Raw genomic sequence first — 107,696 nt, 5'->3', positions numbered from 1 at the left:
ATGATTTAATCTCTTCACAAGGCATTTTTTTAATACTTTATGAATTTTTAAAGTTTGTTAAATCGTAACATAATTGCGAGCTAGCAAGATGTTTATGAGCATTTAGCATGCAATTGATAGCATCAATGCTAGCTATGAGTTGTAACGCTAAGTTGGATGATGATGATGATACAATAATAATAATAATGACAATAATAATAACAATAATTTTGATTATGATGATACCACTACTACTAAAAATGAGGATAACAAGAACAACAATGGTAACAATAATAATGATAATAAAAAAAAAATTACAACGATGGCAATGATAATAACAATAATTTTGTTGATAATGATAATGATAACAAGAGTAGTAATAATGATGATGATGTAAAACAACAACAATCATTAGAAGGAAGATGAATGATGACAAAGACAATAACAATGAAAATAATTTTGATGATGATAATAACAATAATAACAATAATGATGACAATTGTAATAAAAATGATGATAATTATGGTGACAATAATGATAAAAAAATTATAATAATAACAACAATAACAATAATAATATTTTTATTATTATTACACTAGTAGTAATAATAATGATAACAAAACACCAACGATAATAATAATAATAATGCTACAATGAATGATAATGATATTGACAATCATAATAAGAACAATTTTGATGATGATGATGATTATAATATTCAGATTAAATAATGATGATGTAGATAACAAAAGCACCAACATTAAATAACAGTAACAATAATAACAATAATAGTAAGACTAAAATGAACAACCATGATTTTGAGGATTGATAATAATAATAATGATAATGATAATAATAATAACGATGACAATGATTATAGCAATAACAATGATAACTAAATTAATAATAATACTAATAATCCTACTACTACTACTAATAATAATAATAATAATACTAATAATAATAATAATAATGATAATGATGACAATGATTATAGCAATAACAATGATAACTACATTAATAATAATACTCATAATACTACTACTACTTCTACTACTACAACTACTAGTAGTAATAATAATAATAATAATAATAATGAAAACATCAAGCGCGCTCCCGCCAGCGCCCTCTCGGGAGCGCGCACCCACAGGTGGGCTCTTACCGCGCATGCCGGCTGTCGCGCGCCCGTTACCATGGCGACGCGACCCCGGAAATACACACAACCACCTGATCAGCTTATCGCGGTGGTGATCAGCCGCGCCGAAAAACACACACACACACACACACACGCACACACACACTCTCACACACTCAAAAAGTGACTTTTATTTAATTTATCGATCAACTTGATTTCCCGGACCCGTAAAAAATGGCGGAAGCCGCGGCGGGTCTGAGGAAGAAGAGGACGAAGAAGAAGGCGAGGAAGAGGAGGACGGAGGAGGAGAAGGAGAGCGGGAGGAAGGAGGAGCGGGAGGAGGCCCCGGAGACGAGGTGAGGGGCTCCACAGGCTATCAATCGATTGGAAAATCGATCGATACGTCGACGAGAAAGGACTTCCGGGTGTCACGCGAAGCCGCATCAACTTTAATGAACGTAAAGTTGTCACGTGCAACCCGGATGTTGTGTTGTGTTTTTCCCCCGGATTTTAGCCGTTTTTCCTTCTTCTTGAATTTTATATTCCAATATAACTTTTATAATTTCATACAACTTCCATCCCCCGTACATGTGTTATAGAAGGGTGGACATTTTTGAAGTCTTTTTATAGGAATCTTCATAAAAAGGGCGTGTGACGTCACACACCCTCATGTGACGTCATTTTGGATGCGTTTTTTTTTCCACATAAGATATTTGAGATGAGATGAGAACAACTTTATATTTTATAGTTAGTTTATAGTTTATATTTTATTATATAAACAACTAATATTTGAAACAACTTCCATCGCTCGTCCAACATTGATATATTTGATGAGAAGAATGCATTTAAATTAATTTTGATTCATTTTTGCTTTATTAGCTAAAAAAATGTACTGCTGTAAATGCTCCCCAAAAAGATGGCGTGGTGGTACTTCTTGCTGATATGGGATTTAAAAAAAAAAAAAAAAAAAGATGCTGCAACTGCATAGTAAAATAGGTCAAACTAGAAATAAATGTGAAAACTAGCAGAGTTGGGGGAAGGTTTTGATGTTGTGACAGAGTTTGTGCCTGCTTTGGGGGCTTATTGGTTCCTTTTTCAACTGCATGAGCCTTTTCAGTTTCCACAACCTTTTCTGGAACTTGGCTGTTTCTTGGTGCATTGGAACAGCAGAGGAACCTCCTAGAACCATCTCAGCTCCTACTCTGAGACAGGGTCTTTTTAGGTTTCCATAGGAACCAAGGGAAAGGAAGTACCGTATTTACACGACCATAAGGCGCACGGCTCTAAAAGGCGCAGTCTCAGTTATATGTGCCATTATTGTATTTAACTCACAAATAAGGCGCACCTGATTATAAGGCGCAGGTTTTATATACAATCCACGCCCGCACTTCCCCCTTTAACGTTCTCATGGTGTCCTCTATTACGTCCGCCTTACAACAACAACGCACACACAAGCATACAAGTCTGCATATTTAAAAATACAGCAGGAGCAGATCTGAGTTTGGTATTCGCATTTTTTTACTGGTAATCGTCATCAATCCAACCCATGGAAGTCCTCGTCCTCTGTTTCTGATGAAACAGCTGCACTAAATCTCCATCAAACATGCCAGGCTCCTCGGAAATGATGCCGGCTTTTACAAAAGCTCCAACAACAGCGCCGGCAGACACGTTAGCCCGAGCATCTACGATCCATTCGCTGCCTTCCACTCTTAGTGAAACCCTGGTCTCCAAGAAGACTTTTCGTACCCCGTTGTGCGTATCGCTATCATGCTGGTCCACTTCTTCTGCACATTATGCAGAAATGCTGAATATACAGCCGTTACATGGCAGACATAACTCGTGTAGCCACAAGAAATGCTAAACAAACCTGGTGTTCACGAGTCTCCTTCTACTGCAGCTACAACTGCGACAAACACTAGCAAGCGACATTAATACCCTCATAAAATTGCAATATTATTTCGGAAAGTAGAAACATTTTACTCACCAAAAATTCCGATTATTTGTAACTATATTTGTGTTCATGCAGCTTGCTACAGCCTGCTAGCTCTGGCTAGTACATTCTCTGACGATCCAATCAAAGGGTGTGTGACAAGCTGACGTTACCGTCGCCTTCTAGAAGGCCTTGGTGTCGCGAATCTGATTGGCTGAAGCAACAGTTTCATCAACACTTATTTTTTGAGCGCCTGCGAATCTGATTCTGCAGGCCTCCAGGCAGATTTCTTTGACAAATACTGTCTGAAATGCGATTGGTTAAATGTTTTAAGATGAAAATACACGTCTAGAAGCGGTGCAGCCATGGAAAAATCCATGAAAAGAAGCAGACCATTTGGAATTATTTTATACGTATTCATCATGGACAAAATATAATGAAAATCAGTCAGATATTCTTAAGGCCAGCAGAGAAGGCCTTGCAGGCCCTGACGGCCTGCCACTGGGTAAAATACAGGGCAGTGAGTGAAAGATGCAGTAAACTCGTACACTTTGTACCAGAGTACTTCTTGCTCTGAGGTGGAAGCGCTAACCGTCGCTACCCAAGTATCTGTTTGAAGCCGGACAATAGTTTTTTCCCGGTGGACCAGACGAGATTGCAGATCTCGGATTTCGCCGGCCTCCTCAGACCCGTCTGTTCACTCCGACATCCAGCTGTCCGGGGAACCCCGAGCCAATCACAGCCCTGCATTCCCGTTCCGGAAAGCAAAAGACCCGGGTGTCTTATTGACCTCAAAATATGGACCAAACATGTCAGTGGACTTGTAGTCGCATTTAGGTGGAGCACATTGTTGTAGCTAAACATCACACACTCTGAAACGTGATTGGTCATGGAGTGCGAGCAACCATCATATCCAATGTTTTTCCCATGTTGTGAAGAAGTAATCAAACTCCTGAAGACCAAAGCAGGACTTCCATGATCTTCTCATGACAAGGTGACCTCAGGTGTTCCTCCTCAAAATGGAGAATACCGTCATGTCGTGTCAGCAGGCTTACGGAGGACCGAAAGGTCGTAATCGACCATCGGTCCTTTCCCGCGGCGACACAATCAGCTTTCTGATTGGCCGATACCGACTGCTGTGCCTTTTGTGTTCGCCAGCGACGGCGTGCTGCTGCGTGGGATCTTCAAGCTGGGGAAGAAGAGTCACGACGTTCTTCTCAGCCGGACCAGACTGACCTGGACGCCCATCGTGCCCGAGAGCCCGACAGGTCGGTTGCTATGGCGACAAGGTCACAATCCGACCAATCGGGTCCGAAGTATCCCGAAGTTTAAAAATACGCATCGATGGACGGGATATTTTTCGCACGAATTTTGCGTCACCATACGAGCAACTGCGTAGTATTTTTATTTTCGGTAATTTACTTTATTACCGTCCCAATTTGACGAGGACAGACTGCGTCCTTGTGGAGGCAGCTGGTGCTGTAATGGAGAAGACCTGCCATGTTGAGGACCACACACACACACACACACACACACACACACACACACACACACACACACACACACAACACACTCGTTCCCACAGGTTTAGATTTCGGACGCCGCCATGTTCTCTGCAAACGCCCCCCCTTCTGCTCCGCTATCGATTGTTTTCACGTTCACCCACCGCGAGGAGTCCAGATCATTTCCCCGAACCGTGAATTTTAAGAAAGATTACGAATATTCTAGATGTTTAGAAATACAGTCACTCCTCACTTGACGACTCACTTCGACATTTATGATACGTTGGGTTTTGGCAACCGGTAGCGCTGAGCTAGAGCCAACATCTTCTCCCCGTCAGTCACTAAGTCTAGTGTACTTTAACGTAGTTGCCTCCAATGTTTCTACAGTCCTTTCGATACTTTTTAATCCCCTGGATTAAGCAACTAGTACTGCTCATGGATCTTCTACCAAGACGCAAAGGAGACCGACTAATTTAGAAACGAAGCTTAAGATCATCAAGCAACATGAGCAAGGTAGCAGCATGGGTATGCTACCCTACCGTAAGGCTATACGGCACACTAGCAGCATGGGTATGCTACCCTCCCAAAAGGCTATACTGTACACTAGCAGCATGGGTATGCTACCCTACCGTAAGGCTATACGGTACACTAGCAGCATGGGTATGCTACCCTACCTTAAGGCTATACGGTACACTAGCAGCATGGGTATGCTACCCTACCGTAAGGCTATACGGTACACTAGCAGCATGGGTATGCTACCCTACCGTAAGGCTATACGGTACACTAGCAGCATGGGTATGCTACCCTACCGTAAGGCTATACGGTACACTAGCAGCATGGGTATGCTACCCCACTGTAAGGCTATACGGTACACTAGCAGCATGGGTATGCTACCCTACCGTAAGGCTATACGGTACACTAGCAGCATGGGTATGCTACCCCACTGTAAGGCTATACGGTACACTAGCAGCATGGGTATGCTACCCTACCGTAAGGCTATACGGTACACTAGCAGCATGGGTATGCTACCCTACCGTAAGGCTATACGGTACACTAGCAGCATGGGTATGCTACCCCACTGTAAGGCTATACGGTACACTAGCAGCATGGGTATGCTACCCTACCGTAAGGCTATACGGTACACTAGCAGCATGGGTATGCTACCCCACTGTAAGGCTATACGGTACACTAGCAGCATGGGTATGCTACCCTACCGTAAGGCTATACGGTACACTAGCAGCATGGGTATGCTACCCTACCGTAAGGCTATACGGTACACTATTCATGTATCACAATTTGAGTTGACATAAAGGGGTTCCTTTGAATTTGCTGAACAACGTGGATTGCTGTTTTAAAACGTGACTGTATGCGCTACGTTGAAGACCGTCATGGGTGGAGCTCGGGTGTCGGGCAGAGCGCATCAGGTTTGGAAGAACATTTCCAGGAACTGCATTGGTTCTTTATGCATTGGGACAGCAGAGGAACCGTGGACATCGGTTCCTGGAACCTGTGCAGGTCCTACTCCGAGGCAGCAGGGACTTTCTACGGTTCCATAGGAACTCATGTGAGGTAGCTCCTTGGTGATTGGTGGAACTCATAAGCCATTACGAGACACTTCTTGTGGAACACCAAAAAACCTGTCCTGGTCACCTGTCCTGGAGCGACGAAGTGGTCCGAGCTCTTCTGGCCTGGGTTTCCAGGGCTTGCAAAGGAACATCTACATTTTGGACCAAAATAAGTCAGGAGTTAGCTAACGGCTAATGGAGTTCTTCACAGAAAGATGAAAACCCTTCACCCATCTGACGGTCCATGGTTGTTATTCCATGAATGCCATGGCAGCTTCCACCTCCATGTCGTCCTTGTGGTCTTCCTCTTCTTCTTCTTCCGCGGTTCGTTTAAGGTGCTCAAGGTGCACATGACCGTTGCAGATCGGTCCAAACCCCGGTTCCTCACTGCCTCTGAGAACACAAAACTAAAAGGTTACTCCAGAAGAGGCCAGTTCCTGGAACAGACATTCGAGCTCAGAACTTTTCCGTCCAAATGCAGCTGATGTTGGCTTGTTCTTGTCCAAATCGTCCAGTCGTGGCAACTCGACTTGATTTTCTTTGCTTGAAGACGTTTCTCCCGTCCCTGTTAGCCGTTAGCTAACTCAGGACTCATTTTTGCCAAAATGTAGATGTGACTCTGTGATCCCTGGAAACCCGTCTGAGGCGCAGCAGGCCAGAAGAGCTTGGACCTCCTCATTGCTCCATTTCTTGCTGCTTCTGTCCATTTTGACCTCGAGGATACTTTGTAAAAATAGAACTCCACAAGAAGCGTCTAGTGCCGGGCGTGGCTTAGGAGTTCCACCAATCACCAAGCAGCTGCATCACCCGGGTGACTGCTTTCTGAGCTGAGGTCTGAGTTCCTGGTTCCTCTGCTGTCTCAAGGCACAAAGAAACAACCCAGTTCCTGGAAGGGTCACCAAATTTACCATGACTAGTATGACTGAGAACCTCCACAGTAACGGTAGCATACGTCAATGTAGCATTAAAAATCACAATGCTTTTTGTGAAAGAGTTGCAACGCAAAAGGTGCACGACGGAAAACTAAAAAGCACCCCTGGAGGAGGCTTATCCCTGGAACAGAGTTCCAGCTGGATGCTTCTTAATACTGTTGTGGCTATTAATGACACAAAACTTAATTTACAAAACAAACAAACGCTATATTTCAGGTGTGTTGTAACATTTAGCGCGTTTGCTAACAACAACCAAACGCTGGCAAGCTAGCAAACACTTCTGAACGGACGCCGACTCTTGAAGGAATCTCGTATTTTACTCCAGGATCACATGACAGGAAGAAGGAAACACCAAATACAGGCGTGAATCTGATAATCAATAATAATAACAATAATAATATCCATGAAAATAATAATTATAATTATGATAAAGGCAATTATTACAGGAATAACCCTGGTTTGATTTGACAGGAATGACAGGAAATTCATAGCTACAGAACGGGTTATTGGAGCAGGATGAGGTGTGTGTGTGTGTGTGTGTGTGTGTGTGTGTGTGTGTGTGTGTGTGTGTGTGTGTGTGACAATCTGTTTTGCTGTATTTCATCCAAGCTAATGTCATTAAGCCTGTGGTTGTGTGTGTGTGTGTGTGTGTGTGTGTGTGTGTGTGTGTGTGTGTGTGCTGGCAGTGGTAGGGAGCAGTTGGTTCAGCCCGTGGGGGGTTATTAGAGTCTCTCAGTGTGAGGAGATTAACACACACACTGTGAGCTGTGTGTGTGTTTTGATTAGATATTCCCATAGAAATGGATCATCTTTTGTTGTTTATTTTTATACGCCGATTCAACAAATCACCCACGTTTTGCAAACACACACACACACACACAGACACACACACACACACACACACACACACGAAGGGCCTGGCCAAGTGAGCTGAGAGGTTTTTGCAAATTTGAATTTTCTGAATTTGTTTCATGTCTTATAATGTTTTCACAGCTGATTTTAAGATGAAATTAAATGAGATTAAATTCCATTAAATTACATCAAGATAGAATCAGCTGTAAAAATACCAACCGCAGAAATTTTATCGGATGTTATTTGCTTTAGCTTGTCGCTAATGATGTTTGGCTTTAAGTATCAGTTTTAAAGAGACAGCAAACGCTACATTTTTATTCTTTATTTTTAGATACGCCGATTCTACAAAACGTCTGCGCTGGGTTTACGAAACATTATTATAACTCAGCGTAATTTAACCCCCTTTATTTTTTTTTAGCAATGTATATTAACATTCGTACAGTGTGTGTGTGTGTGTGTGTGTGTGTTCTATGGCCCATCCATAAATACACCCGTTGTGAGCCACATTGCCTGGTCACCATGTGAGTGGACTGCCACTGAGTGAGTGTGTGTGTGTGTGTGATTGCATGCGTGCATGTGTGTATGTGTGTGTGTGTGTGTGTTTGTGTTCCTACGCATTAAACGCGCATTGCAGTATTTATAACTGCTTTTAGTGTTAGCAACTTGGTAAAAGCGATGTCTCCATGGAGTGAACAGAAAATTGTCAGGTATAAAATTGCTAATAAAATATTTATATGTTCCATAGCGTGTGTGTGTGTGTGTGTGTGTGTGTGTCTGTGTGTGTCTGTGTGTGTGTGTGTGATATCACATAGGTGTCACCACAGTGGGTTGTGAGACCACGATGGGGCGTTCGTCTCCATCTGGAACTACACAACACGCTACAGGCGTGTGTGTGTGTGTGTGTGTGTGTGAGAGTGTGTGTGTGTGTGTGTGTGTATCCTGTCAAGTCATATCAGTCTCTTCTTCATTGGTTTGGAGGGAAAACCTGCGTCTCTTTCAGTTGGCGCCTCCTGATCTCAGCTTGAGATGATGGGATTGATGTGATTTTGTTGTCGCCGTTAGCGCTGAGGTGCGTCAACACTTAGCCATTAGCTCCACGTCCTGTTTTTATTCTTCCTTTAGCATTTAGCAGCAGAAGAACCATCTTAGCTCCAACTCCGAGGTCCACAGGTTCTGTCGTAGCTGCTAATGGGTGATTGGTGGAACTCATAAACCAGCAAATACATCAGTGGAGGTTCTCAGTCATCCAGATCTTAGTGTTAGCTAACGGCTAACAGGTGTGCGGTGCAGAGAGAAGATAAAAACACTTCAACCATCTGATTGTTCATGGTTATTAATCCATCAACGCCATGTTGTCCGTCTGGTCGTCCTCTTCTTCTTCATCTTCGGTGGTTTGTTTTGGAGTGTGGAGCTGAAGGTGCACATCACACCGCTCCCCACCGCCGTCCCTGCTAAGCTAAAAGGTTACTTCCTGGATTTCGGTTCCAGGAAGTAGCCTCCATTCGAAAGCGGTTAATCTGAAGGAAATATCTTTTGTACGACTAATTTCCTCCCCACCAATCAGGTTCACGCAATTGATTGACAGGTGTTATTATTGTTTTGTGCCGATCCATGGATTAGCGGCTAATACACCTGATGATGTTATGTAACAGGAATGAATCGATGCATCACCGACCGGTGTTGTTGATGGGGGAGGGGTGGGAAAAATAACACGGCGTGCACTTGTATACGATCTTTGAATTAAATGTAAGCGTGCGATGATGATGTAACTATTCTAAATTCTATTATATTTTGACCGTTTTATGGAATTTATCAGTGAACTTTGTATCGCTACTGATACCTGGATCAGTATTTCTAAATATACCGTAAGCAAAGCAAGCTTTGAACACTGCGGGTTAAATATGGCTAAATTTATGGCTTTTTTTTTTGAGCTAATGAGCTTCACACCGCTAAAACATTTAGCCTCATCGGACTCATGAAATGACCTTTTTCCCGAAAAAGGCCGCAGGAGGAAGACCAAATTAGCTTATCTTTTTCATCAGCTGTGTTTCAGGCACTGTTTGCAAAACAACATTTCGAATGCGTATTTGTGGATGTTACTGGTGTGTATTTAAATCATAGTAAAAAATTAATAATTCAAGTTAAAAACAATGTTTCTGTGTGAATATCTCATGGTACAACGTGGACACGGCGCGCCCAATAATTTTATCTGAATATGTTCAGATGTTTGGGTGTTTTGGCTGACCTGAGGAGCGTACCCATGCTGCTAGTGTACTGTATAGCCTCACGGTAGGGTAGCATACCCATGCTGCTAGTGTACCGTATAGCCTTACGGTAGGGTAGCATACCCATGCTGCTAGTGTACCGTATAGCCTTACGGAAGGGTAGCATACCCATGCTGCTAGTGTACCGTATAGCCTTACGGTAGGGTAGCATACCCCTGCTGCTAGTGTACCGTATAGCCTTATGGTAGGGTAGCATACCCATGCTGCTAGTGTACCGTATAGCCTTACGGTAGGGTAGCATACCCATGCTGCTACCTTGCTCATGCATACTGGTTGCCCCCAAAGGGCGGTATGACTAAATGGAACCAAATGTTATAGAAGATAAATGTAGGGATCATTTGTATTTCTATGAGGAAGTCTGGAGTGGCAGCAAAGTATGTTGGACTGGTGCAGGACATGTATGCTCGCTGTGAGACAGTGTTGAGATGTGCTGTAAGGGTATCAGAGAAGTTGAAGGTGGAGCAGGGACTCCATCAGGGATCAGCTCTGAGCCCCTTCTTGATGAACAGGCTGACAGATGAGGTTAGACAGGAATCTCCATGGACCATGATGTTTGCAGATGACATTGTGATCTGTAGTGAGATCAGAGAACAGCTTGAGGAACATCTAGAGAGGAAAGGATAGGAGAGTGTGGAAAGGTGAAGAAACAGTGGCGTTGCAGAAAAGACAGGAAGCAGAGCTGGAGGTCCTAGAGATGAAGATGTTGAGGTTCTTCAATCAGACCTTTTAAGATGTTTAAAATGACCTAGCGGCCACGTTTGGAGCTGGTTTTTTGGACACAACGCTTCCAGGAACTCGAGTTTGGTTCCAGGAAGTAGCCTACACCTGGGGAACTCTTAAGGTTTGCATATATTTATTATATAAATGCTTGGCGAGCTTACTTACAATTTGCATAGTTGTGTACAGTGCTTTATTTATACATAACAACGTCAACAATAATAATAATGTCAATAAAATATATATTAGTATAATAATAAAAATAACAATAATAACTATAGCAATAATCAGAATGTCTTTCATAATCATAATCTGCTGTCTATTCATTTGTGGACTTTTTTTTGGCTTGCTATCTTCTGTCTTCTGCCTTTCTATTTATATGTATATTAATATTTAGTGCAGGATAAGCAGAGTAAGATGGATATTTATTGTATTCATCATATTTTGTCCCTTTTCTTTTTGACATTATAACTGTTACGCTGCTGTAACAAAGGAATTTCTCCCATGGGGATCAATAAAGTGTCTTATCTTAATCATAATAATATACATATTACAGTGATAACAATAATCATTATTGTCATTATAAATTAATAATAATGATAATTATTATTGTTATCAATTTAAAATAATTATGATAATTATCATAATTGTTATTAAGATATATACTGCTCTATATATTTCTGATGTTATTATTATTAATACTACTACCACTAATAATAGTAATAACATAATATATTATATTATTATTATGTAATATATAATTATTATATATACAATTATATAATATATAATAATAATAATAATAATATATTTTATTGCAGCTGAGCACCTGAAAAATAACACACCTATGTAAAGACACAGGGATGATTATAATAACATATTTTATCTATTATTATATATTGTTAGTTATATATTGTTTTATTTTATTCTTTAAAGTTCTCAATTTGATGCATTTTTTAATTTCTTTTTTTTATTTTTGACAAAATAAAAGCTTTTTCCGCATGGAACAGCTAAAACCTGGAAACCAAGCGGTTTGATGACACGGGTTCGGTCACACACACACACACACACACACACACACACACATGTTCATCTCCGTCTCGAACAAACACATTTTGTGACAGTCCGTTAAACCCTCCCTCCGCAGGCGACACGTGCACGCCGCCTCTGGGCGTGCTGCCGCTGCAGGACGTGTACGCGGTGAAGGTGAAGCGGCGGCGGGCGGCGGGCCAGGAGACGGGAGGCCCCGTGCTCGGCGTGGCCCTCTTCTACTGCAGGCGCCGCGGGAAGAAGCTCAAGGAGGACACACTCCATCTCCACAACGCCTCCTCCGAGCACACACACATCTGGTACAACACGCTGAAGGAGATGCTAGCAGGTAACACACACACACGTGTGTTTCGGTTACATAACAGCTGAGCTACTCTGGAAACATGACTCAGTATTTCTGCGAGATTTATGCGATAAGGCGATTACATCCTCACACACACACACACACACACTCACACACACCTAGCTGTCACCCGTCAGGGACGATAAACGACCGCAGCGACCTCTACGGGTGGAAATACCCGCTCATAAACACACAACGTCCCAAACGCGACGCTAACCAGACGCTAACAAATAAGATACACTTTATTGATCCCAGTGGAGGAAAATCTTTAATAATGTCAATAAATATGGATAGAAATATAAATAGGCAATTAGAAGGTCGCAAAAAGACATCCACAAATACATAGATGGCAGGGACAACAACAACAACAACAACAACAACAACAGGGATAAGAATGGAAAACAGAATGAAAAAGAAAAAAATAAGAGTTAAATAACCCACTTAAACAACAACAACAGGGATCAGAACATTATAGCAATGACAAATAGGCATTCACACTCTCACTGTCACCCCTGTTGTTGTTGTTGTTGTTGTTGTTGTTGTTGTTGTCGACTTCTCATCCGCTGTCTATTTATGTGTGGATTTTTTTTTGGTTTGTTTGTATTGTCATTACTGTCGGGTTTTATAATGATATAAAAATATAAAATAATAATAATAAAGTGTATGTGTAGTGGGTGTGAAATGTATAAAAATGTTTAATTTGAATATAGAGAGGGTTTTTTCTGTAGTTAAGTGTGAAAGGTCAGTCATGAAAAGCAAAATGGTTCATGATACAATAACAGAAGTTTTTTTTTTTTTTTTTCTTACAACAGCAAAATGATTTTTCTTCTTGTTTGTTCTTTTTACAATAGCAGATTCATGTTTTTTTTTTTTTTTTTTTAAATACCACCTTGATTTGTTTTTTTACAATAGAACCATGCTTTTTTTACAATTTCCTGTTTTTTTTTACAACAGCAGTTTACTTTTTTATGATAGAAGCATGATTTTTTTTGTTTTTTATAATAAAAACATTATATTTTTTTTGTTGTTTTTTTTTTCTTTATGATTTTTGTTTTTTTACGACGGTATGCTTTTTCCACAATAGCAGCTTTATGTTTCTCTTTGTTTTTTTACAATAGCAGCATCATGTTTTTTTTTTTTTACAACAGCAGCATGATTTTTCTTTTTACAACAGAAGCATGTTTTTATTTTATAATTTTTGTTTTTTACCGCAGTGTTTTTTTGGTTTATTTTTGCTTTTTTTTACAATAGCATGATGATGTTTTTTTACAACAGCGATATGACGTTTTTCTTTCTTTTTACAATAGAAGCATACATTTTGTTTTTTGTTGTTATTTTTTACAATATTTGTTTTTATAAAACAGCTTGATGTTTGCTTTTTTATTTTTATCTTTTACAACAGCAGTATTATTTTTTTAAGAATAGCAGCATTATGTTTTTTTTAACAATAGCAGCATGTTTTTTTTATAATGGAAGCATGATGTTTTTATTTTATAATTTTTTATTTTTTTTTTACCGCAGTGTTTTTTTTTTTTTACAATAGCATCATGATGTTTTTTTAAAACTGCGGAATGATGTTTTTCTTTTTCTTTTTTTTTTTTTTTTTACAATTTTTGTTGTTTTAAAACAGCATGATGTTTGCATTTTTAGTTTTATCTTTTACAACAGCAGCATTACTTTTTTTTTTACATTAGAGGCATTTTGTTTTTCTTTTTTTTTTACAATAGAAGAATTTTGTTTTTCTTTGTTTTTTAAATTAGAATAGAATCATTATGTTTTTTTTTTACTATAGCAGCATTTTGCTTTTCTTTGTTTTTTTTTTACAATAGAAGTATTATGTTTTTTGTTTTTTTTAAATAGCAGCATATTTTTTTTACAATGGAAGCATTATATTTTTGTTATAATTTTTAGCAGTGTTTTTTTGGTTTTGTTTTTTTACAATAGCATCATGATGTTTTTTTTACGTTACGATGTTTTTCTTTTTTTTTTTTTACAATAGAAGCATGTTTTTTGTTTTTTTTTTAGGCTGGTTTTCCTCCGACAGACGAGGAAAAAAAAAAAACACGCCGCTTTTTTTCTCCTTTTTGTTTTTTTTAATTATCACAATTCGGGTCCTACGAGTTGTTTGCCAGAAGCGGATTATAATTTCACATCAGCCCTTTTATCACTTAGTTTAATGAGGTGACTCACAGTTACATCAGGGCTAATCTGCTAATCCGCCGGAACACAGGGCTACACACACACACACACACACACACTCGCATAGAGTCAGTAGTTAGTAACATGTTGTCAGCATGAATCGTGTCGTCTGAGAGAGAGATTAGCTGATATACTGTCTACATGAACTAGCGTGTGTGTGTGTGTGTGTGTGTGTGTCTGCGGCGGGTTTTCCGTTTCGCATGCGAACCTTCCAGGGATGTTAAGCGACGGGAATAAATGACACCCAAACCCCCCCCCCGTTCATTTCCTGCTCACGTTAGCAGGAAATGAACAACAAAGAATAATCTAGATAAAGTGGGATTAATTGCAGAGCTGATTATTCCCGAGATGCGACTTCAGTTGCGTTAAATTGTGTTACCTGGATGTGCAAACTATATGTATTTCAACTGCGTAGCTACATAAATGCGTTATCAGGAAATACACTGCATTGTAAAAAAAAAAATTTAACATAATATGTTACGTTATGATGATGTGATAAAGCAAGAATAGTCTTTGTGAATCCTCAAATTACATTTGTATTTGTGTTAATTTGCGCAAGCAGGTTTAGAGAAGCACCGAGAAGGTAAGCGGGATCTGCTTTTTACTTTTGTAGACCTAGAAAGAGCATATGACGGTGTGCCAGAGAGGCACTCCGGTGTTGTATGAGGGAGTCTGGAGTGGCAGAGAATAAGAATAAGAATAAGAATATGAACAACTTTATTTATCCCGAAGTAAATTGTTAGAAAGATTGTTACTAAAGGAAGAAGAAGTAAATAGAATAAAAAAAGTTGAAAATTTAGGCAAAAGAGATACTAAGGTGAGGAGAAACTCAGCGCCGGAAGAATGTAAGTATGGTAGAAGTATGTTAGACTGGTGCAGGACATGTATGCTCGCTGTGAGACAGTGCTGAGGTGTGCTGTAGGGAAAAAGAGATACTAAGGTGAGGAGAAACTCAGCGCCGGAAGAATGTAAGTATGGTAGAAGTATGTTAGACTGGTGCAGGACATGTATGCTCGCTGTGAGACAGTGCTGAGGTGTGCTGTAGGGTTAACAGAGAAGTTCAAGGCGGAGGTGGGACTCCATCAGTGGTGATTGACAGGCTGACAGATGAGGTTGGACGGGAATCTCCATGGATCATGATGTTTGCAGATGACATTGTGATCTGTGGTGAAATTAGGGAAGAAGTGGAGGTGTGTACTGGAAAGGAGAGGAACGAAGGTTCAGACAAGACAGTGGTGAGACCAGCCATGCTGTATGCTCTAGAAACAGTGACAATGACCAAAAGGCAGGAGTCAGAGCTGGAGGTCACAGAAATGACGATGCTAAGGTTCTCTTTGGAAGTGACCAGGATGGAGAGGATCAGGAATGAGTCCATCAGAAGGATGAAACATTTTAGTTGATGTGAGAAGGAGAGATATAGAGAATAGGGTGAGATGGAGAAGGTTGGTTAGCTCTGGCAACCCCTGAAGGGAAAAGCCCAAAGGGAAAGAAGATTTGCGCAAGAAGGTCCCTGGTTGGAGTCCCACAAGGGGTCTTTATGAGCAGACAGGTCTTAAAACATGCTGGAGGTTCATCATGGAGCCTCAGTTGTCCAGGCATGTGGATGAAAGGGTTAATGGTCGTATGTATGTATGGCTCGGAATGGGAGGTCCACCTCTGGGATACCCCCGACACCCTGCCGTGATGTCAGGAAGAGGCTCCTCAAACACCCGGAGGGTCTATATCCTCCTCCTTCTCCTGGTTCCTGCAACTCAGCTTCATGCCTCAAAGCAGGACCGTCTCGAGGCCACCTCAGCATGAAATGGTACTATCAGTGGCTCCTACTTGTATGCTTCGGCACCAGTCATCGGTCTGTGAACGGGTTGACCTGACGTAAAGCGCCCTGTTGTTCACAAGGTGGTGAAACAAGCATTAAGCAAAAGGTTGGACCTTTAAGTGATACTTCAACGGGAATACAAGTTTGAAGTTTGAGTTCTGCGGAGGTTCCCAGTCACAAATTCTTGTCGAAACCTTCTTGTCGTGGCGCCCGGACTTGAATTTCTTGAAGACGTTTCAGCTCTCATCCCAGAGGCTTCTCGAGGTGAAGAAATACAAGTCCGGTCGCCGGCCGGGATGAGGATCCGCACCTCCAAACCCAAGACCACGGTGCTCAACCGGAAACGGGTGGAGCGTCTACTCCGGATCTGGGAAGGAGGAGTTCAAGTATCTCGGGGTTTCGTTCACCAGAGAGGGAAGGTTGGTGCAGAGTCTGCAGTGACGTGGACTCTGTACCGGCATGTCGTGGTGAAGAAGAAGCTGAGCCGAAAGGCGAAGCTCTCACATTACCAGTCGATCTAAGTTCCTACTCTCACCTATGGTCAACAGCTGTGGCTGAAAGAACAAGATCACGGGTACAAGAAGCCAAAATGAGTTTTCTCCACAGGGTGGCCGGACTCTCCCTTGGAGATAGGATGAGAAGTTCGGTCATCCGGCAAGAGCTCGGATAGAGAAGCCTCAGACTCTAGTCGGGGCATCTGGTCCGGATGCCTCCTGCAGTGCCTGGAGGTATTCCAGGCACCTCCATCTGGGAGAAGACCACAGAGAAGACTCAGGGCACACTGAAAAGACTCTAGGGTATGCTTGGGAACCCCCCAGAAGAGCTGGACCATGTGTCCGCCGCCCCCGCGACCCGATTCTGGAAGACTGACGGCCGTTAACTCAACGCAAACATCACGTGACGAAGAGGAAACCGAAAAGCGGAGTAAACAATGGCGTCTGCTAGCCGACGCTAACAGGAGGACCTCCAAAAAAAAAACACCCCAAAAAGCTCTTTCTGAGAGTTACACCATCAGACTAATGTTTAAAACATGCCATCTTATGGTATGTTTTCTTCAGACGGTGCTTTGCAGGTGCCGAGCTCGCTCTCGACAAACAATAGTATGGATTTAATTCACCCGCTCACACACACACACACTCTCTCACGCGAGCATTTTCAGCCTCTCTATGCGGACAAGCGATCCATAAATGGGGAGGTCAAAGGTCAGGCGCGCGGCCTCTATCCTCGCCGTCACCATGGCATCGGTGTGACACGTTATCGCCGGTCACCTGTCCGTCTGTCGGCCGGTCGCTCCATCAAGCCAGATTACGCCGCCGCCGAGTCACAACTTCTTTAAGCGTCCGTCGCGCTCGCGCGCACACACACACACGCACACACACACTCGAGCTGTAGGTCTTGTGTCACCTCACGTGGTCACACCACACATCAAACTCCGATTGGCTTTTGTGACTTTCCACACGGCGGCTGCAGCGTGTGGAAGTTGAAGTGAGTCCGTCACCCTGGGAGGATATTAAGCCTATTTTCCAGCCAGAGGTCGGTGTGAAAGGGCTATTGTTGCGCCGCCGCCGCCGCCGCCGCCGCCGCCGCCTCTTAGCCCCTGCGGACTGAACAGCGAAGCCGCACAATAGCGAGCTAGCGCGCGGGTACTTCCTGGTTCCACGGCGACGCATTCTGTGGCGCTTTCGGCCGTGCGAAGCAGCTGCCGCGTTTGGCGCGCCGGGTGAAAAGCGCTGGCGGTGACAAAAGGCGCCGAAGCGGCGACGTTGAACACAGGGCCCGGCTCCGGCGCCGACCAATCAGGCGGCGGCGTGGAGTCACCGCGCTTGTTAAACAGCACAACGGAGTGACAGGCGGCGGCGGCGGCCGGACAGGTGCTGCCGCCGCCCAGATCAATTGTCTTGTCAATCCGACGGCGGGTTGCCCGCGGTGACAGAGATGTCAGACGATGAGGGGGCGGAGCTTTCAGGTGCCGCCGCCGCCGCCGCTAGCACTTTACAAACTTCCATTTTGTTTTTGCATTTTTAGCGGCAAACGCAACGGGAGGCGCTAAGTTTCGGCGTGATTTGGCATTCGAGGGCGTTCGCCGACACAGATGGAGGCATAGATAAATGTCACACACACACACACACACACACACACACACACACACACGCTAAGCTAATCTGTTGGTTACACTATAACATCAGTGTTTGAAGAATAGTTTCGGAGCACCTGAGCAATCAGTTTTACTGCATCTCTGAAAACATCAGCTTGTGACCTCTGTGTGTGTGTGTGTGTGTGTGTGTGTGTGTGTGTGTGTGTGTGTGTGTGTGTGTTACATATTAACCGGTCTTTGGTCGAAGTCAGTGAGTGTCTCCATAGTGACATGAAGGGTTTATTAAACACACATGTGTCACACACACACACACACACACACACACACACACACACACACACACACACACACACGAAACCCGCCAACCCATAAGTAGATTGTCTCTTTCCAGTCGGCGCCTCGAGGACGGAGGAAAAAGTGAATATTCATTCATTCATTCATTATCCATACAGTTTATCCTGCGCTTGTGATTGGGCGGAGCCGGGGCCTATCTGTGACGTGATTGGATGAGAGGCGGGGTTTCACCTGTCAATCACAGGACCAGTCACAGACACACAATCATTCACCCTCTCACTCGAACATCATTTCGTAGCATCCGTCCACATGTTCGCCGTCACGCGTGTGTTTTTTTTGTCGCAAAAATAGATGATAAAAAGACGATATGCAAATGAGGCGGACGGGAGGATGGAAATCTCCTTAATCCTGTAACGTGATTACGGAGGTGAAACCAATTTAGCTGCTGATCTCTGGCTTTTTTTTTTTTTTTTTTTTTTGGGGTGCAAACCCCAGGAGGGGGTGATGCTCGGCGGGTTCCGATATGTTGAATTTACAGCTGAAAGAAAAAAAAAAAAAAAAAAGCGGAGAAACATCCCGGCTTGTTGGAACCGGAGAACTTATTTCGGTAAAGCTCATTCATTATCATGCTCTTTTTTTTTTTTTTTTTTTTTTTAATTCCCCGTCTCTTGGGGCTCGGGGTCCGTCAGGAGCCTCGAGCCCGGGATTGTTTACCATGGCAACGCCCCGGCGCCATAGCAACCGGCTGCCGGCCCTAGGCGGGGGAGATGATCCGACAGAAACCTGATCCCTTTTTTTTTTTTTTTTTTTTCACCGACCTGTTTGTCTGCTCCCTCCCTGACTTTGGAATACGCCCGATGCCTCGGCGTGACATCCTCTGAGAGGACGAGGAAAAGTCGCTCTTCGCTTCTCCGACACCTGGAGGGTCTTCATCCTCATCCTCCTCCTGGTTCCTGCAGCTCACCTTCATTCCTAAAAGCGGGATGGCTCGAGGTCACCTCCGCAGGAAGGTACCATCTGTGGTTCCTACTTGTATGCTTCGGCGCCGTGCATAGTGCCATCGGCCTGTGAAAGGGTGAATGTTTAGATGTCACTTACAAACCAGTCAGTCAGTCATTCTTTTCACAAGAGTGTAGCCAGCTTCATCCCTGAAAGCGTGGTCGGCTTGAGGTCGCCTCCAGGAAATGGTCCCATCTGTTGCTCCCACTTGTATGCTTCGGCGCTATGCAAGGTAGCTCTGTCACCATCAGTGTGTGAACAGCTAATGGTTGTATGTCTCGCACAAGCATTCACTCACTCACTCTTTTCACAAGAGTGTGTAGCCAGCTTCATTCCTGAAAGCGTGGTCGGCTTGAGGTCGCCTCCAGGAAATGATCCCATCTGTGGTTCCTCACTTGTATGCTTCGGCACCACGCATTATGTCATTGGTCTGTGAACGGGTGAATGTGAACCGGTAAAGCACTCTGGAACCCATCAGGTGATGAAACAAGCATTTCCCAAAAGGTCTGATACTTTAACGGGAGTCCAATGCTGATGCTTTCAGACTCGAGCCATTACCTTTTGGTAAGAAAGCATGTTTGAGTGACAGGGTGAATGTTTGAATGTCTCTTACAAACCAGTCACTCACTCATTCTTTTCACAAGAGTGTGTAGCCAGCTTCATTCCTGAAAGTGGGACTGGCTTGAGGTCGCCTCCAGGAAATGGTCCCATCTGTTGCTCCTCACTTGTATGCTCCGGCGCCATGCAAGGTAGCTCTGCCGACATCAACTAATGGTTGTACGTCTCGCACAAGCATTCACTCACTCACTTTTTTCACAAGAGTGTAGCTAGTTCATTCTTAAAAGCGGGACTGGCTTGAGGTCACCTCCGCAGGAAATGAGGCTCCTCACTTGTATGCTTCGGCACCACGCTTGGTGTCTTCGGTCTGTGAACGGGTGAATGTGACCTGATGTAAAGCCCTCTGGAATCCGCAAGGTGATGAATCAAGCATTTCCCAAAAAGGTTTAATACTTTAACGGGAATCAAATTCGGACACTTTCAGACTCCAGCCACTCCCATTTGCGGCTCCGACTTGTATGCTTGATAGCTCTGCAGCTACCGGTGTGTAAATGGATGAATGGGTGAACGGGTCCAGGAGGTTCAGTCGAGACCCTGATCCTCCAGGTCCTCCAGGTCCTCCAGGTCCTCCAAGTCCTTCAGGTCCTCCAGGTCCTCCAGGTCCTCCAGGTCCTCCAGGTCCTCCAGGTCCTCCCCATCTTCTCCATCCTCCTCCATCACATCGCTGGGTGACCTTTGCCGATCTTCTCGTGGTCTTTGCTCCATCACTCGGGCAGGATCATGATGAAGGTAGTGGGACGGGGGAGGAGACACCGGGTGCAGGGATGGCAGGAGGTGCTCTGTGTGTGTGTGTGTGTGTGTGTGTGTGTGTGTGTGTGTGTGTGTGTGTGTGTGTGTGTACGCGAGGTCATTAACGGGGCGAGGTCACGGCCTTTTGGGAGCAGATTATAGCAGGGAGCAGGATAATGGAGCCACCGTGTGTGTGTGTGTGTGTGTGTGTGTGTGTGTGTGTGTATTGATCCGCACCGGTCTATTGGGATTCATAATGCGGCCTCTAAATCTGCCTAATGATGAGTGCACACACACACACACACACACACACACACACACACTCACACAGACCTTTACCTCCTCAAACCCAGGGGTGTGTGTGTGTGTGTGTGTGTGTGTGTGTGTGTGTGTGTGTGTTGGTTTCCCTCCTGGGGGTGAAAACATACATTTACAAACACATTCAGATACATTCAGCACTTCCTGGTTACAGTAATTATGTTTAAAAACAACAACAATATTGTTGTTGCCATGGCGATGAAGTGACAGGCGGTGTGACTGGATCTCCAGCAGGAACAAGATCTTCTTCTTCTTCTCCTTCCTCCCCTGTTACTCCTCTCCTCTCCTTTCCTTACTCTTTATCTTCTTTCCCTTCCCTCCTTTCCTTTCCTTATTTCCTTTCCTCTCTTTTCCTTTCCTTTCTTTACTGTCATTTCCTTCCCTTATTTCCTTTCCTTCCATTTCCTTCCTTCCTTTCTTTTCCTTTCCTTTCCTTTCCTTTCCTTTCCTTCTTTCCTTTCCTTTCCTTTCCTTTCCTTTCCTTTCCTTTCCTTGTTTCCTTTCCTTCTTTCCTTTCCTTTCCTTTCCTTCTTCTCCTTTCCTTTCCTTTCCTTTCTTCCTTTCTTTCCTTTCCTTGTTTCCTTTCCTTCTTTCCTTTCCTTTCCTTTCCTTTTTCCTTTCCTTTTTCCTTTCTTTCTTTCTTTCCTTTCCTTTCCTTGCTTTCCTTTCCTTCTTTCCTTTCCTTTCTTTCCTTCCTTTCCTTTCCTTTCCTTTCTTTCTTTCCTTTTTTCCTTTCCTTCTTTCCTTTCCTTTCCTTTCCTTTCCTTTCCTTTCCTTTCCTTTCCTTTCCTTTCCTTTCCTTTCTTTCTTTCTTTCCGTTCCTTTCCTTGTTTCCTTTCCTTCTTTCCTTTCCTTTCTTCTTTCCTTTCCTTCTTTCCTCTCCTTTCCTTGTCTCCTTTACTTTCCTTTCCTCTCTTTCCTTCCTTTCCTTTCTTTCTTTCTTTCCTTTCCTTTCCTTTCCTTTCCTTTCCTTCTTCCTTTCCTTTCCTTTCCTTTCCTTTCCTTTCCTTTCCTTTCTTTCCTTTCCTTTCCTTTCCTTTTCCTTTCCTTTCTTTCTTTCCTTTCCTTTCCTTTCCTTTCCTCTTTTCCTTCTCCTTTCCTTTCCTTTCCTTTCCTTTCCTTTCCTTTCCTTTCCTTTCCTTTCCTTTCCTTTCCTTTTTCCTTTCCTTCTTTCCTTTCCTTTCCTTTCCTTTCCTTTCCTCCTTTCCCTTTTCCTTTCCTTTCCTTTCTCTTTCTTTCTTTCTTTCCGTTCCTTTCCTTGTTTCCTTTCCTTCTTTCCTTTCCTTTCTTTCTTTCCTTTCCTTCTTTCCTCTCCTTTCCTTGTCTCCTTTACTTTCCTTTCCTCTCATTTCCTCTCCTTTCCTTTCCTTTCTTTCTTTCTTTCTTTCCTTTCCTTTCCTTGTTTCCTTTCCTTTCCTTGTTTCCTTTCCTTTTCCTTTCCTTTCCTTTCTTTCTTTCTTTCCTTTCCTTTCCTTGTTTCCTTTTCTTGTTTCCTTTCTTTCTTTCTTTCTTTCCTTTCCTTTCCTTTCCTTTCCTTTCCTTTCCTTTCCTTTCCTTTCCTTTCCTTTCACTTCCTTATCTCCTTTCCTTACCCATCCCTTCATACCTCCTCTCCTCCTTCCTTTCCTTCCATCTCCTCTCATCTCCTTCCCTTCCTTTCCTTCCACCCAGACATACCTTTTCTTTTACTTCCTCGTCTCCTTTCCTCGTCTCCTTTCCTCGTCTCCTCCCCCACATCACCAACAAATATGAATCCTCCCAGCTGGAAGCTGATCCTCCTTCTTCTCCAGAAGGTGGAGGAGGACATCTGGAGGAGCAGCTGGGTGTTTCCTCCGTCTATAAATCTCACAGAAAGTGAGTGACCTCACAATATGTATGTGTGTGTGTGTGTGTGTGTGTGTGTGTGTGTGTGTGTGGTGTGTGTGTGTGCTGGCAGGGTTCCAGGGCCGGCCCAGGTACGTGAAGGTGTTCATCAACCCCAGCAGCCACAGGAAGGAGGCCGTGCACGTCTACAGGGAGCACGTGGCGCCGCTTTTCAAGATGGCCGACGTTCGCACCGACATCACCGGTCAGTCCCTGTGTGGTGTGTGTGTGTGTGTGTGTGTGTGTGTGTGTGTGCGGGGTCCAAAGGTCAGAGTTAATGGCAGGCTCTGGTTGCTAGGTAACCTGATACAGGAGGCAGATCACCGTCCCATCTGTTGATATAGAGGAGGCAGTTTTCCTTCCTCGTTTCCTCTCCTCGTTTCCTCCTCCTTGTTTCCTTCCTCTCCTCCCCCCTTCTCTTTTCCATTTCCTCTTCTCTCCATCTTCTGTTTCTTTTCCTCTTCTTTTCTTCCCCGTCCCCTCATCCACGTTTCTTCCTTTCCTTATTTCCTTCCTTTCCTTTCCTTTCCTTTCCTTTCCTTTCCTTTCCTTTCCTTTCCTTTCCTTGTCTCATTTCCTTGTCTACTTTCCTTTTCTTATATCCTTTCCTTTCCTTTCCTTTCCTTTCCTTTCCTTTCCTCTCATTTCCTTTCCTTTTCTTATATCCTTTTCCTTTCCTTTCCTTTCCTTTCCTTTCCTTTCCTTTCCTTTTCTTATATCCTTTCCTTTCCTTGTCTCATTTCCTTTCCTTTCCTTTCCTTTCCTTTCCTTTCCTTTCCTTTCCTTTCCTTTCCTTTCCTTTCCTTTTCTTATATCCTTTCCTTTCCTTGTCTCATTTCCTTGTCTACTTTCCTTTCCTTTCCTTTCCTTTCCTTTCCTTTCCTTTCCTTTCCTTTCCTTTCCTTTCCTTTCCTTTCCTTTCCTTTCCCTTTTCCTCTCATTTCCTTTCCTTTTCTTATATCCTTTCCTTTCCTTGTCTCATTTCCTTGTCTACTTTCCTTTCCTTTCCTTTCCTCTCCTCTCCTTTCCTTTCCTTTCCTTTCCTTTTCTTATATCCTTTCCTTTCCTTGTCTCATTTCCTTTCCTTTCCTTTCCTTTCCTTTCCTTTCCTTTCCTTTCCTTTCCTTTCCTTTCCTTTCCTTTCCTTTCCTCTCCTTTCCTTTCCTTTCCTTTCCTTTCCTTTCCTTTCCTTTTCTTATATCCTTTCCTTTCCTTGTCTCATTTCCTTGTCTACTTTCCTTTCCTTTCCTTTCCTCTCCTTTCCTTTCCTTTCCTTTCCTTTCCTTTCCTTTCCTTTCCTTTCCTTTCCTTTCCTTTCCTTTCCTTTCCTTTCCTTTCCTTTCCTTTCCTTTCCTTTCCTTTCCTCTCATTTCCTTTCCTTTTCTTATATCCTTTCCTTTCCTTTCCTCTCCTCTCCTTTCCTCTCCTTTCCTTTCCTTTCCTTTCCTTTCCTTTCCTTTCCTTTTCTTATATCCTTTCCTTTCCTTGTCTCATTTCCTTGTCTACTTTCCTTTCCTTTCCTTTCCTCTCCTTTCCTTTCCTTTCCTTTCCTTTCCTTTCCTTTCCTTTCCTTTCCTTTCCTTTCCTTTCCTTTCCTTTCCTTTCCTCTCCTCTCCTTTCCTCTCCTCTCCTTTCCTTTCCTTTCCTCTCCTCTTCCAGTCATCAGATGGTGTGATATCCTCTGTCCCAGTATTTCATATCTTCCTCCTCCTCCCGTCCTCGTGCACCAGCCTCACCTCACTATCCCTCCATCTCTCTCTCTCTTCCCGGCAGTGACGGAGAGGAAAGGTCACACCCTCTCGGTGGTGAAGGAGACCAAGCTGGAAGAGTTTGACGGGTCAGTGATTTCCATGTTGGAGTGTGTTTTCTCCACATCCGTCCGGAGGTGTGTGTCTGTCCTCGGGAAACACTGCCGAAAAAAATCATTCATTCATTCATTCATTGGCGCTCGTACCCGCGGTCAGGCATGCGAGGCAGGGGCGGAGCCAATCGCAGGGGGCGGGGCTTACGCTTGACCAATCACAGGGTCACAACATTCACCCTTTCGTTCACAAATAAACATACGACCGTTCACAAATATAAACATACAACATTCACCCTTTCATTTACAGAAATATGAAAATATATTCATTCATTCACAAATATAAACATAACCAACCACCCTTTCATTTACAAGTAAACATACAACCGTTTACAAATATAAACACAAAAATTCACCCTTTCATTTACATAAAATAGGAAAACAAAACCATTCACAAATATAAACACACAAAATTCATTCTTTCATTCACAAATAAACATACAACCGTTCACAAATGTAAACATACAACATTCACCCTTTCATTTACATAAATATGAAAATACATTCATTCATTCACAAATATAAACATACAACATTCACCCTTTCATTTACAAATAAACATACAACCATTTACAAATATAAACACAAAAATTCACCCTTTCATTCACATAAAATAGGAAAACAAAACCATTCACAAATATAAACACACAAAATGCATTCTTTCATTCACAAATAAACATACAACCGTTCACAAATATAAACATACAACATTCACTCTTTCATTCACCTAAATATGAAAACAAAACCATTCATTCACAAATGTAAACATACAACATTCACCCTTTCATTTACATAAATATGAAAATACATTCATTCAAAAATATAAACATACATACATACATACAACCATTTACAAATATAAACACAAAAATTCACCCTTTCATTTACAGAAATATGAAAATACATTCATTCATTCCCAATATAAACATAACCATTCACCCTTTCATTCACAAATAAACATACAACTGTTCACAAATATAAACAAGAAAATTCACCCTTTCATTTACATAAATATGAAAATATGACCATTCATTCACAAATATAAACATTCAACATTCACCCTTTCATTCACAAATAAACATATAATCGTTCACAAATATAAATATTCACCCTTTCATTTACATAAATATGAAAAATCAACCATTCGTCCTTTCATTCACAAATATAAACATACAACATTCACCCTTTTATTTAACACCTCATGTAGTAACATAAAAAAAACATTCATCCTTTCATTCACACATACAAAGACATTGATCATTCACTTCCCTATTTATTAATCTCTTCATATTTTGGTTAAACAACCGTTCACCCCGTCATTCACACATCACATATAAAGACATGGAGGTGTTTTTTTGTCACTAATATTTAGGATATACAATCATTCACCCATTTAATGTCATATTATGACATGCAACCATTCATCCTGCCATTTAACGGGTCATAAGGAGACTGAAGCGCGAACCGCTAAAAAAAAAAAGACGCTGTACTTGGCGCCCCCTAGTGGTCACCTGCGGTATTGCAATAACTAAAGGGAGGAGTTGACGGTTGAGTTTTTGTTCCAGAATCATCACAATCCTGGAAAACAAGTTCTAGAGCGGCTTCGCCGGAGCGCAGACGCCACGCCACCGCCGGGCGGGCGATACCGGATGTTCTTTTCTTTAAATCACGCTCTTTTCATCAGGATGTAAACATATTTTTACAACCAACCTTCCAGTAGGCGACCTCATTCACCTCCTCGCTGAGGACGGAGACCCTTTTACACAACATGTCACAGCCGCTTGAATAACCGATGGACTTCACTGTTGTAACACACTGACCCAGACTGGCCCCACACACACACACACACACACACACAGGCAAAGATACGCAACAGAGGTCAAGCTGTTAGCTAACCTCACATGAGAGTTTAAAATACCTGTTGAATCCCACAGCAAAAGGCAAGCACGCTCACTAGTGTGTGTGTGTGTGTGTGTGTGTGTGTGTGTGTGTGTGTGTGTGTGATTTCCCTTAAATCTAAAACTAAATTTAAGCCCAAAGTGGCTTTATGCAACCGCTCACCGGTGTGATGTATGCTAAAACTCCAGGAAATGCATGTTAATGTGATGTCCTCTGAAGGGATAGAGACGTGACACACACACACACACACACACACACACACACACACACACACACACACACACACACACAGTCCGTGTGTAATCAGCTTTCATGCTCAGCCCTCAAAAGCTTAACACTTAGAGCAGATTAGCTAAGCTAGCTGCTTTGCTGTGTGTGTGTGTGTGTGTGTGTGTGTGTGTGTGTGTGTGTGTGTGTGTGTGTCACACACACGCATGCGCGACAGGCTCTTCTGGTCAGGATTTGGTGGAAACCTACATTTGCCAATTAGGATGGCTGTCAGCAACGGCTAGCATAGCTTCAGCTAATCCGGTCCAGAGGATAGCGGGGGGGGGGGGGGGGGGTTTACTCAACTTGATATGGTCCTCAAACGTCCAGGATGAACCTTCTCGCATCTTCTGACCACGTATGACCTTTGACAAACAGTCAAGATGTTTCATATCCCGACCGGAGAAGGACGATGATCAGATAATCGCAGAATTAGCGGTTAGCGCCTCACAGCCAGAAGGTGGTTCTTCCTGCGTGGAGGCTCCAGGTGGGGTTCCTCAGGGTTCCTCAGGGTTCCTCATGCAGGAGGTTCACCGGAGACCCCACAGACACACGAGTGGACGAAGGGTAAACTTCGCCCGGGAAACGAAGGAAAAACAAACCTTCCATAACGAAAACATGGCTGAACGTTCCTGCGGAGGTTCTCCGTCCGAACCTTCTTGTCGTGGAAGCTGGTTTCCATCACTCCGAGATGTTCTGGCCTTCTTCAGGTCTACTGGGGAGTTTCAGCTTTTTTTTTTTTTGTCTGGATTGGGGGTCGTCTCGGTCGCTAACGCTAATTTCATGACTGAAGATGTTGGAGAACCATCTCCTCCGGGTTCAGGTGTGTCCTGCTTGGTTCCTCAGGGTGGTGTGTGTCGGCGGCGACGGCTCGGTGGCCGAGCTTTGCCACGCGTTGGTCCTCAAGGCGCAGCTGGACGCCGGATCCCCGGAGACCCCGGTGGAAGCTACTCTGCCGCTCGGGATCGTCCCCGCCGGTGAGCTTCTCCTCCTCCCAGAAGGTCCAAGAACAGGTTTGTTGACCAACCATCTTAACCTGTGTGTGTGTGTGTGTGTGTGTGTGTGTGTGTTTGGGCTTTCCAGGCTCCACCGATGTCGTTTCCTGTTCCGTCCACGGCGTCAGAGATCCCGTCACCGCCGCCCTGCACATCGTCTTGGGTGGGTTCTCCAAAACCAAGGTTCTCCACGTTCTTGGTCCCACAGAGGTTCCATCTTCTCCGTTGTTCTGGTGGTCACGTCTTCTCGGTTCTGCTGGGTTAGGATCTACTAAGGGTTTGTGCTAAGCGAGAATAGCATGTGTGTGTGTGTGTGTGTGTGTGTGTGTGTGTTGCTGGTTTTAGACCTCCAGCCACATCTCCAGACTGCACGTTCTGGAGATCAGCAGGTTCTGTTGATCTTCAACGCATCTCCGCTGGGTTTCCATCAAACTCTCCACACTGGGTTTGAAGACTGGGTTTTTTTTTGTTGTTATTTTTGTTTTTATTTTTTTTTATTTTATTTTTTATTTTATTTTATTTTTACTTTAAAATTATTTTACTTTAAAAACCTTCTCATGGATCATCTTAACATCTCCACATCTTCTCCGTCTCCATTCCAATGTGTCGTCAAGTCGTCGTCCAATCAGGTCGCGTCGTTTCGGCGAGGCCGCGACGCGATTGGCCAGTCGGGCCGCGAGATGAACAGATGTCCGAACAGCGGGAACGCATTGGCTCCGCCCCCTTTTCTATGGACCAATCAGCTTGCAGGGCGGCAGCTTGTGCATCCGAGGTGGTTCATTAACGATAATTGTGTGTGTGTGTGTGTGTGTGTGTGTGTGTGTGTGTGTGTGTGTGTGTGTGTGTGTGTGTGTGTGTGCGCAGGCGGCAGATGGGCGCGTTCGCCTTCTAATTAACCGAACAATAAAAAACAGTTCAAACGCGGCGGTCGGAGGTCGTTTCCCGCAGGCCGCAGGTGAGAATACCTGAAGTCAACCTTCATTGGCCGCCGCCGGCCGTTGCCGTGGTTACGGGGACGACTCGGAAGCGGCGGCGAGCAGAAGGAGGTATCTAAGCAGGGTTCCAGGAGGAGGAACTGAGAGGATCTGCGTGGAAACACAAAGATAAAGTGTGACTTTAGACAGCCAGTGGGTCAGTAGGCTGCAGAAGGTACGCGGCCAGATGGCGTGTGTGTGTGTGTGTGTGTGTGTGTGTGTGTGTGTGTGTGTGTGTGTGTGTGTGTGTGTGTGTGTGTTTCCGGGCCAAAAGCTGATGGAGCCGCTTATAGAGAAGATCTAGACAGTGGGATCGAGGTTGATGTGATGGTGATGCGTTCGAGGCGCTCAATGAAAATAAAATAAAAACTTTTTTTTTTTTTTTTTATTTGTTTTATTTTTTCTTTGGTTTGAGGTTTAATAAGTTTATATGTTTTTGTTTTGTTTTTTTTAAGTTGGTCTATTTTTAATGGTTATTTTGAAAAAGTGCTGTTGAGGAAGTAATGACTTGAAGCCTCTGAGAGGCATAATAGACTGTGTGTGTGTGTGTGTGTGTGTGTGTGTGTGTGTGTGTGTGTGTGTGTGTGTGTGCAAAACTCACTTCATCTCAGAACCAGAACCAGTGTGTTTACTGTTTTTCAAACCTGTGTATGAACCGGTGTGTGTGTCATGGTGTGTGAACTGGTGTGTGTGAATTGGTGCTTGTTAACTGGTGTGTGTCAAGTGGTGTGTGTATAAGTGTGTGAACTGGTGTGTGAACCGGTGCGTAAACTGGTGTGTGTGAACTGGTGTGTGTAAGTGTGTGAACTGGTGAATGAATCAGTGTGTGACCTGTTGTGCGTAAACTAGTGTGTGTGAATGGGTGTGTTAACCAGTGTGTGAAACGGTGTGTGTGAATCAGTGTGTGAACCCGGTGTGTGAAATGGTGTGTGTGTGAAGTGGTGTGTGAACCGATGCGTAAACCGGTCTGTGTAAATCGCCGTGTGAACCAGTGTGTGAAAGTGTGTGAACTGGTGTGTGTGAACGGGTGTGTGAACCGGTGTGTGTGAACCAGTGTGTGTTGACCAGTGCATGAACTGGTGTGTGTGAACCGGTTTGTGAAATGGTGTGTGTGTGAAGTGGTGTGTGAACCAGTCCTTAAACTGGTGTGTGTGAACCAGTGTGTGTGAACTGGTGTGTTAACTGATGTGTGTGAACTAGTCTGTGAGTCAGTGTTTGACCTTGTGTGTGTGAATCGGTGTGTGAATCAGTGTGTGAACTGGTGTGTGTTTCTTTGTGTGTGTGAACTGATGTGTGAATCAGTGTGTGAACCGGTATGTGTGAAGTGGTGTGTCGGAAGTGGTTCGTAAACTGGTGTGTGTGAACCAGTGTGTTACCTGGTGTGTGTGACGGTGTGTGTTTGTGAATCAGTGTGTGACCGTGTGTGTTTGTTAATCAGTGTGTGAACTGGTGTGTGACCTGGTGTGTGTTACTTTGTGTGTGTGACCTGGTGTGTGTGAACCGGTGTGTAAACTGGTGTGTCCGAAGTGGTGCGTAAACTGGTGTGTGTGAACCAGTGTGTCTGAGCCGGTGTGTGAACTGGTGTTTGACCTTGTGTGTGTGTGTGTGTGTGTGTGTGTGTGTGTGTGTGTGTGTGTGTGTGTGTGTGCAGGTCACCTGCAGCAGGTGGACATGTGCAGCTTCTCTTCTCCCGATCAGCCGCTGCGTTTCGGCTTCTCGGCCATGTTTGGCTTCGGGGGGCGGAGCCTCGCCAGGGCCGAGAAGAAGAGGTGGATGTCGTCGTCACGGCGACGGGAGTACGCGCTGGTGAAGACGCTCGCCGGGCTGAGGTACCCGACCCAAGTACGCGCCGGATACTTCTTCGCGAGTACTTTCATGTACTGCAAATACTTTTGAATTCGTCTTCCTGGCAGACCGGAAGAATGTCAGCTGTCTTTTCTACCGGCCAAGAAGTCGCACAGGAGTCCCTTTGAAAATCTGTGAGAGGCACGCGCACACACACACACACACACACACACACACACACACACACACACACACACACACACACACTCGTACGCGCACGTCTTAACTGCTTATAGTTATAGCTTACAATTCAATGTGCAGTAAAAATATACTGTGCTTGATCCCACTGTAAAGAAAGGGGTGTGAAAGATGCAGTACTTTCTTTGAAAGAGTACTACAGATGCAGTACTTGTTCTGATGGAGTACCACAGTACTTGCTTTGAAATAGTAGTGCAGATGCAGTATTTGTTTTGATGGAGTACTACAGATGCAGTACTTGCTTTGTAAGAGAAGTGCAGGTGCAGTATTTGCTTTGATGGAGTACTACAGATGTAGTACCCGCTTTGATGAAGTACTACAGATGCAGTACCCGCTTTGATGAAGTACTACAGATGCAGTACTTGCTCTGAAAGAGTAATGCAGGTGCAGTACTTGTTTTGATGGAGTACTACAGATGCAGTATTTGTGTTGATGGAGTACTACAGATGCAGCACTTGCTTTGAAAGAGTACTACAGATGCAGTACTTGTTCTAATGGAGCAATACAGATGCAGTACTTGCTTTGTAAGAGTAGTGCAGGTGCAGTGCTTGCTTTGATGGAGTACTACAGATGCAGTACTTGTGTTGATGGAGTACTACAGATGCACGACTCGCTTTGTAAGGGTAGTGCAGGTGCAATACTTGCTTTGATGGAGTTCTACGGATGCAGTATTTGTGTTGATGGAGTACTACAGATGCAGTACTTGCTTTGTAAGAGTAGTGCAAGTGCAGTATTTGCTTTGATGGAGTACTATAGATGGAGTCCTTGCTTTGTAAGAGTAGTGCAGGTGCAGTACTTGCTTCGATGGAGTACTACAGATACAGTGCTTGTTTTGATGGATTACTACAGATGCAGTATTTGCTTTGATGGAGTACTACATATGCAGTACTTGCTTTCAGGATGTTGACAGTGATGTACAGAGAAGGTCAGAGGAAGCTACGTTGTGCCTTTGTAAATCTAGAACAAGCAGACAACAGGGTGCCACAAGAGGAACTGTGGTTGTTAAAGGATGTCTGGGGGTGCAGGACTTGTACCACAGCGCAGGTGTGCCATAGGTGTTACAGAGGAGGACTACATCAGGGGTCTGCTCTGAACCCCTTCTCGTTGATGAGGTTAGACAGATATCTCCAAGGACCATGATGTTTGCAGATGACATTGTGATCTGTAGTGAGAGCAGGGAACAGGTTGAGGAACATCAAGAGAGGTGAGGGTAGAACCTGGAAAGGAGAGGAATGACGGTTCGCTGCAGCAAGAGAGAATACTTGTAAAGGAATGAGAGGAACCCAAGTGGAAGGGTGAGGCTACAGGAAGAGATGAAGAAGGTGGAGGATTTTAAGTACTAAGGGTCAACAATTCGAAGTAGGAAGTTAGTTGGTGTAAGACAAGGGGGTGCAGAGGAGAGGGGTAGACAGAGGCAGCTGATTGGCTGAGGCCTCAAGGAAAACAAGAAAGTGGTTTCTTGATTTGTTCAGCACAGATTCTAGTATTTTGCATTTTCCATTTGCAGGGGCGCACCTTCTATTTTACAACTGACTCTACTCCTGTTCCTTTCATCCATTCCTCAGGGACCAGGACCCAGACCCGGACCAGGACTCTGAATCAGGTGAGCACCCTGCTGTTTTGCCTTTTCAAAACCTCTCAAAACTTCTTGCCAGTCCACATTCCCTGCTCACGTCTCTGTCCACTAGTAGTCCTTGCAGAGACGGAGGAGTCCTGGACCACCAACCAGGGCTTGTATCTGAGCATCAGCATCATGTCCATCCCCTGTCTGAGTCCGCACACCCCTCGAGGACTTGCTCCCAACACCAGGCACTGCAGGCGCCACATTCCTAGACTACGGCTCAAAAAAGAAGTACAACATGTACCCAATAAGTTGGACTACATCACATAACTTCCCATGCACTTGTACTCCCACTAGACTAGCCAATGGCAGCGCGGCGCTGATCGCCGTGGGCAACGCGTCCAGGTCGGAGTTCATCAAACACCTGAAGAGATACAGCGGCTCTAGTGGACAGGTGAGGAACCGCACTCGGGATAATCCTCGCTTTCTGTGCCGTGTCGGCAAACAAGCTGCTGAACCGCGAACTCGTCTCGCGGGAGAAACCGGCAGAAAACCTATTTAGCGAGTAGATTAGCCTGGTTCTTCTTGGCCTGGCCCGGCCGGCGAGACTGCACACTAACCCACTTTCTAATTATACCGCCGGTGGCGTTTACTCCGGGCCGCAGAGTAAACAAGCTGTTTACCCGCTGACCTACATCCCTGGTCCTTGGTGGACACGGAAGGTTCCCATGACAACCCCGGTTTGATTCCCGCCTCTCTGACCCGAGTCCGCCGCCCGCCGGTGGATGAAGTTAAATCATCCACATTTATATGTTCTGAATTTAAAGGCATGTGAAAGTAAACCGCGACTTACATAAAATGACATTTCAGAGTCGCAAGGAAAAGTTGACGTTATGCAGATGATGCTGTGATATTTTATCTCACTTTACGATATTGTCGCCAAATGAAGGGAAAAGTACTGAAGTGTACATTTCCTACCTGAGGCTATCGGACTTTTTAATTCCTCTTCCTTCAGCCGAAGGGAAAATTCAAATATTTGTACTTTTTAAGACCTTAAATCACTTTATAGCCTTGACTTTGGCACTTTATAGTTTTATTTGTATTTCTTATTCTCCCTCCTTCCTACTATTATTTATTATTGTTATGTTTTACTCGAAACTCTGGCACAACAATTTCCTTTGGGATAAATAAAGTTGTTCTTATTCTTATTCTTACATGACTGAGGGCGGTGCACTACTTAGCACAGTGCTTAGCAGAGTAAGCTAATAACGATTTAATGTATATAAACGAATCAAAAATATAAAGTACCTCTCACACAAAGTGCACGACCCATGCACAGTTTGACACTTGTAGTCATTTTGAAGTGATGGTCAATAGAAAACAAAAAGGGACCCTCAGGGTTCCTTTGCAGGGTCCAAGATGTTCGGTATCGCTAAGCTATCGCTAACATTGAGGCGACTCGTCAATGACAGTGCATGTTACATCTTTTTTTTTTAATCCAGTGAAGTACACTCAGCCTGTATCTGCAGGACGCTAAAACTGCTGTTATCAGTTCACGAGTTCGTGCCAAGTACTCCTAGTGTAGCACCAGACGTGCTTGCGGTCAATTACGATTATCAACACAATTTAGTTTCAAACATTTTTTTAAGCCGCTAGCTGTATGACAGGGGGGACGCGCCTCTTGTCGATATGCCCAAGTGTCCTCGGGCAAGACACTGAACCCCGAGCTGGCCCCTGGTGGCTCCGGGTAGCACCTTGAAAGTGATCTAGTAATGAAGCATACAAGTCACTTGGTCACTTGTCCCTGTTGTGACATGCTCTCTCCGTGTTCCCAGATGGAGCTGTGAATTGTTGTATATCCAGCAACCCTGAGCGCAGGATAGGCGATGTAGACAATGAATTAAGTTGATATATCATGAAAATGTGAGCCGGTACTTCCTCATTCTGCATCCAGCGTTTACTGTCAGCTGCTCTTCTGAGGTTGGATGGAAACCACCTGTGTGGTGGTCTCTGCTGCCCCCTGTTGGATGGTCTCCCACAGTAACACCGGAGACAGTAAACAGGAAGAGGCGTAGGCTCTGCTTAGCGTTGTCAAGCTGCTTAGGGAGCTTTGCGGCCTCCTCCACTGACCTTTAACCCCTCCTCCCACCACCACACACTCATGGATGATGTATCGAATCTGGCGTTTCTCCACCTCCACAGTTCAACTTCTCCTTCGTGGAGACGCACGCCGTGTCGGCGGTGAAGGTCCGGCCCCGAGCGCCGACAGGCTACCGGTCCGGGGACGACAGCGAGGAGGAGGGCGAGTCCAAAACGGCGCCCGTCATCCGGCCTGACGCCGCCGCGTCACCGTGGAACATCGACGGGGAGCTGGTGGAGATGGAGAGCGAAGTGCTGGTCAGGTGTGAATGGTCGACACCAGGATGGAGGCTCATTGGAGATCCTAAAATGTCCAAACGTGTGAATGGTTGGATGTCTGTATACAGTACAAGCTAGCTTTATTAACGCCCCTTATCATGGACAAATGAGCTTCGGTGCACGAACACACACATAAGCAAACTCATGTGCTTTCTGAATCGTAGTGTAGCGTTGTTTACATCTCTCATCGTTCCGTTCTGTTGCTATTTTTGGGTTTTTTTTGACGTTTTTCAATAAGCTAGCCCTCATTATGGCTCCCAAAAAAGCTATGAGTGCTAGTGCTACAGTTGATCTGAGAAGGAAGTAATAACTAAAGATGACAGTGTTGGTGTTATAGATCTCTCCAAATGCTTTAACACGACTAAATCAACCTTCTGTACGATCCTGAACAACTAAGATGCGCTAAAGACGACTGATGTGGCTAAAGGGGCGACTATGCAAACCAAGCAAAGGTCTCAAGTCTTAGAAGAAGCAGAAAAGTTATTGTTGGACGAATGAAAGACCGCTAGCAGCAGATAGCGTTAGCAGCTCGAGTTAGCAGCTCGCGTTAGCGAGGGTCTCATATGCGAGAAGGCTTAACTTTTGCCGATTTAGTGAAGAAAACACTGAGTGGCAAGAAGAGAAAGAACACTAAAACATAAATAATTCATGTTATTTTTGCCACAAATAAGCCTGGAAAAAGGTTTTGAAAGAGTTCAGTATGTTTTTGGAGCTGGAGAACGGATCAATGGGGTTTACTGTAATTTCTGGAGCTGAATATAAGCTGCATCGGTGAAAAATTACTGAATAAATATATGTGTACATATATAGGCCCACTTGTCTATAAGCCACGGGTGTCCATGTTGTAACATGAGATATTTACACAGAAACTTTTACTTAAATACATACCGGTTACATACACAAATCCATAAGGGAAGTACTTTTTTCTGAACAGTGGCTTTAACATGGCCGATGAAAAAGTTTAAAAACTAAATGCTAAATGTTTTAGCACCATGACGCTTGTTAGGGCAAGAAAAATTAGCCGCATTGTTGGTTTAGCCACAGTGTTCAAAGCATGTGAAAAAAGTAGCTGCTTTTAGACCTCCAACTTCTTGATCTCCACTCCCTGTAGCCTCATTGTTCCACCCGAGTTCCTCTCATTCACACACATATATGCTGTATTGCTGCGACGAACCTTCATCCCTCTCCTTTCCAGAGCATACCTCCACCTCTCTAGATGTTCCTCCACCTGTTCCCTGCTCTCACTACAGATCATAATGTCATCTGCAAACATCATGGTCCATAGAGATTTCTGTCTAACCTCATCTGTCAGCCTGTCCATCACCACTGCAAACAAGAAGGGGCTCAGAGCTGATCCCTGATGGAGTCCCACCTCCACCTTGAACTTCTCTGTTACCCCTACAACACACTGTACCACTATCTCACAGCGAGCATACATGTCCTGCACCAATCTAGCATAATTCTCCGCTACGCTAGACTTCCACATACAATACCAGAGTTCCTCTCTTGGCAACCTGTCACGAAAACACAACACAGCTCTCTCTGACATTCTCTGTACTTCTCTATTCGCATTCTCAAAACCCGAGTTTTTAGAAATAGCCAAGAAGCGAGAGGGTGAACTCATGCCTTTTTGTCTCCAACGGCTTCCCGCCGGATGAATCAACGAATCCTCTGATCCCAGGGTCCACCCGCGGCTCATCACGCTCTACGGCGAGGACGTGGAGGAGGCCGAGTCCACCGGTTCCTGCGGTTGCATCTGAATCCACCGTGGCAAAGACGTGTCCTGAGGAGCTGCTTCTATTTTGCAAAGACCTCCAAGGTTTCCAACATCTGCAGCTTCTTTTGGTTTCTCTTCATGTTTACATTTTTAACCTCCCGCCGCTGAGCGTTGCACCTCCAGCGCTCTGTTTCAGAAGAACAGCCAGACCGGGAGAGGAGTTTTATATTGAAAATGGCAAATGTTTCTACATAATATGGCACTTTTTACATAGAAATTCGCTTTTTTTTTTTTAGATAATAACGAGACAGACGTATGAAGTATTGCTTAAATAGGAAATCCTTCAATTTAATAAACTGTTGAGTAAAAAAAAAAAAAAAAAAAGCAGTGAGACTCTCCAGTGCAACTTCACAGAACAACAAAATACAATTAATTTAATAAAAAATCTAAAAGAAAAGTGGGTGACGTGCATTTGTACTGTGTTGAGACACGGTTTCGGAGGGTAAAAACAAAATCACAATTTCTTTATTTCATTAACATTTCAAGTGGACACACACACACACACACATCCTGCTTTTAGGCCTTTTGGAGTTTGTGCCAAATTTTTAAATAAAAACATGTAAAATATAAAATTGATCTTAAGGTCCAAGTAGCTTATTGTTTCTTAAGTTTTATCCACGACCCCTGAAAAGAAGGCACACTTGGCATTGAGCTGCATTGCTAGCTTGGAACATTCATACCTGTTAGAATGGGGAAAAATACACGGTTCCTGTCTTTTGGAAACTAAATCAAATTAAAAAAGCAAAATTTGTTGTCTCGGAGGTCTCCGCCGCTCCCTAGTCGGACAGGAGACGACACTCGGCGGCGTGTGACGCGGCGGAGCCCCGCTAGCGGCTTTGCTAGCGGCTTTGCTAGCGGCTTTGCTAGCGGCTTTGCTAGCGGCTTTGCTAGCGGCTTTGCTAGCGGCTTTGCTAGCGGCTTTGCTAGCGGCTTTGCTAGCGGCTTTGCTAGCGGCTTTGCTAGCGGCTTTGCTAGCGGCTTTGCTAGCGGCTTTGCTAGCGGCTTTGCTAGCGGCTTTGCTAGCGGCTTTGCTAGCAACAACCCCCGGTTATCCCAACCGCTCTACCGGTCGGTGTCCGCTTTAAATACCGCAAATTGAGGCAACTGTCTTCCGAAATTCGGTGATTGTGACTTAAAGAAACGGCGAATTCAATCCTTTCGGGAATAAAACGAAAGAGACGAAAAACGTCGGAGCTCCGGTCGGCGAGCATGCTAGCACGCTACAAAACGGCTACGTCAAGATGGCGCCGGGCAGGATGGGAAGGGGGCAATTTCACGATCAAGCCGGACGAGGGGCGCTCCAAGGCGGGCTTCATTTGTCGCCTTCCCCGCTTAACCAGCGGACCGGAACCCCGTGAACGAACCCGAAGAAGAGGCGTCTTACCCCGGCTGGATGGAGCCTTGTTTGGGAGGTAAGCTCCGCAGCGGGGGGTGTGTTTGTTTACGGTACATTTCTAAACATTTACCTCCAAAAATATCACAACATTCAACACCAACAAGCACAGGAACCCGTCCTATGAGTTATATATGATTATTCCATATTCATATAAACCTGATTTTATCGTTTTTTTATCTTTTAAAAGACATAAACACGCCCCCAAAGTTGTCTGTTGGAAACACTGCCACCAAATAAAATAAACTAAAGTTAAAAGCAATTTACCAACTGTACAATGTGTTTAAAAAATGGCTCTTTTGTTGAAAAATAAAATAAAATTCCCTATCCCTCCATGCTAAAAAAAAAAAAAAAAACGCAACAAAAACAAACATATCTTTTAACATTAGCTATTCACAATATTCTGTGGAAAAACCCTAAAAACATTTTTCAAAGTTCTGTGCACAAAGCTTGTTATTTTGATAAAAAAAGGCTTTAAATCTGCATTATCACACTCTAGCTTGTGGGAAAAATTAATAAATAAACGGAGAGAGGCGTACAACAGAGGTGCTCTGTGTGTGTGTGTGTGTGTGTGTGTGTGTGTGTGTGTGTGTGTGTGTGTGTGTCGAAAATCAGTCAGTGCAGGAAGTGACGTCAGTAGATGAACAACAACAACAACAAATAAAACGCGTGCACACACACACACACCATTCTCCGGAGAATTAAGGGGCCGATCCGAGGCCTGTTGTTTCGCTCCTGAGGTCAAAGGTCATCAAAAGGTCACTCGGTCCCCTGGCGCAGCCGGGGCTTTCCGATTGCTCGCTTCCCTTTTTCGGTTGCGTTTCTCCGTCCTCCTTTATGTGTTCGCCCGTGTGTTGCGTTAGTATGTCTTTTTTTTTTTTTTCCCGGAGAAGGTCAAAGGTCACGCCGGCGGCGGGGACATGTTTTGGTCGGCGCGTGACGTCCGCCTCCACGGCGTCCCGCCATATTTCACATCCCTCGTTCAGGCGTCATATCGGAGTCCAGACGTGACCGGCAGGTTAGGAAGTGCTCTCGTTTTTGTCCTGCTTGGGCACGTAGTTCCAGCTGTCCCTCTTGAACTCCTCCTCCTCCTCAACCTTCTGGAAGCTTCTCTTGAAGAAACCAGCCTAGCGGACAGATAGATGACAGATAATTTCAGAAATCTTCAGATGAAAATGTTTTAGATCTTTTAGAGGTGGTGTTATCCAGGAATTACTGTATTTTCACACTATACGGCGCACTTAAAAGCCTCATGTATGAATTCTTGCTGTGCTTAATGACCTCCAACCAATTTAATGTGGTCACTGGTGACTTGTATGCTTGTCATGAACAGTTTACCCACCTGTGGTGTACCATATTTTTTGCACTATAAGGCACACTTGAAATGCTTACATTTTCTCAAAAATCGGCCTCGTGTATGAATTCTTGGTGTGCTTACTGACCTCCAACCAGTTTTATGTGGTCACTGGTGACTTGTATGCTTGTCATGAACAGTTTACCCACCTGTGGTATACCATATTTTTTGCACTATAAGGCACACTTGAAATGCTCCAACCAATTCTATGTGGTCACTGGTGACTTGTATGCTTGTCATGAACAGTTTACCCACCTGTGGTATACTGTATTTTTTGCACTATAAGGCACACTTGAAATCCTTACATTTTCTCAAAAATCTACCTCATGTACGAATTCTTGACCAACCAATTTTACGTGGTACACTGCGCTCAAATAACTGTCATAATGTTTTAGTGCGACTTTGGTAAGAGTCCAAGCTGCTCCGCTTGATTGATTGTCGGACCGTTCCCACCTGACACGGGGACGACGTTTTTAAGTCAGTCCTTTGTTGACAACATCCGATAACCCACGATGTAGTGCTGTAAAACAACGTTGTTCCAACCTCACACTAACTTCAGGTGTCCGCTATCACTGGCTTCAGATACGGTATGTTTTATCATGAAAATAGACCCGTTCATTGATATTGCGCCTTACGGTCCACAAAAAAACGGTACTCGGGCACCATCTCCCCTTCTTCATCCTCCCTGGTCTTGCTCTAGTTCTTCTCCAAACTCAGCATCCTTCTACCCAGATGGTCACCATCCCTCAGTATGACTTTTCCCTCCAGAACATCTGTCTTTCCATCGTCCTCACTCCCAAAGAGGAACCTCCACATCTTCATCCCTGCTGCGTCCTGTCTTTTCCTCTAAACCAGGGGTGTCAAACATACGGCCCGCAAGGGGGTTGGACCAGGCCCGCAGGATAATTTGAAAGTGAAAAAATGCATAAAAGACAAGGATTTTTTTAATTTAATTAAGTGCAATTCGAGAATTTTCCGCCAGGAGGCGCACTATTTTGGTCAGAGTAGACGACAATCCGCATCACTGAGACGGACCAATCAGCAGACGTTATCAATGCACCACCTGTTGCTTGTTATGACATTATTTCCACCCTGTTCTCCACCTCCTGCTACGCCCTCATTAGCCAAAATGTCGTTATCAAAACAGAGAAAAGTAGTTAAAGGGTGTAGAATTTTCAAAGAAAAACGGACTACGTCCTATTTATTTACAGAGACGCACGGGAAACCTTTATGCTCGGCGTGTTTGCAACAAGTTTCGGTATTTAAGGAATATAATATACGGCGCCGCTACGAGACTCATCAAAAATATGACAGTTTGCAAAGAAACTGAGAAGAGATAAGATCAACCAATCGCTGGCAGGTCTGAGGAAACAGCGTCCACTTTCACCCATAGATGAGAAATCAGTGAAGCAGCGGTAAAAGCCAGCGAGCTAATTGCTAGCGAAAATGTGCAATTTAATGTTAGTCACCAGCTTCACTACTAAAGAGTGATGGAATTCTACTGTTCATGCAACTCCATACATGTTCAGTGTGTGTTGTATGTGTTTGCATGTTTCATAGATGGAGTTTATACATTTACAGGTGAAGACTTTCTTCCTTACACATTTAATAGCACTCTTTTTAGTTTGTAGGGTGCAGGCAGGGATTCAATTTAGATTTTATATTCACATGTGTAAATGGTTTAAAAATCCCTTTCTTTATAAGTCTCATTTAATCTTAAAGTGCATTACTATATTTTTCAATACCAATTACTTGTTAAAGTTTTGTGCCTTTGTACGATCAGCGGGATCCGTTGCAATGCAAACATGTGAATGATAAAAGTAAATTGCACTTTTGTCGAAGGAAATATGAGGTGTTTCATGAAATGTTTTGTAAAGGGATTGGTCATTAAATTCCAAGATTTTCCAATGTCCTTGTACTTCTTTACACCAAAACAGAGAAAAGACATGATATTTTGGTTATTTATTGTTGAATATGCTATTATTTTAATGGTCCGGCCCACTTGACATCTACCTGGGCCGTTTGTGGCGCCATGAGACACGAGTTTGACACCCCTGATCTAAACCAAACAGTTCCTTCAGAACAAACCCCCTTTTTGTCCAGGAGTGTCCCTGAAGACGAGGACTCACCTTCCAGAGACACCAGATGAGGGCCGCCAGGATCATCAGCCCCAGGACCAGGCTGACCACGATGATGAAGACCTGGATTACCGTGGAGAGCTTCTGCGCGAAATAGGCTTCCACCACCACCTTGGGAACGGAGCGCAGGTTATTAGCGTTAGCTACTCTATCGTTTTTTTCAAACGCGTGACCAGGATTTTGAAGTTCTGACCCAGAGGAACCTTCCTTTCTCCTCAACTTCCACCAGGTTACCTGAGTGTCTGGCTGCTCCTGGAGGAAGATGGTGTGATTGTCCTCCCGAGGCCAGGACATCACCGCCCTGCTCCCCACCAGCATGATACTGTGACGACCCTGAGATACAAGACACCACGGTGAGTCACTAACAAAAGTGTGTGTGTGTGTGTGTGTGTGTGTGTGTGTGTGTGGTACCGGAGCTTGCAGTAGAACGGCGGGGTTCAGTCTCATCTCGAAATGGATGGTAGCTTCTCGCCCCACGTCCAGGTTGCCGAGTCGACACACCAGCATCTCACACAGTTGGTCACGCTTGCCGCAGAACTACACACACACACACACACACACACACACATTCAGGGTCACTCCAAGTCGCCAACGGGTTTCCATAGGCCTTGACTTGTGATCCAGGAGGAACCTCGACGTAGATGTTGGCCAAAGAGTGGACTCCAGGCCAAAGGTCTGTCAGAAAGGTGACTCCTCAGATCTGCTGCTCAGTCGAGAATACCGTCGCTTGCCAATGTGGCCACAAGGGGGCGCTCTCCGGTGAAGGTTCCAGAAGACCTCTTGTTCTTGAAATCGATTCATTCTCCGCACTCGGACTTCATTGTCAACATTTGAGGTTGCTAATATATGGTTGCGGCTACATTTCCCGCAATTCATGCCGATGGTGTTTCCCGTGAAGTGACGGCGTCAATGCCATTTTCAACAAGTGGAACTGAGAAATACAAATGATCTCTAAATGTCCAGGAGGAGAAAAAGTTGATGCAGAAGGAAGGCTGTTCCAAGAAAGACGGGAAGGCGAATGCATGTTTGTGCCGCGAGGGGAAAAAGCGGTATGTCTTTTGTGTTATGAGACAGCATCGCTTGTCAAAGAGTACAACGTAAGCCGCCATTTTGACACCTAGCGCCGAGCTAAGTCTGCTAAAGTTAGCTTTCCAGAAAGACAACAAATTGTCCGAGAATTAAAAGCTAAACTACGATAGCAGCAGAATTTGTTCACAAAAACCGCATCCAGAAACCCTGCAGCAGTGAAAGCTAGCTTTGGAACAGAGCAGCTAGTAAACATCACGTTTTTCACATCTATATAAATGCAAATGTAACATTTTGGATTTGAATGAGTCATAAATTCAGAGTTTTTTAACATTAAGGAGTAGTTACATTTATGTAACATTATGCTGTTACCAAATTTGAACCTTTGACCCTTAAATCCAGGTCAGATGGTACTTAAACTGATGTCCTCTGGGGTTTGTAGTCTACTGAGCAACATCATGGACTCACCAAGTCTTGTACCCTTTAACTTCCAAATAACAAAGACAATAAAGACATTGTCTTGACCTTCCTGTGAAGGACTGGTAGCTGTGCGGAAACATATTAGACCAGATTTACTACCAGTTTCTTACTTACCATCGTGCGGGTGGTGGTCGGGGAGAAGAAGAAGACGAGCTGCTTGATGAAGGAGGCCCGGGGGACATTGCAGTCCTCAATTAGCGGGACGGCTAAGTCGCGGATGGAGCAAACGCCCTGACTCGACTGTGGAGAGAACAAATGTGCTTCGGTCATCAACCCTTTCGCACTGTAGTTCCTAGAACCTTTTCAAGAACTAGACCGTTTCTTGGTGCGCTTGGACAGCAGAGGAACCCGGCAGGAACCTCGGTTGCAAGAACCGTTTTAGCTCCTACTCCCAGGCCGGGCCTTTTTACAGTTCTATAGGAACTCGTGATGAAGTGTTGGTGATTGGTGGAACTCAATCTGGTCAGATGTTGCAACCAAAAGGACAGAACCAGTGAGAACTGGACCGACGAGGAGATCCAAGTTCCTCTGGCCCGCTAAGCCACATAGGGGTTTCCAGGGTCAGCAGAGGATAGTCAACATTTCGGCGAACATAAGCACAGAGTTAGCTCGTGGCCAACGGGGGTTCTTCATGTGAGAAGATAAACAGCTCCATGGCTATGATTCCAAAGTCTATTCGTCCATGAATGCCGTGGTAACTTCTCTCTCCATGTTGTCTTTTTCCTCTTCTACTTCTTGTGGGGATTGTTTTTGGCCCCTAAGGTGCATGCTGCAGAAACTTGCGTCACACTGATCCCTACCGTAGTCCCTTACTGCCTGCGTGAATGCAAAGCTAACGGTTTCTGTTGAGGAGGAAAGTCCTTGGCACCAAATTTGAACTGGACAGTCCTTAGAACTGTGTATTTTTCTGCCATAGAAGCTACTGCTACAACTGCTAAAGCTGGGGGTAACTCCTCACAACATTCACAATGGTTCGTGATCTTTAAAATACTCGGAGGTCACACTGACCCACTGGTCTCGGCAGGCCTTTACGAGGACCCCCCCAAAAAAAAGACAATTTCTTTGGGAGTTTAAAGGGTAAACAAACATGGACGACTTGTACTGTAGTCCAGTTTGGCTTGTTTGCCCTCTCCCTCCTTCGCTGTTCGCCATTGTCGTTTCGGTATTCCTGCTCTTCCACTGTCGTCTTACGCCTTCTGCCATACCTTCCCGTGAGTCGCGTGCTCTTCGTCGTGCCGGTGCTCGGCAAACAATAGTCAACCGATCCAGTTCAAGGATACGGACATGTTTTGATTGGCTGCGATTGAGTTCGGGTGGGTTTGTACCTGCCAGTCCACCACCTGCAGCAACCGGTGAGGATGAGGTGCAAGCATCATCGGCAGTGAGATCTCCACAACAGTGTCCATTGTCCTGCTGGGGCCGGAGTTCAACACCTACGGACCAGACAGACAAAGGGTTTTTATGCTTTTTATGTGGTTTGGCAGTGGCTGCTATTCGCCCATTTGCCTTTTGCCAGAAGTGGGCACTAGTCTAGCACTCATGAGGTCATGTTTTAGGTCCTTTTTTTAAAGATAGGACTCCTCTGCTGGCGAGGAAGCTATTGGGAGACGCTTACCTTGTAGGTGTAGTTGAATTTCTCCGAGTAGCAGTCGACCGGAGTCAAATCTTCATCTCCAAACTCGAAGGAATTGGGCGTCACGAAACTGCAACCGGAAGAGGGCAAGGGGACTGAGTGGAGCAATGTATAGGACGGTTTATCGTGGTTCTTCTACAACTTTCTCAAAACTCAAGAGCTTGTCAGTCCACCATAGTTTGTCCTTCAACTCCTCCATCCTTCCCTCCACTCGGGTTAAGAATCTGGGAGTTCATCCTAGATAGAACATTGTCTTTCCAGTCCAACATCACCCGGCCCACCGATCCATCTACACAATATCCATAGGCCCGACCCCTTCCTTACTCCACATGCTGCAGGAGTTCTTGTCCATAGACTTGACCCTCCCTGGACAAACTCCAGCTCCTCCAGGGGTCTGCAGCTCCGATCATAGCTCCAGCAGAGACCTACATGACCCCAGTCCTTCAGCAGTTCCACTGGTTGCCCAGGATGAACTTCAAAATATTGCTCCTCATCTATAACTGCATCCAGCCCCTCCGTACCTATCAGACCTGCTTCATAGTGCCAATCCTTCCACTCTGTCACGTATCCACCCGTAACTAAAAACCCGTTGCCTAGTCTGCCCGCCTTGGTATTATGGGATTGACCTCTCTGTGATCTGGAATGGACTCTTGGTTTAGAAAAGTACCTACAAAGAAAATGTATACTCGCCGGTACCTGTGTGTACAAAATGCTCTTGTGTTCATGCAGGAAGACCTTTTCGATCCAATCCACAAAAGTACCCTAGATGATGTAGAGTTTATGGCAGTGGATACTTCACATCTCCTTGACTTGTGCATCTAAGAGTCTTTACTTGGCCCTGCCCTCTTTCCTGCCTCTTTTACAGTTGCTGTTGCTGGTTCAGGTATGACTTCTTGTTTACGACCGGCCTCTTTACTGCCTCTGGTAAACGGTTAAAAGAGCAGAAGACTAAGAACAGAACCCGGTTTGGTTCTTTTTTTTTTGTTTTTTTTTTTCCATTCAGTTTTCGGTTTGCGTGTCAAGTCTGAAGACATGACTCATAGCAGTCAACAGCTCTTTGAGAAAATCAAAAGGTTGATGTTTCCAGAAGTCCAGGGTTCATCGAAGCCTTTCTCCCTGTTGGGTATGGCATTACTTTATCTTCTCAAATGAAACTTTGACAAGAGCACGTATTTCCATGGCTGCAGATATCAACTTTTTTACTAATCTGTCGATCGTTTTGTGGATTTCAGCTGAGCCTCCCTTCTTTCTTCCTTTCCATTGGACTGCTCCCTTCAGGGGTCACCACAGCCAATCATCTCCCACCATCTAACCCTGTTCTCTCTATCTTCTTCTCTCACACCAACTAACTTCTTGTCCACATCCAAAACATCTCAGTCTGACTTTATCTCCGGTGCGTCTAACATGTGCCGTCCCTCTAATGGACTCGTTCCCGATCCTCTCCATCCTCCTCACTCCCAAAGAGGAACCACAACATCTTCACCTTTGCGAGCAGCACTGCTCACTGTCTTCTCGGTGTCTCCAAACCAGGCAACACCCCTTGATGTCTTCTCCACGCCTTCCAACCTGCTTGAAAATGTCCTCTCCATTGCTCTCTTATCCTCGGTACTTAAAACCCTCCACCTTCTTCATTACGTTACAGTCATTTGGCAGACGCTTTTATCCATAGCAACTCACCAAAAGTGCAATTCAGTCACCGAAGATCCGAAGTACCAGTATCTACCAGATAGCCATCTCAGAACCCTATACATATATCCATTAATTTCATCCTTCATTTTGGTCATACATGTCCTGCACCCCTGCGACAAACTCTTTTCTTCCTTTGGGCTTTTCCCTTCAGGGGTCTCCTCAGTGAATCCACCTCCTCCATTTAACCCATCTAAGTGCTATTAGTAGGGTAGTGCTTGGTGAAGAGGTATGTTTTCAGCTCACGACGAAAGATGGGCAGCGACCCCGCTGTTCTGACTTTTTTCGGGACTTCGTTCCACCACTTAAGGAGCCGAGATGGAGAAGAGTGATGGGGTGGACGGTCGCCCGGGGGTGGCAGATCGGAAGGGGCGGGTAGGTACATGTGGCTTGACCATATCCTGGTGTGGGCAGCTACCGGGAGCCAGTAAAGGGACATAAGAAGGGGAGTTGCGTGGGAGAATTTGGGACGGTTGAACACCAGGCGGGCTGCCGCTTTCTGAATAAGCTCCGGAGGCCTGATGGTCACTGCTGGGGCACCGGCAAGGAGGGAGTTGCAGTAGTCCGGACGAGAGATGACTAGAGTCCGGATGAGTATCTGCGCCGAGTATCTTCTGTGAGGAATCTGCATCTCTTCCTGTAGCCTCGTTGTTCCACTTGGGTCTACCGAGGTCTGATGATGAATTTGAGTAATCGCTTACAAAAAAATGGGGACAAACCTGCAGTTTGCAGATGCTTCCTGTTGAGATGTTGCACGACGAAGGAGGTGTTGTTGTGGAAGTGACTGTACAGTGTATTCTTTTAGCTTGTAGTTGCCCCAACTTTTGACACTTATTGTTTCTGCCATCGCTCTGACACTCAGCGACATTAGCGGGGTATGCTAACTTCAGCTTAAGTGATCGTGTCACAGAAATAAGCATCCGGGCGGATGCACAAAATAGAAATACCGTATTTTAGGATTACTCCAGGCGGATAATTTGCCTTGAGTAATTTTTTGTAATGGAGTTACTCAAGGAAAATACTTGTTTCATTTAAGTGGATGTTTGCTTCAGGGTAGCAACCCCACACTCTGTACACACACTCTACAAACTGACCACTTGTAGCTTTGGCGGCGCCACCCTACCCGTGGAGGTTGATGTTGATTCCGTATTTGAGGGGAAGCACCAGGCTGGCGGAGTTGTCTCGGAGATACTCCACACTCTCAAAGTTGTCGCTGAGGGGGAAATTAAAAAAAAAAAAAGTCACTTCAAGATCCCCGCATGGTTTGAAGGCCCTGCGAATGTCTGAATCCAGTGGCAATCTAGCAGGGAGTTCCTTTGCCCCCTTGTTGTTGGACATTGATGACGTCCCTACCTGCTGGTGTTGGCGTGAATGATGATGTCAGCGGGGGTGGAGTTGTGGTTTACGTCCAAGAGAAAGCTGATGTTCAGCTACAAGACAAAACAAGGGGTCAAATGGACTTCGGGAATAAAATTGGACAACAAAGAGGGGACACAGAGCCGGTATCTTGTTGAGAAGAAAAAAATCTGGGGTTGGAAGTGCAGACCGTTTGCATGTGACCTCTGACCTCGAGGCTACAAACACAGCTGTGAAGGGTTAGGGCTCATTTATGCTCTGGTTACGTACGTAAACAGGTGTGTCCCTTTCAAACGCCACTGTCCGCAAACTTCCCAAAGAGTTGAACATTAATGAATCAACGGTACGGAAGTGGAGGAAGCAACATACTTCCTGCATGCTTTATATTGTAGTTACACATCCACTAAGGGGCAGTGCAGAGTTCACCGCCACGTTACTTTTCAGACAGAAAGAATGCGGCTGTGAAATCCTTTGCAGCACCTTGAGAGTTCTTCTCCCTTGTTATACCGACACCTTCTTGTCTTCTCCTTCCTTTTTCCTTTTGCTGGTCACGCTTAAGCATACCGCGAACCCTGCCACCCCCTCGACCTCTGGTGGTACCGCTCTGTTTGCTTCTGTTGGCTACGTATCCGCGAGCTCCCCCGAGGATATATTGGTCAACGCAGGAACCGGGACAAGGACCGACAGAGGGCTGGACTTGTATGCTTATTTTATGTTTAGCGTAAATGAACCCTCGGGTGTGTCTCTTTTGAAATGACAGCGGCGACTGTAGGTCCTACCTGGGTGCGAGCAGGAAGCACCAGACTGGAAACGCCGCAGTCGACGACCACCGTTGTGCCGTTGACTTCTTGGATGACGTCACAGCTCACCACGTTGTCCTCCTACATTGGCAGACGCAGACACACAGATCCTTGAATGGATCATGCCTCCGGTTTTTTTTCTCATACAATTTTTAAGTAGCTTTACTATACCTCTAAGGCTACTCGCGTATTTGATGGCATCCGAATTTACCAATTACCTAATAATATTATCCATCAGATTGAATACATTTAACAGGGTTGTATGTGAGGCCTTGCTTTTACTTCTAAATGCCACTGGGGGGTGCAATTGTCCCACTTGAAATTCAAACCGCACCTTTCCTGGTTTATTCGCGATAGCCTCGAGCTAAGCTCAACATAGACCATCAGGAAAAGTCATTAGCTTATGCTAATCCCCTGGACAGGAACTCACGTTTTGCAGCACTTTGACGTAGTGGATGTTGTCGGGGAAGCTGAGCTTCAGCCGCGGCAGGAAGGCGTCATCTCCGGAGTTGGATATGGAGGTGTTCAGCATGATGGTCTGACCAGAGCCCAGGTAGAACACCTGCTGCTCACTGGAAACCAACACCGGAGTTAGAATTCAGATGTGATCATTCATATGGCGTGCAAAAAGATGGAAGAGTTAAGGTGCGTTAGGCTACATTCATTCTCCCATCATGTCTGTGGACTTCTTGTCTTGTCTTCTTGAATTTTGTCACTTGAAGACATCTAAAGAAGCTTCTCAAACGCCTTCGAGTGAAGAAATTCAAGTCCAGTTGCCACGACAAGATGGTTTTGACAAGAATTAATTTGCTTATCCTGCAGTCGGGGGAGCGCAGGGTTCACTCTGGACCTCTTGCCAGTTGCTCATAGGGCCAAATGTAGTGTCTTACTTGGGCAGCACCAGCTGAGTCGACAGTCGCAGGTCAGTGGAGCAGTTCGCCATGGAGCAGGAACGAGCGAACTGCGTCTGCAGGGGATGCAAAGCACAGAGGCCACGGCTCATTCACGACAATACAGACGCCCTTTGACCTCTGTGACCAACAAGGTATCTCCCTGTCCACCCACCCACCCGCGGCCTAAACTCCTGCGCGTCAACCCGTCCTGTTTTTACGCGTCGGTCAGAGGTGCCGGTGCAGCTGTAAACACATCTGGGTTAGCAGGAAGTCATTTTCAACGTGTGTGGCGCAGCCCGACATCGGATCGGCCGTCTTCCTTCCCCTTCCGGAGCTCGTGGCTTCGCCCCCCCCGACCCTCTGTGAACAGGAAGCTCGTTCGTCGGGTTCCCAAACACATGTTTCAGCGGACCGGAAGAGCAGTCGCGAGAATGCTACGAGCAACAAGGTGTACGGTTAGAAGAAAGATCGCTCCAGGGAAGAGACGGGTGTGTCTTCAGCTCCCCAAAAAAAACAAATAATCATGGTGACTAAACCCCTCTAATTGGTGATTATCCTCAGGACGAAGAGCGCATATCTTCTCAGGATGTGTTTGCCCTTGGAATAGTAATTAGCCACCTCCGGTCCGTGTGGAACTCCACCCACTGCAAGGAGCTAAGCAGTGGACACGGCGCTGAGGGGCAGGAAGAGGCTAAGGAGGATGTTCCTGTCCGACCCCTTCTTTGAAGACGACGGCACCCCAGGAAATCACCTCCTCGTATATCTTCCGCCCCTCCGCTTTTGCCGCTAAAGAAACCGACCGGTTGTTCCGAAACCAGACGGCGAGTGGATGGGTTCGAGCACGAGTTAGCGCTAATGCTAGTTATTCTTCGCACCCGGTAGCTGATGGCGTTCCGGTGGCCTTTGCTTTGCTGTAGAACAGGTTTCAACGGAGGGAAGCCTTTGGCTCTGAATCTCTGGTTGTTCGTCTCGTGGAGACCGTAGGTGACCTCGAACTGCACCGGGGTGAAAATGTCCTTCACGTCTTTCTGGCGAGGGGAAACAAAAAGAAACGGTTAGCGTTATTACGGCTAATGACGACTAGTTTTGTGCGTGTATGCTATTATTACCCTTTGGTAGGCAATGTGCGTGGAACACTTGAGAAAGCCTTGCTGCGCTCTCACGCTACCCCTTGTGACGTTGGACGACCCGTTACTGTGGAAATGGAAACGATGAGGGAAGGACGGCTTGTGCAGCAGGTCGGACGTCAAGTTGTACTGAAGATCTGAGGATGGGAGGGAGGCACGGCGTCACGTTCATTCGCCCCGAAACAACAACAACAGCAAGGAAACGAGCAAGAGCTAACCTAGCTTTAGCTCGGTTCACATTCACATTCACACTTAGACTCGCACAACGACGGAGCTGCCATGCTAGGTGCTAACCGGGCCATCGGGAGCAACTCGAGTGTCCTGCACAAGGACACTTCAGCATGAACCGACAACCTTCCGCTACGCAAACCGAGCTACGGCCACTGAGGTACTTTAGCATTTTACCGTCGGAAAATATCACACCCACGAGTCGACGAGGATTTACCGATAGGTCCTTTGTACTGTCGGGACGTGAATCTGAAGCAGACGGTGACGTTGAAGCACACTGTCGGGAGATTGTGTTCTCTGCACAGCGCCACCTGCTGGTCAATTAGCTTGGGCAGAGACAGAGATGCTTCCACTCGCACCACAGGACGGGTCCTAAAGGCCAAACCACACATCGAGTCTCAAACATGTCTTCCTGTTGAACTTCTTTTTTTCTGCCGGAAAGGAGCTAAAATCGGTTCTCCATTTCGCACCCCCCAACCCTTTTCACTTCCGTCCCACTTTGTCCTCGCGTGAACCCCCCCCTCTGTTTGGAAAGCGAAGCTACAAAGTGTCTGCAGATACATCTCGCGTCTCGCTTTTTACCTGAGGATGATGGCAGAGTCGGACAGGAACGCGCCAACTGCCACATCTGTGACAAAACAAGACGTTCGTCTCGAATAGAACCGCGACAAATAAGAAGAACTTGACAGGGAACAACAACAACAACAGGCCACGGCTCAGGTTACCTTGGTAGCCGTTTTCGTCTATGTCGACGCCGGAGCTCAGCGACTGGCCGAACATCATGAGTTGAAGACCCAGGGTGGATCCGGTGATCCTCTGTGAACACAGACATTGCACTTACACTGCAGTACCGCTACTTGGTGCTTCTAAATAGTAGCCGTTGAAATTGTGTAATTGTACTACATTATCGTGCACACTTGTTGAGTCTGTGCCCTGGTATTATCCCTTTTTTTTCCTTTTCTGAGAAAGAGGCAGTTCAGTAGATGGTGAGGATCTGTGCAGCACTTGGATGGAGAATGCTTCTCCCTGGTTATACCGAGGGCATGAGCATACCAACACCTCTTCTGGTGTTACCGCCCTGTATGCGCCCCAAAAACGTACAGAATTGCAAAGCAACAGAAGGAGCTGCCTGTTTGCAAATTTAGCATATTTAGCATAAATGAGGCTTCGGACCTATTCAGAGATTTGATTTGAAGCTGAAGGTACGCAAGAGATGTCAGACGTAGGGACAGGGACAAGGACAGGCAGAAGCCTCCACTTGTATGCTTCCTTTATGTTTGATTTGAAGCTGAAGGCACGCAGGAGATGTCAGACATAGGGACAGGGACAAGGACTTGTATGCTTCCTTTATGTTTAGCATAAATGAGTCTTCAGACCTATTCAGAGATTTGATTTGAAGTGGAAGGCACCCAAGAGATGTCAGACGTAGGGACAGGGACAAGGACAGACAGAAGCCTCCACTTGTATGCTTCCTTTTTGTTTAGCATAAATGAGTCTTCAGACCTATTCAGAGATTTCATTTGAAGCTGAAGGTACGCAAGTGATGTCAGGCGTAGGTACAGGGACAAGGACTTGTATGCTTCCTTTATGTTTAGCATAAATGAACATTTGGGTGTGTCCCTTTTGAAATGATGGCGCAACTGTGGGTCCTACCTGGGTGCGAGCAGGGACAGAAAGGGGAGGGACACAAACTAAAGTCTTGTCCCGACGGATCGACACCTGAAAGCCCTTTTTGGCCCTCCATTCAAAGGAGGCGGTCATTTGTACCTGAGATGGAGTGGGTGAGATTCCCTCCTTCATGCCGTTATAGATGTAAATGGCTCCTTTCAGTTCGTCTTCATGCGGGGCGCCAATCACCACGTCTACAAAGAAACACAAAGTTATTATCCGACTTTATCAGTAATTTATTTAGACGTGGTGCCTCCTTGTTCATGGCCAAGTGCACCCGAGCAAGGACGTATCAAATGTAGATGGACTGTGACATCTACTGTCTGGTTTAAGAGGCCAGGAAGTGGAGCTGGAAGTCGCAGAGATGAAGATGTGGAGGTTCTCTTTTGAGGGCGACCAGGATGGATAGGATCAGAAATGAGTCTGTAAGGGGGGCGGCACATGTTGGATGTTAGGAGCATGAGGTTGGAACTGCAAGGCGGGAGGCCGAGAGGAGATTTCTGGATGTTGTAAAAGAGGACAAGAAGTTACAGAGACTAGATGAAGGAAGTTGCTTCCTGGTGGCAACCGCCCTGAAGGGAGCAGCCAAGGGAAGAGGAAGAGGACTACGACATGTGACGGCGTGACCGAGAAGACCTTCAGGTTCTACGTTTGAGAGACTGCCTTTGTCCAGCTGGATGAGTTTTCACGGAAAAACAGCGCCTACATGGGAAAACACCAGCACATTCAGTCAATCATCAACCTTTCAACGTGTGAAAGTTTGTCGCCGCGTCAGTCGCTGGAACACAAACCGACGACCTTCAACTCAGATTAGAGGGTCGCTGCCTTCACGGAGCGACTAGGGTCTGTCATTACAGGTTTAATGGAGTTAATAACACACTCCGCCTCAGCCGTGACGTTACGACCCCCGAAAGGTACAAGGCGGCTTCTCCGTCGGTGGAACATTTTGTGACCGTTTTGTCCTCAACATTGAGAGTTTGACGGCAGGAAAACACGGTCTGCAAAAGTCAGAACCTGACAAAATGGGTCCACGGAAGGAAGGAAGAAGGAAAGAAAACCTGTGAACTGGTTTCGGGTCGGCAAGGCTCGTGTTTTCTGCTCAGACAGAACATTAAAAGTGTAGCTTTTTAAAGTCCCAACGCTGCCCCTGGAGTTTAAACAGTCTGGCTGCTCATGCTTGACCAAAGTCCACTATCCAAGTACCTAAAGTCTACACAAGAGCATCAGAGGAGCATCAGGTTCCCTGAGCTGAGTCGGTTCCAATCAATGGATACCAAAGCATGTGGCCTGATACCACGGCACAGCTGCAAAGGTCTCATGGAGTCCACGCCTCAGGTCAGGGGCTACTAGCCTGTTAGTTTGGATGGTTTAGCTTCTGGTAGCCTATTACATTTGTTATCTCAGGGTACATCGTGGACACGTCAACAATCAATCACAGGGCAATTTGCTGTGCTAGAGGAAGCGCTAACCACTGCGCAACCATGCTACCTGGTATATTACCCCAACAGCATGGTACTACTTGATACTTGTGCCGTATTTTAAGTGTACCGTGAGAGTCAGTATCCAACTATACAGAGAGTAAAAAAAGTCAGTATCCTGTTTGTTTTTATCCTCAAGCAGCTTCTGAAGCTAACGCTGATCATGTGAAATTGCATGGGTATGCCGTGACGCTGCTACGCCCATTCTTCGTCATCATCCTGCATACGAGTATTGGGGAGGAAGTGAAGGAGGGGAGGAAGGAAAGACAGTTCATCTAAACTATCCCCTTAATGATCTGTTTATTTGGATTCAAGTGCTTGTTTTTGAGTCACGCCGAGGCATCGCCATGCCGATATTCTGACACGGACTTTAATCCCAGGCTAGTTTTGTCGCAAGACCACAGCAGGAGCCGTCGTTGAGGTACTTCTCAAAGTTCTGTGTGGAGTTGAAGTAGCATGAGAGTAAGTAGTACTGAATATAGATAAAAGTAGCCTTTATTTGATGGACGTGAAGTCCTTTCCTTTTGGCTGCTCCCTTCAGGGGTCCCCAAAGTGCAACATCTTCCTCCATCTCCATCATCTAACTTACTTCATGTCCTCTTTTACCGCAACCTTGTCTCCAGACCTCCTGTTTGGCACTTCCAGCCTCAGCGTCCTCCTACCCACGTCCAAACCATCTCACTTTTATCCCTGCTTCTTCCTGCCTTCTCCTCAGGGTCTCCATGGCTGTTCTGATCTGCTTGCACATTTCTTCCCCTCTTCTCCACCCTCACCATTGCTCTGGACAGTTGACCTTAAGTGCTTAAACTCCTCCACCTTCTTTATCTCCGCTCCCTGTGGCCTCACCGTTCCACTCTGGTCCCTCCTATCTGTCCTGCCATCAGGAGATCCATCCCATCCTGACCACCACAAACTCCAACTGTTGCCATCGATAAGGCGGTTTTAGGAAAATCAAGGCAAGAATTAAATTCGGCACTTGAACCTCACATACAGTCTTCTTCTTCTTCTTCTTCTTCTTCTTCTTCTTCTTCTTCTTCTTTTGTCTTTTCCCTTCAGGTGTCGCCACAGCGAGTCCACTTTCTCCATCTAACCCTATTCTCTGGATCCTCCTCTCTCACACCAACTACCTTCATATCTTCTCTCACTACGTCCATAAATCTTCTCCTTGGTCTTCCTCGAGACCTCCTGCCTGGCAGCTCCACCTTCAGCAACCTTCTACCCAGATCTTCACCATGAACACTCCTTTGTTCATGTCCAAACCATCGCAATCATCACTTTGTCTCGGTCATACATGTCCTGCACCCCAGTGACAAATTCTTCTTTTCCTTTGGTCTTTTCCCTTCAGGTGTCGCCACAGCGAGTCAACCTTCTCCATCTAACCCTATTCTCTGGATCCTCCTCTCTCACACCCACTACCTTCATATCTCCTCTCATGACGTCCATAAATCTTCTCTTTGGTCTTCCTCCAGACCTCCTGCCTGGCAGCTCCAATTCAAGCATCCGTCTACCAATATATTCACTATCCCTCCTCTGTCCATGACCCAACCATCTCAGTCTGGCTTCTCTGACCTTCTCTCCAAAACATCTAACATGTGCCGTCCCTCTGATAGACTCATTCCTGATCCTCTCCATCCTGGTCACTCCCAAAGAGAACCTCAACATCTTCATCTCTGCAACCTCTAGTTCTGCCTGCTGTCTTTTGGTCATTGGAACAGTTTCTAGTCCAAACATCATCGCTGGTCTCACCACTGTCTTGTACACCTTTCCTTTTATTCTGGCCGATAGTCTTCTATCTCTTGGTACCCCTGACACTTTTCTCCACCCATTCCAACCTGCTTGGACCGTCTCTTCACCTCTTCTCCACACTCTCCTACGCTCTGGACTGTTGACCCTAAGTACCTGAAATCCTCCAGCTTCTTGATCTCCACTCCCTGTAGCCTCACCGCTCCACCCGAGGCTCACATACAGTTCAGTGCAATAAACCCATTTTTTTTCTCCGCACTTTTTACATTACATTACATTTGACAGACGCTTTTATCCAAAGCGACTTACAATAGAGGACATAAGCACTGCAAATACACTTGCAAATACAGGAAGCACAGGAAATATACAGAACGGTAAGCTGGGGTTAGTGAGTTTTTTTTTTTTTTTTTGACAAAGACGTACACACACACACACACACACACACACACACACACACTGCATAGCCTAACTTGCTGCCTAACCTGATCTGGGGCATCAGCGCAGTAAAAAGTCCTGAAAGAGAACAGTTTTTACCTGTTTCTTGAAGGTTGAGAGAGATGATGCTCGTCTTGTTGCTTCTGGAAGTTTGTTCCACCACTGAGGTAGTAGAACTGAGAACAGTTTCGCCTGAGATCGCTTAGAGCGAGCAGAAGGTACTGCTAGTAGGTTTGTATTAGAGGAACGCAGCTCTCTGCCGGGAACATAAGGTCTTATCTTAGCTTGTTAAGGTTGTTTTTAATCTGTTTTGATTCCGCCGAACCCGAGAGCCGCTATCTCGAAATGAAGTTGCGTTCTGTGTGATGACAATAAAAGTCTTGAATCTTGAATCTCACCTTCACTCCCCTCCTTCCCAGAGCATACCTCTACCCCTGGCTTTCCCTTCCACCTGCTCTCACTGCAGATCACAGTATCATCTTGGAACATCGGCGTATTAACCGTAATACCGTGTCTCATTTTGCAGCGAGGACCATCACCTGGATAACCGTCGTCGTCCAGGTCTCCCAGATCGGCGATGGTCTCGCCGAACCGGGCGGCGTAAGCGTCGCTGCCCGTCAGCTGGAACTCCGCCTCGAGTAAGTTTGCCTGAGATGACACATGGAGAAAAGATCTTGAAACAAGACCTCGCGTTTCCTCTGAGCAGCGTCTCATCTCACAAGGTACTAGGATTACAAAGTATTAAAAAGCGCTTTTTTTTTTTTTTTGGAGGGATTTAAGCTCCTTAAGCTGAGGAGTTCATGAACTACAAACATTCCCTAATTGAAACCATCACAAATAAAAAAAATAAATAAAAAAAAAGGTGCTGGGAATGTCCCTCTCCATTGAGATGTAACGGTTCAACACAATGAAAGACAATCACATCTGGAGGCAATAGAATTAATTAGGGGTTTTAGGGGAAAACCCTCCCAGCACAGATACGAAGGGGGGCAACCGGGAGAACCATTTGGACTTTTCTATTTCTGCGCAATTCCCATCTCCATCTCGTTGCTCTACGTGCTTCCTTCTGCATTACCGATGTGTCCTATTTGAAAAGGTGGTATCTTGGTCGGTCACCGGGCATACAGACATACCACTATTTACTAGAGACATACAACCGTTCACTCTTTTGGACAATTTAGTGTGTCCAGAGTGCCGGAGTACCTCCTGCTGGTTTTTGGACACTGGGAGGAACCTTGAGGAACCACAAGCAGACACGGGGAGAACATGGAGACTCCACACGGAAAGACAAGGTTGGGAGTCCAACCAGGGACCTTCTCGTAGTGAGGTGGAAGTGCTAACACCTGTGCCACTGTGCCGGAAACCATCTCATTGTTCTACCTGCTTCCTTCTGCATTACCAATGTGTCCTATTTGAAAAGGTGGTATCTTGGTCGGTCACCGGGCCTATAGACATACCACTATTTACTAGAGACATACAACCGTTCACTCTTTTGGACAACTTAGTGTGTCCAGAGTGCCGGAGTACCTCCTGCTGGTTTTTGGACTGTGGGAGGAACCTTGAGGAACCCCACGCAGACACGGGGAGACAATGTTTGGAGTCCAACCAGGGACCTTCTCATTGTGAGGTGGAAGTGCTAACCCCTGCGCCACTGTGCGGGAAACCATCTCGTTGTTCTACGTGCTTCCTTCTGCATTATCGATGTGTCCTATTTGAAATGGTGGTATCTCAGCACTCTGCTGGAAACCATCCCAGCTGTCAACCGGTTGATAGGCAAGGTGGCACCCTGGATCGGTCACCGGGCCTACAGACATACCACTATTTACTAGAGACATACAACAGTTCACTATTTTGGACAACTTAGTGTGTCCAGAGTATCGGAGTACCTCCTGCTGGTTTTTGGACAGTGGGAGGAACCTTGAGGAACCCCAAGCAGACACGGGGACAACATGGAGACTCCACACGGAAAGACAAGGTTGGGAAACCAACCAGGGACCTTCTCGTTGTGAGGTGGAAGCGCTCACCCCTGCGCCACTGTGCAGGAAATAGCAAGCTTTGCATGTAGTAACTAGCTAGCTTGCCGGCGTGTTAATGCTTCCCGGAATGGTTTTTATTGAGAACACCCTCTCAGGTCTCATACGCAAGACATTTTTAGGAAGTGTGTGTGTTCGCTTACCCTTCCCTGGTTCATGTACACGTGGACTCTTCCCTCCTCCCTGGTGGCGCCCGTTGCCATGGGGGCGCCGACTAACAGATCCGACAAGCCGTCAGCGTTGAGATCCACAGCGCACACACTGGAGCCGAAGTACGATCCCAGCTACATACCAACACACACACACACACACACACACATATGTTATGTGCAAGCACTTGAGTGGATGTCGCAGCGAAGGGAAGAACAGCAAGAAGGCAGCACTTGTGGCGGAACTCCCATTTTTCTCACCTTCCAAACCCAGGGAGTTTGTTCCAAATATATTGACTTCACAATAAACCAAAGGAATCAGCGACTTTTAACATTTAGCTCAAGTAATTCTTTGAGTCCATCGTTAGCTGGTTGTAAATTAGCATGTACTCCCAATTGATACCCTAATGACTAGGACGCTAACTAGGAGTAACCGGGGTGCGTGGACATAACTACCGCACCTTGCTCATGAAACTGTACCCTCCGCTAACTCAACTCTCAAATCCAGTAATAGACATGTCCAACTCTCAGCAAAGAAAAACAAACAAAAACCACCGTTGAGGCTTCAAAACTTGAAAGACTAGCGGCTAAAGTAGCATGCTAATGTCGACGGCTTTCCCACCTCCTTTCCGGACAGTTCGGTGACGATGCGCAGCATGCTCTCGTCCACCGAGAAGATGAAGACCTGCACAAGCACACGCAACATCAGCTTGAGACCTACCCAGGATGCGAGGATGGGTCCAGATAGCAGGCGATGTCCTCCTACCTTTCCCTTCTGGTTGTACTGCGGCGCTCCTCCCAACACCTCCACGCTAACGGGGCTCAGAAAGTTCCCGGCGCCGACAGAATAACCTGGAGAAGAGAGAGGATTTGGTCAATCAAACAGCGAGCCCCTGCGGGAAGGTACTGAGTGTTGGGTTCTGACCACAGGCAAAGTCCCTCTCCGGGAAGCCGATTTAAAAAATAATCACCTCAGCCGACCCCATGAACTACAAGTTCTGACACCCTGTGCTGTACCTTCGGTAGAGCGTCTTAGGAAGTTCAAAGTGACGCTTTGCATGTGCACATTTGTGATCTCAAGTTAAGTTTTGTCAGTGACAGCTGCAACCGAAACTGAGATTAACACCTGTTAATGTGAAGAAATCCACCACTTCCCTTGTCGCGACACAGTGTCCCCTGAAGAGCCTGATCTGCAGAGAGGGTGACAATAGAAGCTACATCTCGATTGTCACAAGTCACATCAGCGGTAAAGAGAGTGGCTTCCTAACTTGCGAGCGACTCTTCATGTGGTATCAGACAAGGGCCAGACAAAGGGGTTTATTTTTTTGCGCAACATCCCAGAGAAGGGATACAAAGAAGGGAGGGGAACAACTCCAAATCAGAAGATCAACGTATGAAGTGAGATCATTCCTCGCTGCTGTCAGATTTGAAAGGGATGAATCTCCATAAATCTCTTCTTGGGTCTTCCTTCTACCTCCGTCCGAACCGTCTCAGTCTGACTTCATCTCCAGAACGTCTAGCATGTGCCGTCCCTTCGATGGACTCATTCCTGATCCTCTCCAACCTGGTCACTCCCAAAGAGAACCTCAACATCTTCATCTCCGCGACCTCCAGCTCTACCGCTTATCTTATCCCGAGTCCGTGTAAACCAGATAGCATTACTGGTCTCACCTCCCATCTTCTACACCTTTCCTTCCACCCTCTCCGCTGCTCTGGACTGTTGACCCCAAGCACTTAAAATCATCCACCTTCTTTATGTCCACTCCCTGTGGCCTCACGGTTTCACTTGGGTTCCTCTCTTTCCCGCACATGCATTCTGTCTTGCTGTAGCTCACCTTCATTCCTCTCCTTTCCAGAGCATACCTCCACCTCTTGAGATTCTCCTCCACCTGTTCCCTGCTCTCACTACAGATCGCACTGTCATCCGCAAACATCATGGTCCATGTAGACTCCTGTCTTACCTCATCTGTCAGCCTGTCCATCACCACTGCAAATAAGAAGGGGCTCAGAGCTGATCCCTGATGTAGTCCCATCTCCACCTTGAACTTCGCTGTCACACCTACAGCACACTCTCATAGCTTGCATACATGTCCTGCACCAGTATAAACTCTCATAGCTTGCATACATGTCCTGCACTAGTGTACACTCTCATAGCTTGCATACATGTCCTGCACCAGTGTACACTCTCATAGCTTGCATACATGTCCTGCACCAGTGTACACTCTCATAGCTTGCATACATGTCCTGCACCAGTGTACACTCATAGCTTGCATACATGTCCTGCACCAGTGTAACATACTTCTCTGCCTCTCCAGACCTCCTTACACAGCACCATAGTTCTTCTCTCTGCACCCTCTCGTATGCTAATTCTACATATACAAAGGCACAATGCAGCTCCCTCTGACCTTCTCTGCACTTCTCTATCACCACTCCGAGAGCAAATACTGCATCATTAGTACTCTTTCTTTGAATGAACTACAGCCAGGTTGTGCCTGTGGGTAACTGTGGCCCTTGAGGCGTTACCACCCCCCTCCCGGTCAAACCTCTGGCAGCAGGAAGCTCAGACATGCTTGAATGGACAGTTAACCTGTGGGTTTTCCCTGGTTTTAGACAGATGCCAGAAGATGTTGGAAGCGGTCAGAGATGTTAAATGTTCTTTAACCAGCCAGCACCCAGTGTCAAGTCAGACCCTTTCAGTGTGACATTGTGCAGAGGTGACTAAGATATCTGCTAATTGTTCCAGAACGTCTAGAAAAGTCGCTTCCAATGATTCTCCGGGTTTTTTCCAGAAAGGTTTCTATCCAAGAACTAGAGATCTTTTTCGTATTGGTGTGGTTGTGAGTGGCAAATCAAGTTGTGCGGTTACCCAGGTAGCTTCCAAAGCTGATGGCTCCAGAGTCATCATCCAGGTAGACTGACATAAGCCTCCCGGATGTGTTGTAGACCAGAACTGAACCGGTCCAGTAAGTTGTCCCTGGAGCACCCATGATGATCAGATCCTTATAAAAAAACAAAACAAAGAAGTGAGATCTCAGTGTTTTATCACAAGCAACACCTCAATTGAAGCTTCCTGGCTCGATCCAGACGCACGATGTTCACCTCAGTCAGGAAGTTGGAAATGCCGGCCTGACACGACCCGTAATCCTCTCCGAACTTCCTCTGATGGTCTGGGAGGGATGAAGGTCAGAGGTGAAGGTGAGCAAACAGGATAACCCCGAAACATTTGTCTGCTGTGGCTGGAAACACAGGCTACATCTGTTTGCTCGCTAACTTAAAAGCCCTCATAAAAAAAACAATAATATAGAATAAAGTTTATATTCCAATGAGGACAAACAAACACCAAGCTGATCCTCTTGAGCTTCATAAAAAGTGGATTGTTCTTGATTAGTGCTTGGTTTGTGCTTCAGGGCAAAAAGGTCTCCGGTTCCATTCCAACAAGGCTCCTTTCTGTGTGGAGTTTGTTCTCTTCATGGGTTCCCTACATGTTTCACCTCACAGAATAAATAGTTCTGTTAGTCGGAGACCCTAAAGTGACCCTAAGTGGGAATGACTTGTATGCCTCGGTAGGTCACCCTATGATCCGGTGGTGAACCCCGCCTCTTGCCCAGTGACAGTTAGCATAGTCTCCTGAACTCCCGCGACCCCGAGTGCAGGGTGCAGATAATGAATGATGATCTTGAGGGAGCCAAGAAGTTGTGGTTGCAGGTTAAAACCTCCTCCCATCCATTGTGACACATCCATTGTCCAAAGACTCGTGCACGTACCTCTGTAGCAGGGTATCATGTGTTGGCCGTGCATCAGGTCATTGCCGTAGCGGTAGCAGACTCCGTTTGGGAGCTTGTTGTTCTGGTGGTCCTTATTTGAGTAGAAGACGTTCTTCCAGCGGTGAGCGCACGCCTGCGAACGCAAACATGTGACATGAGGGGTTATCACAGCCAATTGCGCAATCACAAGCTAGCAGGGTGATGCTAATCCCATGACTGACGCACACAGACATGCACTTTGTGTGTCCAACGTGAGCTTGTTTGAAGGAAAAAGGGTAAAAAATCAAGTCGATTAGTGCAGAAACCTGCCTTTTGAAAGAGCAAACGCTGACATTCTGGCGATTAAGAGATAAGGCTCAGAGACGAGTCTTTGAGGAAACCTCGTACATCGACCTCAGGGGTTCTATCACATCGTATCAGTATTATTATTATTATCGCATTTACCCGGCTGTTTTGTTGCTGACGTCAACTTGTCGTACTTCTTCGAAAAGTCGGAACTGTCCGTAACGGCTTCTATTCTTTCACTTCTAACGAACCGCAGTGAGCTTCAGTCTCATCGGGACTAAGATAGTTGTTTTTTTTTTTTTGGGGGGGGGGGCGGTTGAAATCAACAGGACCTGGACCCATCGGTGACGTTGAGACCAGATTCACGTAGATGATCTAAGGTCTTTACAGAGACCTGAAGTCGGAGGGGGTCTTACTTTGTACTGACTCTCAAACCCTTCCAGGACGGACACTATTTTTTTGGCGTTTGAAGATCTGCCTTTAAGGGAACCTCAGGCGCCACCCTGCGCCGACTTGTATGACTTCTTCACATTCTGTGAACTGGGGTTAAAAAATATAGAAAAAAAAATGCCTACGTGCATCTGAATCAAAAAACGACCGTTATTTTGTGTTGACGTGTTGTTTCGTTGCAGATGTTGCCTAATCTGAATTTAAGAGCCTCTATTTTTACACATCAAATGAACCAGAGTGAGTCAGTCTGATCGGGACTGAGATAGTTTGTTTTTTAAGGCCTATTGAAATTAGAATGCAACAGGACCTGGAGCCATTTGTGATGTCAACCCCGGATATACAGGCCCTCGGTCGGGAGACCCGGGACATTCGTAGCCAATCGAAGGTCTTAAAAGAGACCGTGTGACGTCTTAATCTGTACAGATAAATCTTTCCGGGCCATTTGAAGATAAGGCTAAGAGATGGATCTTTGAGGAAACCCCAGGCATCACCCCTGGGGTTTTATCTGTGCCACCTTGTAGACTAGTGCCTACTCGCATCTTTATTATATCAATACCTTACTCACTGGCCTGTTTTGAGCTAGTTCTTGTTTTTCAAGAGGGCATACAACATTGGCCCTTCTGTCAGGGCGAGTGCAGAAGTACCGTCAGGTCAGTTAATCACAGTTAATCACAAGAGACGTCCCTCCTGCTTCGTCTCTTTGTGAGGACACAAGTGTGACAGTGTTCGAATTGTGCGTCCGGGCAGGTAGAAATTGAGAAAGTTCCCCTTTTCCGCCCCCCTTCCCCCCCCCCAACGTCTGCTTCCTTGTAACCGTAGTGTTGACAGTAACAGTAGAAAGCACAACCATCATCTCTTCAGAGGAAAACCGCTCCCTTGAGAATCTCTCAACATCTGGCATTTTGGCCGATGTAAGAATTTCTGCTCTGGGTTCTTCTGTCGGAGTAAAGGGAAAGGGATTGACGGTATCTTGACAACGGAACAAACTGAAGCTCAGGAAGTCAACAGACCTCTAACACAGGTTACGATTAGGATTCCAGCCCGGGGCGAGAGTTAGATAAGAAGGAGCTGCGCGAAAAGGACAAATGTGAACAATGCAGCCGCCGCGCCGGGGAATTGAAAAAGACAAAGGAGCGAAAGCAAAAACAAAAGAGTTCAGACATTGTTTGACCTCCTGCTGAATGAAATTTATATAATGTCTGCACATTTACGTTTCTGTTCCAACTGTTTGTCAAAATAGGCGCGTGAGAATAACTTCCAGCGAACCGAACGGGGAAAGAATGTTTGATTTCCCAATGAGTGTAATAATAATTTGTAAATCCCTCATGGGGAAATTCATGCTCTCCAATTAACCCATCATGGATGAGCAGTAGGCTACCGTCCGTTAGCGTCAGGGCAGCGGTTAAGGGTGCAATGTGTTGCTTAACAACACTTCAACACAGCGGGAGGAACCGGAAATCAAACCAGGAATGCCCGCTCCCAAAGACAATCGCTCTACCTCCTGCACCACACCGCCCCTTGTAAGCACGCGTACTCCTTTCTGATTGGTCGTGTAAAAGAGTCCTGACATACAGTGTGAACTATGTCTCCGACAGAGGTTGATGTAATTCTTGGCCGGGGGGGACGGTCACTAGTTAAGCTACTTTTGGACAGAAAAGTTTGAAGGACACATTCGAAGAGGTGGCCTCTTTCAGGGGAACCGTTTAGTTTTCCCACAGGCTGTAATGGACCGCTGAAGGTACCACAGTAGGGACCATGGTAGGGATCACAGCAGGTACCACTGTAGGGATCACGGTAGGTACCATGGTAGGGGTCACGGTAGGGATCACAGCAGGTACCACGGTGGGTACCATGGTAGCAATCACAGAAGGTACCACGGTAGGTACCACGGTAGATACCACAGTAGGTACCACGGTAAGGATCACAGCAGGTACCACAATAGGTACTATGGTAGATACCACAGTAGGTACCACAGTAGGGATCATGGTAGGCACCACGGTAGGGATCACAGCAGGTGCCTCAGTAGGGATCCCAGCAGGTACCACGGTAGGTACCACGGTAGGGATCACAGCAGGTACCACGGTAGGTACCATGGTAGGTACCACGGTAGGTACCACAGTAGGGATCACAGTAGGTACCTTGATAGGGATCACGGTAGGTACCACGGCAGGTACCACGGTAGGGATCACAGTAGATACCTTGATAGGGATCACGGTAGGTACCACGGCAGGTACCAGGGTAGGGGTCACGGTAGGTACCACAGCCCTGTGACCTGCACCTTAAGCTTCACACTCACAAACAAGCCACACAAGAAGAAGAACAGGAAGACGACATGCACAGCATGGAGGTGGACGCTGCCACAGCATTCATGTTCTGCATGGCGGGAATAATAATAATAATGATCATTTGTCCTGTATTAATCCCTCATGGGGGTTCAGTGTCTTGCGCAACAACCCTTCGCCACACGAGGAGGAGCTGGGAATCGAACCAGGAATGTTTTGTTCCAAAGAGGATAACGGAGTATCAGATGGTTTAAGTGTTTGCATCTTCTCCCACCGCCGTGGGAAGAACCCTGTTAGTCACCGGCTAACTCTGGACTTATTTTGGCCAAAACGTCGATGTTCCCACGCAAGCCTTGGAAACCCCTCTGTGGAGTTGCAGGCCTGAAGAGCTTGGCCCTTATTGGCACTCCATCTTTCACTGCCTGCTGATCACTGACCACTAAAGTTTGTTTTTAAATGGGACACCACAAGAAGTGGGCGTGGCTCCTGAGTTCCACAAAGCAATAGCTTAGCTTAAACAATAGCTTAGTTCCCTGAAAAGTTCTGGGAACTATGAGAAGTTCCAACATTGCAAAAGGGGCAATTGTTGCCAAGGATGGAGGATGCTAAGCTAAGTGCCGTTGCGGGTAACCATCATTGATGTTAGCAGGGGTCGGGCATACCAGGTCTAGCCGCTCTTACTGAAATGCTACCGGAACGCGGCAAAGATTAGCCACTGTGTTTTTAGACTCCGGTCCATTTAAAGTCACGCGTTGAAGTTTTAATGATCTTCAAGTCAAATTTGAAGTCGTCCAGTCGCCCCACGGGTGTCCTTCTCTGCATTCAGAGCTGAGTCTGCTCTCCGAGTAGCGCTGGAACACACCGTAAACGCCTCTTTCAGATGTTCTCGGAGTAAACATTAAGAAGTAGTTCACGGCTGCGAGTTCCCGAGTTATGTACAGATGTCAGCATACATGACAGCGTATTCATCTTCTGCGTCCACATGTGGCGTTCCCTCTAAAGCCCTGCAGCTGGGCAGAGAAGAAAGCCCAGCTTGTTGCTCTCAGAGGTGGTCGACGTAGCATATGGAAGCACATTATAAATATTACCTTTGTAACGGCTCCGGGTCCAACCTCCCAGACTGATACGACAACATTTGTGAAAGGGTTTTTCTTATTTTTGGTCTTCGCTGGAGGGAAGTCCCTTTCAGATACGCACGTTTGGAGTGTTGCTGTTGGAGCGGCGCCTCCGGCTTTTTTTTCCTCCACAATGGTTTTTATTGACGCGGGGAAATCGGTTTCGAACGCAAAAAGGGGGGGTCGACCCCCTCGAGAGGAGATACCGACCTCCTCGAAGACGGGTTCGCCCGAACCGGCCTCGGGCGATTACATCACATCCAACGCGATGACTTAATAGATGGTCGGCTTTTGATAATGAGACGATGGTTTGTCAGCAGATTTTACGCAACGCGAGTGATGAAATACCGGCCTCGAACCACGCGGCTTTCATTTCCCCCTCCACGGGAGGGGAAAGTGCTGATAGGGCGGTGAATCGGCAAACGCCGAACGGCGTCTTGGAGCCAGCTGGAAGCGGAGAAGCCACTTGCCCAAGCTTGATGGGGAAAGATATCAAGACCTGTTGCCGTGGGTCAGGCCTTTCATAACATCGGAGGAGCACAAACGGTGTTTGTTTATGTCATAATAAACTGTCAAAGCCGGCAGCGGGTTAAACAAACAAGCGCTCGTGGAAGGTCGCGTACATTGTGACGGGAAACGTATGCTAAAAGCACCGATTTCTTGGACCTCAAGCGCCTTCAGGGATTTGCAAAACCTCTTGCCCCTCGGGCCTCAAGACCCCTCGGAGGCTGACGTTAGAAAACAGCTGCCAAGGTCGGGCTTAAGGTTGTGAAAACCGACAGTGGACGAGGTCTGGGTTAAAAATCCCAGAGGTCGAGGTTTTGGGGGGTTTGTCTCAAATGGAGCAACAACTCCGCCGTGATGGATGGGACCCGACTGGCCAATACATGGGAGCGACTTTGGATTTGGTCTTTCCTTAGGACACTTGTATGCTTGAAGACAGGAGGAGCTGGAAGTTGAACTGCCAACCTCCCGATTGGAGGGATGCCCACTCCACCGACTGAACCGTGTCCAACCCATGAAAATAGAGCCGTCTGGCTTTTGGCCCTTTGAAAATTGTCCGGTGAAACCTGATTTCCGCCGCCACTGGTTGTGTCTTGCGTTCCTTGCATATGGGAACCCTGCAGGTTCAACAGAGGATAGAATCCGTCCTTTCCTGAACATGTTTTGCCTCAAAACCTCTCGCCCTTCCTGGGTGGTTCACAACACAGAACACAAAATTCGGTATGCTTTCAATCGGGTCAGATTGATATGCATCACTTAGCTTAGCTTAGCTTAGCTTAGCACTTAGCAGGTCAAATGAACGAAGAAGAGTGCAGTTTGTGTGATTGAGAAATGGTACCATCACGTAGTTTGTCCAAAAGTCCGCCGGCCTGCTAACTCTGTTGGCACCTCCTTTGGCACCTCAAGGCAAGAAGCGTGCCTTTCAATGCCACTTTAACCTCTGGGGCTCGTAGTTTGTTGTTGACATTTGCCGATAGGAAAACCGTTCTGAGAAATCCCGTTCTGCCCCCTAGCTTGTGCGGAATCACTCCTTAAGCTCTCAAGGCTTATTTATGCTAATAGGTACCTCCCTTTCAAACATCATCAAACGTAACTTCCCAAATACTTTCCATTTGTCCTTTTAAGTTGCTCTTACATGGCGGCTTCAGGGCGGAGAATTCTTCTCCCTGGTTACCCCGACGCCATGTGGTCTTCTTCGTTGCTCCTCTCGCCGGTCGCACTCGAGCATACCTTGCGACTTCGCAACCCCACGACTGGTGGTACCGCTACGTTTGTCTTCTCCTTCTCTGCTTCTTACAGTGGTCGCACTCCCTAAAACACCGCCTCCTTATGACTTCCGGTGGTACCGCTCCGTTTGTTGCGTCGGCTCCGCCTTTGCGAGCTCCTCCGAACGTACCAAATCACACAGGAAACGACCGCAGAGGACGGACAAAGGGTATATAATTCCTTTCAGAGACATGTTGTGGGTGAGGGAGAACAAGGCCTTTTTCATTTTTCCATAAATATGCAGAACCTCCTGGGTTTATTTGTGGAAATAACACATGCAGATCATTTGCACTTGTTGTCCGTGTACGTGACATCGTGTTCCGACTTTTCTGGAAACACGGTTCCTCAACCCGACGGCGAGCCCGGCAACATGGCGGTAGATAAAGGAAGCCTGGTGTGTTTACGTGTTTGTCCGAAAGCCCTCGAGGAAGATTCTGATTCTAATTATCCCGCAGGAACGCCGCGTCGCCTTTTCCTGCCTTCGTCTGGGGAAGATTAGTAAACGCACATCGCTGGAATCTGAAAGCTCCCTTTCCCTTATCGGTTCAGCTTTGGCCCTTTCAGAATCTGGAGCAATTTTCCACCAAATCGTGCCGACTGAGAACCCAGAGGCTTCCTTCCAACCAACAAGGAAATGACCGTTCATTTGTCGGTGGAGTTTTGAAGGGAGTCGGTAAATACGGGTATTGAAGTTTTGCGTCTGGCAGAAACGTGCCGGGGAGGTTGTTGCTCTGTCTGTCCAATCAGAAGGTTGGTGGTTCGATCCCCTGCTGTTCAGACACGGAACCCGAAGTCGCTCCCGCTAGCTAGCGGCATAGCTAGTGCTCTGAATGCTAGCTACGCAACAACCGTCACTCCTTCAGTCACTTGTATGCAAATAAAACTATTCCTGTGAACGCGTTTGGACTTTGGAGGAACCTGGAGGAACCCTACGCAGAAACTAGGGTGAGCATGGAGACCCTATGAGGTGCAAGCGCAAACTTCTGCGCCGCCTGTATCTGGATCCCCTTCCAAATTTACTGGAACCAAAGTGCTTTGGAGCCTCGGCAGCGACCGTCGAGGATTGTGATGAAGGTTTGAAGCTCTTACCAGGACGTGTCCTCCTTCTCCAGGCTGTCTGGACAAGCTGACCCCCAACCATTGGTGATCACTTTCCCCCTCGCAGGTCGTCCCGCAGCTCCGGATGTCTACAAACACACATTTGAAGGATATATAGTTGGATAGCGGCATCACGCACATTCTCGCTGTCTCCAGCACTGAAGAAGAAGTTAGGAATGTCCTGGAGCAGCGGGGGAGAAGCTACTCCAGGGTCGATCAAGGATGGAGAACATCTCCTGCCAAACACCCCTGACCTCCTCCCTCTCCCGGTTTGTAGCCGATAGCTACAAATATCATGGCTGCTGTTATGTTTGACCGATCCCTCCGTTCGTTTGGGTTTTTTCTTGGTTTACGATTCAGGGTCCAAATAAACTAGCCAGCATCGCTAACAGTCAACAAGCGGGAGGAAGTCACAGATGTTCGTTTTCACTGTGAATCGTTTCTGCCTTTGACCCGCTCGGACTCATCCGAGGCTAAAGAAAGCACAGGGAGAATAGTGAAGAAGAGCCAACGATAGCAGACCGAGAGGCTCGTTTGGAGGAAATGTGGTTGAATAACAACATAAGGCACTTGCACGTAGGTCCTAATTTACATCTATTCATCATCTATACCTCTATCCCAGATGTCATTGGGTGAGAGGCGGCGTTCACCTCGGACCGACTGATCCTTGGGCCGCATGAAGAGACATACAACTGTCACTGTCACTCAAACGTCATGTTGACATACAACTGTTGACACCTTCATTCACACGTCATATAGACATACAACTCCTGACCCCCTCATTCATGTGTCATAGACATACAACTACTGACCCCCTCATTCACACGTCATATAGACATACAACTCCTGCCCCCTCATTCACACGTCATAGACATACAACTCCTGACCCCCTCATTCATGTGTCATAGACATACAACTACTGACCCCCTCCTTCACACATCATATAGACATACAACTCCTGCCCCCTCATTCACACGTCATAGACATACAACTCCTGACCCCCTCATTCATGTGTCATAGACATACAACTACTGACCCCCTCCTTCACACATCATATAGACATACAACTCTTGAACCCCTTATTCACAGGTCATAGACATACAACTCTTGACACCCTCATTCACACGTCATATAGACATACAACTCCTGACCCCTCATTCATGCGTCATAGACATACAACTACTGACCTCCTTCACACGTCATATAGACGTACAACTCTTGAACCCCTCATTCACACGTCATAGACATACAACTCCTGACCCCCTCTTATTCACACATCATATAGACATACAACTCCTGACCCCCTCATTCACGCGTCATAGACATACAACTACTGACCCTTTTATTCATGTGTCATAGACATACAACTACTGACCCTTTTATTCATGTGTCATAGACATACAACTCTTGACCCCCTCATTCACACATCATAGACATACAACTCCTGACCCTCTTATTCATGTGTGATAGACATACAACTCCTGACCCCTTCATTCATGTGTCATAGACATACAACTACTGACGCCCTCATTCACACATCATATAGACATACAACTCCTGACCCCCTCATTCATGCATCATAGACATACAGCTGTTCACTCTCTCATTCGTAGAGCAAATATAGACACAATTATCCACTTTCTCATTCAAATCTCAAATGTAGACATACAACTAGTCACTGATTCACATGTCTTATTGAGACATAAAACCACCTACCCTCTCATTCATTCATTCATTCATTCATTTTTTATCTTTACTGCTCATCCTGCTCAAAGGGTCACGGGGGGGGGGGTGTCTGGAGCCTATACCAGCTGTCATTGGACGAGAGGCGAGGTTCACCCTGGACCAATCACAGGACCACAGATAGAGACAGATAGATCCTTACGGTGACTCCGTTGGTCAATTGCGCTTCCTTCTAGGATCAACCAAAAGTAGCAACAAATATCAAGTTGCCAGAGCCTCACCTGCTGCCATGACATGGCATTTCCTCTGATCCGGGGCGACTCTGCAGCGGTAAACTGCCCCTGGGGATTGGACTGACGGGTGGGAGGATGAGTTGGCGACTGGAGCTCCAACAACCAGCCTGAAAGAGAGTGAGAGGGTTCGGGGTCTGAATGGGGTCTGTGTAAGAGCATCAATAAGTTTCTGTCTCTAACATCGCTCAAAAAAGAATAAATTAGCTCCAAAGCACAGACGCCCCTCCAGATAATGCTAGGCTACATGTCCTGCTCCCATAGAAGCACCTGTGATGTGCGGTCCACAAACCCTGGAACTTCTTCGCGGGTCATAGAAATCCGGGAATGTGTTTCATTTGTTTGGTTTTTGTGCTAACATTTTGGACATTGTGGTCATTCGAAATACTTCTTCAACAGCTAAAACTATAAACTATGAAAAGATCTGACCAGCTCTGGGTTTTGTGTTGATGCAGGAGGACGGAGTATCCAAACATGGACGAGGCCGGGCCGTCGAACTGCAGGCTGTGCTCCTGGTCCAGATTGTACCCCGCGGCCAGGCCGACCAGGACCAGGACCAGGACCGGGACCAGACCGATCCCTGGCGTACCCATGTCAGCAGAAGAACTACAGAGATCCTGGAGAGACAGTGAGTCTGGATTAATTTATCTGAGTGCACATGACACCTAGCATAACTTTATTTACACTTCAGTAGGCTGCAGGTCACAAGTTAATCGTAGTTAATCTTCTCTTCTGAGAGTTAGCCGTTAGCAAAGCATGAACTGCTTAATGACTTAAACGACCCGTGGCCTTGTCTTGTCCGCACTCTGAGGTCTCTACGACTTCTACTTTCTCTTCGCGACTTCAGCGCTCCGCGGCGGCAGCGAACGTTAGCCACCTTTAACCCGTGGCAGATCCACGATACAAAAAGGTCTTCCGAATGAAATAGTCATCTGCACCGTTAGCGCTTTTGCCGAACTGCAAGAAGCTCCCCGGTCGGGTCCAGACTGGAGGCCTTTTTTGTGTGGAGTTTCCATGTTGCGCCGTCACCGATCGGATGGATGTGCCTGATTAGCTGAGGTGAAGTTGTTTACGCTATGCTGTTAGCATGAGGAAGCGGCGGCGGATCAGGATGGAGGTTGGATTTCTGGCCGGACTCATGGGCGGGACGCTACTTCCTGTCTTCGTCCTCTCACTCATTTACAAATAACATTAGCCGTCACGCTAACCATGGGGCTGCTGTCATAGCTCCATAGATGAATGTGTTAGCTTTGATACATCACTGTAAGTGCTTTAGCTCTGGGTATTGATTAATTAAAGAGAATCTAATTCATTAGATTAATTTTCAATCCCACCAAAGAGTTTACGCTCATGAATATTCACTGACTCATCAAACAAACGTCTTTTTTTTTTGTGTCGAATATTAAATTGCGATTGATTTTAATTCATAATTCATCACATCAAAATGAGCCTGTTAAGCTAATTTTGTTTTCTTGAACCTTCTCTTTTTTTGTCTTTCAAAGCAAGTCAGAATTAGTTGTTCCAAAGTTTGTGTTGATCTAAATTTTGATCTAAATTTTCAAAATTTCGCGTTTTCGAAATTTCGATTAATTTAAAAGCGTCACATTAATAAGATTAAAATTTAATCACGCTAAAGGGGAAACAAACACAATCCCTAGGTTAGCGCTCATGAATATTCTTTCAGTCATCAAACAAACATCTTTTTTTTTCTGTCGAATATTAAATTGCGATTCATTTTGATTCATAATTCATCACATCAAAATGAGTCTGTTAAGCCCGTTAGCTTTTAATTTAAAAGCGTCAGATTCATAAGATTAATTTTTTAATCGTGCTAAAGGGGGAAATTAACACAATCCCTGGGTTAGCGACAAACGTCTTATTTTTTTGTGTCGAATATTAAATTGCGATTAATTTTGATTCACAATTCATGACAACATATCAGAATAAGCCTTTTAAGCTAATTTTGTTTTCTTGAATCTTCTCATTTTTTGCCTTTCAAAACAAGTTAGAATTGGTTGTTCCAAAGTTTGTGTTGATCTAAATTTTGTAAATTTTGATCTAGTTTTTCCAAATTTTGCATTTTCGAAATTTCGATTAATTTCATAAGATTAATTTTTTAATCGCTCTAAAGGGGGAAATAAACACAATCCCTAGGTTAGCGCTCATGAATATTCTTTCAATCATCAAACAAACGCCTTTTTTTGTGTCAAATATTAAATTGCGATTAATTTTAATTCATAATTCATCACATCAAAATGAGTCTGTTAAGCTCATTTTGTTTTCTTGAACCTTCTCATTTTTTGCCTTTTAAAACAAGTCAGAATTAGTTGTTCCGAATGGGTTTTAACTCAGAAATCAGCCACGTTCCCCCAAAAACCCTGCATCTCTTGCGAGAAATGACACACCAGGTTCAATCCTGGAGGACACTAGGTGGTATCTCCAGTACTTTTATAAGTTCTGCCCAAGTAGAGCTGGTGGAGTGGGAAGTCTTCCCGAAGGAGCAGTACAAGGGGGTCGGTGCCTTGCTCAAGGGCATGTCGGCATCACTCGAGTTGGGCCAGTATATCCAAAAAACCAGTACGCAGCAGCTGAAACCGGATCTTGAACCGACAAGGAACCCCCAAACAAGACCTAGCGGACCGAGCGACGTCCTCCCCGGTTGGCTGACGAACGCGAGAGAAACGAATGAATGGGTGAACAGACGGAGGAAAGACGAAGGAAGGTCATGAGGAGCGGCTTCCCAGAGGGGTGGGGGGTCGGCAAAAAGAATGAATCATATGTGAATCATGTGTTCTCTTCTTAACCCCCTGCCAGAAGATCCAAACATGGTCTTCTATTCAGAGGAAATCAGAAGACCATCCCCTCAGCAAGAAGACACATTTTAGGTTTTGATGTAGAAGAAATAACCAACCCCAGATTTGTATAATCAATAATCAAATTAGAGTTGATTCGTTTCGGACCCGTTCGAAAGATTCGTTCGATCCGTCAGCGGAAGAGTCGGTTCGGCGGCGCACCGTGGAACCGCGCGGCGGCGTGGGTCCGTGTTACCGTACCCGGCGGCGATGCGTGGGTGTCGTGAATCCTCCGGCTCCGGCTCTTCTCGTGTCTCTTCTCCCGTGGATCTCCCACTCCGCGGCAATCCGGCCAGCCTGTTCCCGCCGCGACGCGTGTATTTCCTCCCACTTTGCGAGCGAGCGCCGTGCGTGCGAGAGCAATGAGCGCGGCCAGCACGTGGAGGTGGGGTTGGAAACCCGAGAATCCCTCCCACCCGTGGAATAACGGTCCTTCACCCTCCCGCGTGCGCGTCCGCGTGTTTCCTCTCCACTTATCGCCGGAGTGTGAAGCGGCGGGACACGCACCCGACGAGCACTCCGTGGCGCAAAAGTACTGACAGACGCACCAAAATACCCCCCCCCCCCAAAAAAAACATCAAATATACCAAGGTATATACGTGCACTAGAAACCCCGCACTGTAAATACACACACACACACACACGTAGGTAGTATCACCCTCATACACGCAGAAATTGTACATACCGTCATTTCTGGACTATTGAGCGCACCTGAATATTAGCCGCACCGGCTAAAAAGAGCTAAATAAATCTATGTGTAAATCTATGTATATAAATGGGGGGGGTTACAGGACTGTCTCAGAAAATTTAAATATTTTAATAAAGTTCTTTATCTTCTGTAATGCAATTAAAAAACAAAAATGACTTTTTCATGATTTTCTTATATTTTGAGAGAGAATTTTTGAGTTTTCTTAAGCCATAATCAGCAATATTAAGAGAAGAGAACAACTTTATTAATCCCGAAGGAAATTGTTGTGCCAGAGTTTCAAGTAAAAAACATAACAGTAATAGATAATAGTAGAAAGGAGGAAGAATAAGAAATATAATGAAATATGAATTGTCTAACTGTTAGCAGTAACTACAAAGATTGAAGATTCCCTGCGGCTGAGGGAAGAGGAATTAAAAAATAATATAATTAAAATAATAAAAGGCTTGCAATATTTCAGTTGATTTGTAATGAATCCAGAATGTATGACATTTTTGTTTTTGTAATTGCATTACAGAAGATAATATCACAATATTCTAATTTTCTGAGACAGTCTTGTATATGTATGTGAATGGAAATTGTACATACTGTAATTTCTGGACTATTGAGCGCACCTGAATATAAGCCGCACCGGCTAAAAAGAACTAAATAAATCTATGTGTATATTAATATGGGGAGGCAGGCTATATATGTACACATATATTTATGTAGTTATTTTAATAACGCAGGTTTTTAAGAAGACAAGGAAAAGTCCATCCTTTTTTTATCCGCTCTTTGTCCTCCTCCAGCCGATCGCTATCTTGGTCTTCCTCCTAAAACCGCTAAAGTTCGTCTTCTTCGGCGTCGGAATTGAACGTCCTCACAATTTCACGATGTTGACGAGGCTAAATGTTTTAGCGACGTGAAGCTCGTTAGCCCGAAAAAATCCGTAAATTAGCCGCATCGTTGTTTAAGATGCCGTTTTCAAAGCGGGTGGAAATCGTCCAGAAATGACGGTACTCCAAAGTGTACTCTTCATGGTACTTCGTGTACTTGCTTTGTAGTATCAACCTCATACATGTCGTACTTGTGTAACTTGACTAGAAGCGCACGTTTGACTCGAGTACTTAGAACCACATTAGCTTGAAGAGTATGAAGTAACACAGGGAGGATACAAGTTGAAGTACTCTTGAGTTCTCGAATACGTAAGATACTGCAGTACTTTTTTTAAATTTACAAACATGCGAACCTGAGAGATGAGCTTCCTCACCAAACAAGCCGAGGAGTCGCAAGAAGAATCGCTGGATTCACGAGCGCCCCATACTGTGAGGCAGGAGAACTGCCTGCCTCACCTAGTGTCTCTTTCTGATCGCTCAGCACAAGAAACTAGTAACACACATACAGTTGTTGACAAATAACACTGGAAATGTAGTTGATATAGAAAAACGTTTCAACATTTTAATAACGACGTACAGACACAGCAAGGTAGTCTTAGCGCATAGCATGCTAACAGTCAGACATCATTGCTAAATCTATGTTGAGGCTCAACCGTCCACAGCCTCACCGCACTTCTCTTCTCAGTATCTTAACATTAAAGGTGAAAAGTTTTGAATACGAAACGAGCAACGTTAAATGAAAAATAACTTTATCGTGCGAATCAGCGTAAAAAAAATAAAACCATTTCATTCTTTTTTTTTTTTTTTTTTCTTTCTAAAATAGTCAAGTGAGGCACGGCTTCTCCTGCCTCCCCTGACTGAACCTCACCAGTACACACTCATGTGACTGGATATAGTGCATAAATATCATACTCACAAATTACACATATTTAAAGTACACACAAGTGAAAGTACTGTCCAAATACTCTGGAATACACAAAGAGGGTACACAAATACTCCGAGTACTCCCTGACTGTAACAAATAATACTCCAGTACTGTAGTACTCCAGCAGAGCAGCGTGGAGGGTGTGTGTGTCAACGGGTGTGGAGGAGGAGGCAGGAAAGGAACTCTCACGCACACACACACACACACACACACACACACACACACACACACACACACACACACTCGTTGGTATTTCCTGTGAACGACCCTGCAGTGATTATCTGGGAATCTGACCGGCCACCGTGGGTTCTCACCCTCGCGCTCGGCTCCAGGTCAGATGTTTGCGGCGAGGATTGAGGTCCAGACGTCCTGAGGAGGACCAGGGTTCCAGGGTAGAGGAGCAGGAGAACTCCAGACGCCGGAAGTTCCTCGTGGAGGATCGTTTCTCCACCAGGACCTGGTGGATCAGAGCAGTTCCTGGAGAACCAAGATCAGGTCCCAAAGCCTCAGAGCAGGTCTTGGAGCCAAAAGCCAGATCCTATCGACTCAGACCAGGTCCTGGAGCTTCAGCCCAGAGTCGTGAGCCTCAAACGAATTCCTGGAGCCTCAGACCGGATATCTGAACCCCAGACCAGATCCTTCAGCCCCGGACCAGGTCCTGGAGCTTCAGACCAGATTCTTGAGCTTCAGATCTGGTCCTGGAGCTTCAGAGCAGATACTTGAGCCTCAGACCAGGTTCCTGACCCCGAGAGGAGTTCCTGGAGTCTCAAACCAGATCTTTGAGCCCCAGACCAGGTCCTTAAGCCTCAGATCAGGTCCTGGGAGCTTCAGAGCAGATACTTGAGCTTCAGACCAGGTTCTTGACCCCAGACAAGTTCCTGGAGTCTCAGACCAGTTACTTGAGTCTCAGACCAGATCCTGGGGCTTCAGAGCAGTTACTTGAGTCTCAGACCAGGTTCTTGACCCTGAGAGGAGTTCCTGGAGCCTCTGACCAGATGCTTCAGCCCCAGACCAGGTCTTGAGGCTTCGAACCAGGTTCTTGAGCCTCAGACCACATCCATGGGCTTCAAATCAGGTCCTGGAGCTTCGGACCAAATTCTTGAGCTTCAGATCTGGTCCTGGAGCTTCAGAGCAGATACTTGAGCCTCAGACCAGGTTCTTGACCCCGAGAGGAGTTCCTGGAGTCTCAAACCAGATCTTTGAGCCCCAGACCAGATCCTTAAGCCTCAGATCAGGTCCTGGGAGCTTCAGAGCAGATACTTGAGCCTCAGACCAGGTTCCTGACCCCCGGACAAGTTCCTGGAACCTCAGACCAGATCCCTGAGCTTCATGCCAGATCCTTGGGTCAAGGAGGTCATGGAGCCAAAGGTCTCCAGCCAGACCAGGTCCTGGAAGCTCAGACCTCCTGAGGCGGCAGCATGTCGCGCAGCAGGACTCAGGCTGTCCTCGCCGCTCCAATCATGTGATTTTCTATTTTAAAACAAAAAACACATTTCTTCCTTATTAAGTCAAGAAAGTAAACCTTTCAGTTTGTAACTTTTTTTTTTTTTTTAAAGACCTTCTCCACTGACTGCAGGGATGTTTTTAATATACATATATCTATATATACATATGTGTGTGTGTATGTATGTATGCATGTGTGTGTGTGTACATGTATATATATGTATATATAAACACACAGACATGTATAGATATGTATGTGTGTGTATATTTGTATATGTGTATGTATCTGTATGTATGTATGTGTGTGTATATATATGACTATATATATATGTATGCATGTATGTATATATAGTGTATATATTAGTGTATATATACACACATATGTGTGTATATGTGTGTGTATATACATATATGTGTATGTATCTATAAATGCATCAGTATATAAGTATGTATGTGTGTGTGTATATATGTGTATATATATATGTGTGTGTAATGAAATCTATATTATTACATATAATATATCTACATATACATATATATGTGTGTATATACAGTATGTATATGTGTGTGTATTTATTTATGTAGGTATGTGTGTATCTATCTATCTATCTATCTATCTATCTATCTATCTATCTATCTATCTATATATATATATATATATATATATATATATATAAGTATGTATGTCTTACAGATATGAATTTTAAATTCTGACTTCATCCTCTAGAGTCTTTGGAATTAAAAAAAAAGTGTAAGCCAGAACTATTATCTTTAGCCATGACTTTACACCTGTACACACACACACACACACGTGTGAATGCTTTTCTGTGCGGCCCTGTGATTGGTCCAGCCCCGCTTTTCGTCCAATCACAGCTTTGCTAAGCGAACAGATAACGAATGAATGGATGAATGATCCCGAACGGCAGCGACTTGAATGTTGTGCTTCCTCGCGGCTGCGCGGCCGTACGTTCGCCCGTCAAGGGTCAAGAAAAAAAGCCTCCTGCTGGATTTTATCAAATTTTATCTCCTTGAGAAGAAAAAGAAAAAGAGGAAATGCCTAAAAAAAGAAGTCTGGGGCCAAACAAACAAACAGGACTTCCTTCCTGTATGGGCTTCATCTGCATCTGCAAGGGTGTCCGGGCACATGGAGTGGGAGTAAGGATGTGTGTGTGTGTGTGTGTGTGTGTGTGTGTGTGTGTTCTTTTGGTGTGATGAAGGTGACAAACCATTGGACACATGGACTTAAGGTTGTTTTTGAGAAGTTCTCCTCGTGTACAAGATGTAGGCACTCATCTGAAGTGTAGGCTACCCTCCGGAGGTTTCCCTTCCCGTTGGCCTTCTTCTTCTTCTTCTTCTTCTTCTTCTTCTTCTTCCTTGGGTTTTTCTGTATGAGTCCATCAGATTTATTCAGCAGATTGTTTTGCTGACCAAAGATGTGAAACAACTGGGTGAAATCGTCCATGTGACATATTCTGTTGGACTTGTGAAGGTCCAGAGGGCCACCCATGTGTGCTACAGCTTCCTCCCCGATGCAGGAGGTCAGAGGTCATGACAAATGGTAAACAAACCACATGGGGAAGCAGAAACTGTAGCGGCGATGAAAGACATACCCTTGGTTCTTCTGTTGTTGTCTTCTTCCCTTGGTGACTTGGTCGTTAAGTCAACAGTTAGCTTTCCATGGACCCAGAGGATCATTAATCACACAGTGACCACGTGGTAACCGCATATCTACCACCTCATCCGCAGTGTGGTGACATGTGTTGGAGGGTGCAGGTTCTGCTTTTGTTTCCCCGCCTCTGTTTTCTACCACTTCTGCTTTGGCTCTCGTGTAAAATCTGTACTTCTTTTAGAACGTGGAGTCCACGTGCTGTTCAGGAGTGATGTTCAGTTGATGTACCCCTCAATTTGGAAGGTTGGGGGTTCGATTCCAGGCTCCCCCTCCTGTCCGCATGCCGAAGGGTACTCTGGCACGACGCTGAAAACACAAGTTGCTCCCGATGGTCTGGTTAGCACCTCGCGTTGCACCTCTGAATGGGGTATCAGATGTGGAGAACATTTGACAGGTCAGGGGTCACCACAGCCAATCATCTCCCTCCTTCCAACCCCACATTGTCCTTCGGTGTGACTGAGAGGGTAAAGGGTTGGACACCTCCATGAAGTACCCTTCTGTAGGTCCTTTGTGTTCACTTCCTGCTAGCCAAACGCAGCAAACAGTTCAGTACAGCCTGAAGTCATGGGGGTCAGTGTTGCTCAGGTGTGACCTTCATGAGGAACAGAGAAGAGAACCTCTACGTCCAGTCGCCTCTTTCTTAGAAAGTCCGCTTTAACTCCATCTTCGGTCTTCTTCTGTCACAATAATACCTCCATGAGAACCGGCCACCAACGCTCCCACCGAAGGGTCCCGGTTCCACTCGGGTGGACAACTGGAACCGTCCAAAAACAGGAGGTTCTTTGAAGACTACATTGTCCTTCAGTGTGACTGAGAAGAGGAATGGTTGGACAACTCCATAAAGCACTCTTCTGTAGGTCCTTTGTGTTCACTTCCTGCTAGCCAAACAGGGCAGTACCACCTGGGTCAATGTTGCACGGTATGCTCAGGTGTGACCTTCATGAGGAACAGAGAAGAAGACCTCTACGTCCAGTCGCCTCTTTCTCCTCCGCCGCCGCCATCTTTGTCGTTGTCCGAACTGGAAATCGGAAGTGAACTCTGTGCCGCTCGCTAACGTTAGCATATACGATAATCTCTTCTGAGCGCTAAAGAACCTACAGAGCTTCAGCAGTAACCGGCCGAGACAAGAACTTTATCTGATAGCGTTCACAAGGTACCAGGAAGCGAAATTAGATGCTAAATGTCTTCCTTCGGTTTTGGTTTTAAATTATTTTTAGTTGTTTGTCTTGTATTTTTATAATCAGACAAGTTTGTTTACTTGTCTGAGCCTCTTCGCTGGGTTTGTTTTACTTCCTCTCTCCACCGTTTGGCCGACCAACACACACTGGCGACAGGGAAACACTTGAAATTCAAATATAAAATAAAAAATAAAAACAGAGGGAATGTAATGGTGTGTGTGTGTGTGTGTGTGTGTGTGTGTGTGTGTGTGTGTGTGTTATCTGTGGAATGCTAACACGCAACCGATCCCTGCTGTGTTCACATCTACTGACCGCAGATAGACGGGTGATACCATCAGATCTGGAGCTTTGATCAGTGTGTGTGTGTGTGTGTGTGTGTGTGTGTGTGCGCACACATGTGTCCACATGTGCACGTATGTGTATGCATCTGTGCCCAGTTTGTGGTTCGGCGTTTTTGTTAGCATGTGTATGTGTGTGTGTGTGTGTGTGTGTGTGTGTGTGTCTGTCGCTTTGTGTTCGTGGAAGAATCAAGGTGTGTATCCATGTTTGTGTGTCAATGCACGTGTGTGTGTGTGTGGGGGGGGGTATTTCAGTGTTGTGCAAGTGTGTGTCAGTTTTTGGTTCAGATTTTCAGCAGGTATGTCTGTTTGTGTCAACTAGCGTGTGTGTGTGTGTGTGTGTGTGCGTGTATGTGTTCCTGTGAAAATGTGTGTATATCACTTGCCCTTTTTGTGTGTGCGCCTGTAAGTGTCAGCATTTTTGTTTCAGTGTTGTGAGTGTGTGTGTGTGTGTCTCAGCGTTTGTGCGTGTTTGCATTTGTTTGTACATCTGTGTGTGTCAGTGTTTGCGTGTGTGTGTGTGCAAAACTATTTTTGCGTGCACCAGTGTGTCACTGTGTGTGTGTGTGTGTGTGTGTGTGTGTGTGTGTGTGTGTCTCAGCGTTTGTGCGTGTTTGCATTTGTTTGTACATCTGTGTGTGTCAGTGTTTGCGTGTGTGTGTGTGCAAAACTATTTTTGCGTGCACCAGTGTGTCACTGTGTGTGTGTGTTTGTGTCTGTGTGTCAGCTTTTGTGTGTGAATGTTGTGTGAATACGCACTTCCATGTTTGTGTACGTGTGTATGCATGCATGTTTGAGGCTGTGCACTTGTGTGCTTTTGTGTGCGCACACGTGTGTGTTTGTATGCATGTGTGTATTTGTGTGTGTGTCAGCAGTTGTGTCTTTGCGTGTGTTTGCAGTGTATGTGTGTGTTTGTGTGTCACTTAGCTTTTGTGCGTGCATGCAGGTGTGTGTTTATGTGTGCATATACTTGCATGTTTATGTGTGTGCATGCATATGTTTGTGTGTTTGTGAGTGTGTGTGTGTGTGTGGTCGCAGTTCAGTGTTTGTGTGTGTTTTATGTCACTCAGCTATGTGTGTGTGTGTCTACTCATCTGCTTGTTTGTGTGTGTATGTGTGTGCAAGCACTTGCGCGTGTGCTTGCCTGCATGCGTGTGTGTATGTTTGCATGTTTGTGTGAGTGTGTGTTTGTGTGTGTGTGCTTGTTGTTTCTTTGCGTATTTGTAGTTCAGCGTCTGTGTGTGTGTGTGTGTGTGTTCACCTGCAACTTTGTGTGCGCACGCGTGCACATACATATGTGTGTGTGCTTATGTGCGCCTATGAGTGTCAGATGTGTGTGCGCTTAGCTTGTGTTTGCCTGTGTGTGTGTGCGTGTATATCTGTGATGTGTGTATGCCTGCTAATTTTGTTTGCTTGTGTGTGTGTGTTTCTGTGTGCGTGTGTGTTTGTGTGTATGCTTGCTAATATGTGTGTGTGTGTGTGTGTGTGTATGCTTGTCTGTGTTTGCATGTGTGTGTTTGTTTGTATATGTATGTGTGTGTATGCCTGCCAATTTTGTTTGCCTTCGTGTGTGTTTCTGTGTGTGTGTGCTTGTGTGTGTTTGTATGTATTCTTGTGTGTGTCTGCGTGTATTTGCAGTGCAGCTTGTCTAGTTGTGTACGTGTGTGTTTTTGTGTGTGTGCAAACATGCACATTCTCGTGTGTGTCTGAGGCGTAATCAAAGCTAACTGCTAAATGCTAATGCGCGTATTAGCATTTAGCAACACGCTCGTTCCTCCGCCGGCTTTTTCATGTAAACAATCCGCCGGCGTGCAGAAGAAAAACACAAGAAAGCTCCGTGTTTTTTAACACGCCAACTCCAGAGATCACGTTTGCTTTCCGTTCATGTTGTTTCGCTTTCATCCTGAGTTACGCAAGCATGTGTGTGAGGATACTACTTAGCAATACGGCTACACATATGGTTATTAATGTTTTTTAGCTAATGTGGCTAATGGATATCATGGAGGAGAAACAACTACCATGGACCATCAGATGGTTGATGTGTTTTTATCTTCTCCATGCGCTGCTTCGCCGTTAGCCGTTAGCAGTTAGCCGTTAGCAGTTAGCCGTTAGCTGTTAGCTCTGCAATTATTCTGGCCAAAGTGTTGATGTTGTCTTGATTTTGTCCCAAGAAAACATCTGAAAAGTGACCACGATAGCTTTGGGAAATGGCGCCTCACGGTTCGTAAGGGCCTTGTTTAGAAGCTCCACCTATGAGCTCCTCTGGAACTTCACCAGGAGCTGAGATGGTTCTCGCCCCTGAAAAGGTCCCGGGAACTGCAGAAAAGTGCGAAAGACAAGGAGAATCCGCTACTTCTGAGTAGGAACTCAGGTGGTTCCAGGAATTGAAGGTTTGTTTTGTTTTTTTCACCCGTTCCTGAATTCAAATGGATCTCAAAACAGTTTGAAACCTCGCCGTTTGACACCTCGCTTGGATTTGGAGTCGGAGAAAAGCTTTTTTTTTTGTTTGTTCGCAAAACCTCAGGGACACGATAGCGCGGAGGTCACATGATCCGACCCTTTGCTTTACGATCCCCCGGAGTGTCGTTTCCCCCCCGCGGTGCGAGGATGATTGAAGACCGTTTGTTTGTTGTGTCACTGCGGCAGACACACACACACACACACACACACACACACACACCGCAGACACACTTATAGCACACGCCTGCTAGCCATGTGTTCCTGCTATCTTAGTCGACCGGGGACGCAGGAGCAGGATTTCCAGGGTCGTGGTAGATGAAGGTCCCTGAGGGGGAGCTACTAAGGCTAAGCTACTAAGGCTAAGCTAATCATGTGACTTGAATGGGTACGTTGTCCCGTGTGTTGTTGTGCGATGTGTCCAGTGTCCAGAGGATCACCTCCGAGTTTCTGACGATAACAAAAATGGCGGTGGAAGGCTAGCGATCATGAGCATCCTCTTCTTTCTGCTAGTTGCGCTTGAGCATACCGTGAACCCCTTCCCTTCCCTACTTCTGATGGCTCCGTTTCCCGTGTTTTTGCTCCATCAAGAACGTACGACTGTAATGAATGCAGAAGAAGGACAGGAAGCTCCGCCCACCTGTGGGTTTAGCGTCGCGTCCAGAGTCGTGTTAGCCGTCAAAACAGCAGTAACCGCAGTGGTTACTGCTTAGGCCTCCCAGCAAGAAGGTCCCCGGAGACATGGAGTCACCATGTTCCTCCTGGTTGTGCGGTGGGTTCCTCAGGGTTCTCCGGGTTCCTCACAGTCCAAACACATGCAGGAGGTTCAGTGGAGACCCCGCTAACCTCACGGTTCAGCTTTCGCGCCTTCGGTTCCAGATATTTATTGTCCTTGATAAACTAGCCATATTATGACATAAGAAGAAAAAGACCAGTAAAAACATAGTAAAATGATCGTAGCCAGGACAAAGACGCTAAAACCCTGCAAAATATGCCGCAAGATCGGGACGATGATATGGTTCAGGCGGTCCACTACAGTCCAAGGCTCAGGCGTTTGCGCTAAGAGTGAATGAATGAATGGATCGCTATCAGGTTAGCATTAGCTCACCTCCGTTCCCTCCAGAGGAGGACGTCTCGCTGACCGCGAGCCGCTCAAACAGCTCCATCTCTTGAGTTTTTACGCCTTTGATGACGTCCTGTAACTTTAAATCCTCTCATTTTTACCCCCTTTTTCCGTGACGCTAAACTTCAGAAACTCTTGACTTTTGTCACGGAAACCACGCGGTTGCATCATCGCCCCCCAGCAGAGGTCCTGCGTCGGTGTCATGAGTCACGCGCTCGCGCACGACGCCTCGGCGGGGGGCGGAAATAAAAATAAAAAAACGAAGAGACTCATTGGTTAGCGCTGTTAGCTAACGGCTTCCAGCTGCCGCTGAGTGTTTCTGCATTTCGTAATTAAACACTTTCCACATGTGACCCTTCGCTTCAGCTCCCAGATTTCAGGTCGAGGACGAGTTTGACCTCCAGTTCATTCATTCTTTCATTCATTCATTCGCTCATCCTGCACTCAAGGGTTCGGGGTCGCTATCGAAGCTGTGATTGGGCGAGAGGCGGCCAATCACAGGGCCCCCTTTAGAGACATACTCACCCTGTCACTCCGACGTCACAATGAGGTAAACAACAACAATCACCCTTTCATTTGTCTCATACCCGATGGTGTCGTTCTTGTTGCCATGACGGCAGAGACGCGCCGGGCGGTTGCCCCGGCAACGGTGGTTGCCCCGGCGACGGCGGTAAACTTCACCGCCGAGACGGGAAAAGACAAGAAACCGTCTTTTTAGCATGAGGTGATGGTCGGGGTCCAGTTCTTCCGTGTGTGTGTGTGTCTGTTTGAGGCCTTATTTGGGCATGTTCCTGTTTCCACAGGTCACTGACGGTTATTCATGACATCACACACACACACACACACACACACACACACACAAGTGAATGTAGGTCAGTAATATAAACTGTAAAACACAGAGGACTGTAAATATTTTAGCAGTGATGTATATATATGGAGTCACACACACACACCCTGGGGGAGCAAGGGTGTGTGTGTGTGTGTGTGTGTGTGTGTGTTTGGGGGAGACAGTCTGGGGGTGTCTGAACAGCCTGTGACGTCTCCAGGCCATGATAACGGCTACTAATTGGTTCCATCAGGCCAGTGTGTGTGTGTGTGTGTGTGTGTGTGTGTGTGTGTGTGTGTGTGTGTGTGTGTGTGTGTGTGTGTGTGTGTTCACCCTACGTTGTCATCATGATTAGGAATTTACATATCACACACTCACACGCTCAGCCTGTGATGTGTGTGTGTGTGTGTGTGTGTGTGTGTGTGTGTCAGCTTCCCTGAAAAACATGAGCACCTTAGCTCAGCATCATTCCTGAAGGAGTGTGTGTGTGTGAGATGGAGCTCCATCACACACACACACACACACACACACGGAGGTGGGAGAAAAAACACCACCAACACCTGCTGGGTGGAAACCGGGTCAGAGCTTCTCCCAAGTGATGAACCCTGAGGAGGAACATCTCACGCTCCTCTGGTAGCAGATCATCTGACCCCAACTCCAGAAGACACACACACACACACACACACACACACGCACACACACACACCTCTGTCCCGAAGCGGGACCTCACATCAAACGATCGCAGCTCCTCGGAGGTGAATAGCTAGCGCGGTAATGCTAGCTGCACCCGCGGGGCCGTGAGGACCATCCAGGGAACGAGCCGGACCTTCTCGCATTTTTTGCTCCTGGAGGCTCCTCACGCCGTCCAGAAGCTGCTTCAGCAAAAACCCAACATTGTCTGGACCTCTGAATGAGAGGGTGAATTGTTTTATGTCGCTATATGACGTGAATGAAGGTGAATTGCTGTAAGACCTTCTTAACCTTCTCTACTTCTTCTGCTTCTGATTGGACGTCTGGACCTTCTCACATGAGAGGGTGAATGTTCATGTGTGTCATGAGTTCTTGACATTTGTGAAGGAATGAGCGAATGAACTGTTGTTTGATGTGAATGAGAGGGTGAATGGTTGTCTGTCTCTATACAACATGTGAATGACTGAGTGAATCGTATTTTTATTTATTTCTCCTTTATTTAACCAGGAAAGTCCCATTGAGATTAAAAACCTCTTTTTCAAGGGAGTCCTGGTGAGCTTCTGTATGTCCCTATATGACATGTGAATGACCGAGTGAATGGTTGTACGTCTCTATATGACATGTGAATGAGAGGGTGAATAGTTGTATGTCCCGCTACAACATGTGAATGAGAGGGTGATTGGTTGTATGTCTTTATACGACATGTGAATGAGAGGGTGAATAGTTGTATGTCCCTATATGACATGTGAATGACCGAGTGAATCGTTGTATGTCCCTTCGAAACAGGTGAATGACTGAGTGAATGGGTGTATGTCCCTATATGACATGTGAATGACTGAGAGAATCATTGTATGTCCCCATATGATATGTGAATGAGATGGTGAATGGTTGTATGTCCCTTCGCAACAGGTGAATGACCGAGTGAATGGTTGTATGTCCCTCTACAACATGTGAATGACTGAGTGAATGGCTGTATCCATATGATGCGTGAGTTCCTACATCTTGACATTCGTGGATGAATGAGTGAATGTCTCGATATTACACAAGAATGAAAGCGTGAATGTTGTCAAGCCTTCTTCCTCCTCTTCCGAGGGACGGGCCGGATCTTCTCGCACGAGAGGGTGAATGGTTTTGAATGAATAATGTTTTAGAAATGCGGCGCTACACACTGTGGCTTCAAACACCAGCCGGAGTTTCTAAACGCCGGGTTCTCCGTTCTCCTCCAGAACGTTCCTCTGCGTCCACATGACAGGGGAGGGTCTGTAAAAAACCAAAACAGAGCAGCGGTTCAGGAGACCGGAGGGTCTTCAGAGACAAGGGGGTCAGTGTGAGACGCCGGGGGGGAGGAGACGTGGAGAACATCCCAAAAAAAAAGATGGAGGGTTGAAAAGACGGCGATGATGCTGAGGCTCGGCTCGGGAACTGTGTCAAAGTTCACGGCATCAGTCTGCCTCCTCGATGTGTGTGTGTGTGTGTGTGTGTGTGTGTGTGTGTGTGTGTGTGTGGGTCCATATGCTACATCGGTAATGAGCTACGAGCCTGCAGCAGTTACAATGCATGTGTGTGTGTGTGTGTGTGTGTGTGTGTGTGTTGTCCCACAGGCGACACAAGCTGTTACTGAGTATGAAGCCTTCTGGGCACACACACACACACACACACACACACACACACATAGCAGAGGAAGTGACTCCTTAGCAGCTCCGAGTGTGTCAGCGCGGTCAAACGTTTCCGTGTACTTTAAAAGTACTTTGAAGTACTCGGGAGGGGCTGTCAAAGTACACCGAGTACTTTTTTTTTATTGTTGTAGTAAAACAAAAATTTCAACAGAATTTGACTAAAAATCCGCCATAAAAGTAGCTTTTTTAGATGCTAAAGAAGCGCCGACCTTTAGGATTATTCTTAACGTCTCCATTTGGAGTTAGCGCCGATCGCTATGCTACATTAGCACGTGTCGCTCAAAGGGAACCGTTCCTAGCTTATCCGTTTATCTATTTATCCGTCCATCCTTGAAGGTGGAGTCCCGTCTTATCGCTCCTTGTCAGATGGAGTCTGGTCTGCGTCCTCCAACCTCCAGCGTCTTCAGCCGGTCTTCTCCGGTCGGGTCGAGCAGGAGACGGAGCTGAGCTGTCACATTTTCACCCAAACAGAGGTGGATTTACGCCGGGGACCATTCCTGTCTGCCGGAGAAGAATAAACATCTCCAGGGTTCCAAGGCTGGAGACCCTTTTTTTTGTTGGGGGGGGGGGTTGGAAGGAGGGGGCTTCCATCACATCACCTAGTTGCTAGGCAACGGTTTTGGCGTTTGGATGCTGGGATGGAGAACGTCCCAACATGGAGAACCGAGGAGAGCGGCATGGACATGTTCTCCACGTCCCGAAGTCCAAAAACATGACCAGACCCAACGGGAGATCTGGATCGTACCAAGTTGACGGACGGACGGATGCTTTTTCTATGCTAGCGGGGTTAGCAGGAGCTAAAGCAGGAGGTCAAGGCGATGAAGGCGTCCTGCTTGTGTGGTCGAGAAGAGCCGCAACCCTCCAAACACAAAAAAAAAAAAAAAACACACGATAATATCACGGAATTAGCTAAGTTAGCTAAAACACCACATGCTTATTCGTGCAAACGCGCCAAATCGCTAACGTGCTAATTAGCTCCCCCGCAGATTCAGACGCCTTTTACACGGAGACCAGTCCGTCAGCGTCACCCCGACGCCGACTCTCCCGGACCCTCGAGGCTGGACCGGATGATCCCGGCTGTAAATAACTTACATTCCTTCGTCTTCGCCAGAAATAAGACCTCCCCGACAAATCATCGGCTCCCCTGACCTGCAACGTTTCTCGCCGTAAACGTGACACATTCTTGGACCCGCGCCGCCGCCGAATGTAAAGAAGAGGTTTCCGTTTCGTCCGACGCAAACCAGCTGGCTCCTGGATGCTAGCGTTTAGCTAAGCTAGGCTAAGCTAAGCAGGGTCTCCCCTCCGCCGTGTCTGTTTTGGGTTCCTCGAGCTTCTCCTACGGTTCAAAAATATACAGGAGGTTCACCGACGTTGCTCAGATGTTTGAGTGAAAGGTGTGAATGAACTTTTTTAACGTTTAAAAAAGAAGGAAACAGCATATTTTCGTCATTTCACGCCGAATCGCCTGTTCATCTCGTCTTATTTCGAACACATTCACTCGTTCATTTTTTCATTCATCACACAGACGAGCAGGCACTCATTCATTCCCTGCAATCCTTTCAGGTGATGTCATATCCTGTCCCGAGCCGCTGCCTTTGTGCTGCAGAGGAAGTGGACTTCCTGCCATTTGGGAAAAACATTGATGTCACTTCGGCCTGACTTGGAGGGTCAGTAGTTGTACGTCTCTGCTTGTGAGTGAATGACTGAACGGTTGCGTGTCTTTACATGGGAATGAGGCTACTGAGAATGCTATGCTAGCATCTTAAAACATAAACATTAGCTGATGTTAGCCGCCTAAGGCTGACATTAGCTGTTAGTCATTTCCAAGAATGCACGTCCGTGAATATTATTTATTTTTTGTATATATATATGTATATATATGTACATACACACACACATTTTTCCGGCTGTTTAGATTCAGAAGAAGAAAGAAAAAAAAAAAAAAATGTTTTTTTTCCAGAGGAGTGTTTGCTTTTTATCAGCTGCCATCCTGTTTACACTGGAGACGGCTACTTCAGGGTGCGCTCCGTGCACGTGGGGCCGACGGGAGGGGGGTGGTTGCTAATGAATTAGCGCTCGTTAGCATAATGAAGCTAACGAGCGCTAATGTTTTTAAATGTCATTGTGCTGCGGAAAGAGCTGAAGGCTGTGAGGGAGGAGCCCGGCAGTTCAAACGGCCGTTAGAGTGTGTGTGTGTGTGTGTGTGTGTGTGTGTGTGTGTGTGTGTGTGTGTGTGTTTGTATACATGTAGTTGTCAGAGATAAGCAGTTCATGGCCAGAGAGATAAAATCCAGGTTGACCCCCCATTTGCACACACACACACACACACACACACACACACACACACACACACACACACACACACACACACACACACACAGTTCCTCCGGGATCTCCTGCCTGTGTGTGTGTGTGTGTTTGAACTGTTGATAAACTTTTTTTTTTTTTTTTTTGTGCCACTGGTCCCATGGCAGACCTTCACTCTTTCACCTCTCCTTTTATGGAAGTCCTCCAAGATACCATTGGTTCATTCTTCTGGGGTCACGTGATTGGTGGAGATCCTCCAATAAGAGCTCAAGAAACGAGAAGCTCTTGATACCAAACTCATCCGTGTGGTTCAGGTGGGTTCGTCCTGGAACGATCCATCACATGACTCGGTATGAAGACCATTCAGCCTCTCATTCACGCGTCTGGACAATGTTGGGTCTCCGGCGAAGCTCCTGCATGTGTTTGGACGATGGAAGGAACCCGGAGAACTCTGAGGAACCTCACGACTCCACACAGTGAGCTGGGAATCCAGCCGGAGGCCTTCTCGGCTGTGAGGTGTAGGTGCGAACCTGTTAAACTCTGGATTTGTTCGCCTCGGTCTGATGAGTAAACAGTTATTTTATCCTTATCCAAGCAGAAGGAAGGCTCTGGTTTTCTTCTTCTCTGAACCTCAACCCCTGACAGACCGGACCTGGAAGTGCAAGAACTTTCAAGAACATCTCCCCGGGGTTTCCTCCATTTGCTGATTCGATTCCGCCAACTTATCATCGCGGGGGGAAACACTGATGTCACTTTGGCCCGGGGGTGGAGGTGCTGGGGGGTGAAGCCACATCTCCAGCTGTGGTCCTCTTGAGCAAGCCCTGCAGGAGGTACCCATACTCCGGCTCCCGCCAGGATCCCGGAGGTGAGGAATCCGTGCATCTGGACGCCCGGAGATGATTTACAAGACGTGGAAAACATGGTCGGAGGTCTTGATTTGTTCATTCGCTATCTCCGCGGCTTTTCCTGTACTCGTGGTCGCAGGGGTGGAGCCTGTCCCAGCTGTCATTGGCTTCACCCTGTAACTCACACATAATATAGGCACACAACTATTCACTGACTCTTCACATATCAAATAGAGACGTACAACTCCTTCATATCGAGGCATACAAGTTTTGCTCCCTCATTCATATGTCATATATAACAGCCTTTCACTCTATCGCTCCAACGTCAAGTAGAGACATACAGCTATTCACCCTCATATCGAGGCATACAAGTTTTGCTCCCTCATTCACATGTCATGTAATGACAACGTTTCACTCTTTCACTCATATCAAATAGAGATGTACAACTGTACTCCTTCATATCGAGGCATACAAGTTTTGCTCCTACATTCAGATGTCATATATGACTACGTTTCTCTCTTTCATTCACATGTCCAATACAGACGTACAACTGTTCTCCATCATATTAAGGCATACAAGTTTCGCTCCTACATTCATAAGTCACATATTATGACTACCCTTCTGTCTTTCATTCACATGTCCAATAGAGACGTACAACTATTCACCCTTATATGGAGGCATACAAGTTTTGCTCCTACATTCAGATTTCATGTAATGACAACCTCTCACTCTTTCATTCACATGTCAAATAGACATAAAGCTATTCACCCTCATATCGAGGCATACAAGTTTCGCTCCCTCATTCACATGTCATGTAATGACAGCCTTTCACTCTGTCACTCACATATCAAATAGAGATGTACAACTGTACTCCTTCATATCAAGGCATACAAGTTCAGCTCCCTTATTCATATGTCATATATGACTACCTTTCTCTCTTTCATTCACATGTCCAATCGAGACATACAGCTATTCACCCTCATTTCGAGGCATACAAGTTTCGCTCCCTCATTCACGTCATGTAATGACAACGTTTCACTCTTTCACTCACATATCAAATAGAGATGTACAACTGTACTCCTTCATATCAAGGCATACAAGTTCAGCTCCCTTATTCATATGTCACATATTATGAGTAAATTTCTCTCTTTCATTCACATGTCCAATACAGACGTACAACTGTTCTCCATCATATTAAGGCATACAAGTTTCGCTCCTACATTCATAAGTCACGTATTACGACTACCCTTCTGTCTTTCATTCACATGTCCAATAGAGACGTAAAACTATTCACCCTCATATGGAGGCATACAAGTTTTGCTCCTTCATTCAGATGTCATGTAATGATAACCTTTCACTCTTTCATTCACACGTCAAATAGAGACGTACAACTACTTACCCTGTCATTCTCACATATGGACAATGTCAAACTCATTTTCATCGAGGGCCACATCAGCATCATGGTTGCCCTCAAAGGGCCACATGTCACGGTAGCTGTATAAATGTAACTACTCCATCATCCAACAGTAGCCATGATATTAACTTTGTTCAAAATCTTTTTTGTCACGATCGAGCGGGGCAGAATAACGGAGTAAGTACAACCAACAATTGTGAGCTGCTAAGAACATTAGTGACTGATAGAGAATTTTGCAAAATTCTTGGATATTTGGTTGTTTTTCAGGAAAGCTAACCTGAGCATACTTAGCTCCGCGTTTTGTGTCAAAATACAAAATATAAGTGAAAATCCTCTTTTAAACCTTGTGTTCATGTGTGTATACACAGAACGGTTCCCGGTGCACTGCGCCACAATCGCTAATAGCAACAGCGCTAACAGCTACATGCTAATAGCTGGAATGCTATGATATAATTTTTTTTTTTTCATGAAAGAAAAAACATTAGCTGGTGCACTGGCGAGACGTCGGGTAGGCTAAGCCAGAAAGCAAGAGTGATAGCAACAGAGCGGGTGTGAGGGCTAATTATCTATTACCGCTAACAGCTAATGGCTAACAGCTGGCATGATACAGTAATAGCTTTGTAGAGTGAGATCTTGCCGGGGGGGATCTTATCTTTAGATAGTGTCTTCTTTGAATCCTCGTCCTCAAAGAGCCGCCCGCCGCCCCGAGGCGGGCGAATGTGAAAGCGCTTTGTCCCGCCGTCGTCTCGACACTCGAATGTCCCGCGGGCCTCAAACGTCACACGGGGCCGTTTTATTCTCGCTTTGTTCGAACCGTCATCTATTGTCAGCTGTCCGGCGTAGTTTCACCACCTGGCCACTAGGGGGCTGGAAAACTCCATTCAATCATTCATCCTTTCATTTATTCATTCGTTTATTTATTACCGTATTTTCCGGACTATAAGTCGCGTTTTTTTTTCATAGTTTGGCCGGGGGTGCGACTTATGTGTGAAATAATTGAGCTCCCTTGCTCTGATGTGTGTGTGTGTGTGTGTGTGTGTGTGTCCTCAATATAACAGTGAACGTCACAAACACGCCAACCAATCAAAATTCAGTGGAGGCGGGTCATGGCAGAAGTACGTTGTGAGAAAAGAAGGTACCAGCGACTTCTATACCTATGAAAATGGATCATTTAAACATTCGCGCTGATTTATAAAAACAACTGAGAAGGGCTGAACAAAAATGGCACCGGAAAGTAAATCATATTCTGCAGGTTACAAGCCGGATGTAGTGAAATATGGAATTGAAAACAGCGACAGAGCAGCGAAAGAAAGTTTGAAGTTAGTGAGAAACTTGTAAGGGACTGGCGGAAAGCAGAGGTTACTCTTACTGACGTGAAGGAAGCTAAAAAAGCTAATTGCGGGCTAAAAGCTAGCTGGCCACGGCTAGAGGAAGGACATGGAGAGGCTTGTCAACAGGACAGTTGCGTCTTCACACCCAGATAGTTGCCTAGGAGATGAATAGAAATTGGGGAGGAACTTCCTGGTGTTAAAGCTTCATGCAACGCAATCGCTACTCGAGATCCAGAAAGGCTGGAATAATTGGAACTACAAGTGACAATGACTCTGACGTAGCGACGTACCGCTAGAAGAGGAAGCGGCGCGTTGTTTACCTTCGGAGTTGGCGGAGTTGTGACACCGATTGTTTGGTTGTAGCATGTGCTATATGCTATCATTATTTGAATGGCTCTTACCGTAATATGTTACGTTAGCATAGCCTAGCAGGCACGTTCTCAGTTCGTTGTTTATGCGTCATATAGGCTATACTTGTTCATCCTGTTGTTCTCTGTTCTATTTTCATTTTAAATTGCCTGTCAAGATGAAATGTCTTTCCCCCCCAAAAAATGCGACTTATACTCCAGTGCGACTTATATATGTTTTTTTCGTTCTTTATTATACATTTTTGGCTGGTGCGACTTGTACTCCGGAGCGACGTATAGTCCAGAAAATACGATATCTATTCTGCACAGACATACAACCATTCACCCTCTCATTCACGTGCCATACAGAAACATACAAGCACCACATTGGACATCAAAAAAAGAGCCGCTAAATTGATTTATTTTGTGAATATTCATCCATTTATCCTCTGTGGAGCTCAGGGGGGCGGAGCCAAGGATGTGGGAGGCGGAGCTAGGGGTGAGGAGGGGCGGAGTCTGGGCTCAGAAGAAGTGGGTCAGTCGCCTTTGGCAAGAGGCCACTCGGAGTTGTTTGAGGTCACTGGCAGGAAATGTCATCTCCTGGGCTTCTTCTCGAACCCTCTGGAGCTCGGAGAGGTTCTCATTGGTCGAGATGCAGACCGATATATTGATTATCTATCGACGGTATCAGCTGATCTGATCGGGGGTCTCGACAAGGCCCAAGTTGAGATGCTTGTTTTGGCACTTCTCTGTAAAAAAGCCTCATACTGTATGGTATCTGAGGAGGTAGAAACAGGAAGTGAGATCGTGTCTCCTTATTGGTCCAGAGCCTCGGAGTGTGTGTGTGTGTGTGCGTGTGTTTGCGGACGCCGACGTTTCTGAAATAAATAGCCAGAGTCGCGTAAAGAGAACCTCCAGCCGTGTCACTGCCCTGATGCTAGCAATGTGTCCCAGGACAACAACAACAACAACAACAACAAAAATGTCACTGTTCATTCATTTCCAGAGCAGCTGACAGCTGTGTGTGTGTGTGTGTGTGTGTGTGTGTGTGTGGTCTCCATGGTAACCAGAAACTCCATCCTGTTTGTTGTTTCTAGTCCGTATCAAGAAACAGGAAGTGATGCAGAATGGCAAGAATAGGACTTCCTGAAGGAGGATGCGGTAACACGCAACGTCACCTTGCTCATCGTCCGTGTCGGGTTTTTAATGAACACGGACGCACGTGCGCACGGGCACACACACACACGCATGTGCACGGACTGTCATCTGGGCCGACGCACAAACCCTGCTTTATTTACGCTAGCGGTCACCCCCCGATCACATGAGACCCCGAGACGTTGTTGTTTTCCGACGTTGACATCGGAACAGCTGGCATCACTGGAGGCGTTGCCACGGCGACGCAAACCCGCGACGCCCGTTCAGATACGGGACAGCTGTTCCGTCCGGAGGGCGAGAGACCGGGCAGTCCTGGAAATGTTTCAAGAGAATATTAGGACGCGAGGAAAACGGAGGCTCGGTCGGACCCCCCGGAGGCCGACGGGAGGTGGAGAACAAAGATGTGGGTTCAAATGCCGTCCTGGTGCTTCAAGGGAAGGGAAGTTGCTGCGACTTCCACCCAGGTGGTTGAGGTGAAGGGAAGCCGCCGGGTTGCAGGCGAGTCTGAGTCCTTACTTTGCACCAAAGTAGGAATTGGATTCATCTTCTCATCTTCCTGAATGTGAAGTCACGTCTTGCAGCAGGAAGGTCCCACAGGGCCTTTTTGTGTCGAGTCTTCATGTTTCTACAGGTTCTCTGGGCTCCTCACAGAGTCCCAAAGCATACAGCTGGTTTATTTGAAACCCTAAATTGTTCATTCGTGTGAATGAGAGGGTGAATAGTTGTATGTCTCTACATGACATTTGAATGAGAGGGGCAACACTTGTATGTCTGGATGACATGAACGAGAGGGGCAACACTTGTATGTCTGGATGACATCAGAACGAGAGGGGCAACGCTTGTATGTCTGGATGACATGAACGAGAGGGGCAACACTTGTATGTCTGTATGACATCTAAACAAGAGGGGCAACACTTGTATGTCCAGATAACGTGAACGAGAGGGGCAACACTTGTATATTTGTATGACGTGTACGAGAGGGGCAACACTTGTATGTCAGTATAACGCGAACGAGAGGGTCAAGACTTGTATGTCTGTATGACATCTGAACGAGAGGGGCAACACTTGTATGTCTGGATGACGTGTACGAGAGGGGCAACACTTGTATCTCTGGATGACATGAACGAGAGGGGCAAGACTTGTATGTCTGTATGACATCTGAACGAGAGGGGCAACACTTGTATGTCTGTATGACATCTAAACGAGAGGGGCAACACTTGTATGTCCAGATAACGTGAACGAGAGGGGCAACACTTGTATGTCAGTATAACGCGAACGAGAGGGGCAAGACTTGTATGTCTGTATGGCATGTGAATGAATGAGTGGTTGTATATTTCCATATCACATTTGAATGAGAGGGTGAATGGTTTTAAGTCACTATTTATGGCCCTGTGATTGGTCCAGGGTGAACCCTGCCTCTCGCCCAATGACACCTATGATAAGCAAAGGAAAGCAAATTGCAAATGAATCATAGAGACCCGCCATATTTACATAGTACATGTCTTCAACCAATGAAATCTCCCCATGTCGACGTCCCTCTCCAGTCCAGCTGCAGAGACCGACTCAGTTCTTGACACTCTAGACGTTCCCTTAAAGTTAACCGGCGGCCGAAGTCCCTGCACAGAAATCCAGCCTTGTGTCTGCACTTTATACAGGAAAGGAAAACTCCTTCCTGCAGACTGTGATGACTACTTCCTGTCGCGACGGTTTGTTTGGACTCGAACTTCCCGTCTGGAAGCCGATATGTTGTTCGGAGTCGGCCATCTTGATGGAGATACGGCGCCGGATTGGAACTGTGAGATTTTTAGTCATTGTGCAGGGATTCAGGAACACACTGAACCCCCCTTATTAAATTAATTAATGCAAATTAATTAATCTGGATTATCCTGTTCATTTTGAGCCTCATGTATGTTAATCATTATTTTTATTATTATTTTATGATATGCCTCATTTGGGGATGTTTCAATATAAACATAAAATTAAATTATTGTTATTTCAGATTAATTAATTCACTTCCAACTGTAAAATATTTGAATGATTTTTAATGATTAATTGCTAGTTAATCATGAATAATTTTGATTCATTTTATTTTAGTAAATTATGTTATAAAATCCTTGTAAAAAAAAAACAAAAAAAAAAAAAACACAAAAAACAATCCCTAACCAGGACGTGGAGCCTTCCGTTCCCGCCGAAGGGCACGCTGAGCCCATGTGACTGTAAGAAACTATAAGAAAAAAAAAAAAACAAGAAAAAGAAAAATAGTATTAAATAAATAAATATTCCTGTCTTGAGCCGGCCGAGGGATGAGGTCAGGGGATTTCACAGACTCAGAGGTCAAAGGTCAATCAGGACATACAGTGTGTGTGTGTGTGTGTGTGTGTGTGTGTATAAATACCCCGTTTAATTATGGCTGAAATCTCTGTTTCCTGTCCGCGGTTCCCGTGGCGACCGTGGGAGAAATGAATGACTCAAACGCTAGTTTATGAGCAAACACGATTCACTCTTTCATTCACATGCCATCCTGAGACATCCAACATTCACCCTCTCATTCAACATGCAGGATAGAGACATACTTCATTCATCCTTTCATTCACACGCCAAATAAGGACGTACTTCCATTCACCCTTTCATTTACACTCCATATAAGGACATACTTTCATTCACCCTTTCATTTACACTCCATATAAGGACATACTTTCATTCACCCTTTCATCCACACTCCATATAAGGAAATACTTTCATATACAAGGAAATACTTCCATTCACCCTTTCATTCACATTCCATATAAGGACATACATACTTCCATTCACATGCCATAAAAGGAAATACTTCCATATATAAGGACATACTTCATTCACCCTTTCATCCACACACCATATAAGGAAATACTTCCATTCACCCTTCCATTCACATGCCAAATAAGGACATACTTCCATTCACCCTTTCATCCACACTCCATATAAGGAAATACTTTCATATACAAGGAAATACTTCCATTCACCCTTTCATTCACATTCCATATAAGGACCTACATACTTCCATTCACATGCCATATAAGGAAATACTTCCATATATAGGGACATACCTCCATTCACCCTTCCATCCACACACCATATAAGGACATACTTCCATTCACCCTTCCATTCACATGCCAAATAAGGACATACTTTAATTCACACGCCATATAGGGACATACAACCATTCATCCTCTCATTCACATCTTTGGACATTGCAGTGTCTCCAGTGAACCTCCTGGATGTGCTTTGACGGTGTGAGGAACCCTGAGGAGACCCACGCAGACACCTGGAGAACATGGAAGCTCCAACACTGGAAGCCCTCCCAGTGGGGATCCAACCAGGGACCTTCTCGCTGGGTCGGGGTGAACCTGACTCCTGATTTGGTGCTCAACCACACCGTGGTCTCCACCTCAACCGCCCGGGAGGAAGTCTGAGCTGCTTCCCTTCAAGGACAAAGTCACATCAAGACCCCTGCAGGAAGCAGGAAACATCTTGTATCCATCAGTGAGCCTGAAATGAGAAACACTGTCCGGGTTTCTGGGCGGCGACGTGGGAGGAGATGACATTTCCAGGGGTTTCCTAGCGGAGAAGATGGCGAGGTCCTGACACCGAAGCGAACCAGATACTCCCAAGCTGCGTTCGGAGATGGATGGGTGATCGACGGTGCTTCCTGGGATGAGAAGGTCCACGTGGAAACGTTGTTGGGACTTCAACAAGCTACGCTGGTGCCCCCTAGTGGAGATCAGGTGACATTGCCGATGTTGCATTTCTATATTTGAGCATCTAAATTTGTCTAGCTGACATGAACGAGAGGGGCAACACTTGTATGCCTGGGTGACGTGAACAAGAGGGGCAACACTTGTATGCCTGGGTGACATAAACGAGAGGGGCAACACTTGTATGCCTGGGTGACGTAAACAAGAGGGGCAACACTTGTATGCCTGGGTGACATGAACGAGAGGGGCAACACTTGTATGCCTGGGTGACGTAAACAAGAGGGGCAACACTTGTATGCCTGGGTGACGTAAACAAGAGGGGCAACACTTGTATGCCTGGGTGATGTGAACGAGAGGGGCAACACTTGTATGCCTGGGTGACGTAAACAAGAGGGGCAACACTTGTATGCCTGGGTGACATGAACGAGGGGGGCAACACCTGTATGTTTGGATGACGTGAACAAGAGGGACAAGACTTGTACGTCTGGATGACGTGTGTGTGTGTGTGTCTCCCAGAGGGACAGAGTGAAACAATGCATAACCCCAACACATTGTCTGCAAAGCAAAACACCAAATCGTGCTCATCTGTATGACTTTTTATTAGATCACGTGGCAGAGAAAACGGTTCTACTGGACAATTCCATGGGTTTAGTGTCTCACTGTTTATTATTTTTTTCAAAAAAAAAAAAAAAGACAAAACTCACTTTCTGTCATTATAGAAAACTGTAAAAACACAGACAAGATCTTTTTAAATAGGACATTTCACCTTGTCTGCGATAGCAGTGGCCTACAGCGCCACCCTGTGGCCGGTGGAGGAACTGCAGCCACATGGGACACAGTCCTTTGCTGACACACAAGCAGTAATGGGTAAAAAAAGGCAATTTTTTTTGCAGAATCTCTCTCGCTGTCACACACACACACACACACACACACACTTGTGAATCATCCAATCAGCCGCCGGCTTCCTGTGACGTCACCAGCCGAACATGTACTCCATCATTTTGGACACGAGGCTGTCGTCCTTGCGTGGCGTCTGTCTGTCCGCCACCACCTGGCGTGGGAAAAGGGGGGTCAGCGAGAGGGCTAAGCTAAGAAGCTAAGAAGCTAAGAGGTCAAAGGTCAACCTGGTAGTCGCTGGCGGAGCTCCTGTAGTTGGCGCTGAGCGGCCGGATGGCGGAGCGCGGCGTGGAGGGCGGGAGGGAGGACGACGAGAGGGGGGAAGAGACGGAGTCGCCGCACTCCATCACGCTCTTAACGGAGAAACAAGAAGTCATTCGCTGCAGACGGACCAATCAGAGGGGAGCGCCACACACACACACACACACACACCTTGTCGATGCAGGGTTTCACTCCCACCATGATGGCGTCACCGAACACCTTCCCGTCTTTGGACAGCGCCTTCCTGGCCTGAAGCTTGGACTGATACTGGAGGTGCATCCAGTTGCCGGGAGACGCCATCTGAGGTTGATTTCCAGACAAAGCACAGACATCCCATCATACCGTCTACCGAAAATCGACCAATCGCGTCGCGGGCAGAGAGCTGGAGGCGGGGCTTGTGTCAGGAACTCCTGGTCTTACCGTGTGTTTGAGGATGTTTCCGTACTGCGCGAACTGCAGGAGGATGTAGGACGCCGAAGCAGGTGGAAAACTGACACACACACACACACACACACACACACACACACACACACACACACACACACACACACACGCGTTAATCATAACACCGTTTATGGAGCTTCGCCTTCCAAGTACCATTTTTCTGAGATAGGAGCTGTCGTTTTGTGAATTTTTTTTTTCTGGGCGCGCCGCCACCGCTAGCTAGCTAGCTAGCTAGCCCAGAGAAAATGATGGAAAAACACAAGCGTTGTCGTGGGTGAGCTCGGTGGCGGAGAGCATCGTCCGCGAGGAGGCGGGAGACGATGACGAGGATTGTGCGCAATCGCTTTGTCGCTAATTTAAGTTTAGCCATAAAGTGCAGCAAAGTGTGCAAGCTAGCAACACATTTTAGCGTTCAATGTGTAGCCGTTTTCTATAGAAGTCTTCAAGTAAAGATATTAAACACAGAGAAGATTTCAAGTAGCCACATGTGAGTTAAATTAAGCCATAGACCCTCAGAGGTAAATTCAGTTGCCAGTTTTTACCCCCCCTTTTGAACACTGAGGCTTAAACAACAATGCGGCTAATTTACGGATCCTTTTTTTTTGCCTAACGTCGCCGAAACATTTCGCCTCGTCACATCGGACGGATGAAATCACCGTTAAATTCTGAGGCCGTTCAATTCCGACCCCGAGGAAGATGACGGTAATGGTTTTCGTGCGCGGGAGGAAGACCAAGATAGCGATCGGCTAGCCGGTGCGGCTTATATTCAGGTGCGCTCAATAGTCCAGAAATGACGTTAATTAAATTTTTTTTTATATTATAATTTTTATTATGTATGTTTTGTTTGTTTTATTTATTGTATTTTTGTTTGTAAATTGTATTTTTTTATTGTGAATTTGTGGTTTTATTTATTTTATTTTTACTTTGTGCTGTATTTTTATTATGTTTTTTTGGTTTGATTTATTTTTTTCGAGTATCTTTTTAAATGTATTTTTGTGTTATTTTATTTATTTACTGTATTTTTATTTTATACTGTATTTTTGTATTTATTTATTTATTTCATTTTTTATTTTATATTGTATTTTTTTGCTTATTTTATTTATTTATATGCTTTATTTTTTTTATTACATTTTACTATTTCTTAAACACTGTTTGTTGTTTTTGAAGTACATTTCCACTATTTGAAAATACGTAACAAAACCTGGCAGCAGGAAAGAATTTTTGGCGTTTCCGTTCAATTTAACAGGCAAAATTTAATTCGATAAAACAGCTCTAATTAGATGGTTACAACTCTGAGGACATTCACATATCCTGTCTTTTTTATCCTCTTTGGTCCCGACACACACACACACACACACACACATCCTGCCCATTTTTTGTTTATTTTAATCTTTTCATTGTGATCACTCTATTTATGTTGTCGTTTATTTCTGGTTGTGTATTTGTATGTTCTTTTATCCCTGGTGTTGGAGTCTATTTATTCATGGATGTGTTTGCTATCTTCTGTCCCTATTTATATTATTATTACTATTTTTTTTACATTATAACTGTTCCGCTGTTGTGACAAAGGAATTTCCCCAATGGGGAATAATAAAGTTTATTTTTAAAAATAAATATGAATATAAATAGAGACAGAAGACAGAAAATAGCATCATCAAAATCCATGTCTCTATTAATATGCATATTTATTTTCCTTTTTTAATGTTTTTTATGACTGTTACTCTGCTTTGATAAAGGAATTTCCTGAATGGGGATCAATGAAGTTTATTATTAAAAATAAATATGAATATAAAGAGAGACAGAAGACAGAAAATTGCAAAGACATCCATGTCTCTCTATTTATATTTGTATTTATTTTTAATAATAAACTTTATTGATCCAATTGGGAAATTCCTTTATCAGAGCAGAGTAACAGTTATTAAAAAAAAAAAAACATTAAAAAAGGAAAATAAATATGCATATTAATAGAGACATGGATTTTGATGATGCTATTTTCTGTCTTCTGTCTCTATTTATTTCATATTTATTTTTAAAAATAAACTTTATTATTCCCCATTGGGGAAATTCCTTTGTCACTGTTATAATATAAAAAAATTAAAAATTAAAATAAATTTGAATATAAATAGAGAGACAGAAGACAGAAAATAGCTAAGACATCCATGTCTCTCTATTTATATTTGTATTTATTTTTAATAATAACATTTATTGATCCCCATGGGGGAAATTCCTTTGTCACAGTTATAATATAAAAAAAATTAAAAATTAAAATAAACATGAATATAGCGAGAACAACAACATCAGGGATAAAAACAGAACAAAAAGGGTGAAAAAATCCACCACCGGAACTAAACGACAACATAAACAGCGCGACGCGAATAAAGTTTATCTCATCTTTTAAGTTTATCAACTCGACTCGTCCGTCCGGCCGTTATTTCTCCGTCCTACCCGAACACGGTGACCCAGGTCTGGTCCAGCTGGTCGTCGGCCGAAAGAGCCTCGCCTTGGCTGTAGAACGGATCCACCTGAGCCGGAGACACACACACCTGCTGCGCGCCTGGACAGCAGGACACCAAGGTAAAAACCCTGCATCAGGTGTGTGTGTGTGTGTGTGTGTGTGTGTGTGTACCTGGAGTGGAGGCTTGGCGCGCCGATAGAGGCGACTGCATGACGGGAAAGGCCTGGAGATTTCAGAAAATAAACGGTGAGATGTTTTAAAGCGTCCAAGACGTCCAACGCTGCCGTGCGTTCCTTCACCTGTCTGTGCGCGGCGAGCGGCGTCACCGGGGCGAAGACGTCGTCGTGGATGCTGCGCACCGGCGGGGCGCCGCTTTTGTCCTTCGGGGTGGGAACGACGGGCTGCGGCGCCGAGCCGCCGCCGCCTGAAAAAAAAAAACACACATTTTGTGTTTAAAAAAAAAAAGGACGTCATGGCAACCGGGGAGGCCTGGCTTACCTTTCAGTAAGGATGTGTTGTCCAGGACGGGGGTGGAGAGGGTGAAAGGGCGCGTCTGCGGGCTGACGGGCGCCGGGAGCTCGCCGAGAAGGAAACCCGGAAGGAACTGGGCTCCGGAGGTGGCCTTCGGGGAGGTGGGGGACCCCAGGGTCATGGGTTCGCTTCCCCCTGAGGGACAGACATTACATTACATTACATTTGGCAGACGCTTTTATCCAAAGCGACTTACAATAGAGGACATAAGGACTGCAAATACACTTGCAAATACAAGATGCACAGGAAATATACAGAACAGTAAGCTGGGGTTAGTGAGTTTTTTCTTTTTTTTGACAGACATACACACACACACACACACTGCATAGCCTAACTTGCTGCCTAACCTGATCTGGGGCATCAGCGCAGTAAAAAGTCCTGAAAGAGAAATGTTTTTACCTGTTTCTTGAAGGTTGAGAGAGATGATGCTAGTCTTGTTGCTTCCGGAAGTTTGTTCCACCACTGAGGTAGTAGAACTGAGAACAGTTTTGCCTGAGATCGCTTAGAGCGAGCAGAAGCTACTGCTAGTAGGTTTGTATTAGAGGAACGCAGCTCTCTGCCGGGAACATAAGGTCTTATCATTTGGTTCAGATATGCTGGACCTGTTCCTGAGGTGGTTTTGAAGGCCAGGGTCAGGACCTTGTGCTTGAACAGAGGTGTAACATGAGCTGCAGCATTCTGCACCATCTGCAGTGATTTTATTGCACGAGCAGGTCGTCCAGGTAGGAGGGAATCGCAGTCGTCCAGGCGGGAGATGACCACGGCCTGAACCAATAGCTGTACCGACTGTTGGGTCAGGTAGGGTCTGATTTTCTGAATGTTGTACAGCACAGTTGAAGTAATATAGTTGGAGAATGACAGCTGATCGTCGATCATGACGCCGAGGTTTTTTGCAACTTTGTTAGGGGCCACTGTGGTAGGGCCCAACTTGAGGCTGATGTTGACATCTACTTAGGCATGATGAGGATCTGGAAGCCTTTAGGGGTGCAGCCTGCAGCGAGGAGATCTTTGAATCGACTTGCAGGATTTTAAGTAAAGTGAACTTCCAAACCATCTGATGGATTTTGGAAATCTTTGACAAGTTTGTTTCCTCCCCCAACAAACAAGCCACATCCAGGGGATGCTGCAGGAAACACTCCCAGGGAACTTGCGTGCATTTTGTTCAGTATAATCGTACTTGAGCTTTGACAAAGTGTTTTTCTTGAAAACTCTTTTAAACAGGAAGCTAAGAGGGAACCGGTGTTTGGATCGCAGTTGATCACTTAGCACGTTTAGCACTAGCATGTGTCGTTAGCTAGCTGACAGCTAACCGGTAAACGGTGCGGATTAAACCTCAGACTAGCATGTCAACTACCGACGTGACCAGCCACCAACACACATCTAGTAACTAAAATCGTTACTTACCTTGTAACTCCATCTCGGCTGTCGTTACTTTCGAGCCGCGATTTTTCAAAAGCAGGAAGTGACGCCAGGCGCACGGCTAACGAGCTAACGCCGCTAGCTTCACTTACAACACCACCTTGTCCTCTTTGCTGATATTCAAATCCCTTCTGAAATCGGGTTCACATGAAAGTATATTTCAACCCGAGTGTCTGGAATTGATTAAAATTCAAAATGAGACGCGGCGGGAACCGTTAATCTTGTTTTCCGGCGCTTTAGCGTCCACGACACCGCGGCTAGTAGAAGCATGTGAAGATGCGTTCACGGACACCTCGGAATTTCCATGCATGAGAAGACGCGTTCACGGACACCCTGTTATTCACGTTAAACTCGCTTTTTTAAAATCTTTTCGTGAAATTTGGTCAAATTAGAATTGGAATTTCGTCACAAGGGAATTAAATATGCAGTATATCAGAAATAAATAGCATATCGAGTGAAAGTGAGCAGGAGTGGAAAAAAACGTGTTCAGAATGAATGCAAAGTAATTGAAAAAGAATGTAAAGCTTGCATGTTTTAAATGTTTAAAATGTTATTTTTAAAGCTACATGCATCCCGAAACAAATGTGTTCCCATGCATGTTTATATAAATACAAACTTCTATCATTACTCGAGTTTTAATCAAATTCATGAGTTTGGTTTTCATATATTGAGAGACGTATCAGGAAAACGTATGATTCTCCTCCACGTCTCCCAGTGGGGTTCCTCCCACAAGACACACACACACACACACACACACACACACACAAACACACACACACACACACACACACACACACACACACACAAACACACACACACACACACACACACACACACACACACATAGAAACGAGACGTGTGATTACTTTTTTTTTTAGTGTTATTCATTTATTTTTGTTTATCTTTATTATTTAATATATTATAAATTAATCTTTTTATCTTCAGAAATGACGTACCCGTTTTTTTTAGCTTTTTTCAAGTACAGTAATCTAATAAAATAATGTAGATTCAACTTCTGTTATTTTAAAATAAAAGCAGCAAACCGGAAGAGATTGTTTAGATAGCCTGCTCTTTGTTAAAATCACGGAATTATTAACGATTTTTAAGACATACACATAGAAACACTAGACATTTGATTACTTTTCTTTTTTTCAATTTTATTAATTTATTTTGATTGATATTCATTTTTATTATTTGATATATCATAAATTAATGATTTTACCTTTAATGACGTACCCGTTTTTTAGCTTTTGTCAAGTACAGGAATCTAAAAAAAATAATGTAGATTCAACTTCCGTTGTTCCAAAATAAAAGCACCAAACCGGAAATGTTTTTTTAGATGAATCGCTTCTTGTTAACATCCCCGGAATTATTAATGATTTTTACTTGAGATAAAATCATCTATTTATGAATAATCCGTGTAAAATGTTAAAAATTGGTGAAATCCGCATATTTTGTTTTGAAATTTCCGTTTTGTGGAAGCGGAAATGAGGAGCGGCGTGTCGCGGAGCTTGATGCCGGTGTGAGGCGGATGCTGGAGCGGATTCGGCTCAGCTGGCTGCCGTGAGTCTTCTGGAAGTTTAAGGCGCCGTCAGACACAACGACTGAAAATACCAAGACGGGAGAAAAATAGGTAACGTAGCCGAGAATCGAAAAGGGGCAACTTTGCGGAATGTCGGCATCTTTTAGCTCCGCTCTGTCGAGCTTTCCACCGGAAGTCGAAGTGTCGCGGTGAAGTTAAATAGCTAATTTGCTAGCTTAGCCGGCAAGTTTAAATGAGCGCTGGTCTTGCTAGCTTAGCTCAAGATGTGAGATTCCACGTTTTAATAACAATAAAAATGGTCTCTTCTTGCAAATAAATCCCGTCCCTTTTTCTTCTTAAACCCATCTATTTGATTGAAAATGCAGAGATTCATTTTATACTGGAAATGTCACCTTTGCGCCGCCATGTAATACTGACACCGGCGTTTGAAAAGTGACCTGCTAACACACGTCTTCCCAAAATCAAAACATTTATTATGAAATTAGATATAATAAAACAACATGTGGTAAAATATAGAATAGAATATCCCTCAAATGTGAGGAAATTTCAATTCATTCAGCAGAAAATGTAGTAGAGTTAGATAAATCATAAATATTTGAACAGTAGCATATAAAAGTGTCAGAAAAATAAGATATGAAATGTCATGCTGCACAAACATTAAGTTAATATCGCAAATTTTAGTGTCGCAGTGATAAATTTAATCAACCAGGGCTGAGATTTAGCAAGTAAATCAAGCCTATATCTATATTATCAAATATCAGCATGTTCCATATGCAGTTATAGATAATTTTAAAGATGTTGTATCTCCACAATTGCACAATAAAAAGGTTGCAAACATCTAAATAATCTCTGGCTGGATTATTTTTAAGTCATCTCTACATC

General features: G+C 45.5%; 4 protein-coding genes and 1 long non-coding RNA gene across 10 annotated transcripts in view; 3 read left to right on the top strand and 2 right to left on the bottom strand.

Moving 5' to 3' along the window:
• Positions 1 to 1,223: 1,223 nt before the first annotated feature.
• cerkl (CERK like autophagy regulator) lies at positions 1,224 to 37,413 on the top strand. Of its 3 annotated transcripts, XM_086147690.1 has the most exons (14): positions 1,224 to 1,470; positions 4,203 to 4,312; positions 12,045 to 12,275; positions 23,295 to 23,426; positions 24,995 to 25,058; positions 28,095 to 28,225; positions 28,332 to 28,406; positions 30,869 to 31,046; positions 31,131 to 31,169; positions 32,826 to 32,863; positions 32,961 to 33,069; positions 33,179 to 33,275; positions 35,024 to 35,223; positions 36,921 to 37,413. In XM_086147690.1, the coding sequence occupies exons 1-14, from the start codon at positions 1,349 to 1,351 to the stop codon at positions 36,997 to 36,999; spliced, it is 1,605 nt and encodes a 534-aa protein (XP_086003816.1). In that variant the 5' UTR covers positions 1,224 to 1,348; the 3' UTR covers positions 37,000 to 37,413. The 3 variants fall into 3 exon arrangements, 2 of the variants coding, with proteins under 2 accessions (XP_086003816.1, XP_086003814.1); XM_086147688.1 differs by lacking the exon at positions 36,921 to 37,413 and having other exon boundaries at positions 31,131 to 31,196; positions 32,826 to 33,069; positions 35,024 to 35,159; XR_015106248.1 differs by lacking the exon at positions 36,921 to 37,413 and having other exon boundaries at positions 31,131 to 31,196; positions 32,826 to 33,275; positions 35,024 to 35,075.
• itga4 (integrin alpha 4) lies at positions 37,082 to 74,690 on the bottom strand. Of its 3 annotated transcripts, XR_015106247.1 has the most exons (30): positions 74,427 to 74,690; positions 71,803 to 71,990; positions 71,365 to 71,483; positions 69,392 to 69,489; positions 62,401 to 62,533; positions 61,736 to 61,803; positions 61,503 to 61,635; positions 59,403 to 59,488; positions 59,259 to 59,321; positions 58,631 to 58,771; positions 56,994 to 57,102; positions 52,898 to 52,992; positions 51,856 to 51,946; positions 51,713 to 51,758; positions 51,348 to 51,502; positions 50,885 to 51,039; positions 50,651 to 50,803; positions 49,773 to 49,849; positions 49,313 to 49,454; positions 48,862 to 48,963; positions 48,080 to 48,156; positions 47,850 to 47,939; positions 45,023 to 45,110; positions 44,733 to 44,840; positions 43,522 to 43,647; positions 42,313 to 42,438; positions 42,136 to 42,234; positions 41,893 to 42,012; positions 39,097 to 39,536; positions 37,082 to 37,143 (listed from the first exon to the last, which is right to left on the bottom strand). XR_015106247.1 is itself a non-coding variant. In XM_086147687.1 (29 exons), exons 2-29 carry the CDS (start codon positions 71,964 to 71,966, stop codon positions 39,429 to 39,431), a joined length of 3,072 nt encoding a protein of 1,023 aa, XP_086003813.1. In that variant the 5' UTR covers positions 71,967 to 71,990; positions 74,388 to 74,690; the 3' UTR covers positions 37,278 to 39,428. The 3 variants fall into 3 exon arrangements, 2 of the variants coding, with proteins under 2 accessions (XP_086003813.1, XP_086003812.1); XM_086147687.1 differs by lacking the exon at positions 37,082 to 37,143 and having other exon boundaries at positions 37,278 to 39,536; positions 74,388 to 74,690; XM_086147686.1 differs by lacking the exon at positions 37,082 to 37,143 and having other exon boundaries at positions 37,278 to 39,536.
• A 15,892-nt stretch (positions 74,691 to 90,582) lies between these two features.
• LOC147233138 (uncharacterized) lies at positions 90,583 to 99,114 on the top strand. Of its 2 annotated transcripts, none has more exons than XR_015106215.1 (3): positions 90,583 to 90,960; positions 91,037 to 91,303; positions 98,767 to 99,114. It is a non-coding gene; the product is annotated as an uncharacterized LOC147233138 (long non-coding RNA). The 2 variants fall into 2 exon arrangements; XR_015106214.1 differs by having other exon boundaries at positions 90,934 to 90,960; positions 91,034 to 91,303.
• Positions 99,115 to 99,666: 552 nt separating this feature from the next.
• On the bottom strand, positions 99,667 to 105,552 carry nup35 (nucleoporin 35). Its single transcript, XM_086147684.1, has 9 exons — positions 105,257 to 105,552; positions 103,820 to 103,987; positions 103,621 to 103,745; positions 103,493 to 103,544; positions 103,312 to 103,420; positions 100,843 to 100,912; positions 100,594 to 100,722; positions 100,389 to 100,514; positions 99,667 to 100,315 (listed from the first exon to the last, which is right to left on the bottom strand). Exons 1-9 carry the CDS (start codon positions 105,267 to 105,269, stop codon positions 100,238 to 100,240), a joined length of 870 nt encoding a protein of 289 aa, XP_086003810.1. The 5' UTR covers positions 105,270 to 105,552; the 3' UTR covers positions 99,667 to 100,237.
• A 1,225-nt stretch (positions 105,553 to 106,777) lies between these two features.
• dnajc10 (DnaJ (Hsp40) homolog, subfamily C, member 10) overlaps positions 106,778 to 107,696 on the top strand; it is a 19,602-nt gene continuing 18,683 nt past the window's right edge. The window contains exon 1 of the mRNA XM_086147685.1: positions 106,778 to 106,904. The gene's annotated coding sequence lies outside the window, so the exon portion shown is untranslated. The remainder of the gene's footprint in view (positions 106,905 to 107,696) is intronic.

Source organism: Fistularia commersonii, chromosome 6 (assembly GCF_037954325.1).
Source record: "Fistularia commersonii isolate RoL2024-O1a breed Wild chromosome 6, RoL_Fcom_v1.0, whole genome shotgun sequence".
Classification (NCBI taxonomy): Eukaryota; Metazoa; Chordata; class Actinopteri; order Syngnathiformes; family Fistulariidae; genus Fistularia; species Fistularia commersonii.
This window is presented reverse-complemented; position numbering and strand designations above follow the sequence as displayed.

Coding starts and splice junctions, on each gene's coding strand:
- itga4 (XM_086147687.1), bottom strand. CDS start 71,966: ATGGGTACGCCAGGGATCGGTCTGGTCCCGGTCCTGGTCCTGGTCCTG. Junction 45,111..47,849: donor ATCAACATCAACCTCCACGG/GTAGGGTGGCGC, acceptor TTCCGGTTGCAG/TTTCGTGACGCCCAATTCCT. Junction 43,648..44,732: donor TGCAGGTGGTGGACTGGCAG/GTACAAACCCAC, acceptor TTCTCTCCACAG/TCGAGTCAGGGCGTTTGCTC.
- cerkl (XM_086147690.1), top strand. CDS start 1,349: ATGGCGGAAGCCGCGGCGGGTCTGAGGAAGAAGAGGACGAAGAAGAAG. Junction 25,059..28,094: donor AAGCTGGAAGAGTTTGACGG/GTCAGTGATTTC, acceptor TTGGTTCCTCAG/GGTGGTGTGTGTCGGCGGCG. Junction 32,864..32,960: donor GGACCAGGACTCTGAATCAG/GTGAGCACCCTG, acceptor TAGTCCTTGCAG/AGACGGAGGAGTCCTGGACC.
- nup35 (XM_086147684.1), bottom strand. Junction 103,746..103,819: donor CAACACATCCTTACTGAAAG/GTAAGCCAGGCC, acceptor TTTTTTTTTCAG/GCGGCGGCGGCTCGGCGCCG. Junction 100,515..100,593: donor TGAAACCCTGCATCGACAAG/GTGTGTGTGTGT, acceptor TTCTCCGTTAAG/AGCGTGATGGAGTGCGGCGA.